Source organism: Mus caroli, unplaced genomic scaffold (assembly GCF_978045245.1).
Source record: "Mus caroli unplaced genomic scaffold, Mus_caroli_1 scaffold_9, whole genome shotgun sequence".
Classification (NCBI taxonomy): Eukaryota; Metazoa; Chordata; class Mammalia; order Rodentia; family Muridae; genus Mus; species Mus caroli.
Window position 1 is genome coordinate 128,354,464 of NW_028227264.1, and position 137,783 is coordinate 128,492,246.

At 44.6% G+C, this 137,783-nt stretch overlaps 8 protein-coding genes across 18 annotated transcripts in view; 4 read left to right on the plus strand and 4 right to left on the minus strand.

Annotated features, from left to right (window-relative positions):
* Window positions 1-13,352: 13,352 nt before the first annotated feature.
* On the plus strand, window positions 13,353-23,439 carry Mmp19 (matrix metallopeptidase 19). Of its 2 annotated transcripts, none has more exons than XM_021174840.3 (9): window positions 13,353-13,432; window positions 14,054-14,139; window positions 17,115-17,245; window positions 17,409-17,624; window positions 18,142-18,387; window positions 18,967-19,092; window positions 20,732-20,896; window positions 21,041-21,168; window positions 21,309-23,439. In XM_021174840.3, exons 3-9 carry the CDS (start codon window positions 17,155-17,157, stop codon window positions 21,702-21,704), a joined length of 1,368 nt encoding a protein of 455 aa, XP_021030499.1. In that variant the 5' UTR covers window positions 13,353-13,432; window positions 14,054-14,139; window positions 17,115-17,154; the 3' UTR covers window positions 21,705-23,439. The 2 variants fall into 2 exon arrangements, with proteins under 2 accessions (XP_021030499.1, XP_021030498.1); XM_021174839.3 differs by having other exon boundaries at window positions 13,385-13,610.
* LOC110303667 (transmembrane protein 198-like) lies at window positions 22,642-28,038 on the minus strand. 3 transcript variants are annotated; one of them, XM_029482720.2, is made up of 5 exons: window positions 27,295-28,038; window positions 25,745-26,004; window positions 24,563-25,144; window positions 23,973-24,133; window positions 22,642-23,850 (listed from the first exon to the last, which is right to left on the minus strand). In XM_029482720.2, exons 2-5 carry the CDS (start codon window positions 25,917-25,919, stop codon window positions 23,716-23,718), a joined length of 1,053 nt encoding a protein of 350 aa, XP_029338580.1. In that variant the 5' UTR covers window positions 25,920-26,004; window positions 27,295-28,038; the 3' UTR covers window positions 22,642-23,715. The 3 variants fall into 3 exon arrangements, with proteins under 3 accessions (XP_029338580.1, XP_021030500.1, XP_029338579.1); XM_021174841.3 differs by lacking the exon at window positions 27,295-28,038 and adding an exon at window positions 26,874-27,031; XM_029482719.2 differs by lacking the exon at window positions 27,295-28,038 and adding an exon at window positions 26,220-26,860.
* Window positions 28,018-38,705, plus strand: Dnajc14 (DnaJ heat shock protein family (Hsp40) member C14). The gene is made up of 7 exons (XM_085843299.1): window positions 28,018-28,345; window positions 28,851-30,304; window positions 34,703-34,809; window positions 35,236-35,355; window positions 37,530-37,690; window positions 37,776-37,878; window positions 38,018-38,705. The coding sequence occupies exons 2-7, from the start codon at window positions 28,895-28,897 to the stop codon at window positions 38,226-38,228; spliced, it is 2,112 nt and encodes a 703-aa protein (XP_085699425.1). The 5' UTR covers window positions 28,018-28,345; window positions 28,851-28,894; the 3' UTR covers window positions 38,229-38,705.
* A 519-nt stretch (window positions 38,706-39,224) lies between these two features.
* Window positions 39,225-42,482, minus strand: Ormdl2 (ORMDL sphingolipid biosynthesis regulator 2). 2 transcript variants are annotated; one of them, XM_085843301.1, is made up of 4 exons: window positions 42,361-42,482; window positions 41,075-41,328; window positions 40,717-40,868; window positions 39,225-39,823 (listed from the first exon to the last, which is right to left on the minus strand). In XM_085843301.1, the coding sequence occupies exons 2-4, from the start codon at window positions 41,246-41,248 to the stop codon at window positions 39,688-39,690; spliced, it is 462 nt and encodes a 153-aa protein (XP_085699427.1). In that variant the 5' UTR covers window positions 41,249-41,328; window positions 42,361-42,482; the 3' UTR covers window positions 39,225-39,687. The 2 variants fall into 2 exon arrangements, with proteins under 2 accessions (XP_085699427.1, XP_085699428.1); XM_085843302.1 differs by having other exon boundaries at window positions 41,075-41,249; window positions 42,361-42,469.
* Window positions 42,483-42,703: 221 nt separating this feature from the next.
* Sarnp (SAP domain containing ribonucleoprotein) lies at window positions 42,704-101,102 on the plus strand. 4 transcript variants are annotated; one of them, XM_021174310.3, is made up of 11 exons: window positions 42,704-42,790; window positions 53,752-53,851; window positions 57,738-57,781; window positions 58,816-58,883; window positions 65,714-65,765; window positions 67,411-67,484; window positions 67,935-67,963; window positions 70,951-70,976; window positions 72,997-73,065; window positions 93,377-93,466; window positions 98,193-101,102. In XM_021174310.3, exons 1-11 carry the CDS (start codon window positions 42,755-42,757, stop codon window positions 98,232-98,234), a joined length of 630 nt encoding a protein of 209 aa, XP_021029969.1. In that variant the 5' UTR covers window positions 42,704-42,754; the 3' UTR covers window positions 98,235-101,102. The 4 variants fall into 4 exon arrangements, with proteins under 4 accessions (XP_021029969.1, XP_021029967.1, XP_085699430.1 ...); XM_021174308.3 differs by having other exon boundaries at window positions 57,735-57,781; window positions 98,193-100,142; XM_085843304.1 differs by lacking the exon at window positions 98,193-101,102 and adding an exon at window positions 93,908-94,201 and having other exon boundaries at window positions 57,735-57,781.
* Gdf11 (growth differentiation factor 11) lies at window positions 93,644-112,425 on the minus strand. Of its 2 annotated transcripts, XR_015048503.1 has the most exons (4): window positions 111,984-112,425; window positions 106,927-107,324; window positions 103,953-106,294; window positions 93,644-93,745 (listed from the first exon to the last, which is right to left on the minus strand). XR_015048503.1 is itself a non-coding variant. In XM_021175132.3 (3 exons), exons 1-3 carry the CDS (start codon window positions 112,423-112,425, stop codon window positions 105,914-105,916), a joined length of 1,221 nt encoding a protein of 406 aa, XP_021030791.1. In that variant the 3' UTR covers window positions 103,770-105,913. The 2 variants fall into 2 exon arrangements, 1 of the variants encoding a protein (XP_021030791.1); XM_021175132.3 differs by lacking the exon at window positions 93,644-93,745 and having other exon boundaries at window positions 103,770-106,294.
* Window positions 112,426-129,829: 17,404 nt separating this feature from the next.
* Cd63 (CD63 molecule) lies at window positions 129,830-132,627 on the plus strand. Its single transcript, XM_021174390.3, has 8 exons — window positions 129,830-129,918; window positions 130,352-130,428; window positions 131,253-131,441; window positions 131,596-131,670; window positions 131,765-131,860; window positions 131,953-132,093; window positions 132,233-132,316; window positions 132,478-132,627. The coding sequence occupies exons 2-8, from the start codon at window positions 130,363-130,365 to the stop codon at window positions 132,541-132,543; spliced, it is 717 nt and encodes a 238-aa protein (XP_021030049.1). The 5' UTR covers window positions 129,830-129,918; window positions 130,352-130,362; the 3' UTR covers window positions 132,544-132,627.
* A 769-nt stretch (window positions 132,628-133,396) lies between these two features.
* The window catches only part of Rdh5 (retinol dehydrogenase 5), a 5,743-nt gene continuing 1,356 nt past the window's right edge, over window positions 133,397-137,783 (minus strand). For 2 of the 3 annotated variants that reach the window (XM_021174659.3, XM_021174658.3), the window contains exons 3-5: window positions 137,713-137,783; window positions 133,944-134,107; window positions 133,397-133,751 (exon numbers count right to left, since the gene is read on the minus strand). The exon at window positions 137,713-137,783 is cut by the window's right edge and continues 188 nt beyond it. In XM_021174659.3, coding sequence (XP_021030318.1) covers window positions 133,522-133,751; window positions 133,944-134,107; window positions 137,713-137,783 — 465 coding nt within the window. In that variant the 3' untranslated portion in view covers window positions 133,397-133,521. The remainder of the gene's footprint in view (window positions 133,752-133,943; window positions 134,108-137,712) is intronic. The other variant, XM_021174660.3, reaches the window with a different exon arrangement.

The following is a 137,783-nucleotide window of genomic DNA, read 5'->3' on the forward strand; positions in this document are numbered from 1 at the left end:
ACTTCTGAAACCTCAAAGCCCACCCCTAGTTATTCACCTACTTCAAGGCCACGCCTCCTAATCCTTCCCAAGCAGTTCTAACTACTAGGGAACAAGCGTTGAAACACATGAGTCTGTGAGGCCATTCTCAAACTATCACACATAGGAACACTGAGATTATAGACTTGCTCTCTGGGTTCTGGGGATCAGAATGCTGGTCCTCGAGATGGTGTGGCATGCACTTTTACCCATGGAGTCATTCCCCCAGCTTCTAGGATAAAACTTCATTATGTAGCCCAAGCTGATCTTGAAGTTGATATCCTGCTATCTCAGCCCATGCCACCATGGCTGACTATGCACTTCTGCTTTACTCTCTTTTCACCACTGGCCACCCTTGCCAGCCTCATAGCAGAAGGTTAGGACCCTCACAGATCAGTTCCTTCTGATCTTAATGACCACCATTCTTTATGCCATGGCTAGTGATTGACTAGAAATTCTTCACCCATTCCAAAACTTATTTTCTAAAGCTCTCTGAATTTTTTTCTCATGTACCCCTAATCTGCTGACTGATGACTTTTGTTTTGAAAGTGGATGGGGGAGAGTTAAGAAAGAGCTTAGTGGTTAAGAATACTTGTACTCTTTCAGAGGACCCAGGTTCAACTCCCAGGATTCATATGGTGGTTTATGATCATCCATGACTCAGTGCCATGGAGTCTGACACCCTCTTCTGATCTCTGTGGGCACTGGGCACATATGTGGTACACATATACATTAAATAAAATAAATATTTTTTTTAAAAAGAAAATAGGCAGACAGTTCTGTAACATCTCCATTTAAACACATGCCCATATACACACATACACAATGGACTTTTGCATGTCTACATGTATGTGCAAGTACATGTACTCACATGTGCTTGTACACATGCATGAGAGGTCAGAGATTGATGTCTTGTGTCTTCCTTGATCATCTTCCACGTTATATATGGAAGTGAGGTCTCTCAATTGATCCTAGACCTCCCTAGTCAATTTGGCTGATCTAGCTAGTCAGGTTACTCCAGGGATGCCTTCTATCTGCCTTGCAAGTAATAGGTTTACAGATGGGCCACTACGCACACTCAGCCTTTACATGTGTGTACATATCCAAACTCTGGTCTTCATGTTTGCTTTGCAAGGACTTTATTCATTGAGCCTCCTTCCTAGCAGCATTCAATGTGTGTGTGTGTGTGTGCGTGTGTGTGTGTGCGCGCGCGCATGTGCATACCGTTGTTTAGGTGATATGATCTTGTTATGTATCCTAGGATGGCCTTGAACTCTCTATGAATCAAACTGACCTCAAACTTGGGATCCTTCCACCCCAGGTTCTGTGCACTCTGCACTTTCTTCTTCTTCTTCTTCTTCTTCTTCTTCTTCTTCTTCTTCTTCTTCTTCTTCTTCTTCTTCTTCTTCTTCTTCTTCTTCTTCTAGACAGTGTCTCTAACTAGCTTAGAGCTTGCCAAATAGACTTTTAAGCCCCTAAGAATCAGGCAGTCTCCCTAGATCCTCAATGCTGGAACTACAAAGTGAATACCACTGTACCTGGATTCTTTAAAAATATGTATTTTGTTTTGTTATTTTATGTATTTGGGTGTTTTGCTTGCATGTCTGTCTGTGCACCACATGTTTGTGTGCAGTATCTCAGGGAATTTAGAGAGGGGATCAGAGTCCCTGGGACCAGAGTCACAGATACTTGTGAGCAACCATGTGGGTGCTGAGAATAAAACCAGGGTCCTCTGGAAGAGGACCAGTGACTTTTTTTCCCCTTCAAGACACAGTTTCTCTGTGTAGCCCTAGCTGTCCCATAACTCACTATATAGACCAGGCTGGCCTTAATCAGAAATCCATCTGCTTCTGCCTCCTGAGTGCTGGGACTAAAGGTGTGTGCCATCACTCCCAGTTCAAATTTAAAATTTTTTATCTTATGAGCACAGGTGTTTTGCCAGCACCCTATGTCTGTATACCACTTGGATGCTTGGGTCAGGAGAAGGTCATAAGAGGGCATTGGATAACCTGGAACTGGGATAGCAGACAACTGTGAGCTTCCATCTGGATGCTGGTAATGGAACCCGGGTCCTCTTACCTACTGAACCACCTCTCTAGGCCCTGTTTTTCTGTTTCTGAGGCAAGGTCTCATACTCACTATGTAACTGAGGATTACTTTAAATCCCTACCAACAGGTATGAAATCATAGGTATGGACCACCAAGCCTGGCTCCTATGTCACTTTTGAGTCTCTTTTCTTTTCTGGGGGTAGAAAGAAATTGTACAGAATATAGATCCTTCTCCAAACACCAAATTAATGGATTAAAACACAGCGATGGAAGCCCTCTTCCCTTTAAGTCAATTAGAAACAGAAACAAGATAAAGGAGGCTGGCTGCTGCCTCTCCCCTTCTAGACCGGTCTCAGGCCCTCTCTTCAGTGCTGGCCCTGCAGAAACAGAGCTGCCTCCCCTTCCGCAACAGTGCTCTGTGAAAAGTGAGCCAGAGAGAGGAGAGAGCAGAGGAAGAGCTGGACAGAGTTAGACTCTTTCCCTTGCCAGCTCCCTAGTAAACCTTTGTCTGCAGGAAGGAAGCCAAACAGATTTTCCAACCTCAGGACACAACGGTTTCCTGGGGTCACCGGGAGAGAACAAAAGACCAAAGTGCTTTCACACATAAAGTCAATGAAGATCAGCATTTTGTGAAAGAAACGTTCACTGTTCCCAGGAGGATCAGAACCCTGTTGTATTATCAGTTCCCTGCCATCCCAGAAACGGACAGAGCCCTGAATCTCCTTTTTCTTCTCTCTTCCTCCCTGGGCACCTTGTGCTGCCTTGGTGGCCTGCTAGCTGAGGACCCCAGGAATCCCCTGTTAGGAGAATCTTCTGAGTAGGTTCTTCAAGCTTTGGGAAGAAGACACAAGATTTGGTGGTGTTGAGGTTCTGGGGAATCACGGGAACAGACTGTGCCTGCCCAGTCCCTGAGTCATCCGCCGAAGCCCCTCCCACTTCCTTGGACACTAAGCAGTTCCAGCTGTGCAACGTCCCGGGCTATCACTTCCCATATGACTTCTAGAAACTTATGAGTAATTAAAGGAGTGTGTTTGGGGGCGGGTAAGGTGGGGAAATACTCCCATAAACACAGGTTTCCAGGGTAACAGACTGGCAAACAACCTCACTAGCCTTGGAAGACTCCTTTTCTCCTAGCTCCCTCAGGGCTCTGAAGGGAAGATAGACCACAGGCTACCTCCTTCCAACTTTCTACATGTCAAGATTGGGGTCTGGATAGCCTTAACTTGTTCCAAACACAGTTTTAAAAGATTTGTTTATGTTTTTGTGTATCTATGTATTTATCTATGTGTCTATCTATCTATTTATCTCCCAGCCTGTTTTCTTTTTGGTTTTTCGAGACAGGGTTTCTCTGTGTAGCCCTGGCTGTCCTGGAACTCACTCTGTAGACCAGGCTGGCCTCGAACTCAGAAATCTGCCTGCCTCTGCCTCCCGAGTGCTGGGATTAAAGGCGTGCGCCACCAAGCCCGGCCCAGCCTGTTTTCACTTACCTTTTATATACTAAGATGCCCAGTCTCTACAGGGTAAGTGGCTGTCAGAAGGGGCTAGTAATGGCTAAGAAACTGGCCTCTCATGGTCCTGGAAGCTACTACATACCTTTGCCTGTTGCCCATGACTTTTGGTCCCTAGAAAATCCTCTCTATTACCCTCTGATACTGTTTAGTTAGCAAACTTATATAAATGTCTTCTGCCTCTGTGGATAGAGAGACATCAGTTTACAGGAAGAGAGTGAGCAAGTTAAAGGTTGTTCCTTCTCTTAGAACCAAGTTCCCTTTTTGGAACAGGCTTGCCACAAATCCTGACCCTGGACACACATTCCTGAAACCCCACCAGTGAGAAATGACAAAATCAGAGGAAGAGAGCAGGGTCAGCCTGGCTCAGAGGTGGGGGCTGTGGGCAGAGGTGGTCATGACACAAAGTGGTAGCAGAATTAGTCATCCAGCCCTTGCACACAGACCCTGCCTACAGCTCCTGGTTGTCCAGGGGATTTGTTTGAGTGTTTACATGAACTTTCCAGAAACTGAAGAGCCATGTGCAGATGTCACTCGAGTCTGTGGTACTGATTACTGATGTTTTCTAGCCATGCTGCCTGAAACAGCTCATTAGAGATCTACTCCTTTTTGACAAAGAGGTGATAGTTCAACTTGCCGAGCCTTAAGGGACAGACACAGTCTGGAGGCTTTGACTATCTATTCTGCTCTCACTTGGTCCTTTGGTTTCTCAGATGTGGTTGTGCCTCTTAAACTTTCCATAGCCACAGTGAGTACCATGGTGAGCGTTCATAAGAGAGAAAAAGAGGGATGAGGAGGAGCCCTGCAGGGGGCTACATTGTAGCTCTTCCCTGCATGCCATCATTTCCTGCATGTCCCAAGCCTGATGAGAGTCCCTAACACTCATTGTTTAGAGGCTTTCTGTGTATCCTTTCTGTCACTGATCAATTGGGACTTAGTCATTTTTACCCTGCTGGGTCATGGGTGCTGGGTCATGGGTCCAGCATGACTGTGGGCAACAATTAGTCAGGAGTATCCCCCACCTCGATCCTGGAGTGTGAGGGTCTCCTGTGATGTCCCAGAGAAAGAAATGGTTCAGAAATGAGGACCTACCAAGGACAAGAGTTTGGTGACCTTTCCTTGTCCTTGTGGGCTTCCTCATCGTGCATCAGAATGACGCCCTTGTTCTTCCTCATGGTTGCAGAGTGGGTGTCCCCACATGTCACCCAGAGTACTGGGGTTTGACTCTATGAGGGAGAGACACAGGACACTGTTTTAGAGGCATGACAGTGCATCTCTGTAACTCCAGAGTTTCAAGCTAGCCAGGGCTACATAGTGAGAAGACCTTGCCTCAAAGAAAACAAAACAGAGGGCTAGAGAGATGTCTCAGTGGTTAAGAACACTTGCTTCTCTTACAGAGCATCAGGGTTTGGTTCTCCACACCTGTATAGTGGCTCATAACTGCTACTCAGTTATAGGGTTCCAATCAATGCTTTCGTCTGGTATCCGAGAGCACCAAACATGCATGTAGTATACACACACACACACACACACACACACACACACACACACACACACACAGAGAGAGAGAGAGAGAGAGAGAGAGAGAGAAACATTCATACACACAAAATAAACATTTAAAAAACAAGAATGGATATAGATAGTGGTGGCACACACTTTTAATCCCAGCACTCAAGAGGCAGAGACAGATGGATCCCTGTGATTTAGAGCCTGCCTGATCTACATAGTAAGACCCTGTCTCAGAAAACTAAAGGAAAGGAAACAAAACAAGATACCGGTTTAACCTTAGCTACTTAAAGAACAAAACTCAAAAGTCTGTGTGGTGTGTGGAAGAGTACTCAGTAGAGAATCAGGATCAGGTAACAGATTCTCCATGGCCCTGCCTGAGCTTCTGTTGCTCGAACCTCCTCTCAGTACTTCATCTCCTCTGATGTTGCGACAACCAGAGCTTGTGAGATCTTGATAAAAGCACAAGCTGGGCTTCCACAGTGGAAGAAAAGAATGGATTCCTGAAAGTTGTCCTCTGACCTTCACCTGCTTTTCCACACTTACAAATAATCAAATATAGTTTTTTTTTAAAGATTTATTTATTCTATGTGATGAGTATTTCTTAAAGTTTTATTTATTCATTTTATGTATATGAGTACATTGTAGTTGTCTTCAGACACACCAGAAGAGGGTGTCAGAACACATTGCATACGGTTGTGAGCCACCATGTGGTTGCTGGGAATTGAACTCAGGACCTCTGGAAGAACATTTGCAGGAAGTGGGTGCGGCCGCAGGCCCCGTGAAACCCACTTGTTTACTGCCTTGCCCGAGCATGTGCAATGAGGCTGCATGCGTGGGCTGCCTGCCAGGCTGAACTGTTCCTCGTGATCGGGACCTGTCAGCCTATCTGTGAACTACCTGAGCTTGTGCCTGGAGCGTGTGTGAATTCTGATTGGATAAGGTGGGGTGGAGCTAGAAGGAGGTGAGTAGACACTAGTAGTATAGGAGTTTTAACCCTTGCCATGAGTAGAAGTAGAGTAAGAGAAGCTATTGTAATAGGAGTAGTTTAGCCCTTGTCCTAAGAAGAAGCTGCTGGGGAAGAGAGCTGTAAGGGGAAAAAGCCTGAAGTAAAGACGTTGTTGCATGAACCCGACTTGGTGTCTGTGTCATTCGTGTCGCTGCCAGCGAGCAACAAATGGTGGCCCATACAGGGAATGGGGAACTCATCATGTCAGTCGGCAAAGGTAAGTAAGAAAATTTTAGTAAGCAGAGGTAAGGAAATTTTGGTAAGAATAGTGATAGGAAAAATTTTGGTAAACAGAGATAAGGAAACCTTAGTAAACAGCGGTAGGAAATTTTAGTAAACAGCGGTAAGGAAATTTTGGTAAGCAACAGTATTTAAAGAAAGCACAGGCCTGTAAGGTTCCTGGGAAAAAAGGGACAAAGCATTAAGGTTCTCAGGAATAGAGAAGAAGCACTAAGGTTCTCAGGAATAGAGACAAAGGGAATTTCAGCAACATGGGTTCAACTGCGACTAAAATGACAGTAAAAATGTTAGTCATCTGGATCTTGGTCAGGGCGTGCTTGAGGGACGCCAGTGGAAGGTACAATGCTGAGATTGCTTCTCAGGCTAGCCGCCGAAAACCTAAACAGCTTAGACAACAAACCAAAGATAAAAAAGAGAAGAAGGAATCTAGCTCTGAAGGGTTTACTAGTGACAGCGACAGGACTGATAGCAACAGTGACGTCTGTAGTCAGATGTTCCGCTGGAGGTTGAGGCGTGGTAGGCTGCCCAAACCATCAGCCCCTCTGTTGCCTTATCCTCCCCCCTATAAAGATGAGGGATACAAAAGGGGAAAGTGTAGTCTTCATGCAAAAGTCTGGAAAAATGTGCCCGCTGTTGCGGGGGCCTTCCCAGTATTTCAGGACCAACAGGGGCAACGGTATCATGAACCCCTGGAGTGGAAGTTTGTACAAAGATTGAAGGAGTCAGTTTCGATGGTTAACCAAAGAGTGGATTGGTTTCAGGAACAGATGAATATTTTGGAGCAGTTAGTATTTGCTTCCTGCATTACTCATATGGCAGGAATGTGTGTAACCTCTGTTCAGTATCAGAATTTTTCCAGAGCTACAAATCTGTTGCGTGCAATTGGTGCGATGCTGCTAGGAAGTTGGAGTCATGATCTCGACACAAAGATGAAGGAATTGCGGGCATTGATTGTTGCCGTGAACAACACCCATGTGGAGATTGCAACTGAAAAGCAATGGATGGAGATCATCCAGGGAACTGGGATTCTTAAAAAAATTGGGGAGGGATGGCCTTTTGAGCGTTCCTGCTGACTGTTGTGTGTGGAGGAATGCTTTGGTGGATGGCACGTATGTGAAGGCGGCACAGGGTTGATAAACGAGCCTTAGTGCAGGCTATGGCAGCCTTGGAAGCAGGAACATCTGCCCAATGTTGGCTCAACATGCTGGATCAGTAATCAATGACAGGTAAGACCCTCACGTGCGCATACCAACCTAAGACAGGATGGTGAAAGTGAGTTTGTCACTCTCATGACGGGTAAGGATATGGCATAGATAGGGGCAACCTAAGACAGATGTTGATCCCAGAGCTACTAATAAAACTAAAAGGGGGAGATGTGGGAAGCAGGTGCAGCTGCGGGCCCCATGAAACCCACTTGTTTACTGCCTTGCATGTGCAATGAGGCTGCATGCGTGGGCTGCTTGCCAGGCTGGACTGTTCCTCGTGATCGGGACCTGTCAGCCTATCTGTGAGCTACCTGAGCTCTGTGTGTGTGAATTCTGATTGGATGAGGTAGGGTGGAGCTAGAAGGAGGTGAGTAGTCTGAGTTGTTCTTGTCGCCGGCTGGAGACTGCGGAGACCGGAGGACCAGAGACAAGCATTCAGTGCTTTTAACCACTGAGGCATCTCTCCAGCACCCCAAATGTAGTTTTAAATGAAAATAAATTAATAGCTAGGTAATAAGCAGAACAAAGCTAGGGTAGTGGCTCAGGTCATCTCAGTACGCTGGAGATTGCAGAAGGTCATTTGACCCTAAGGTTCAGAGTTAATCTCAGCCTCACAGCAAGCAATGTCTCTCTCCTCTTTAAAATTAAAACAGTAATATTTAAAATTTTATGTGTATGAGTGTCTTGCCTACAGGTATGTCTGTGTACTACTTGGGCTTCCGGTGTGGTCACAGACTGGGAGAGGGAGCTGAATCCCCTAGAACTGGAATCACAGATGGCTATGAGCCACCATGTGGGGGCTGTGAATTGAACCTGGATCCTCTGAGAGAATAGTCACTGTTCTTAACCACTGAGCTTCGTCTCCATACACACACCCCAACTCTGTCTCATCTCTCCTGTCCCTCCTGTCTCTCCTTTCTCTCTCTCTCTCTCTTTTTCTCCTTCCTTCCTTCCTTCCTTCCTATCTCTATACAGCCCTGACTGGCCCATAACTTGCTAGGTAGACCCATCAAACTCATACAAATCTTCCTGCTTCTGTCTCTTGAGTACTGAAATTAAAGGTATGTGCTACCATGTGGCCCCACCCCCAAAGCTGAAATAATTCTTCCTTCATAATAATAAAACATATATCTTTTTTTTTTCAAGACAGGGTTTCTCTGTATAGCCCTGGCTGTCCTGGAACTCACTCTGTAGACCAGGCTGGCCTCGAACTCAGAAATCCACCTGCCTCTGCCTCCCAAGTGCTGGGATTAAAGGCATGCGCCACCACACCTGGCTTTTTTTTTTTTTTTTTTTTAATTTTAAGATGGGATCTCATAGCCAAAGTTGGCCTAGAACTTATTATATAGTTGGGAGTGACCTTGAACTTTTGGACTTCCTTCAACTCATAAGTGCAAATATTATAGACATGTGCCTACACAGATGATTTGTACAGCATTGACGATGGAACTCAGGGATTTGAGTATATTAGGCAGCAATTTGTGAGCTGAGATACAGCCCCAGCTCCAAGTATCTTACAGTTTTGTTTTGTTTTGGGGTTTTTTTTTTTTTTTTCAAGACAGTCTTACTATGTAGTCCTGGCTTTCCTCTCCTGGAATTCACTCTGTAGATCAGGCTGGCCTTGAACTCATAGTGATCCACCTGCCTTTATCTCTTGAGTGCTGGGATTAAAGAAGGTGTTAGATATAGCCACCATGCATGGCTATATCTAACATTTTTTTAATGTAAGTCCTTCTCTTCCACACAGCACTGGAGGCCCCCTCTAAGCTCTGGCTTCCAGTCACCACCTTCATTTGTCTATTAAGACCTCCTAGGGCGGATTTCTGAGTTCGAGGCCAGCCTGGTCTACAAAGTGAGTGCCAGGACAGCCAGGGCTACACAGAGAAACCCTGTCTCGAAAAACCAAAAAAAAAAAAAAAAAAAAAAAAAGACCTCCTAGGTTAAAGCATGGACTTGCCCTGAGGTGGGCACTAGCAGTCCGTGGTGAGCCAAGCAGTCTGACCCTTCAGTCTTAGCACAGCGAGTTCTCAGCTCTATGATGTGAACTTCACAACTACCTCAGCTCTGTACTGTCAATCAGACCTGTCCTGTCTCTGTCCCTCTGCCATCTTTTACTCCCTCTGATTCTTAGCCAAACTTTAGAGGTCAACTCAAGTTATCCTTCTCAGCTGGCTTCCTCATGACATTTTACCCACTGCCTGGCACCCAGACCCCTATTCCAGGTGTTTGGGTCTACCTCAGATTATCTTGGAGCTCTCCTTGGAGCACCTGTGGGTGTTTTATTTTGTTGTTGTTGATCTTGGTGTGTGTTTATCTGTCTGTCTTCTATCTATCTATCTATCTATCTATCTATCTATCTATCTATCTACCTATCATCTATCCTCAATCTCTCACCTACCTATCTACCTTTCATCTATCTACCTTTCATCTATCTATCTATCTATCTATCTATCTATCTATCATCTAATTTATTATCAATCATCTATCATCTATTATCTATCTATCTATCCACATATCACCTATTATCTACCATCTACTTTTTTTGTGATAGCATCTCAGTGTTTCACAGAGCTAAGGTTGATCTCTGTCTAGATATTTAGCCAAGGATGATATCAAACATCTGCTCCTCCTGCCTCTACCTCCCAAGCGCTGGGATTGCAGGAATGTGTCACCGCACCTATCCTTACGCAGTGATGGGGATGGGAAAGAGGACTTCCTGCATGCTAGGTCAGCGTTCAACCAACAGAACTACATCCTTAGCCCTAGAGAAGATTCTTTTTTTTTTTTTTTTTTTTTTTTTTTGTTTTTTTTTTTTGTTTTTCGAGACAGGGTTTCTCTGTGTAGCCCTGGCTGTCCTGGCACTCACTTTGTAGACCAGGCTGGCCTCGAACTCAGAGATCCGCCTAACTCTGCCTCCCAAGTGCTGGGATTAAAGGCGTGCGCCACCACGCCCGGCTAGAGAAGATTCTTAAGCTACAGTTCACAACTCCAGGTCATGTCCTCGAAAGTACGAGTCATTAAAAACTTAGCAACAGTAAAATATTTTTGAACATACAGCAACCCAACATTACGTCAAAATCAAACTTATGATGAATCCATGTGCTTCACGGCAGTCTTTATCCTGAACATACAGCACAGGCCCTTCTCACTGTGCATGGGCATACCCTGCAGTGCTGCTGCCTGAAGCACCTCTGCTCAGATTTAAGATGATCATATATAACAAATTACAGTGCTTGAAAGGTATCTATAACGTCTCTGCTCCTATCAAACGTAAGAGTTGAATTACAGAAAAGACTTTTGCTATTTTCCTACCTTTGTTTCTTAATATATATTAAGTAAGTATATCCTTGAAGTATGTTGGTAGAATGTTTGGGTTTTTTTTCTATTCTCTCTCTCTCTCTCTCTCTTTCTCTCTTTCTTCGAGACAGGGTTTCTCTGTGTAGCCCTAGCTGTCCTGGAACTCACTCTGTAGACCAGGCTGGCCTCGAACTCAGAGATCCGCCTAACTCTGCCTCCCAAGTGCTGGGATTAAAGGCGTGCGCCACCACACCCGGCTAGAATGTTTGTTTTTTAAAATGACTGATCTGGATGTAGTGATACATGCCATCAATCCCAGCAGCACTCAGAGGCAGAGGCAGAGGCAGAGGCAGAGGCAGAGGCAGAGGCAGGTGGATCTCTCTGAGTTTGAGGCCAGCCTGGTCTACAGAGTAAGTTCCGGGACAGCCAGAGCTATAGTGAGACCCTGCTTTGAAAAAAAAAATGTTGTTTAAGAGCTAGGTACAGGGGGGCTGGTGAGATGGCTCAGTGGGTAAGAGCACCCGACTGCTCTTCCAGAGGTCCAGAGTTCAAATCCCAGCAACCACATGGTGGCTCACAACCATCCGTAACGAGATCTGGCGCCCTCTTCTGGAGTGTCTGAAGACAGCTACAGTGTACTTACATATATTAATAAAATAAATCTTTTTTAAAAAACGCCCTCTTCTGGCCTCTGTAGGCATTACATGCACATGGTGCCCTGACAGACACTCAAGCCAAACACATATGCACATGAAATAATATTTTAAAAATTTAAATTTTTTAAATTTTAAAAATTTTTAAAAAAAGCCGAGCGATGGTGGCGCACGCCTTTAATCCCAGCACTTGGGAGGCAGTGGCAGGCGGATTTCTGAGTTCGAGGCCAGCCTACAAAGTGAGTGCCAGGACAGCCAGGGCTATACAGAGAAACCCTGTCTCGAAAAACCAAAAAAAAAAAAAAAACCAAACCCACATACACACAGAGGGGAAAAAAATTCATCAACTCTGAAAAAGACTGAAGATGCCCTGACCAAACGTCAATGAAGACTTAATTATTTTTGTAAAAATAAACAAGCACACCTATCTCATGAGTATGTAAATTTGTTTTAATTCATGGAGGGGGTCATGATATAGTCTCCTGTGTATGAGAGGTTGACATCATGTGTCTTTCTCTATAGATCTCTACTTTTAAAAAAATTATCTATCTATCTATCTATCTATCTATCTATCTATCTATCTATCTATTTATTTAGATAAGGTCTCATTATATAGCCCTAGCTGGTGTGGAACTTGCGAAGTAGACTTGACTGGCCTCCCAAAAATATGACTGTTTCTTTATCTCAGGCACTGAGATTAGCAACTTGTGCCACTACACCTAGCTCACCTTAGTTTTAAGGGAAAAAAAAATTTTTTTTTTGTTTTTTTCAAGACAGGGTAAATTTGAAAATTATATTTATTTGTTTATATATGTATGTGTGTGGAGGGGATAGTGTTCACACCACCATGCATGTGTGGAAGTCAAATGACAACTTTTAGGAGTCGGTTTTATTCTTCCACCGTGTGCATCTGGGGAATTGAACTCAGGTCAGCAGGCTTGGTTGCAGGCCTCTTTATTCATTGAGCCATCTTGTCAACCCTCTACCTTACTTTTCTTTTCTTTTTTTATTCTTAGGGCAGTGTTTCACTAAACCTGGAACTCAATAATTCATCTGAATTGGCTGGCTCACCAGTGTGCTCCAAGGGCGCGCCTGTCTCCACAGTCTCCTGGTGCTGGGGTTACAGATTTGAGAGGCCCTGCCTGACCTTTATGTGAAGACTGGGAATCCTAATTCAAGTTTTCATGCTTGTCCAGAAAGCATACTGGCTGAACCATCTTTCTAGTCCTGCTTTTATCTTTAATACATGGTAAAAAGGAAAAAAAAGAAAAGAGTCACAAAAAGGAAATGTTTAAGAAGAGTTCAAGGCCAGCCTGCAAGGCTAGACTGACTTAAACTTCCAATTTGATCACAGTGACTCTATGAGTTCTAGGCTAGCCTGGTCTACATAGGCAGTTTCAGGATAGCCAGGACCACATAGAGAGATGCTGTCTCCAACAACGACAACGACAACAACAACAGCAGCAGCAGCAGCAGCAGAAACAACAGCAGGTCTCATCTTTGATCCCTTCACGTTGAAGCTCATGCTGCCTCCGCTGCCTCTGCTGCCTCCTAACTCTTTGCTCTTATTGATTTTTCTTTGTCAGGAGCAAATGGACCTGTGAAGCTGAGGGATTTGCTGGCCTTGGATCCCTGAGAAGCAGGAATGTCCAACTCTACGGAGCAGCCTTGGGCCTATGCTAATCTCTTTAGATACTCTGGCTCTCACGATGCCAGGAGGCAGACCCCAGAGCAGTACAGAGAGACATCTGGCCTTCAGCAGAGAACTCTGGGGGTGGGGTGGTGATATTAGGGGCATTTTTGGCTTCTGCTCTTTGGTAGGGCAGGAGTTAATGGTGAGTTGCAACATCTCTCTGGCTGAGTCACCTCCCACTGTCCCCCCAACCCCCATTCTCCACAGTTGAAGGCTTATAAAGAGGATCAGAGGCTGACAGCAAAGACCTGGAGGTAAGAGTCCCTTGCTTAGCCCTGCTCCTCCAAATTTTCAGAAGTCTCAGGCCAGAGGCAGCTTCTGGAGCTCTTGTCTGCTGGGATCATGGACTGGCAGCAGCTGTGGCTGGCCTTCTTACTTCCCATGACAGTCTCAGGCCGGGCTCTGGGGCCTACAGAGAAGGAGGCAGTCTTGGTGAGTCCTCTGGGCAAAGGAGGGCTCAGAGCGTGGGAATGACAGGGATACCCATGCTACTGTCTTCTCTAGGTTTTCCTCTTGTCCTCCAACCTACCTGCCTCTTCTTATTTGCTCTGCATCCTGATCTATGTAGTCTGTTCTTTTCCTTGTCCCATTTGAGGCCCCTCACTCAGGCATACAGTCCTTCTGTATCTGTCACCTCATATCTGGCCTGTTAGTTCATTTGGATTGTTTGCTTGAGACATGGTCTCACTACGTATCCCTGCCTGGCCTAGAACTTGCTATGCAGTCTAGGGTGGACTTGAACTCACAGAGATCTGCCTGCTTCTGCCACCTGAGCGTTGGGGTCAAAGGCATGCACTACCACACCCAGCTTCTTTGAGGTCACTTGGAAGCTTAACCCTGAGACTAACCCTCTTTCAATCTCCATGTTGTTATAGGATTACCTGTTGCAGTATGGGTATCTACAGAAACCTCTAGAAGGAGCTGATGACTTCAGGTTGGAAGATATCACAGAGGCTTTAAGGTGAGGCTTTAAGGCCACAAGGTGCAAGCTTTCACAGCCGAGGTGTCAAGTTCTTCCCTCTGTCCAGGTCCACCTCTGCTTGACTGTAATGCACAGCAGGTACTTGTAGGATGGTAATGTTACTCAGGTTGGTGGAAGGTGAGATGACCCACACAGGACATGGGTGGTGGTACACAGCTGTGATCTCAGCACTGAGGTGGCAGAGGCAAGCATTAAAAGTTGGAGATACCAGGCGGTAGTGGCGCACACCTTTAATCCCAGCACTCGGGAGGCAGAGACAGGCAGATTTCTGAGTTCGAGGCCAGCCTGGTCTACAAAGTGAGTTCCAGGACAGTCAGGGCTATACAGAGAAACCCTATCTCAAAAAAACAAAACAAAACAAAACAAAAACAACAAAAAAAAGAAAGTTGGAGACTAGGGCTGGAGAGATGGCTCAGGGGTTAAGAGCACTGGCTGCTTTTTCAGAGGTTCTGAGTTCAATCCCTAGCAACTATATGGAGAGTCACAACTGTCTGTAGTGGGATCTGATGCCCTCTTCTGGCTTTCTTAGGCACTTGAACATACACAAACAACATTTACGTATACAGAAACATACAGAAAAATGAAAATCTCCTCCACGTCCCCTTCCCACCTCCCCCTCCAAGGTTTCTCTGGGTAGCTCTGGCTGGCTGCTCTAGAACTCACTCTCTAGACCAGGCTGGGCTTGAGCTTAGAGATACACCTGTCTCTGCCTTTGTAGTGCTGGGATTAAAGGTGAGTGGCACCACCACTCAGCTAAAGGCTGTTTAACAAAAGAGCCGGAGACTAGCCTGGACCACACTATGAGTATTTATCTTTATTTTTCATTTTTATTATTACTTTTTGATTGTAGCTTAGACTGGCCTGGAACTCCTGGGAATCTGGCTGTCTCAATCTCCACTATGCTACAGTTATAGTTATGAGCCACTATACTGAGCTAGAGTTATTGTCATTAAATGTTTTAATGTATTGCTTTTAACAACTTCATGTATGTATGTATGTATATGTATATGTATGTGTGTATGTATGTATGTATATATGCATGTATATGTATATGTGTATGTATGTGTGGGTTTGTATGTGTATGTGTGTATGTATGTATGTATGTATGTATATATGTATCTACATGTGTATGTATGCATGTGTGTTGGCCATTCTTGCCCCATTACTCTCTCATTCCCCTTCATTCCTTCTGAATATTTTCTTCCTTATTCTATTTTCTTTGTGACCCACTGAGTTTAATTAGAGCTGTTTGTTTTAAAGGTTTTTTTTTTTTTAATTGCATTTATTTTTTCTGTACGTCTGTGTGGGTATAGGTGCACATGCCATGGTACATGTGTGAAGATCAGAGGAGAAGCAGTGAGAGTCACTTCTCTCACTTCTCTCCTTCCACCATGTGGGGCCTGGGGATTGAGCATATGTAGTTAGGTTTGGCAGGTAGTGAGTCCTACACCCACTGACCTACTTCACTGGCCCATTTTGATTAAAAAAATTATTTTAGATTTATTAATTTTATGTATAAATGTATGTACACCCCCCTGCATGCTTGGTGCCTGAGCTGGTCAGAAGAGGGCATCAGACCCTCTGTAACTGGAGTTTAGGATGGTTATGAACCACCATGTAGATGCTAGAAACTGAACCTGGGTCCTCTGTAAGAGCAAAAATTCTCATAGCTGCTGAGTCATCCCTCCCTCCAGTTCCCCATTTTGATTTTTTTTTTTTTTAAGTTTTTTCGAGACAGGGTTTCTCTGTATAGCTCTGGCTGTCCTGGAACTCACTTTGTAGACCAGGCTGGCCTCGAACTCAGAAATCCGCCTGCCTCTGCCTCCTGAGTGCTGGGATTAAAGGCGTGCGCCACCACGCCTGGCCCCATTTTGATTTTTAAAACAGGGCCTCATGTAGCCTGGGCTGGTCTTGAACCTGCTGCGTAGTGAGGATGACCTTGAACTCCTAATCCTCCTGTCTGTCCTGGGATCACTGAATGAGCTACCATGAACACGCAGCCAGTCCTTGTCCAAAAAAAAAAAAAAAAAAGCAAAATGAGGGTGGTGAGATGGCTTAGTACTTGAGAGTAATGGCTGGCCTTGTAGAGGACCCAGGTTCGGTTCCTAGCACTCACATGGCAGCCCATAACCATCTATGACTCCAGTTTTATGTCTCTATAGGCTATACACATGGAGTATACTTACATACATGAAGGGAAAACACCCATACAAATAAAATAAAAAGAAAACTATGTCTTAAAAATAAAAACAAACCCAAACAGCTAGGCATGGTGGCTTGCATCGTTAATCCCTGTGCTCAGGAAACTAAGGAAGGAGTACTGGCATGAGTTTGAGGCCATCCTGTGTTACAAAGTGAGTTTGAGGCCAGCCTAGGCTTTAGAGGGAGAGACTTTGTCTTGAAAGATAAACAAAATGAGAAACACAGCCCATGGATCTGCCCAGGCCAGAGCACTCCTTTGGAGCACTACTTGGAGGCTCTGTCCTTCGTAGCTAAAATACTGATAGGAACTTACAGCCCACAGGAGGTACTGCATGTGTAAAGTTATGGATTGAAGTTGTCCCAGTGTAGGCTGGGAGGGGAGTCCAGCTGACTGAAGTGGGTACCCTGGTGAGACTGTGCAGGGAGATGCTCCTGAGGGTGGCTAGGGAGTGGAGTTGGGGTACTCACTAGAACAGAAAGCTAGAAGGTGTGGAGGGAGGGGAGGGAAGCAACACTTCAGGGCAGTCTTCCTCAAAATGTCCTGAAAACAGAGTTGGAGTGCCGCCATTTCTACAGACAAAACCCCAGTTATGAGCACTAGAGACTGCAGTGTCTGTGTCAACTTCAGAGACTTTGTAACCATTCTTTGTCATTACTTTGGGCACAAGGAGGCCAAAGTTCGATCTTCAATTTTCAGCCATTTCAGATCCACCTGCCCTTGTAGACCTCTTTTTCTCTCCCTCTCTTTCTAGAACTTTCCAGGAAGTATCTGGACTGCCCGTTTCCGGTCAGATGGATGATGCCACAAGGGCCCGTATGAAGCAGCCCCGTTGTGGTCTGGAGGATCCCTTCAACCAGAAATCTCTTAAATACCTGCTTCTGGGTGAGGACTGAGCCTGGGAAGGGGAGGAGAGGGCAGCCTGAGTGTTGGTGGCACTGGGATAGTCTGGAGTCTTCAGTGCCTCTTAAGGAGGGCACTGAGTACCCTCACCCTGGGCAGCTCTCCTGGTTGTGTTTCTAACTTCACTTTCTGGTCCCTTAACCAGGCCACTGGAGAAAGAAGAACTTGACATTCCGCATCTTCAATGTGCCCTCCACCCTCTCACTTCCCAGAGTCCGAGCAGCCCTGCATCAAGCCTTTAAGTACTGGAGCAGCGTGGCTCCTCTGACCTTCCGGGAGGTGAAAGCTGGTTGGGCTGACATTCGCCTTTCTTTCCATGGCCGCCAAAGCCCGTATTGCTCCAATACCTTTGATGGGCCTGGTAGGTACTGGTTCTTAAGCTCTCAACTTACAGACCTCACCAATACACTGTCTTCTTGAGCCAGTTACCCTGGGATCTTAAAGTTCAGGTTGTCGGTTTTATCTGCCTATACCCTGTAGTCCCCAGAGGTGCCATTTCTCATACAGCTGGGCCCTTTCTAAGTTTCCTCTTGCAATCTTATGCCTGGCTTTCATTTCCTCTCTTAAACTTCACCTGAGAGGGGACTGAGTCACAGAGGAGAGGTGGCTGGGGAGGTGACGATTCTATTTTGGGCTTCCCTGAGTGATGCCTGGGAAGAAGCATCTAAGCTAGCTATGATGTGAACTAGGTTTCACGCTCGGGCTGACATGAAACCCACTGTGCTTCTGAGTCTGATCCTGAGCTTCTGATCCTCCTGTGTCTATCTTCCAAGTGCTGTGATTACAGGTGTGTTACCACTCTTGACAGCAGCTTATATAGACTCCGCAGGGTGTGCTGCTCTCTAACATTACTGTCTTGCCTTTTCCTTCTGTCCCAGGAAAGGTCCTGGCCCATGCTGACATCCCAGAGCTTGGGAGTGTACACTTTGATAAAGATGAACTCTGGACTGAGGGGACCTACCAAGGAGTGAACCTGCGCATCATTGCGGCCCATGAAGTGGGCCATGCCCTGGGACTTGGGCACTCCCGATATACCCAGGCACTCATGGCTCCTGTCTATGCTGGCTACCAGCCTTTCTTCAAGCTGCATCCAGATGATGTGGCAGGGATCCAGGCTCTCTATGGTGAGCATAAGAGTCAGTCTGAATAATAACTCTCTAGGCTCAAGGAGACAATACTTGCTTTCATGGGCGAGAAATGGCTTGGCCTCTTTCTCTTCCTCTGCCCAGTTCTTCAAGCTATTCATCTTCAGAAACTGTCTCTATTTTTGACTCTTTTATATCTAATCATCCTTCCTGGACTTTCTCTCCTCACACCCTAATTCTTTTTTGTTGTTCGGAGACAAGGTAGAGATTATGTAGCTCTGGCTGTCCTGGAACTTGCCATGAAGCTCTGGCTAGCCTTAAACTCATGGAGATCCACCTGCCTCTGCATCCATCCCTTGTGCTGGGATTAAAGGCATGCATCACCACGCCTAACAACCCCATTCTTGAAGATGCAGAGTATACATTCCAGGAAATTTCCTCCTTGCTGAGGCTTCTCAGAACTAAGCTGTGTCTCCTGTATCTCCCCACCACCAAGAGAAACTTCTTAAAATTCCACTTCCTCTCTCTGTGAGGCCATTGATGAAAATGTACAGCCGACCAGCAGAGAAGCTGAGTGTTTGGACTTCTTTGGCTACATTGTTTTACTTCACCTCACAGGCAAGAGGAGCCCGGAGACAAGAGATGAGGAGGAAGAGACCGAGATGCTCACTGTGTCTCCAGTGACTGCAAAACCTGGTCCCATGCCAAACCCCTGCAGTGGTGAGGTGGATGCCATGATGCTGGGTGAGACCCTTTCCACAACAGGCTGTTGACAGGCAATGGGGGCAGTCTATTGACTCCAAGACTTAGACAAATAGAGATGACATGGGACTGTAACGGAATTGGGGGTTGGACTCCAGGGAAAATGTGTAGCATGGGGAGGGATCACTCAGAGCCAAATTTAAAGAAGACTAGGGTCCTTTCAGTGAAATCTTGCTGGCATATGCAATGGTATCTGGGTTTGGTGGCTGATTATGGGATGGATCCCCGGGTGGTTGTAGTCTCTGGATGGTCCATCCTTTCATCTTAGCTCCAAACTTTGTCTCTGTAACTCCTTCCATAGTTATTTTGTTTTCTATTCTAAGGAGGAATGAAGTATCCACACATTGGTCTTCCTTCTTCTTGATTTTCTTGTGTTTTGCAAATTGTATCTTGGGTATTCTAAGTTTCTGGGCTAATATCCACTTATCAGTGAGTGCATATCAAGTGACTTCTTTTGTGATTGGGTTAATAGCTGTCTCATGTGAGGCTATGCCAGTGCCTGGCAAATTCAGAAGTGGATAGTCACAGTCATCTATTGGATGGAACACAGGGACCCCAGTGGAGGAGCTAGAGAAAGTACTCAAGGAGCTGAAGGGGTCTACAATCCGATAGGTGGAACAACAATACGAACTAACCAGTACCCTCAGAGCTCTTGTCTCTAGTTGTATATGTAGCAGAAGATGGCCTAGTCAGCCATCATTGGGAAGAGAGGCCCCTTGGTCTTGCAAACTTTATATGTACAGGGAATGCCAGGGCCAAGAAGTGGGAGTGGGTGGGTAGGGAAGCAGGGCAGGGGGAGGGTATAGGGAACTTTCGGGATAGCATTTGAAATGTAAATGAAGAAAATATATAATAATAATAATAATAATAATAATAATAATAATAATAAAAGAGGGCTAGGTAGTTGGGCAGTTGGGCAGTGGTAGCACACCTGTTTGATCCCAGCATTGGGGAGGCAGAGACAGAAAATCTCTGAGTTTGAGGATAAGAGTCTACAGAGTGAGATCCAGGACAGTCAGGACTACAGAGAAATCCTGCTTGGAAATACAAACAAACAAACAAACAAAAGATACCTGGGTAAGCATTTACCATGGTTGCCACCTTATAAAAATTCATGTGGCAGGGCAGTGTGGCACATGCCTTTGATCCCAGCGCTCCGGAGGCAGAGGCAGGTGGATCTCTGTGAGTTCAAGGCTAGCATGGTCTTACAGAGTAAGCTGGATTACACAAAGAAACCCTGCCTGGAAAAACAAACAAAACAAAACAAAACAAAACAAAACAAAACAAAACAAAACAAAACACACATGGAAACATAACAAAATGGAACTTGTTGCAATGCTTATTAGAGAAGGCTTTGCCCCTGGTTGGAAGAATTTTAAAAGCTACCTGGAGTGGAGCAAGAGGTCTCCAAGGGGAACAAGTTGACCGACTGGAGGGCTCTGAACAACAAAGGAGGGGCTCATCTCTATGCTGTCCCTCTCTGCCCTTTTCTCTAGAAGCTGAGTGAGGGTTTTATTTTATTTTTTTAATTGAAAAGCCCATCAGAGACCAGTAAGGAAAGCACTGGAGACACTCATGAGTCATTATTTTTTTAAACTTGTTGACATGCTTCTGCTCTCAGGGCCTCGTGGGAAGACCTATGCTTTCAAGGGCGACTATGTGTGGACTGTAACAGATTCAGGGCCAGGCCCCTTGTTCCAAATATCTGCCCTTTGGGAGGGGCTTTCTGGAAACCTAGATGCTGCCGTTTACTCTCCCCGGACACGACGGACTCATTTCTTCAAGGGTAAGTGGGGTTCTTAGGTCATATTTAAGGGCGTGGTCATTAAAAACCTTTGAATGGGAGGAGGCATTGAGAAGTTTCTGCAAGGGGGACCCAAAGGCCCATCTGATGACAGAGGTGGCTTGCTCTTCCTTTGACCACTCTCAGGAAACAAGGTGTGGCGGTATGTGGATTTCAAGATGTCTCCTGGCTTTCCCATGAAATTCAACAGAGTAGAACCCAACCTGGATGCAGCTCTCTACTGGCCTGTTAATCAAAAGGTGTTCCTGTTTAAGGTATAACAGAACTGAGGGTAATTCCTTCTGAGGAGGGACACAGTCTCATCCTTAATGGGGCTGAACTTCTACAGTTTGGGTCAGCTTCTGGAGTCCCTAAGTTCTTTCCTCATTACTTTTCCCCATCTACCCCAAATTAGGGCTCAGGATACTGGCAATGGGATGAACTGGCCAGAACTGACCTTAGCCGCTACCCTAAACCAATCAAGGAACTGTTTACTGGAGTGCCAGACCGACCCTCGGCAGCTATGAGCTGGCAAGATGGCCAAGTCTACTTCTTCAAGGGCAAAGAGTATTGGCGCCTTAACCAGCAACTTCGAGTGGCGAAGGGCTATCCCAGAAATACGACACACTGGATGCACTGTGGTCCTCAGACTCCAGACACTAACTCATCAACCGGGGACATTACTCCTTCAACCACAGACACAGTCTTGGGTACCACTCCATCAACCATGGGCTCAACCTTGGACATTCCCTCAGCTACAGACTCTGCCTCCCTCTCATTCTCTGCTAATGTCACCCTGCTAGGGGCCTGAGAACTATTCAGTGGGCACTAGGCCTAATGTCCCTAGATACTCCACTTCTGGATACCACATTCCTGTGTTCCGAGAAGGTGTCCACTTAATTCTGAGTCAGTCTCCAATTCCTGTTTCTTCTTGTCATATAGCTGTTTCAAGTGTGACATATAGTCTCTGGTAGAGGGAAACTGTCAATCAGGAGGGTTTTCTTTGTTGTTGTTGTTGGTTTTTTTCTTTTTTTTGACAGTCTCTCTCTACACAGCACTGGCGGTGGTTATCAGCTATCCTGAAACTCTGTGTAGATATGTAGACCAGGCTGCCTTGAACTCACAGAGATCCACCTGCCTCTGCCTCCTGAGCGCTGGGATTAAAGGCCTGTGCTACATGCCTAGCATTTTTTTTTTTTTTTTTTTTTTTTAGATTTAAGGCATGCGTTACCATGTCCGACTGTCAGCTGGGGCTTTAGCTGACAGGAGGCAGCAGCTAACAGCTGGGTATTGAATACCTGGGTTGTGTTCTTCCAACATAAAGTGCAAAAAAAATATCATGGCCAGTAAACTGAGCTTGGGATTTGGAGTCCTTGAGCCACCTGACTATGTGCGGCTTTGGCTAGCTAATTAATCCTGTCAAACCTTGGATTCCCTATTAACAAAGTAAGGCTAATATCAATGTTACAGGATTGTTATATTAGATGAAAATACTGTATGTGAAGTATCTGACAGACTCTGGAACATTTGTGTTTAGGTAAAGGCTAGCTTCATGTTCCTGGGAGAGAACTGAGTTGTCTGGGTATATTCATGTATATGTATGATATGTATGTGTGCATTATATATGGTAGTGTATGCCATATAGGTGCCATAGCAGATCTTTGCGGCGGGGTGGGGGAGTAGATTAGCCTTGTTTCGTGGTGCAAAGAAAGTAAAAAGCAGCGATAGTAGAGACGCATCTCCCCAGGTAAATTTTCAATGTCATTTTATTTCCAAATTCCTTGTTCTTCCTCCCTCTTATTACAGATCTGCTGCTCAGGGGAAAGATATATTTTCTTTACTATGTCTGGGAAACTAGGTAATAGACCTTGGTCAGGAGGATCAGAGGAGGGAGAGTTAGAATGGTCAGTAGCTGGGCCCGAATTCTGGTTCAGGAGGAAAGCTACTTTAAAAAGACAGAAGGCACTTGGCTACAGTGCAGCTCCAAAGACCAGGCTCCTCTGAGAAAAAGGTCAAGGAGCCAGATTTTGGAGAGAGGGGAGCTGAGGCAGATGCTGTGGTCCTCCTCCACTGAGGAGAGGGGGAAAGCAGCATGGAAGATGGAGCCCCCCACAGAGGTAGCAGGATTCACGAGTGTAGGGTCCAAGGAAGAAAGGCCAACCAGAAGTCCAATCACCCCCGAGTAAGGAGCCGGGGAACTTCTGTGCCATTCCTCCTGCCAAAAAACTATCACTGTACCGGTATGGTGGTGCATGCCTTTAGTCCTGGTACTGGGGAGGCACAGGCAAGCAGATCCCTGTGAGTTCAAGGCTAGCCTGGGCTACAAAGTGAGTTGCAGGACAGCCAGGGCTACACAAAGAAGCCCTGTCTTGAGAGACCAAAACCCCAATCTAACCAAACAAAAACAAAAACAAACCAAAAAACAAAACCCAAACAAAACAGGTTTTTGGGAATGGGTTGTAGTTCAGAACACTTGCCTAATATGGGCAATGCTCTGGGCTCCACCTCAGCATTACAGAAATTAATAAAAAACTATTTTGGGCATACCTCCTTGTTTCAGAGTCAGTGTCTCTAGGGACCAGGGCACCTCTACTACTGGACAGAGGTAGGTACTTGTACTTTTTGTGTGTGTGTGTGTGTGTCCCCGCCCGCATCTTTATAAGAATTTTCTCCAAAAGTCTCTAAAAGGGTTGGTCTGGGCACAGAACCTATTCCCAAGTCTAAGAGGTAGGGAAATCTGTATGGGTCCTATGGGCTCAGGCCCTATCCACTTAGAAATCTCCTGCCCTCACCAGGGGTATCAGGGTCACTGGAGGTTAGGCTCAGGTATGGTCAGAGTGAGGTGTGGTAAGCAGGCCAGTGGAGCTGCAATCAGAATCCAGGTCCAGGATAGTGTGGGGGCCTGGGGCCTGGGTGCCTGGTACCAGCTCACACTCTCGAAGATTCTGGAGATAACTCTATTTGGATACAGGGTGGAGAGGGTAGAAAAAAGGTTCTGTGTCAGAGCCCCCACTCATCCTGGCCATCACTTGGTCACCACCCCTTGCCCCCAACATGGGTGTCCCACCCTCCTACTCACTGGAGCTGGCCTGTGAGCAGGGCTCCGGATATTGGGGGGAAGCTGGTTCCGATAGCTGCCTCCACACAGTCCTGTCCCAGAAGGGTTCCGATGCCTCTTAGCCTCTTGCTGCTGATGGATCCGAAGGAGCTGGAGATGCCTTTGCTGGTGGCTCAAGATCACTGTTGGGGAGGAGGTAATACAGATTCAAGGGGGATTCTTTAGGCCCCGAATACCAACCCCCAAAAGAACCATACACCACAGAAGTCCACTTGACCTTACTGCTGTGGGTCTCTCAAGCCTCAGCTTCCCTTCGGTTGTTAGATTTTCTTCTACATTTTTCTCCTATCCTTCTCTGGGATTCCTCTGCCCTCTCATAACAGTCTTGAAATAACTGTGCTCTGCATCTCCTGGCGATTTTCCTTCTCATTCTACCCAGACTTCCTTTGGCTAGTTCAGCTTTAACTTTCCTTCAGTGCCCTGCCCTGCCCTGTTTGACGTGAGATCCTCCCCAGTCCTCATCTCTCCATCTTTCCCTCCCCTCAAGTATACGATCCAGGGACAGAAGCAGGGGCAGGCTGGCTGCTTTTTGTACCACAGCACTAACTCACCATTGGTGCGGCTCCCACGGTCCTCAGCCATGAGTTTCCACTGGGCCAGTGTTCCAAGAGCCCCCAAGACTGGCCAGGTTCCCAGCAAGACCCAGCTATACCAGCAGAGAGGAAGCAACTCTGGAAGCGCCTGCAGGCGTTCACCCAGTCTAGTGCCCAGTGCCAGTCCTTCCAGGAAGTAGTCCGCACAGGCCACCAGCACCGCAGCACCTAGCAGTGCTGTGCCCAGGACTGTGAATGGACGTGGCCACCGAAGTGTGAGCAGGGCTCCCAGCAGTGCCAGCCCCATCAGTCCGCCGACCGGCACCCAGGCTGAATGCGGCTGGTAGATAGGTTCAGTGCCCAGTAAGGTTCCAGCACCCAGGGTCAGACCTAGCAGGAGACCGGTCAGAAAGAGCCCGACACTGCGGACCAGCATGGTGACCAGGCCGCAGAGGAGTCCGATGCCCAGTGCTATGCCTGCGCTCACCTCCAGGCTCAGCTGTGTCTCTAGCACCCGCTCTTTATGGCACAGGAGGAAGATCACCAGGGCTCCTGACAGCAGACCGGAGAGAAACATCACTGCCTTGAAGCAGCGGTAGCCTGGGGAGGGAGGCAGGAGGCATTAAGACGCAGGAAGGGGGTCCTACAGGGATGGTTCTGGTGTATTGGGAGAGGGACAGTTAACCAGGGAGCAGAAGCCAGGTACAGCACACCGTGGCAACCTCAAGGAAAGGGGAAAGAGAAGTGTAAGCCCAGTGATAGAAGGAGGGAACTCAGAAATTCCGTGGGGATAGGTAGAGAAACCAGGAGGCAGAGTGGATGCACTGTGGAAAAAAAGCAGGACAGCATCTAGGTCCTCCAGCAATGGTACATGGGAAATCACCACAGACTGATTCAGATTCTGGGGAGAGTTGAAATCTCCGGAGGGAGGGATAAACTAGGAATGGAATTCTGAGGTAGGAGACAGAGGAAAAGCCCATAATGGAGGCAAAGGTGAGAGCCAGAGGGTACAGTATGGGCAAGCAGAATAATGGGAAGCTGGGAGAGGCAGGATGGAAAATTCTGAAGGTAGGCATCTCCTAACAGAGGAGGTGAAGTGGCCTGGGAGCGAGGAAGACATTTGGCATCATTCTTGAGGGTAGCAGTGTTGGGAAGCTGCCCCTGCCCCCCACCCCACCCCCAGGCCCTGCCCTCTCTCACCAAAGCAGCAGTAGATGATTCCGAAGCAGCAGCAAAGGGCACACACAAGGGCAGGGGCCAAGTCGAGGCTGTCCTGGGGTTCTAAGACACATCTCGGGGCTGGAGGCTCTGGGAGTTGTTGGTTAAAGGGCCTTGGGTGAGATGTTATAGTCAGAGGCAATGAGGCTTTTTCCATGGTAGAAGAGAAGGTGGTCACAGAATGGAAGGTTGGAGAAATCTCCTTTCATCCATCCATAGCTAACTGGCAGGGGCTGGTAAACCTGGAAGAGAATAGAAAGCAGAAACCACACATCTTGGGGATTCTGTACTTCCATTTCTTTTGAAAAAATGACTTGTTCCAACTAAAAAGCAATTCCTCTCATCTGCAGTTGGGATTCAATACTAAGCCCTGTTGAACCAGAGTAGGGTTAATAACATGGGAGAGGAAGGAAGAGGAGAGGATGAGTCACCTTAGGGTCTCAGAACAACTGCTTACCACCCTGCAGGGCTGAGGAGAGCAAAGGGGTGGGATTGCTTCCTTAGACCTCCAGCTTCATCCAGCTCCCAGAGGTCCTAGGCACAGGGGTGGCCATCGGCCCCCCAGGCCTGGAGTTGCTCTCTAAACTTCTGCAAGTCGGAGCCCAAAACCTGTGAGCTAAATACAACCCCCATGGAAGAAAGGGAACAGACATTTAAAAGTTTCAAATAAGGACTTAAAGAGTCACCCAGTCAGCCTCTGTCCGGATTTTGAAGTCTTGGCTTCATGCCGAGATGGAGTGGTTGGGGAAAGCCGAATACAGCCAGTCCAAATCCCATCGCCCTACATGGAGTAAGCAGGCGCCTTGCCCACAGATAATCTCCTCACATCTTGGTATCCACTTGCTATTAGCCTCAAACTCGCACGGGAATTGTTCCACCCACCCTCTCATCCAGGCACGCCTGGGCTGCCAATGGGATTTGATGCTGATCCTGAAGGATCACTGACGAAGAGGTTGGCATTGCGGGAGTAGGGTGGTGCGGATGCACTTTCCTTCTGCCGTCTTTAGGGTACTGAGGCTGAAGGACTGGAGAACTCCCGGGGCTCTTCTCAATCGCTTAAGAGTTTGGGACGCAAAACAAGGAGAGACCAGGAAGGGTGTTAACTACTCACCACCCTGCAGGGCTGAGGAGAGCAAAGGGGTGGAATTGCTTTCCTAGACCTCCAGCTTCATTCCAGCCCAGGGGTCCTAGGCACACGGGTGGCTGTTGGCCGCAGGCACCCCCTTGGGCTACTGTGCTCTGTTGCTCCCTAAACTCAGGCAAGTCGGAGCCCAAACCCAGGGAGCTAAATGCAATTAGCTTGGGGGCGGGGGTGTGTGTGGGGGAAGGAGACAGGGAGTGTGTAGGGGGGGGGGGGAGATGACATCACGGGGCGGGCCCCCTCAATCTTTACCTCTGTCTGTGGGGGAACCCAGGCTATCCACTTCTCTAATCTAGGAGGAGGGACGCCCCCTAACCATAGCAATGAAGAGTTTTGTGATGCCCATCAAGACTAAGATGGAAGGTCTCTGAATGTTAAGGAGATTAATTACCAACTTAACGTTTTCAAAGCCCAAATGGGGTCCCAAAGCACCCGCTGGTCCAACTTGGTTTCTTCCACTTCCCAGAGAATTGGAGTATTGTCTTCTGGGGAACCGGGTGGTCGGGATCCGGGATGCGCAGAAGGGTTTTTAACTAGTGCTGGGTGGGGGTGTTCATGGGTGAAAAAAAAAAAAAAACTTGTGGAGCAAGACGGGCCTGGCAGGGACACTGGCAGAACTGTAAGGCTTTAAAGGAGTGCAGACGAGAGGTTCCATCAGGGTCTGCGTAGGGGTGGGGGAGCGTGCTGGCTTCGACCCAAAGCTTACTATGTAAATGAGATGCAAAGCAGCACGCAGATGAGTGCGGGGTTCTGTTATTACGCTGGACTAGGTTCTGAGCTCCGTGGAGCCAGGTTCCCCTAGCCGCATTCCCTGGCTCGGCCCTTGCGCCGCGTTCACAGGGGGCGGATCGGCGGCGTGGAAGCTCGCCAGTTGGGTCCAGGAGAAGTGTCGCGTGTCTTTAGGGAGCTAGATAGTCCGGGACACACACTTCTCCGCACCCTCTTGGCTGGACAGCCGATGGGGAAGGGTCTGGGCGAGCAGGGTCGCTGGCTCCTCTGCTTGCCCTGGGTGTCTGTCTGCACGCCAAAGACGGTGTGTGCTTCGGCAGCCATCCTTCATCTCCGTTTCAGCAGCGACGACGAGGAGTACAGTCCGCAGGCTTCAGCTCGCTTACGACCGGACCTGCGTGGCGGCGGAGGGCCCTTTAAGGGGTGGGGCCGGATGCTCTAGCGCCGCCTCCTCGATTGACTCCGCGCCAGCCGCGCAAGCGAGCGCCTCGGCCAAGCGCTTTTCTCTTCCCTTCGCGACCTTTTTCCCCCCGGTGACCCCGGAAGTGGAAGTAGGCGGCTGTAGCGGGGACGGAAGGCGGAAGCGGAGCGTGAGCGGGAGGCGGAGCCGGGGGAGCTGCTCCTGTAGCTCCCCCTGGCAGCTCCCCCTGGAGCAGCTCCCCCTGGCCTCAGGCGCAGCTGCTTGAGGAGGGAGGAGTTACCGCCGCTGCTCGGTACGTCGCCTTCGCCCCTGGTACCCAGTCGGTGGGTTCTCGGGTGATCTTTTGCAGGGGCACCTCGAAGCTCCGCCCTCAGCTTTTCCTCTAGCCCTGCACGGTCCCCACCCTTTTCTGACAGATTGCGGCCTCCCTCTTTCAGGCAGTCTTTTTTTTTTTTCTTTTCTAGGAGTAACCCCCCACCCTCCGCCGCCCCGACCACACCCTTTGCGGCACCCCCCCCCAACCCCCATTTCTCAGATTGAAGATTGTTAGCTTCTTGGAGGAAGAAGAAAAAAAAATTTAAGATTTCGGGAGTAAGGGGGTTTCTGAGGTCCGGGTTGGTGCAAGCAGGTTTGTGGTTTGTCTAATTCACGTTTATTGTTAGAGTTAGCGAATATCCGACCCCAAAGAATTTGAGCTAACACTGCCTGGGGAGTGTGTACATTGAATATGTCATTTTGAGATCGTTTAACTCTTGGTTCTATCCTTGACCATTCCCAACTTGATATCTTTGTTACAGGCAATGATGGCAGTGACCTAAAATCCTCAGGAAGTCCCGGGGTCATGGCCCAGAAGCACCCGGGAGAAAGAAGGTTGTGTGGAGCCCACCGCAGTGGTGGTTCCTCCCTCAGTACATCAGGATCCTCTGTGGACCCCGAAATACTTTCATTCTCAGGACTCAGGGACTCAGCAGAGACTGCTCCTAATGGTACACGATGCCTCAAAGAGCACTCCGGCCCTAAGTACACACAGCCTCCAAATCCAGCCCACTGGTCGGATCCAAGCCATGGTCCTCCAAGGGGTCCAGGACCACCTAGAGGAGGAGGCTACCCTGATGAGAGTGAGACAGGTTCAGAAGAGTCAGGAGTGGACCAGGAACTCTCAAGAGAGAATGAGACTGGGTACCAGGAGGATGGGAGTCCTTCTTTTCTTTCCATTCCATCTGCTTGTAACTGCCAGGGAAGCTCTGGGGTCCCCGAAGGGACTTACTCCGAGGAAGGAGATGGCTCTTCTGGCAGCCTTTGCCACCATTGCACCTCTCCAGCCTTGGGGGAAGATGAAGAGTTGGAAGAAGAATATGATGATGAGGAACCTCTTAAATTTCCCAGTGATTTTTCACGTGTGTCCAGTGGAAAGAAACCCCCGTCCCGGAGGCAGAAGCACCGTTTTCTGATCAAGGAGGATGTTCGGGATAGCGGACGCAGAGAACCCAAGGCCCCAGGTCGCCATCGGCTGGCCCGAAAAAGAAGTCAGACAGATAAGCGCAGAGGCCTGGGACTGTGGGGAGTAGAGGAACTATGTCAGCTTGGACAAGCAGGCTTCTGGTGGCTGATTGAACTTCTGGTATTGGTGGGAGAGTATGTGGAAACCTGTGGCCATCTCATTTACGCATGCAGGAAGCTGAAAGGCAGTGACCTGGACCTTTTTCGAGTCTGGGTGGGGGTCTGGGCCAGGAGACTGGGGGGCTGGACCCGCGTGACGTTCCAGTTTCTAAGCCAGAGCTTCTTCTGTGTGGCGGGGCTGCTCATCCGTATTCTTAGGGTAGTGGGTGCTTTCCTCCTCCTGGCTCTTGCCCTCTTTTTGGGATGTCTACAGTTGGGCTGGAGGTTTTTGGTGGGACTGGGCAACCGGTTAGGCTGGAGGGATAAGACCGCCCGGCTGTTCTCTTGGCTGGGTTCTCCAGCCTTGCATCATTGCTTGACTCTGCTGAAAGATAGCAGGCCATGGCAGCAGCTGGTAAGGTTAATACAGTGGGGCTGGCAGGAGCTGCCCTGGGTCAAGCAGAGGACTAAGAAACAGGGCAATGCACCAGTAGCTAGTGGGCGATACTGCCAGCCTGAAGAGGAAGTGGCCCGACTCTTGACCATGGCTGGGGTTCCTGAAGATGAACTAAACCCTTTTCATGTGCTGGGGGTTGAAGCTACAGCCTCTGACACTGAACTAAAGAAGGCCTATAGGCAGCTAGCAGTAATGGTGAGTATCCTTTGCTGCTTCCTGTTGCTCTTTCTCCATATTTTCTGTTTCAGTTTTTAGGGAGTGTAGAGTCAAGGGAAGGTGAGCAGGAGGCCAACTTGAAGGTGAAGGATTTCCTTCCTTTGTTTTGTTTTTGAGTTAGGGTTTCACCTTGTAGACGGACTAACCTGGAACTCGTGATTTCTCCTGGCTCCATCTGTGAGTGCTATGACTTACAGGTTTTGCCACTATACGTAGCTAAGGGTAGCTAGCATTCTTGGGAAAGAGTCTTAAAGGCGTTTCTCTGACTAGGAATTTGACTTTTCTCCATCTTAAGTCTTTTGTCGTGAGGTCTTTTTTGGGGGGAGGGGGTGTAATATAAAAGGAAGGGTGGACTTACTCTGCAGCAGCTAAGTGCAGCTCCTTTCCTTAGGGTCGGGAAGAGCCTAGTCAGACAGCCCTTTAGTTGCTATCACCTGACCAAAGGGATGTTTGTTTTGTTTTGGGACATGGTTTTGCAGTGTAGCTCCAGCTAGCTTTGAATTTGTGATCTTCCTGCCTTTGCTTGGGAAAGGCTGGGTGCACACATACAGCACCATGAATGGTAAAGGAGGAATTTAAAGAAAATATCTTTTTTTTTCCCTTTTTTTTAAAGATTTATTTATTTTGTTGATATGAGCACACTGTTGCTGTCTTCAGACACACCAGAAGAGGGCATCGGATACCATTACAGATGGATTTGAGCCACCATGTGGTTGCTGGGAATTGAACTCAGGGCCTCTGGAAGAGCAGTCAGTGCTCTCAACCACTGAGCCATCTCTCCAGCCCCCAAGAAACTTTTTATTGATTCTTTGTGAGTTTCACATTCTGTACCCCAGCCCCACTCATATCCCTGTGTGCTCTTGAAGCTTCTCACCTAACACACACCACACGCACACATGCATGCATGCACATACATACATACATACATACACACATACACGCATCCTAAACAAAACAAAGCATGGAAAATGTCTCGTCATGGAAGTTGTAGTGTGTTGTTCACAGTGTCCCACACTATACACCTCCAACCACACATCTTCACTTGGAAAAGTTCATTGCAGTGAGTTTGGTTTGAGGTCTCTGGCTTTTGTGACACCACCAATATTGGATCCTCACCAGGATCCTTCTGGTTATCCTGTTGCCTGGTGTCATGGGGATCCTGCTGCTTTGGATCAGCATGACCAGCCTTTTTATGTGCCCCAACAGTTCATAGATGATGTAAATTTTGGAGTGTATCAACTCAAACTCCTGCATCTGGGCCTGAGTACCACTCAGGTACCCAGGGGCTCTGGGTGACCTCCTCTGTCCATACTGTGTGGCGTGGACTTCTGTGTGTCTGTGGCCCGCCAGTGCTGTGTGGTGGAGGGCAGCTCTCTGGGTATCTTCCCAGCCCCTGCATGGCAGTCAGCAGGTCTTTGAATATCTACTGACTAACCACTGCCACCAGCACAGTCCTGGGATACTGTGATGACTTCTTTGTCACTGACCTCAGCACAGCAGCCAGAGGTCTCAGCCCAAAGCAAATCAGGAAGAAATTATCTTTTTAGGTTTATTTATGTGTATGAGTGTTTACTTCAACACATGTACATGCATCACATGTGGCCTGGTACCCAAACTGATCAAAAGAGTGTGGATCCCCTGGAGCTGGAGTTACCGATGGTTGTGAGCCACTGTGTAGGAACTGGGACTGAACCTGGGTCTTCTGTAAGAGTATCAAGTGTTTTCAGCCACTGAGCCACCTCTCCAGCCCCAAAGGGAGATTTTTTTTTTTTTACCATGGAGAAAATCTGCCTCTTCCTAGAGAGGCAAGTGTGGACCTAGTATAGGAGTGTTCAGGATGTGCGTTTGGGTGGTTATTCCAGGACCAGGAAGAAAACAGCTGTTTCCTTGTGGTATTGGATGGAGTCCAGAGCCTTGTGGATGCTAGGCAGGTGCTTTCCCACTGAGGTACATACACTTTAACCTGAAAACAGGAATTTTAAGAACAAGAGTATGAGCGGGAAGAAAAAAGGAGCACAAGTCAAGAGAGAGATATGTGTATCACGCATATGCGTAAGAAGATATGATTGGTTTTGTTAACTCTGTAGGTGGGAGTTTTGATACACTATATACCACTTTTTGGCAGTGCTGGGGATCAGAACCAGAGCCTTGCTCATTCTAGGCATGTACTCTATAATCGAGCTAAAGCCCCAGCTCTGCTATTGCTATTTCTGTATGTACAAGTAAAACTACATTATGAATATAAGTAATATGTATAAAACCACACCTGAGGCCAACTTGTACTGACTCTATGGGTCTGAATCATTAAAACATTACGATTTTCAAATTACTATAGTGGCTGTATGATATAAAGAGGAATGGACACCCAAGGCTTTCCCTGACAAAGGTTCAGGAAGACCCTAGACTGATAATTAGCAAGGAACTAAGTTTAGTGGGAAGTGCATTTCTTGGTGGATGGCTTGGGATATTCTTAGAGTGGTCAACAATTACTTCCCCCCTTAGATTGTAATAGTACTAATAGTAGTAGAACCCCTTTGTTTCACCTTCAGAACTTTTACCACATATCTTCTCTTGGTCAATATCATTCTTACAAACATTTTTGTTTTCCAACTTCCTTTGGAGTTATTGTCCCATCCTTTATGTACCCGGCTCTACCTCAAAGATCTCTGTTGTTCTGGGATAGAATTTCTGTTGGCTTTTCTTATATAACCTAGGCTCCGGTATGAGTATGTTTACTCATATTCATATTAAGCTTTTATATTAGTTTGAGACTGTGAAGTCTAAAAGCATCCTTTTTATTTGGCATAAGTGATGATACTCATCTCTATACTTCTGGGAACAATCAGGATGCTGTAGGAAGATGGGTTATTATTTGTTGTGGAGAAAAGGCTGAAAAAGCATATAAAAAGGCTGAGATTATAACTGAAAGATTGATATACTTTCAGTTCTGGAACAGAGAGGCAGACTAGTAGAAGGTTTCAGATAAAGGCTCTCTTAGTTATTGTTTTATTGCTGTGAATTTACAAGAAGGCATTTTAATGGGGGCTTGCTTATGGTTTCAGAGAGTGAGTCTAACACCATCATGGCAGGGAGCATGGCAGCAGAAAGGGGTGGTGCTGGAGTAGTAGCAGAGAGCTTACATCTGATCTGAGGGGGAGAGTGGGAGGGAAGAGTCAGGGAGATGGGAGCCGAGAGAGGGGAGACTGGCTCTGAACTCTACTGCTTTATCATCCAGAGTGCTGGAGTTACAGGAATGAGCTTGTACTTCCAACTTTGGATAAGGAATTTTGAAGTTGGATGAGTCTGAAGGTGTAACATATTGAAAACTTTTATATTAAGACTGCTAATAAAACTAAATGCAAGGGCTTTAAATGTCAGGTAGGGTGGCTTACATCCCTGTTTGTCTGGGGCTAAGGAGTTTGCTTATACATGGGACTTTTGAGCTAATCTGGCATTTAAACTCAGATCTCTGCAAAGCTAAGAGTATTTGACCATTAAGCTATATTGATTTTCTGAAGGATAATGAAAGAGAACTCTTTGATAGAAGAATATCTGTGAGGAGGTAGAGAGATGGCTTAATAGTTAGGAACATGTGCTTGTAGGAGACCTAGGTTCAGCTCTCAGCACTCATGCTGGACAGCTGCAGCTACCTACAACTTCAACTTCAGCAGGATCTGTTACCGATTAAAAGTCTTTTCTGTTTGTTTGTTTGTTTGTTTGTTTTTGGGTTTTTTTTTTGTTTTTGTTTTTGTTTTTTTTTTTGAGACAGGGTTTTTCTATGTAGCCCTGGCTGTCCTGGAACTTACTCTGTAGACCAGGCTGGCCTCAAACTCAGAAATCCGATTGCCTCTGCCTCCCAAGTGCTGGGATTAAAGGCGTGCGCCACCGTGCCCGGTGCACCTCTTAAAAATCTTAAGAAGAGGGGCTGGTGAGATGGCTCAGTGGGTAAGAGCACCTGACTGCTCTTCCGAAGGTCCAGAGTTCAAATCCCAGCAACCACATGGTGGCTCACAACCATCTGTAATGAGATCTGACTCCCTCTTCTGGTGTGTCTGAAGACAGCTATAGTGTACTTACATATAATAAATAAATAAATCTTTAAAAAAAAAATCTTAAGAAGAGATAAGGGGCTGGATTTAGAAAAGGTTAGAGGTTGCTCATGTAGAATAACAAAGTTCAGTTCCCAGGATTCACAGTGGCTTACAACCTCCTATAACTTCCATTCTTGGGGACCTGACACCTATTTCTGACCTTTGGGGGCACCAGGAACACACCTAGTACACATGTGTACGCACACACACATACACACACACACATGACCTGAGATGGGGGAGGTTGGAACGAGTCTGTGATGCAAACTTTTTGTGTTTTGTGTAGGTCCATCCTGATAAAAATCACCATCCCCGGGCTGAGGAGGCCTTCAAAATTTTGCGGGCAGCTTGGGACATTGTCAGCAACCCAGAGAGGCGGAAGGAATATGAGATGTGAGTTTGAAATGGGACATTTTAGGTAAAGTAGATGGAAAAATCCTCTATTGGAAGGTCTTGTGGGTGGAGGCTATCAGGCAGAAAGAACTTAAATTTTTATTTTAACTTAGCAGCCTCTACAGCAGTTGTTCTCAACTTGTGGGCCATTGGCTCCCAACAACCATTTTGCAAGGGTTGACTATCAGATATCCTGCAACCAGATATTTATGTATTTTATTATTAATATATTATATAACATAGCAAAATTATACTTAAAAAGTAGCAACAAAAATAATTCTATGGTTAGGGGTCACCACAGCATGAGGAACTGTATTAAAGGGTTACAGCATTAGGAAGGTTGAGAACCACTACTCTAGAGGCATCCAGATCTGTCTCTCTTTGTGCATTAATACTCTCTGACTTACGAAGCCTTTCTCTTTTTAGGAAACGAATGGCAGAGAATGAGCTCAGCCGGTCAGTGAATGAGTTTCTGTCGAAGCTACAAGATGACCTCAAGGAGGCAATGAACACGATGATGTGCAGCAGATGCCAAGGAAAGCATAGGTATGAAACAGGACAGCAGGAGGATAACAGCTATACTAAGGGTTAGGTAACCAAAGACCTTCCTGGGAGTGCTATTGATGATCATGGAGTACAGACTGACTCCCAAGGTTTCTACTTTTTCTTGCTACTAAGCAATTGAGGATTTAGGGCTGGAGAGATGGCACCAAGGTTAAGAGCACTTGTTCTTTTCCGAGAGGATCCAATTTCGGCTCTCACACTTACAACAAGTGGTTCACAACTGTCTGTAGCTATAGCTCTAGCCAGACACCTTTGGCTCTGAGGGCATTTAGTCATGCATGTGCTCACAGGCACACATATACATAACTTAAAAATGATAAAAACAAATTTTCAAAACAAAAAAAGATTGAAGGTGGAGAGATGACTCAGTGGTTAAGAGTACTAACTGTTCTTCCAGGGACCCCATGTTTAATTTCTAACAACTATATGGTGGCCTATAGCCATCCATAACACCATTCTCAAGGGATCTGATGCCCAGTGTCCTTTTTTGGCCTCCAAGGGCACCAGACATGCATGTGGTACACAGATGAACAAACACTCATACACATAAAAAAAAATTTTTTTTTTTTTTGTTTTGTTTTTCAAGACAGGGTTTCTCTGTGTAGCCCTGGCTGTCCTGGAACTCACTTTGTAGACCAGGCTGGCCTCGAACTCAGAAATCTGCCTGCCTCTGCCTCCTGAGTGCTGGGATTAAAGGCGTGCGCCACCGCCTGGCCTAAAAAAATTTTTTTAAAAACAAAGTAAAATATGGTACTCTGATTCCATCCATTAAAAAAAAAAAAAGGCATCAAAGTCCCTAGAACTAGAGTTACAGATGGTCATGAACCACCATGTGGGTGGTGGGAATCAAAACTATGTCTTCTACAAGAGCAACAAGTGCTCTCTTAACTGCTGAGACATCTTTCCAGCTCCTGAATTAAAAAAAAAAATCTTTAAAATTACACTTACTTATGTGTGTGCATTTGCTTTCATGCATGCGTGCGTGTGTGTTCGTGCTGTGCGTGCGTGCATGTGTATACAGAGGTGCATTATGTATGGAAGTCCCAGGACAACTTGTTGGGAGTTTTCTTCTTTGGCCACATGGACCTACAGAATTGAACTATGGTCACATGCTGGTGGTTGCAGAGGTCAGAAAAGAGACATCTGCAACTGGAGTTAGAGATGGTTGTGAGCCCTCCTGTCAGTGCTGGGAACTAGACCTGGGTCCTTGGCAAGAACAACAGCACTCTTAGCCCTGAAACCATCTTCCTAACCTTTTCGAGATATGTTTTAACTGCACTGGTGGGAATGTCAGGTTGGCCTCACATGTAATGTGATGGCATTCTTAGCTTTTGAGTTGGTGGAAGCTAGTGTGTATTACTACACTGCAGAAGGGCTTACCTAATACTCAAGGCTGTGAGGTGAAACACAGGTGGCAGAGGATGGATGGCTATCAAAGGGGTGAAGATAGTCCAAGATAATTTGCCTAAAGACCTGCAATATTCAGATTCCATAGTCAGTATTAGTTCTAATCAGTCACCTTTGTAAAATCTTTAACATAGGTGTGGCTTTTGGGTGTGTGTGTTATATAATAAGCAGCAAGAAAAAAAGAAAGGGTTTGAGGATTTATAGGTAGTTAATGGTTGCTGGAAAAGAGAAAAATTCTTAAGTCGTATAGCCACTGATAAGGTGCCCATGCCCTTGTAAGCAACCCTAATAAAACTGATTAGGTCACTCCCTGCCTCCCAACAAAGGATAGGACATGAAAACAGAACTGTAGTTTTAAGGTGTAATGGGAATGGGGGGGGGGAGAAAGAGAGAAAGTAGCAGGGGGTGCATAGGATCAAAGTACAGTGTGTGTATGTATGAAAACATAATCAAAGCTGTTATTGTCTATAATTGTTATATGCTAATAAGAACAAAGAAAAAATAGAGAAATATGAAATCAGAGTGTGGAAACATACCCTTGAATACCAGCACTTGGAAGTTTAAGGTGGAAGCATTACATGTGTAAGTGTAGCCTGGGCTATACACCAAGACCTCAGAATAAGAGAGTTGAAGGCAGAGGCTAGAGAGGCAGGTATTACAGCTGAATAAAGATAACTTTAATGTTTGGGCCATTTTTGACAGTAATGAACATTTGAAAAGTATTAAGGATTTACTGTGTTGGGTTGTAGGAGGTTTGAAATGGACCGGGAACCCAAGAGTGCCAGATACTGTGCTGAGTGTAACAGGCTGCATCCTGCTGAGGAAGGAGACTTCTGGGCAGAGTCGAGCATGCTGGGCCTCAAGATCACCTACTTTGCACTGATGGATGGAAAGGTGTATGACATCACAGGTACACTTCTAACCTCCAAATACAAGATCTTATTTCATCTCATTTGCTATGAATTAATGTTTTGGGTAATTATCTTTGTTTGCAGAGTGGGCTGGATGCCAGCGTGTGGGTATCTCCCCAGATACCCACAGAGTTCCTTACCACATCTCATTTGGTTCTCGGGTACCGGGCACCAGTGGCCGGCAGAGGTAGGTGATACTTTTCACACCTACTATGTCAGTTGTATGGTTTCAGATGCCTTGTTTTCTAGGAAGTTTGGGCACTGACTCGGTGTGTAGTTAATTTTGGAAGCCGACTATAATGTCTTCTGCCTCTTTTCTCCCCCAGGGCCACTCCAGAGTCCCCTCCTGCTGACCTACAGGATTTCTTGAGCCGGATCTTTCAAGTACCTCCGGGGCCAATGTCCAATGGGAACTTCTTTGCCGCACCTCACCCTGGCCCTGGGACCACTTCAACCTCTAGGCCCAACAGTTCAGTACCCAAGGGAGAAGCCAAACCTAAACGGCGGAAGAAAGTGAGGCGGCCCTTTCAACGATGACACCCCTTCTCTTCCTTCCTCAAATCAATGTCAGGGAGTCAAAAGGGCTGTGTACAGCACAGGATGGAATTTGATTTATTTTAAAATACTTTAAAAAGGGAAACATAAATTGTTCACTCAGTACTTAGAGGAAGCCCATGACCTCTTCTCCCTCTTCCCCAACACCCAGGAACTGAATCTTGTTTTCTGACAATACCAAAGAAATAGGAGGTGGTTAGAGCAAACTTAGGGGCTGGACCTAGTCCAGACAGTACGCTTCTGAGGTGTGGGAACTGGGGATTTCTCTGGGGTCTGTATGCCTTTATCTTATCATCTGCTCTTAAGAACAGATGAAACACACCCCCTTTTAAATGAGTGTATGTTATTTCTTAAACCCATATCAGGGGTTCCCCTCCCCCCTTTACCCTGATATACTAGCTAAAAGAAAAAGCATGTAGCCCTAATTTTGGAGACACAGAACTCAAGAGTGGAAACTGATTTTTTCCTCTGACTTTCACTTTATGGGTAAGACACCTAACTTCAGGCTTGTTGTTGCAAGGATGGCCAAAATTAATTAATTTTTAAAAAGCAGATTTATGCCCTGTGCCCTTGGGTGAGGGGGAAGGATAGAGGGGTTCCCAGAGGCCCCCTTGTTAGCCAAGGGTTTGTATTTTTTTAAGTTTGTTCATATTTGTATGTACATATCTATTTAAAGCCAGGGGATTATCTTTCTATAAATATATAACTGGCAACTTACATCTTCCTTCTCTTCTTTACCTATGTAGCTGGGAGTCCTTTTCTATTTTCTTCTGGAAGATAGGGTCTTACTGTGTAGACCAGGCTGGACTCCAGATTGCAGTGATTCTCCTGCCTCTGCCTCCACCTCCTGAGGGCTGACTAGTATTATAGGCATGTGCCTCCACTCCTCACGTGCGAGCTCTTTTTTCTTATTTGAGAATTCTTTCCTTGCTGTTAGCTGTGAGTGAAAGGTATTGGACCAAAAGAGTAGAGACAAAATTTTGTTTAAAAGTTTTTTATAGTATGTCAGCATTTTGCATTTTCTCCCCAGCATTATGAGAAAATCTCTCTGTCCTTGCTTATCAAATTTCAGCCATAACTGAAAGACTTTATTTTAAGAAAAATATACAGCAAAACAGAACTTGAAGTTGGTAGGTTTAGAAGATATGGAAAAACATAATCACCAGAAAAGCTGCCCAAACAATGATGGCTTCTTGCTGGATAGAGGAGAGTGAGTGGTAGCGCCCTTAACCTCATCCACCTTTCCTGATTCAGAGAATCTTGACCCTATGAAGGCTGGACCCAGAAACCCCATTTTCCAGTTTCTTCCTTCTTGGAGTTTAGAAAGGTTTATCTTATCTCTCAGGCTTCCAAGATACAGAAGATAGTGTGGAGAAGGGAAAACATTATATATTAGTTCCAGTGCCTTCCCTCAATGCCTGCAGAACTAGCAACCCATCTTTTAGTATTTGTTGATTCCAAAGAGACGAACCCCATGGAACTGGGGTAGCTTAGGCAGCAGCACGCTGAGCAGTGAGGCAGTGTTGATGAGGAAGTGAGCAGCATCATACTTGGTGTAGAAGCTGGCCAGGAGGTAGCTAGGAGAAAAAAATTAGGATGATGGAGGTTGGCCTCCCAAATCACATTCATGCCTTACCAGTGACTTTCTTTTCTATTTTGAACTACTAGTTTTATTGCATGTAGTTCAACAACTATTTAAGCTAATAAATGGTATTTAATGAGGTTCAGGATATAATCAGAAGGCATCTTTAACTAGAGATGATAAATCAGTTTGTTTGTTAATGGTTAATGATATACTGCAAATGACAGCCAAAGCTGTTTCAGCGTATATGACTTTTGGAGCACTTTTTGCCTCCTTTCTCCAAGTCAGTTTTACTTTCTAATCATTAATATACATTCTGCCTTTACCTTCTTGCTTTCTTTTGGGACTGTAAAATCACTTGGCTTTAGTTAGGAGTTTGGTTTATTCTCAGTCCCTTCTCCCTTTCCTTAATACCATGGAACCAGCAAGGAATGCTTGACTATGTCTTGTACTTTATAATGTAGGCTTAGGACTAGTGTGTGTGTGTGTGTGTGTGTGTGTGTGTAAACATAGGTACATGTTCAAGGGTTAGTACACATGGAGACCAGAGGTCAACATGAGTTGTCATGAATTGCTCTCCTCTTTTCTTTTTTTTTTTCTTTTTGGAGCCAGGGTTGCTTTCTGACTCTGAAGTGCAGCAATTTGGCTAAACTGTCTGGCCAGTGAGCCCTAGGGATCTTCCTGCCTCTGACTCTTCAGTGCTGGGATTATAGGCACCCATGGTTGTACATGGCCACATCTGGCTTTTACATATGTGCAAGGGATTGAACTCAAGTCCTTATCCTTTATGGCAAGCACTTGACTGAACCATCTCCCCAACCCCTAGTACCTTTTCCCTGGTTAGTAGAGCCATTTCCAACCCAGCATCTCCTCCACACCCAGACTCACAGTACAATAGGAGAGATGCTGAGGAACTTTCGTGAGGAGGTAAACTGTAGTCCATAGTCCATCTGCTCCCAATGTGTCAAAAGCCGAGCCTTTCCTTGGTCAGGGGTCTCAAAGGGCGTCCCTTTGACTGTATGTAGGAAGATATACATTGCCTGGGAAGAGGGAAAGGGACAGTATAAGGGACAGAAAGTAGTCAAGATCCCAAAAGGAAGGCATAAATTCCTGAACAGCGGGTGACTTTATTTTGTTTTGGTTGGGATAGACCGGGGTTGGGTACAGGGTTTGAACAGCGGGTGACTTTATTTTGTTTTGGTTGGGATAGACCGGGGTTGGGTACAGGGTTTGGTTTAGTGCTCACCAAGTTATGGATGACGTTGGTCAGGGTCCAGACAACAGGAATGCTGAAGAAAGGGATGCTGAGGAGAACCACATGCAGCAGTCCTACCAAGATGATGTAGGCCAGCCAGATGCCCCGACTGTTCATCACTCGAGTGTTGGGGTTTACTTCACTGTGTGCCACCCCCACATTCATCCTACCACAGTGAGGGATCAGGCAGGAGTCCAATTCAGTCTCCTCATTAGCCCTGATTGAGCTTGTTCCCCAGCTGTCTCCTGAAAAGCCAAAGTCCCCTGAAGTCTTGGGAATGAAAGGATTTCCCTACTATGCAAAAAAAGGAAAAACTGAACACTTTGTTAAAACTTGAGAAGACGTGAAGCAGCTGGGTGTGGTGGCTCATGCTTGTAATTCCTGAATTTAGGAGGTTGACGCATTCGAACTGTTTGACCTTTCTCCAAAACAAACAAAAAGGCAAGAGGGTCTTTGAAACGACTAAGCTGGAAAAGGTATTTGTCACCATGCCTAAAAACCTGAGTTGGATCCCCAGGACTCATCCAGTGGAAGGTGATAACCAACTCCGGAAAGCTGTCTTCTGACTTCCGTACCTTCAGTCGTTAGTGTGTATATTCACACAAGTGGGGTTTTTACTCAGATCTTTACATTTCAACTAAATATAAAGCAGTAAGTTTAGACTGTGAGACCTACTTGAAGGATCAGAGGAATCGGGAGTATTTTAATTTACTTTCTTGAGGAAGTTAGTGAATTATAAAGAGGTCACACATACCCAGAGTTCCACAAGAAAGCTATTCAGCTAATCAAGGGACCAATAAAGAAGGCACGGAGAGTAAAGCTACCTCTAGTCCCCATCCTTTTTTCCTGGGGCTTGTCCATCCCTGTCTTTCACCCGCTTGGCATTGTCAGCAGCCAAGCAATTTCATCCCTTCACTGAACGTGCGGCGCTGCAAGAACTTACCCAATTTTTAAATTATTTTAGGAAGGGGTCTGAGCTCAGTCCCTCAAGAAATGGTGTCCTTCCCTTCTAGGGGCGGTTTTAGTTTTTAAACTTCTGCAAGCTCTAATGCCTAGTTTTGTATTATGTTTTGTTTGTTTGTTTTAAACCGCTCTTGCCTGTCCCACAATTCCCCCAAATCAATTACAGAGTACGCCCATGCTCCTCCCAGAGTCCCAGTTTCGCATGTCACTTTCTTCACGGGACCTCTCGAATCTAAGGTTGTCGTCTCGCCGCCCTTCCCAATACTCCCACCGATTTCTCTCTGTAACCTTTTAAAGTTTCACGGGGCCCATACCTGCCAGCTTCAGGAGCCCGTCCGGCTTGGGGCACAGCGCTGGCTCTTACACCTGTGGTCTCCAGGAAGTGGCCGACTTTCGCCCTGTCTGCGCTCTCCCTATTGGCGGAACAGAATCCGCGCTGTCCCCAATCATTGGTTGGTTACGCAATGGAGACGTACAATTGGTCGCTTTTTCTCTCGTTAGGCCATGCAAACCCCGCCCTCCCCTGGGTCCACCTTTTTAGAGAGCCGTGGAAAGTGGCCAAGAGGCGTGAGAGCGCCGCCGCCGCTGACTAATGGGAAGAGCGGTTGGTGTGAGGTGGGAGCAAGAGTGACAGCGATTGGTTGGATGAGCCTAAGCGCCTGAGGTGGGGGGCAGCGGTGGGGGTCCGGTGGAGTGAGGCGCAGCAAGATGGCGGCCGAGACGGTGGAGCTCCACAAGCTGAAGGTACCGTTACGCGGGGAAGGCTGAGGTGGGGTTTCCTGGAGCCTAAATTCTACGCGGGGCCCTGCGCCGCCTTATTTCACGTGTTTTCCTGTCAGGCGCCCGCTTACACTTCTTTCTTGGCTCCCGTTGTTGTTTTGTGCCTCCTTTCTTAGGCCTACCTTGAACTCCGTTTCTCCTCAGTAATTTATCGCTATCGTTACCTGGTGTTTACCTGCTGTTACCTGTTCTTCTCATTGTTTTTATTACCTGCCACCCTTCCCTGCTCGCCTGTGAAGCGCCATCTATCTTTTATACCCCTTTCTCATTTAATCTTCATTATGTCAGTGGTCCTTCCCCCGTGTCCCATGCTGACCCAAAGTTATGGTTTGTTTGTCCGTCCGTCCCCCCACGCCCCCACAACGGATTGATGTAGTCACTCTTCTTGTCCCAAAGCTGAGATTCCTCAGTTAACATATAGTGGCATTTTTGCATGTTTAGCTGAATATGTCCCAAACATAACCCAGAAAGTGCTTCTGTTCTCTTTTAACAAGGTGGGGTTAAGACCCCGCACTCGAATTTTTAAATCAAGGAGAGGAGAGGCCTTAAGATAGGTTTCTCGGTGGAAACCTGGGGCAGAGGCGTCTCCAAAAGGTTGTAAGATCGCAAACACATCAGCCCTAAAAGTTTTTCGAGTTTTCTCAGGAGGTTCTCAGTGTCCTGCCCTCCCTCCCCTGACCATCCTACCTCTAGAGAGAGAACGTGTAGGGTAGATAGCTGTAATTTGAGAGGTGTATGAAGTATGTTTGAAAACCTTAGGATTTTGTTTGTCCTTTTAATCTTTGGGAAGGATCCCAGCTCTCTTGGTGTTACCCCCAACTCCCTTTTTGGATCTAATTTTGTTATTTCCGTGTGTCTGTGTGAGTATATGATGGATGCATGCTCTTGGAGGTTAGAAGAGGGTGTTGGATCCCCTGGAGCTGGAGTTACAGGCAGTTTTGAGCAGCCTGATGTGGGTGCTGAGAGTAGAATAATTTGGGTCCTGAAGAGCAGTAAATGCTCTTCACAACTGAGATATCTTTTCAGGATGCCTTGGTGTCACTTCTTGATAACATTCTTGAACCACAGGATCTATTGAGTTGTACATTTTGGTAACCCGAGGTTCTTTTCTTGTATGTAGACTTGCCCATCAATTATTATTCTGTAAGGACAATAATTCCTTTTATGAAGAATTAAGAAACTGTGTTGAGGCTGGAGAGATGGCTCAGCAGTTGAGAGCCCTGACTGCTCTTCCAGAGGTCTTGAGTTCAAATCCCAGCAACCACGTGGTGGCTCACAACCATCTGTAATGGGATTTGGTGCCCTCTTCTGGTGTGTCTGAAGATAAATACAGTGTACTCATATACATAAAATAAATAAATAAAATTAAAAAAAAGAAACTATGTTGATTATTGTTTGTGTTTCAGAAGAAGCTTTACCGTTAGTTGTTTTGGTCACCTTATTCTGGGAATCTCATACAAATCAAACTTAATACAACCTGAGAACTGTTCTTATTGAGACATGATCTCACTCTGTAGCTCTAGCTGGCCTGAAACTCACAGAGATCCTACCTTTCTGCCTCCCAGGTGTCAGAATTAGAGACATTAACTGTCATGCCCAGTTTTTTGTTGTTGTTGTTTTGTTTTGTTTTTTTGTTTTTTAATAGTTTTTAATTATTGGATTGTGATGATTTTAAAAAATATTTATTTATTTTATGTGTACAGGTATTTTGTATGTATGGATGTCTGTGTACCTGCACAATTACAGATAGTTTTTAGTCTCCATGTATGTGCTGGAAATTGAACCTGGGTTCTCTGAAGGAACAGTCTGTGGTCTTAACTGTTGAGCCATTTCTCCATCCATGAAAACTTCCTTCCTTCTTTCTTTCCTTAAAAGTTAATAATTGGGTCTAGAGAAATGGCTTAGTGGTTAAGAACACTCTTTCTTCCAGAGAACCTCAGTTTGGTTTCCAGCACCAAAATCAAGTGGCTCACAACCACCTGACTACACCAGCTTCAGGGGATCGGATTTTCTCCTCAGTGTCTTCAGGCATCTGTTTCCTGTGTCACGCACGCACGCACACACACACACAGAGAAAACTTTTTTAATCTTGAAAAAAAAAACTTTAAAATTGCTGCGTTTTTGTCTTTAAAACTTGTAAATGAAGGTGCTTAGAAAAAGCCCTTATAATTTAGTCTGTTAAGGTGACTTTATTGTTTGAAAGCAAATGTGTTTCTTAACTGTTGGACTCTCAAATTTCATTATTAGATTTTTATGTTATTCTAATTACTGTTAACTTGATGTAGCTATAATGGATTATGTTTTCTAATGATTACTTGAACAAATAAGGAAGAATTGAGCAACTACCTCCATTTTTTAGTCTATGTAAGTTATGTAGTTCTGTACTGTTACACATGCTACAAAACATACACAGAAAATTAATTTTTAGGTGAAAGAGATTAAAAATTAGTGGGCTATTTGGTATTCTCTTGTTTGTTCCCCTTTTGAAGTCCTGGCGTAAGTCACCAGTTGTCCCATGACTTTCCTTTATGGATATTGTATATGTTTATGGAGTTCCTCCTTCCACCATACAAGTATTTGTTAGTTAATAAGCTTGCATTTGATTGAGTACCTCACTTATCTAATGTTTTCTGACCTGATTTCAGGTATATAGTCTTAAGAGAACACGAGGCAGTCCTGAGGGTGTAAGCAGGACTTACTCTTTAATCACATTTGCTTGTTTTTGCTTTTTTCTCTAGAGCACTTCTTAAACTTTTGGAGGTCACAGATATCTTTGAAACTCTGATGAAAGGTATGGACCCTCTCCCCAGAAAAAGGCATGTACAATACTTTGCATGCAATTTAATGGGCACCACAAAATTACCTTGTAGCCCTGAGGAGTCCATAGACCTCTGGTTAAGAACCTACATAAATTCTGGCTTTGAAGACAGTGTTAGACTCTAGTGTTGACCTTGACTTAATAATCTGACTTTTTGGATTGACTTAGAGTTTCTATTTTATTTCATTTGTCTTTGAGACAGGAGCTTTCTATATAGTTCTTCCCGACCTTGAACTCTAAGACTGGCTCAGAATTCACTAAGATCTGTCTGTCTCTCTCAGTGCTTGGTTTAAAGGCAAGTGCCACCTCTCCTCGCCAATTTTGGGTTTTTAATGCCTTAAAAAAAAAAAAAAAAAAAAAAAAACCACTCTCGCCGGGCATGGTGGCGCACACCTTTAATCCCAGCACTGGGGAGGCAGAGGCAGGCGGATTTCTGAGTTTGAGGCCAGCCTGGTCTACAAAGTGAGTTCCAGGACAGCCAGGGCTACACAGAGAAACCCTGTCTTGAAAAACCAAAAAAAAAAAAAACCAAAAAAAACCAAAAAAAAAAACCACTCTCAAGTAGAGTGGTGGTACACGCCTTTAATCCCAGCACTCAAGAGGCAGAGGCAAATGATTCTCTGTGAGTTTAAGGCCAGTCAAGTTCCAGGACAGCCTAAGGACACAGAGAAACCCTGACTCGAAAAACCAAAAACAACAACAACAAAACAAATAAAAAAACCCTCTTTCCAAGCAGGGCATAGTAGTGCATGTCTCTAGTCCTAGCACTCAGGAGACAGAGGCAGGTGAATTTCTGTGAGTTCCAGGCTAGCTTGGTCTACATAGTTCCAGGACAGCCAGGGTGACATGGAAAGATCCTGTCTCAAAACAACAAAAAACAAACTCTTTCCGTTTTTTATAAAGAGAAATTGGGGACTTTAGTTCAAAGAAAAGGAATAAGCTTTGAAATAGGAAGGACAAAAACATTTGCATTGAAATAGAAGTTCATATCAAGTGCAAATTTCTGAAAAATCTGTGGCAGTATAGTCATTCAGACTCAGTTGGAAAGACTGGATTATGGTTGAGAATGTCTTGAACTATAACAACCAGATTTATAATCACACATGATAAAAGGAACTCTATAGTGGAGAGAACCAGAAAGATCTGTAATAGTGTCTTAGTGTAGTGAACACTATTATCAAGTATTTATGTTACTGAAACATGACATGTAAATGTTGCTAGTAGTTTGGAAAGTTAGTGAAACTGGCTGTAAGAGGAATGCAGAGGAGAGACTTTTGTTATTGTTTGTAATCTTTGTGTGTCCTTTGTACAAATGCATGTAATCTGTGGAAGTCAGGACAGCCTCCAGTGTCCATTCTTGTCTGCTATCTTGTTTGAGACAGAATCTCTTGTTCCGTGCTGCCTATTAAAGGTGAGTTGGCCTCCCAGCTTCTAAGGATTCTTCTGTGTCTGCCTCCCCATCTCACTGTAGGAGTGCTAGGATTACTTGCTACCTCATCTGATTTTGTGTGGGCAGTTCCTGCTGAGCTATCTTCAAACCCTCTTCCCTATTTTTTTAGGTTAAGATAGGACTTCACTCTAGCCCAGACTAACCTTAGACTCATGGTGATGCCTAACATAGACAAAAAGAGTCTTCTTAAGTTGTATAAGCTTTTGAACACTTGAGAGAGGAGCCTGACCTGATGAGTTTGTGGTTTTTTTGGCACTGTCGTCCCCTGTCCCCCCCCAACCCCCCGAGACAGGGTTTCTCTGTGTAGCCCTGGCTGTCCTGGAACTCACTCTGTAGACCAGGCTGGCCTCGAACTCAGAAATCCGCCTGCCTCTGCCTCCCAAGTGCTGGGATAAAAGGTGTGCGCCACCACTGCCCGGCTCTTTTGGCACTGTTGAGGATGGGGTCTAGGGGGAGAGACTTTCCCAGTTCATTGTGTATTATGATAGTCTCCCTGATTCAGAGGCCTTTCACAATCTCTGCTTGTCTCCTTGTTCTACACTGTCTTACTATCCAGCTACCACTGGATAGTAAGTTATTTCTTCAAAATGACTGTTTTCTTTATTTGCTAACATATTTGCTGTGGGGCAGGCACCAGCTGATACTGTTTATACATATTAGCTGGTTTAATTCTCATAATAACTCTGTAAAGTAAAATGCCTCCATATCATTTCAAAAGAGGCCCAGATCCAGTAATTGATCAATTTGTCCTAGTTCTTGTAACTAATAAGTGACTAAATTTCATAATAATTTTCTTTAAAATTTTCAATGTAAATTTACTGTGTGTATATGTGAGTTTATGTGCTATGGCATACATATGGACAGCTTTTGGGAACTGGTGGTTCTGTTCTTTCACAGTGGGGTCAATGGATATAACTCAGGTAGTCAGGCCAGCATGGTACTTTTTACCTGCTGACCTAGAAGAAGGTGTTAGATCCCCTGGAACCAGGGTTACAAACTGTTGTGAGCTTCATTGTGAGTGCTGGGAATCAAGCTTGGGTCTCTGGAAGAGCCACTAATGCTCCTAACCACTGAACCATCACTTGAGCCCTCACTTTTTTTTTTTTTCCTTTTTTGGTTTTTTGAGATAGGGTGTCTCTATGTAGCCGTGGCTGTCCTGGAACTCAGAAATTCGCCTGCCTCTGCCTCCCAAGTGCTAGGATAAAAGGCATGCGCCACCACTGGCCGGCTAGAGGCCATATTCTTAACTGCTACATTCTGAAGTCACTGCAATCATTCTGTGTAGGTAGGAGCCTTACTTATTTCTTTTCAATGTTTCTCAGTAAAGAAATACTGACTCATTTGGTTCCTATATACCCTCCCTGCTTGTCTGCCTATCCTACCCACTAAATACTCCTCCAATCATCCAATCATTGTATACTGACAAGGAAAACAAAGCAAACAAACAAAATCTAACAAACTGCTATCCCCATTTCCAAATGCTACTCTATCTGAAGAACTGCAGAAACACAGAGCATGCCTCCTAATTGTAAAGTTCTCCCTTCTGTAAATAACTGCTTTCTAGCTTTGACACTTTGGTTTTAGATCTTTACTTTAAAACCAGAAAGATCAGATCATGTTTCAGACCAGACATATTTGTGACCAGACATATTTGTGTTCTGATCTGCATATAGGAATTCTAGAGTGTTTTTTTTCCTTTTTATTCACCATAGATTAATAACATGTTGTACTTTATAGAATAAGAACATATAGCTGGGCTGGTGAGATGGCTCAGGGGGTAGGAGCACTTGACTGCTCTTCCGAAGGTGCTGAGTTCAAATTCCAGCAACCACATGGTGGCTTACAACCACCCATAATGGGATCTGATGCCCTCTTCTGGCGTGTCTGAAGACAGCTGCAGTGTTCTTATGTATGATAAATAAATCTTTAAAAAAAAAAAGAATATAAAGCTATCACTAGAGCTGAGAATGTAGCTTAGTTTCTAGAGTGCTTACCTATCCTATGAAACGTCCTAGATTTGATTTCAAATATTATATAAAACCTGTTATAAGGGCTGATGAGATGGCTCAGTGGGTAAGCGCACCCGACTGCTCCTCCAAAGGTCCGGAGTTCAAATCCCAGCAACCACATGGTGGCTCACAACCATCTGTAACAAGATCTGACTCCCTCTTCTGGAATGTCTGAAGACAGCTACCGTGTACTTATGTATAATAAATAAATAAATCTTTAAAAACAACAACAACAACAAAACCTGTTATAATGGTGTACACCTGCAATGCTCAATTCTGGAGAGGTAGAGGAAAGGTGCTTAAAAGCTCAGAGTCATCTTTAGGAACATAATAAGTTCAGGGGCAGCCTGGGCTACATTAGATTTTGTCTCAAAAAAAGGGCTAGATAGATGACACGTTGGGTAAAACTGCTTGCCACACTAGCCTGACCTTCTCAATTCAGATCCTTGAAACCAATGGAAAAGCAGACACAGTGGTCTGTCTGCAGTCCTAGTACTCATGACAAGAAGGGAGGCAGAGGCTGGAATCACCTGTAAGCTCTCAGGTCAATGAACCTCGTGCCAAATATGTATGTGTACACACCTCTACACCTGAACACGAACACAAAAACAAGTATTTTAAAAAGTATGTGTCCATCCTAGTCAGGCTATTATGTAGTTTATCAAAGGTCTATAATTTCAGCTGTTTATAATTGACACTTATTTTGGTAGTAATTTCTTTCCTTAAAACCCTTAAGGTGCTTATCTTTTTGCTTATTCTTAGCATTTATTTTCATGTGTGTGAGTGGTTTGCCTCATGTATGCACACCTTGTTAATATAGTTCCCTTGGGGGTGGGGGCAGAAGAAGGAGATGGTTCCCCTGGAACTGGAGTTATAAATGGTTGTGAGTCATGTGGATGCTGAGAACTGAACCTGAGTCTTCTTTACTGCTGAGCCACTTCACTAGCCCTAACGGAATGTTTTTGTTTGAGACAGGCTCTCACTATGTCATCCTGGCTGGCCTGGAACTCTCTAGGCCACACTGGCCTCGAGCTCACAGAGAGCCATTTGCTTTTGTCTCCTGAAGTGATGAGATTAAAGACCTGTGTCATCACACCTGACTGCTTTTATTTGTATTTATGTGCATATGTGTATGTTTGTATGAATGTATGCCATATGTGTGCAGGTGCCTGTGAAGACCAGAAGAGGGTTTTAAGAGTCCATGGATCTGGAGTTATAGGCAGTTGTGAACTGCCAGACATGGATGTTGGGAACCAAATTTAGGTCTTCTGGAAGAATAGTAAATTCTTAATTTCTGAACCATCTCTCTGGCAAGAAATGAACTGTTGAGCCAAATCTTCATTCATTTAAAAAAAAGTCTGTGTTTATGTGTTCATGGCAATATGGACCACTTGTGGAGGTCAAGACTCTGCCATGTGGTTCTCAGGGATGGAACTCAATCAGGCTTGGCAGCAAGTGTCTTTACTTGTTGAGTCATCTACCCAGCTTTCATCTAGTTTTCGTATGATTGAATATTTGAATTTTAAATAAGAGATTTCACATATATACCTACTTATTTTTACTTTTTGAGACAAGGTCTGATATAACTCAGGCAGGTCTTAAACTTACTTTCTATCTGAGGCTAACCTTGACCTTTTCTGATCTTTATCTTCCATCTCCTAAGTCCTATGAGGTTACAGGCATGTGCCAGCACTTTGGGTCACTCTGTCTAGTTATGTATGTGGTGTTGCAGATCAATTCCAGGACCTCATACATAGCAACTAGTCACTTCTATGAATCTGTCTTTTTTTAATTTAAAAAATATTTCTTTTATTTTTTTTCAGATTTTAATATGGTTACACCATTTACCCACTCCCATACCTCCTTCCAAACTCTTCCATGTACCCCCCTTTTCAAATTCATTGCTTTCTTTTTTCACCAATTATTGTTATATACATCTGTCTCTCTCTGTCTTCTCTCTGTCTCTCTTTGCACACATCCCTAAATACATTAGTACAACTTGCTCAGTGTGTATAATGTTACCTGTATGTATGTTTTTAGGGCTGACCGTTTGGCATTGATAATCAGTTTTTACGCTCCTCTCTGGGGAAGACTGTTTCTTCCACTCTCAGCATTCCTTAGTTGGTTGTAGATTTTTGTATGGTGTTCAGGTTCCTGGGCTTGTTCCTCCTCCCATTATTAGAGTGTTTATTGTTGTCTTTACTAGGCAGTCATGTTGAGTGCAGCTTCTGACATTCTTAAAGAGATACAATCTTAGGGCAAACTTAAAACATCTTTTTAAAATTATGTTTTGTATTTGGGCACGTGCCTATGGATGCAGATGGTCAGACAGCTCCAAGGAGGAAAGCAGAGGTTGTTAAATTCCATGTAGCTGGAGTTACAGGCAGTCTGGATACTCCTGATGTGGGTGTCTTCTTTAGTTCTGTCAGTTACCCATCACTAGTCCTTCTATAGCTTGTAAGATTGGTAAGTATACATTTTTACTGATTTTTAAAATGTGTGTCTGGTAGACATGGAGACAATTGAAGTAAAAGGAAGGCACTCCTGAGAATGAAATGGGTTAGAGAACTGGGATAAGTCCATAGCTCAAAAGCCCTGGGTCCCCAGTGTTATGACCCCCTTATAAGTCACTTACATAGGAGTCACCTGCTCTTACATTGTATATCATGTGCTTTTCTCAGGTGTGCTCTGTCCCTTACAAGTAATCCTGATGAGGTAGGATTTCCAGTCTTTTTGCCACCTGGCTTTCATATGTTAATACTTTAAATGTTTTTATTAGCATATATTAATTGTGCATAAAAATGTTTCATATGGCATCTTTTATACATGTACATAGTGAATTTTGATGGTATTTAGATACCTCCATCCTCTCTTGCTCCCTTCGAACTCTTAATAATCTTCCTCTTCCCAAAAAGTCTACCTTAGGGTTTTTTTTCTCCTTCTCCTTCTTCTTCTCCTTCTTCTCCTCCTTCTCTTCTTCTCCTCCTCTTCCTCCTCTTCTTCTTCCTTCCCCTCCTCTTCCTCCTCCTTCTCTCCTTCTCCTTCTCCTCCTCTTCCTCCTCCTTCTCCTCCTCTTCCTCCTCCTCCTTTTCCTCCTTCTTTCCCTCCTTCTCCTCCTCCTCCTTCTCCTCCTCTTCCTCCTCCCCCTCCTCCTTCCCCTCCTCTTCTTTCTCCTCCTCCTCTTTCTCCTCCCTCTCCCTCTCCCCCTCCCCCTTCTGACTCAAGAGTTTCATTGGGGTAGGGTTGTCTATAACAGCATGAGGGAGACTTTCTTTATGGAAGCATGGGCACTTACCATTGGTTACACCACTGAAGAAAGTATCCCCCTTCCCTCATTGACCATTAACTGTTCAGAAATCCTCAAGGATTCTGAGGATGAACCCCTTGCTCTTGCATAACAAGAAGTTAATAAGGTCCAATTTTGTTCAGATCTGGTGCAGGAACTCAAGCTGCTATATGATTTAAGAATTTTAATAGGGCTAGGGTATATATAGCTCTAGAGAAAAAGAACTTGCTCAGCCTGTTTAAGGTTCTGGATTTGATATACAGCAAAGTAACAGCAAAATAAAAAGCTAAACACCAGTCTGTGGGAGGGTGTTGCATATCTTTGTTTGGTGAAGCAAATAGAACTGTTCATTGTTGATATTGAGCCAGACAACACATGAACAATGATTAGATGTGTGTGTGGTATATTGTAATATTGTAATAACACATTTGAATGTTATTAATAGGTGTTTATTAATTTTTCTGCCATTATGACAAAACACCTGAAGCAGGTATACTTTATAAAGAGATTTATTTATTTCCCAAATCTGGAAATGGAAAGTCCCATCAGCATAGTGTTGCCCTGTAAGAGATTACATAATGGTGACAGCAATTTTGAGGGGAGATTACATGGTAGGAACAAAGGCTGGAGGTTAGTGAGAGCTTAGGACAGAGTCTCATGGAATGAGTTTAGACTGTCTGTGTTGTGTTGAACTCTCCTGGTCGTCTTACTTCCACTTTCCAAGTGCTGGGATTGCAGGCTCATACCTGGCCACTGTTACTCTTTTATAAAGAACTGATATTTGGAGAATTAACCTAAATTAATTCCTTTCTAGAATAAGGCCTCCTTTGTTGACCTAAATACTTCCCAGTAAGCTCCACTTTTTTGGGGGGGTTTGGGGGGGGAAGGAATGGGTTATTCTACTGGCCTTGAATTTTTGATCCTTCTGCCTCTACCCTCCAGCTGGTAGGATTAATACTGTATGCCACTGTGTCAAGCTGCTCTACAATTTTAATAGTCCCAGAGCCATTACACTGAGGACCAAGCTTTTGATACAAAAACTGGACTTGGAGAATCTGCCTTTGGGATACTGGGTTTCTGACTAAAGATTGATTTTTCTCCCTTTCTTATGTTGTTGACAGTATAATCTCTTAGAACTTCCCCCTTAGTTATTAAAAAAAATAATTTCACAAATAGATTATAGTTTTACTTAAGTGTGATGTTTTTTCAATGTATATTAGAAAGTCCTGTGGTCTTGGTCAGGGATAGTACTTAGTATTTGGGGATTGATCATCATCATCGTTACCTCCATCTTCTCTTTGTGAGAATGAACTCTTTTATTCATAAGTATTAAAAAAGTTGTTTGTTTGTTTGTTTTCTCAGCTTGCTGAACTAAAGCAAGAATGTCTTGCTCGTGGTTTAGAGACCAAGGGAATAAAACAAGATCTTATAAATAGGCTGCAGGCCTATCTTGAAGACCATGGTGAGTACTTTGTGGAGGGAACATTATGTGAGTGAAGCATTAATGTGATGTGAATTTCAAGCTCTGACACTTTAAAAGATGTCTTCCTTCTTCAGGGAGTTGGTGACATAAGGTCTAAATTAACAACATCAAGAAAGCTTTTAGAGATGGCCATGGTGGCTCATACCTCTAATCCTTGCACTTGGGAGACAGAAGCAGAAGAATTGCCTCAAATTCAAGGCCAATCTGACTTACAAAGTAATAGTCTATCTATTATCTATCTAGTATCAAAATACTGTTGGGCTGAGCCTGATGTGGTGATACATGGCTGTATTCAGTACCCAAAAAGCCTGAGAATCAGGTGTTTGAAGCCAGCTTCGGCTACAAATTGAGTTCTAGGTTAGCTAGAGCTACATAGTGAGATTCTGTCTCAAAAAAAACTAAAGGCAGCCGGGCATGGTGGCGCACGCCTTTAATCCCAGAACTCGGGAGGCAGAGGCAGGCGGATTTCTGAGTTGGAGGCCAGCCTGGTCTACAAAGTGAGTTCCAGGACAGCCAGAGCTACACAGAGAAACCCTGTCTCGAAAAACCAAATAAATAAATAAATAAATAAATAAATAAATCCTAAAGGCTATGTCTGTGTGTATATACGTGTATGTGTATTAACATTTTTATTTTATACTAAAGAGATAGGATCTTGTTACATTGCCTACCTGGCTGTGAATGTTTTAGTATGTTATTTAAATATAAGGATGGAGGAAGATGGAGAGATGTCTCTAGTTTAGAGCATATGCTGTTCTTGCAGAGGACCTGGGTTCAATTCCAAGCACCCACATGGTGCCTCACAACTATATGTAATTCCATTTTGAGGGGATCTGATGCCCTCTTCTGGTACACATGATGTATATACATAACATGCAGGCAAAATACTCATACATATAAAATAAAATAATAAAATATTTAAAAATTGGCCAGAGAATCAAAATTTGAGGCCCAATTAAGCAACGTAGTGAGACCATACCTTTAAAAAATTATGATGCTGTCACTAGTTTAAGAGCTTGAAGGCTTTAACTTTAATCTGTAAAAAGTTTCATTAAATATGTTTGGACAGTCACTGTTAACATAGTTAAGTGTTTATCCTTCACAGTATCAAAGGCAAGGGTCTGGACCCTTAAAACCCTTAAACTAGGTGATCTCTGGCTCCCCTTACACCTCCTATCCCCAATTCTACCTTGAGAAAGAAACAGCTCCTCCATGTTAAGGTGCATTTTATCATCCCAGTTTATATGTCTCTTTCTCATTTTTATTCGTTCTCTTTTATCCCCAATCTTCATTTTCCTTCCTTTAAATACTTGTTAGACACCAATTCTTAGGTATTTGATGTATTCATCAAATATCTTTAGGGGCTGGAGAGATGGCTCATTAGATCAGGACACTTGCTATCAAGCATGCAGACCTGGATTTGAATCCCAGCATCCATGTTAAAGCTGGATGTGCTCTTACAAGCCTGTGTGTGCTGTGGGTGGGGAAGATGGGGAGATTTCTTAGGCTTGCTGCTTAAGACCAGCTTCAGGGTCATTGTGATACCCATCTCAGGAAAAGGAGGAGAGTGATAGAGAGGACATGTACATATGCACCACACACATACTCATACAAACACATAGAATTAACATACAAAATAGGAAGATACATTGCTTTATACAGTATTTTAATTCTTATCATTGGTAATGAGTCCATAGCCTTACTTTCGATTTCATCTCTTACTTGTTTGTTTATTTGTGTTTTTTATTTTCTTGAGACAGGGTTTCTCTGTGTAGCCTTGGTTGTTCTGGAACTCAACTTTTGTATACCAGGCTGGCCTTAAACTCAGATTCTCCTGCCTTTGCCATGTGCCACCACCACCTGGCTCTATATTTTTTAGGTTATATATATGGGGATTTGGAAAAATGGTCTAGTAGGTAAACACTCTTGTTGCATAATCATGTGGACCTGAGCTTTGGTTCCTTAATAACCAGGTGCGGTTTAGGTATCCATACTGGGCTCTTAATCTCTCAGTCCTGGAGAGTGGCAGTGGAGTGATCCTGTTTGTATACATATATATGGTGTGTGTGTGTGTAAATGTTCTGTCTTTACAGACACCAGAAAAGGGAATCAGATCCCATTACAGATGGTTGTGAGCCATCATGTAGTTTCTGGGAATTGATTTCAGCACCTCTGAAAGTGCAGTAAGTGCTCCTAATTGATGAGCCACCTCTCCAGCCCCTGTCATTGTTCTTTTATGTTTTTTTCCCTTGGTGTTCTTTAGTAGGAGTGCTTAGTTTTTTTGTTTTTTGTTTTTAATCTTTTTTTGTTTTTTTTTTTTTTTTTGGTTTTTCGAGACAGGGTTTCTCTGTATAGCCCTGGCTGTCCTGGAACTCACTTTGTAGACCAGGCTGGCCTCGAACTCAGAAATCCGCCTGCCTCTGCCTCCCAAGTGCTGGGATTAAAGGCGTGCGCCACCACTGCCCGGCTTTTTTTTTTGTTTTTTGTTTTTTTTTTTTTTTTTGGTTTTGTTTTTAATCTTTTTTTTAAGATTTATTTATTATATGTAAGTACACTGTAGCTGTCTTCAGACTCTCCAGAAGGGGGCGCCAGATCTCGTTACGGATGGTTGTGAGCCACCATGTGGTTGCTGGGATTTGAACTCTGGACCTTTGGAAGAGCAGTTGGGTGCTCTTACCCACTGAGCCATCTCGCCAGCCCTGCTTAGTTTTGAAAACAATTTTTTCACCTATTTTGTTGTATGTATGTGTGTGTATTTATGGGTGGGTATGCACATGTGTGGGTACCTGAGGAGGCCAGTAGACGGTGTCAGATTCCTTGGTGCTGGGATTACGTGGAGTGTGAATTGCTTCATTTGGATGCTGGGATCTGCACCCTGGTCCTGAAGAGCAGCAAGCACTCTTAACCCTGAGTCATCTCCCCAGTACCATCTTGGGTTTTTTTGTTTGCTTGTTTTTATTTTTATTTTTAAGATTCATTTATTTATTATATATACAATGTTCTGTCTGCATGTGTGCCTGCAAGCCAGAAGAGGGCACCAAATCTCATTATAGATTGTTATGAGGCACCATGTGGTTGCTGGGAATTGAACTCAGAACTTTTGGAAGAGCAGCCAGTATTCTTAACCTCTGAACCATCTCTTCAGCCCCTGTTTGCTTGTTTTTTAAAATAAATCCTTTCCTACTATCAAATCTCTTGGTGTTTTGCTTGTGAGACATTAATGGTTGAGCCGTCTTTCTAGCTTTCTACCACTTTCAAAGGTATTTTCTTCATTATTCTGTCACCACTCCCCCCCAACCCACAACACACACTCACTTGAGTTCAACTGTTGGGTATTGTACTTAGGAGCCACCCACTTTGTTATTTTAGACAGGCTCTGTCACTGGGATCTGGCTGTGCTTGGCTCCCCAGGTCTGAGATTACAAGGGTACACCAGCATACCTATGCAAGCACCATGCACCTTCTTTTGTTGTTGTTGCTTATTTAAGACAGGGTGTTGTATAGTCCAAGATGGCCTCTGTAATTGAGGATGGCTTTGAGTTTACTGATTGTTTTGCCTCTATCTCCCATGCACCATCATATCCAGTTCTAATTATTTCTTAAATTAATTTTATACTGTGACTTAATTACAATCTAATTGCATTTAGTTTTTCAGTTCAAGTGGAATTCAGTTTTATGCTAACATTAGATAGAGATCTGGTTTTATTTTCTCTAAATGTGGCTTAAAAGAATTTTCTCTAAATATGTATTATAGGAATTGGTTCTGCATTATTGGGTTGTAAAGCAAAGAGGTTGTAATTTTACTCTTAACCACTGTGATCAAGTGATCAAGGCTTGACCTGAATATTTTAATGTTCTTTAGCAGAAGAAGAAGCAAATGAAGAAGATGTACTGGGAGATGAAACTGAGGTAAGTTGGGAAAAGTTAGTCACTGGCCTGCTAATGTGTCAGTTGCTTACTGTTGGTGATTCTTAGATGCCTGAGAAGAATAAAAGGCTAGTTCATTTTGGAGTTCTTATGTTGTGTCCTGATGGATATTCCTTTATTTTATAAAAGAATTTAATTCATGATTTTGAACTAGGGTCATATAGCCTCAGATACAATATGTAGCTGAGGATAATCTGAACTCTGATCTTGCTATTCCCACTGCCTGAGTGTTGCCATGTCCAGTTTATCCTTTTTTTAAATGGGTATTTTTTGTTGTTGTTGTTTGTAAACTGCATGTGTAAGTGTATGAAATACTGGACTCATGTAGAGTTGAGGACAACTTTTCTGGAGTTAGTTCTCTCTTTCCACCTTGTTTGAGGCACAATTTTTAAATTTTATTTTATTTATTTTTAATTTTTTTATTGTTACTGATGAGCTGTGTGCTCCAGGCTAGCTAACCCTTGAGCTCCAGAAACTCGTTTAGTCTTAGCCATGCATCTTGCTGTGGGAGTGCTGGGTTGCAGATCAGCATCACTGAGTCTGTCTGGCTTTTACCTTGGTTCTGAGAATTGAACTTAGGGTCTCATGACTTCAGCCAACTTGGGCCCTTAATGGGTACTTTTTGAAGATTTTATTTTATTTTGTGTGTGGGTATGTCATGTGCATGTGTGTGCAGTACCTGTGGAGGCTGGAGGTGTCAGATCTCCTGGAGTTGGAGTCACAGGCAGTTAGGATCTGCCTGAAATGGGTGCTGGGAATCAAACTCAGGACCTTTGAAAGAATAGTATGCACTCTTAAGTACTGAGCCATCTTTCCAGAACTCCTTATGGATATTTTTTTTCCTCTTTCTTTTTGGTTTCTTGAGACAGGGTTTCTCCATGTAGTTCTGACTGTCCTGGGACTTGCTTTGTATACCAGGCTGGGTTGGCCTCATGAGTGCTGGGATTAAAGCCATCACTGCCTGGCTCTTAGCAGATATTCTTGATTTGTGTTAACCATGTATCATTTGGTTTTAGGAAGAAGAACCAAAGCCCATAGAACTGCCTGTTAAAGAGGAAGAACCTCCTGAAAAGGCTGTTGATATGTAATTACCACTTTTTATTAATCTGTGTATGTGTGTGGAGGGGGTTACCTCCAGAGACAGGGTTTCTCTGTGTAGCTCTGGCTGTCCTGGAACTTGCTTTATAGACCAGGCTGGCCTCGAACTCAGAGATCCCTTGCCTCTAATTTCCAAGTGGTGGGATTAAAATCGTGCCCTAACATGCCTGATTCCACCTACTTTTTGAGACAAGGTCTTTGGCATAGAGTTCACATCGAGTAGAATGACTGGCCAGTGAGCCCCAGGGCTTGTCCTGTCTCTACCTTCTTGTGCTGAGGTCTTAGGCACCTGCTCCACACCTGTCTTTCACAGTAAGATTTGGGCTTGAACTCAGTTTTCCAGGTTTGTATGGCAAGCATTTACCAGTGGAACCCTTAGGATCCCAGATAGTGCTTTAAAAAGTACTGGTTTAAAGTTTCATTATATATTCCCACTGACCTTTTCATTTCTGATAAGGTCAGGTGTCTTTAGAAGGTCTGTTTTAAGTATGTTTTCAGTGAAGAAAATAAATTTTCCTCTTAAGTTATGTATTAGGTGATTAGAACCAAGTTAACTTAAATACAGGCACAGTTCAGTTCTTCTAGCCTTTGTTCTTTTGTGAGCCACTATAATAGATTATTCAGTTAGACTCTATGATTCCCTGTGCATTGTAAATTTCTATAAAGTATTTTAGTACTAGCCTCTGCTTCCAGAGTGCTAGGACTAAAGGCATGCTCCACCATGCCCAGTCCTGTAAACCCTTACTTGAAGTTATCATAATGGATAGTGTAGACAAAACAATGTACATAATGACCTAACTTGTAATGGTCAGCACAGGCTAGGTGAAATTATAATGGCATGATTGAAATGGGCTTTTGCTACTGGCTAATCAGTCACAGTGTTTCCAGGCATGAAATAGATAAGAAGCCTGTTGCATTTCTGTTTGATCTGTATAAGCAGAAAAATTCTCAAATATAAAGAAAGGCTACATTAGATCATGAGAAAGGCAGTTTGTCTTAGTTAGGGTTTTACTTCTGTGAAACACCATGACCAAGGCAGCCCTTATTAGGACATTTAATTGGGGCTGACTTACAATAGAGCTCCAGTCCATTATCACTAAGGCGGGAACATGACAGTGTCCAGGCCAGCTTGGTGCAGGATGAGCTGAGAGTTCTACATCTTCACCTGAAGGCTGCTAGCAGAATCCTGACTTCCAAGCAGCTAGGATGAGGGTCTTAAAGCCCACACCCACAGTGGCACACCTATTCCAACAGGGCCACACCTACAAATAGTCCCACTCTCTGGGCCAAATGTATACAAACCATCACACAGTCTCAGCTAGTGAATCAATTTTCAGACTTGAGCCAGTTTGCAGACCTGGAACCACGTGAATGAAGAGGTAGTCAGGTTCCCCTGAGGAAGAACCTTGATAAGATACCTAAAAGTTTTGATGTTAGCCTTTCTTCAGTTCTTTCCCAGAGAGACCTGCGGCCTTTTACAAGGATAACTACCCTGGGGGAAAGGGAGCAATTAGACTTTACGGGGAACTTTTGGATACTAGTTCTGAATTGATACCGATTCCAGAAAATCCCAAGAAACGTTGTTTTAACCCCATTTAAAATAGTGGTTTATGGAGGCCAGGTGATTAATGGAGTTTTGGCTGATGTCTGACTCACAGTAGTTATCCAGTGGTTACTTCCCCAGTTTCAGAATGTATAATTAGGATAGATATATTTAGAAGTTGGGAGAATTCTCACATTGGTTCCCTAACCTGTGGAGTGAGGACTTTTATGGTTGGAAAGGCTGGAAGGAAGCCTTTAGAGCTGCCTCTGCTAGGGAACATAGTGAATCAAAATCAGTATCTCATCCCTGGAGGAACTGCAGAAATCAGTGCCACCATCAAGGACTTGAAAGGTGCAGGGATGGTGGTTTCCACCACATCTCCCTTTAACTCTCCTATCTGGCCAGTGCAGAAGACAGATGGGTCATGGAGAATGACAGTTGACTATCAAAAACAAAATCAGGTAGTATCCAATTGAAGCTGCTGTACCAGGTGTGTTCTTACTTGAGCAAATTAACACATTTTCTGGTTTCTGATATACAGCTATTGATCTAGCAAATGCCTTTTCCTTAGTACCTGTCCATAAGGACCACTAGAAGCAATTTGCTTTCAGTTTACAAGGCCAGCAGTACACCATCACAGTTTTGCCTCAAAGATATATTAACTCTCCTGCCCTGTGTCGTAGTTTAGTTAGAAGGGATCTTGATCATATGCTCGTCTAAGTGCTGCACTATATTGGCAATGTTATGCTGAATAGACCAAGTGAGCAGGAGGTAGCAACTAGTTTGAACTCATTGGTAACATATATGTGTATCAGAATGGGAAATCCAGCCAAAATTCAAGTACCTTCTACCTCTGAAATTCTTAGGAGTCCAGTGGTGTGAGGCATGCAGAAATATTCCTTGTGAAAGAAACACAATGTTTAGTGGGCCTATTTGGATCCTGGAGACAGTACTTTCCTCACTTGAGTATGTTACTCCCAACTCGTATACCAAGTGACTTAGAAACGTTGCTAGCTTTGTGTGGGGCCTGGGACCAGGAGAAGGCTCTATGACAAGGCCAGGCTGCTGTGCAGGCTGCTGTACCCCTTGGACCAGATGATCCAGCAGACCCAATGGTACTTGAGATATCAATGGCAAATAGGGATGCTGTTTGGAGCCATTGGCAGGCTCCTATAGGTGAATCACAGGAGTCCTTTGGGATTTTGGAACAAGGTTCTACCATCATCTTCAGACAACTATTTTTCCCTTTGAAAGGCAGCTCTTGGCCAGCTATTGGGCCTTAGTGGAAACTGAAGGTTTGACAATGGGCCACCAAATTACCATATGACCTGAACTGCCCATCATTATCTGGGTGTTTTTTTTTTTTTTTTTTGGTTTTTTGAGACAGGGTTTCTCTGTATAGCCCTGGCTGTCCTGGAGCTCACTTTGTAGACCAGGCTGGCCTCGAACTCAGAAATCCGCCTGCCTCTGCCTCCCGAGTGCTGGGATTAAAGGCGTGTGCCGGGCTGGTGAGATGGCTCAGTGGGTAAGAGCACCCGACTGCTCTTCCAAAGGTCCGGAGTTCAAATCCCAGCAACCACATGGTGGCTCACAACCATCCGTGACGGGATCTGACACCCTCTTCTGGTGTGTCTTAAGACAGCTACAGTGTACTCACATATCATAAATAAACAAACAAACAAACAAACAACAACAAAAAAAAGGCGTGTGCCACCACGCCTGGCTATCTGGGTGTTACTGGACCCACAAAGTCATAAAGTAGGACACGCTCAGGATCAATCTATTGTCAAATGGAATTGTACACTATTGGGCTGAGCAGGTCCTGAAGGCACAAGCAAGTTATATGAAGAACTTTCCTAAATGGCTATGGTTTTCACTCCTATTAGGGGTTGGGGGGACAGAGACAGTGTCTGTTGTAATGGCTATTCTTGGTTGTCAGCTTGGCTATATCTGGAATGAACTACAATCCAGAATTGGAGGGCTCACCTGGAGGGCTGAAAGACAGTTTCTGACCTGGATCTTGGCATGGAGATCTTGAGGTATCATGACCAGGAAAAGCTTAGGTCCAGGAAAGGTAGTACACATCTGTAATCCCAGGAGACTGAGACAAGGAGATCTCTTGAGTTCAAGGTCAGTTTGGGACAGAGCAAGTACCAAAGCCACACCTTTAATTTGGGCCACGCCTGCTGGAGGCCTGCTTGAGGACATTGGAAGAAGGAAGATCCACCCGTTTTCATCGGCTTGCATTTACTCGCCAGCACCTTTGTTAGAACCTACTTCTACAGAAAAGTAGCTTAAACAACTTAACCTTGTGGAACTGAACTACTGGATTCTTGCACTTGGCATCCACAGCAGCCCATTGTTGGCTTAGATGGACAACGAACTGTAAGTCATCACGATAAATTCCCTCAATATGGAGAGACATTCCATAAGTTCTGTGACTCTAGAGAACTCTAATATACCTGGACTGAGGATTTGAAATCTCAAAGCCCTCCTTTCCTCCAACAAGGCACAGCTAATAATGCCACTCCCTTGTGACCAAACATTCAAATCTGTGAGCCTGTGGGGGACTTTCAACAAGGCCATACCATCTAATCTTGGGGCCTACTTGTAGAACTTGTGGCTGTTACTGTTCAAACCACAGTTACTTTCCAGAACATTTTTGGTTTTTTGTTTTAATTAAATTTTCCCCACTCCCACTTTTATCCTAAGTTTAAACTGAGGACCTCATGTATACTAAGTATACAGTCTATACTCAGCCTGCAATATGGCTTTATAATTAGATATAGTACCTAGAGAAAATGATTTAGTGAAATAGTTTTAAAGTATTTTGGGGATTTCTGGTACAGGAATAAAGAGCAAATGAATGTAGCGGTAATTAGCTTGTTTGGGTTAAAAGTAAAGAGGTTTATTTGAAAATGGGTCATATTAGAATATGTAAAGTATAAATCTCTTTTGATAGCTTTAATCCTTTTAATGGATATTGCAAGAAAGACATTAAAAACTGTCCTGGAATTAAGTATATAGACCAGTCTTGCCTTGAACCCACAGAATTGGGTATAGTAAAACTGCTTTGCAGAGAAATAGTTATGGTTATAGGCAAAATTATATGGAAAGATTTTGAGTCCTTATATTTAGGGAAATAATTTTGTATGTGACTGGATAGAGAAATTAGCCAATTAAGAATAGAAATTTCCCATGAATCCTGTGAGGGTGTGATGTGCGTTTATTGCTTGGGTTTAATGTGTCTAAGGGAATGGGAATATAATATGAGAAGTTCCCTCTCAGGTTCTCTTTTTACTCTGAGGTTTACTGTAATGATTGTTTTTCAAGATGTGAACATTGGGTTAAGTCCCCAGCTCTCAGTGAAACTAGATGCAGTGTTGTGTGTTAATAATCCCAGCACTAGAGAGGTGGAAGCAGAAGGATCAGAAGTTGGTAGCATTCTCAGCCAAGTATTTGAGATACTGTCTCAAAAACAACAAAAAATAAACCAAATCAAAAGGTGGAAGTCATTATCCTGACGTTGATGGAGAAGACTGGCTCTGGCTTTTCCTGCCCCTCAAGGATTGGAATTTAAAAGGTGTGTGCCACCAAACCTAGCTTTTGCCCCTGTCTTAGGAAAAAAGAAGTAAAAGTTTATGTTTTATTTGAAGTCCAATTTCATTAAACGCAGTTTTACTGGGCCTGGTGGATCAGGCCTGTTTGGTTTGTCTCACGACAAGGTTTGTGAGACAGCCTGGCTGTTCTGGGGCTTGCTCTGTAGACGAGGCTGACCTTGCCTCTGCCTCCCGAGCACTGGTATTTGTTTTTTGAGGCAGGGTCTCTGTAGTCCTGGCTGTTCTGGAATTTAGTATATAGACCAGTCTTGCCTTGAACTCACAGATAACCTCTTGTCTCTGCTTCTCAAATACCGGACTTAAATGTGAGTGCTAGCATGTCTGGCTGTGCCCATGCTTTTAATCCCAACACTTAGGAAGCAGAGTTCAAGGCCATCTGTTCTATATAGGAATTTACAGGCCTGCCAGGGTTATAAGGTGACACCCAGCATTAAAAAGATTAAAAAGGTAGGGGATTGTATAGTAGTGCACACCTGTAATCTCATCATTAGAGAAGTGGAGGCAGGAGAGTTAGGAGTTTGAAGATAGCTTTGGCTGAATGAAAGGGGCCATGATTCAGACAACAGCAATAAAAAAAAAAAAAAAATGGAGAGTTAGCAAACAGTCTGAATATTCCAAGGCTGGTTTGAATCCCTTGTATATCCAAAAGGAAATCTCTTTACATCATCTTACGCCTGAAGTTATGTGTGAATATACTTCTCTATCTTGTTTTAAGGTTTTTTTTTTTTCTCCTGAGCCAAGACAAATATTGTAGGACTTCCTTATGGTCAGCAGGGGGCATTCTTTGCTTGCCTGTTAGTCTAAGGACTTCCAACAAAAAGATGGAGGAGAATCAGGTTCCAGAATTGCTTCCTCTGAAAATGTCATTAAACCATTACTACCTTTCAGGGCATCAAATGGGAAAAGTGTTTGGGATATTGGAACAAAAGCTGCCCATGTCTCTAAATAAGGGACCTTAATGAGACTGGTTATGACCCACAGTTTTATGGGAGTTGTTTGTTGGAGAGTTAATGCCCTTCCATTTATCCTGGGGACTTCCGAACTTTGTCTCCTGCCCCTGCGGTCCCCCTCTTTTGTTTTCTCTTAAGCCTTTTGACCAGTAACTTACCATGTTTTCCTAATTCAGCCCCCACCTCCTTAGCCTTTCTTCTTCCCACCCACTTCCTGTGGCATTTTTATTTGTTCTGCTTTGACGGTTTCAGCTAGAGCTGCAATCCCACGGGAGCAATAGGGACTTATAAAAGAAGGAAATCAGGGCTGGTTCAGCACTAGTTAAATATTGTGATGAAAATTGAGAGTTTCTATGTAATTGGAGGTTGGAGATACAGTTCTTAGTTCAAAAGTAACTATAAAGTGTCTAAAAGCAAATGAAATGACTTATGTGTGTGTCCCTTCATCCCTGTATTTTTAGCCTGACTTCTTTGCTGATTATGGTCTCGAACTTTAGTTAAAATAACTTAGTTTTATTTTAATTTTTCTTCTCAGTTGGTGACAGTTCAAGGAGTCAGAGTTGTTGTGGGCTTCGTGTTTCTTTGGATTGAGGGGTGGTAGACACATGTGGGGCAGAGGACATAACTCAGGTGGTTCTTGCACATTTCTAATGCTTTGGGTTAAGATAGCAGTTTTCTGACTTTTAAAAATCTGTCTTCTTAGGGCATCAGAAAAGAAGGTGGTAAAGATTACATCTGGAATACCTCAGACTGAAGTAAGTATTCTTTTTTTAATTTTTATTGAGGTGTGGGTGGGGCTGTGAATGCATAAATGCCATGGTATATGTGTGGATAGAGGACTGCCTTCACTTTGTTGAGGTAGAGGTCTCTCCTTTAAAAACATTTTTTAAAATTACATTTTATTTATCTATGGGGGAGCCGTGTTTGTGTGCGAGTGTGCTTGTGTAGGTCAGAGGACAACTTGGGGGAATTAGTTTCTCTTCTAGCATGTGGGTTGCAGAGATAAAACTTAGGTTGTCTGGCTTGGCATTGAAGAACATTACTCACTGAACTGTCTTGCTGAATTTAGTCAGGACTCTTGTTTCCAGTGCTGTGATGTGTACACCAGGCTAGCTGGCCCATGAGCTTCCAGAAGATGACCACCTCCCATCTTGCCACAGGAAAGCTTGGTTTATAGCTGTATACTAGCACATTCTGCCTTTACATGGGCTCCTGTTATCAGACTTGCACAGCCTGCACTTTCAACCACTGAGTCCTCATTTTTATATTTATTTTTTGTTCCTTAGAATAGCAATTTACTGTGTAGCTCAGGTTGGCCCCAAACAAAATCTTTGTACTTCAGCATCTCGGGTGTTAGGATTCTAGATATGTGCCACCATGCCTGGCTGTTTCTGTTTTTAACCTTTTCTTCTGTCATCATCATTATTTAAAATTTTCAGTTAGGGCTGTTAAGTTGGCACTGTGGGTAAAGATCTCTGTGGCTAAAGCATAGTTTGATCCATGTAAATAATTTATTCATAGACAAATTTATTAAGGGAATTAGGGGAATATTGACAATTGATGTTTCTTTCTCTACCAACTCAGGAAAATATTTGGACTGGCATAGTGAGTTGTTATCTTTAAGCTGTCATAGATTACATATACCACTGTAGCCTTAATAGTATCTTAATATATTAGAGTTTGAGAGGATTGTGTGTACTTTGGAAAAATAGCAATGGTAGATACTTCTTTAAGTTGTTAGTTGTTAGCTGGTGAGAGTGAAATTTCTTTGGATTCTATCTCAAGATGTTTGAAATCAGGTTTCATTTGAGATCTTGTGTTCAGTTTTGTACTTTCAAGGTAGAGGGGTTGTTGTTGTTGTTTTTATACAGGGTTTCTCTGTGTAGCCCTGGCTGTTCTGGAACTCACTGTGTAGACCAGGCTGGCCTCAAACTCAGAGATCCACCAGCCTCTGCCTTTTGATGCTGGGAGTGTACCTCCATGCCTGGCTCATAGTTGAGATTTATTCACTTCTTTTAGAATTCAGGCAGGAAGTGTTTTGTTGTTGTTGTTGGTGGTGGTAGTGGTGTTTTTAGATTACCTGTACTGAAACCAATATGCTCCTTTGATATACTCCCCCCCCCCAAAGATATACTTTTTCAAACAAGATAGAACTTTTGGGGTTTGTGTAGAATATGGATTTTATTCTTTTTGTTTTTGAGAATGTGAATACGGGGGGGGGGGAGATTAATTGATTGATTGATTGCTTTCTAGAAACAATTGTGTTAAGCCTTAGAATGGCTGCTACCTGATATGGTCTAAAGTTGTCAGTATTTCCGTTAGATCTTAAGAAATGACCATAACTAATTTTTTTTTAAACAAGAAATTACAGTTTTAATTTTTTCATTTATTATCACTTAGAGAATGCAGAAGAGGGCTGAACGATTCAATGTACCTGTAAGCCTGGAGAGTAAGAAGGCTGCCCGGGCGGCTAGGTGAGTGCTTCTACCTGTTTGGATACAAGATAGAAATGTTATGGTGGTGTAGGGGGTCAGATCTTTGTTTCTTGTTGTAATTGTTGGTTTTCAGTAGAAGTGTTTTCATTGAACTTAATGAATACAGTTTGGGTCATACTCAGGACATTTCTGCTGATTTGGATGTTATAGCTATCACTGAGTTTTGCCATCTTTGGTCAGGGTTTTTATGATAGGTAAAAGTCAGGAACTGACAGCTGCTCCTGAGTCTGAAGATTTCTTTTAGTGGACTCTTGGACTGTTGGTGAGAAGGAGAGTAAACTGAACCTCTTTCATGGGGTTGTTAGAATTAGCTAATGATTGCAAAGTTTGAGATCACAAGAAAGAAGTGTCATGCACCCTTGACACGGACACAGACAACTAAGGGTGTGAACAGCTTCCTAAAATTTAGCTTGTTTTTTCTTCTTACAGGTTTGGAATTTCTTCAGTTCCAACAAAAGGTGAGAATACAGAGGTTCTTCTGAGAAAGTTTACTTTGGTTTTTTTCTGACTATAGATTTCATTCCTCCAAATTAGATTAACTTTGTTGGCTCTAGAAGCCCTTAAGAGGCTCTGCATTTGTACCCTTCAGACCTCATGAATAATTGAGAGAACGTCCTGAAGTTATGGGGAGGAGATCTCACCATTGGGTTTCTTTTTTAGGACTTCTGAGAAATCTTTAGTACCTTGTTCATTTATTTTTGTGTCTTATTAGCATAAAACTATGTGTACTTTTTTTAGTGCTCTGAGCTAACATAGTATTAAAGTGAAGGAGACTGTATTTAACTTCACAATTTTGTTTTTAAGAATTTACCAAGAAGTAACCTCTGATATATTTAAAGACTTAGCCATGAGGCTTGTGTTACTACCATATATATTGATCAGTAAATTAGAAAAAAAAAAACCATGTATCCAATACAGTATTAACTGGTTAAGTGTAAACTGTAGTTTATTAGACTATGTAGAATACCAAAAACGATATGTTAAGGGCTGTGGAGATGGCTCAATGGGTAAAGTGCTTGAAAAGAATTTGATCCCCAGAACTCACATTTAAAAAAAGAAATAAAAAAGCAGGCTATGTAATGCGTACTTATAGTCCTAGTGGTTGGCAGGCAGAGGCGGGTCGGGTACCTGGGCTCTGGCTGGTCGTCCTGACTAATTGGTGAACGTTAGGCCAATGAGAGACCTCTCTCAATAGAACAAAACAAAGTAAACAGATCCTGGGGAACCATACCTGAGGTTGTCCTCTGGTTTCCACATGTACACATAAAATACAATACTTTAAGATAGGGTATAGCACACCATTGCATACACTAGCAAGATTTTGCTGAAAGGACCCAAATATAGCTGTCTCTTGTGAGACGATGCCGGGGCCTAGCAAACACAGGAGTGGATGTTCACAGTCAGCTATTGGATGTATCACAGGGCTCCCAATGGAGAAGCTAGAGAAAGTACCCAAGGAGCTAAAGGGATCTGCAACCCTATTGTTGGAACAACATGATGTACTAACCAGAACCCCGGAGCTCTTGTCTCTAGCTGCATATGTATCGAAAGATGGCCTAGTCGGCCATCAATGGAAAGAGAGGCCCATTGGACTTGCAAACTTTATATGCCCCAATATAGGGGAATGCCAGGGCCAAAAGAATGGGAATGGGTGGGTAGGGAAGTGGGGGGCGCTATGGGGGACTTTTGGGATAGCATTGGAAATGTAATTGAGGAAAATATGTAATAAAAATATTAAAAATCAAAAAAAAAAAAGTGAACCATCATAGGCACAATGTAAGACTATGTACAGACTGTCAGTTATAGCAATAATACAATAAATAAATAAAGCCATATATGGACCATAAAATACAATAAAATTAAAATTAAAAAAACAAAACAAAACAAAACAAAAAAAAAAAGATAGGGTATAGCAGTGTGTTCCTGCATTTGGGAGACAAAGGCAAGAGAATGGCCATTTGAAATCCAGCCTCAGCTATATATTAAAAACTATCTCAAAACAAGAGCCAGGATGGTGGTGGTGCACACCTTTAATCCCAGCACTTGGGAGGCAGAGGCAGGCTCAAGGCCAGCCTGGTCTAAGAGTGAGTTCCAGGACAGCCAGGGCTACACAGAGAAACCCTGTCTTGAGGAAGAGGGAACAAAAGGGCTTAGTAGCTGGATCTGTACCTCAGTTTATAGTGTTCTCACCTAACATGCAAGAGAAATGGACAAAGGATTTGGGGTTCAAGGTCATCCTCTGATGCATACATACTATATTAGTTACTTTGTTGTTGACCTGATAAAATACATGACGGAAGGCAACTGGAGCCAGAGAGAATTTATTTTGGCTTATGGTTCCAGAGGGTTAAGAGTTCATGGTGGTGGAGCAGAGGCAGGGCACCAGGCACCAGGCATGGTGGCAGGAACAGAGAGCTATGAGCTCCTATCTTGAAACATAGGCATGGAGCTCAGAGAGTGAACTGGAAGTAGGCTGGGCTTTCTTTTTCTCCAAGCCCACCCTCAGTGATACTTCTGTAGTAAGGACACATTTTTGAACCTCCTAAAACACCAACAACAACTTGGGCATGCCCAAGATTATGGGGGACATTTTTCATTCAAGCTGATGTTTGTCTCCATTTATGAATTAGCTTCACACAAATGGAAGCATGTGTGTGATCTGTTATCTTTTGTAATTAGCTTTTCACTTAGTGTAAAATTTCGCCTAGAACCACAGGGCGACCTCAGACTTGCTGTGCAACTTTTCTTGACTGGTTCCTCAGATTTACAATCTTCCCAAATGCTAAAATTACAGGTCTGCACCTTCAGGCCTGCTCTGTGGTCACATCTGTTTGTGTATTAGTGCTATGTCACTGAACATTATCCTCAGCCTAGCATGTTTACAGCATTGATAATAAAAAAAGTCTCATTCATCTTATTGCTTATAATATATATCCTACTTTAAGCATGTCACATTTTATTTATTCAGTTATCAGTTGGTACTTGTTCATGATGAGGTAAAAAGGAAGTTGGTGATTGTTGCATTTTATCTGATACAATTAATGATGACAATTAAGTTTTTGTATAGATGTATGTTTTCCTCATTTTTTGAACCAATGTCTAGAAGATAACCTATGTGGAGTTGATTCTCCTCTTCTACCTTTACTTGGGCTCTGGGGATTGAACTGCCAGGCTTGTGGAACAAGCACCTTTACCTGGTGAGCCTTCTCACCAGCCCCAGTGTCTAATTGCTAATAACCACGAAAGAACCTGTGGAAGTAACTTATAAATTCCGTTTGTAGGTATTGTTCTTTTTTTAATTAATTTAATTTTTGAGACAGAGTCTCATGTATGTCTAAAGGGTTTTTATCCTGTGTATTATGTTTATGGTTTTAATTTGATTTGAAGATTTAATTTTATGAAGTTTTAAAAATATTAAGTCACTTAAAATTTTTTATTTCCTTAGGTTTATCATCTGACACCAAGCCTATGGTATGAAATCTTTTTTAATCTTTTAAAAAGCCAGATTTTTTTTTTAAAATAGTTTTTAATCTTTATTTTATATGAATGTATACTCTGCCTGCATGTGTGTCAGTACTCCATGTGCAAGTTGGGTGAGTTCTGAGTTACAGACAGTTGTGAGCTGCTGTGTGGGTGCTGGGAATTGAACCCAGGTCTTCTGGAAGAGCAGCCAGTGCTCTTAACCCCTGTGCCATCTCTCTAGTCCCACAAAGCTAGATCTTAATTCTGTACAGTTTTGAAGATCGAGTCTCTGTCAAATGAGAGGGGACTCTTAGGTCATGAGTTGGTAACTTTTCAGTATGTCCTGACTTTTAAGTGTTTGAAATGGGGAAATTAGAAAAAAAGATAACCTTCTTTCTTATCAGCCATTACTTTAAAGGATAAGTAGATTTTTATTAGCTAAAGGCTAACCCTTTTGTTTTATGACCCTGAAGTTTTAGGCCTTGTCTAGTAGCTTTTAGTCTAATTCTTTAAAAAAACAAAACAAAACAAAAACAAAACCCTTTTGTTTTGTTTCTTCAAAATAGGGTTTCTCTGTGTAGCCCTGGCTATTCTGGAACTTGCTCTGTAGACCAGGCTTCCCTCCAACTTGAAGACCATCCATCTGCCTCTCTGCCTTTCTACCTCTGCCCCTGCCTCGAGTACTGGGACTAAAGGTGTGTCCCCACCACTGCCCAGCTTCTAATTCTTAATGACAACAGGGAATCTGTAGAAGCAACTTAATAAGTTCTATTTGTAGATATTGTTCTTTTTATCTTTTTTAAATCAATAAGTTAATTTAATTTTTGACACAGGGTCTTATGATTCCTGGGCCAGCCTGGATCTTGCTTTTAGCTGAGGATGGCCTTGAACTTCTGATTCTCTTGCTTCTACCTGCAGAATTCTGGGATTGCAAGCATGCACCACTCTGCCTGATTCATGTGGTACTAGGGATCAAGCTCAGGTTAGTCAGGCACTTTACCAACATGTCCAGCCTATTGCCTCTTAATATTGTCTATAAATTTAAGAGAAGTCAGGTATGGTGGTACATTCCTGTAATCCTACACTTGGGAGGCAGAGGCAGGTAGATCTTTATGCAGTTTGAGGTCAGCCTGGTCTACATAGTGAATTCTAAGGAAACCAAGGCTATATGGTCAGGTGTCAGAAAAAAACCCAAACCAAAACAATATATGTATATATTTATATATGTTATACACATATATTTGAGAGTAAAGAGTGAAGAATGGAGAGTGGTGTTTTCTAGGCCATTGTGACTAGACAGTGGGTTTTCAAAATAGTGTTGTGATAAAATATATTCAACTCTGAACTCCTGCCATAGTCAGTATTGTAAGTGAAATTGAAATATTTTATTGTTATTTAATATGTTCTAAATGGTTGTACCAAGGCTTCTAAGAAAAGAGGAAAGAGAATTGAGTTGAGTAGTATCATTTATAAAGTCTTATAAAGTTCAGAAGTTTACCTTTGCTTAAAGATACATCACTTAGCAGAGTTTGGTGTGACATGCTTGTAATCCAAGCATTCAGGAGACTGAGGCAGGAGGACTATTGCAAGTTTGAGGTTACATAGTGATTTGAACATACTATTGCAAGTTTGAGTTACATATCTTGGGCTTCATAGAAGAAGAACCTGTCTCAGAAAACTAAAACTAGTCTACTTTTAGAGATTGTATAGTGGGAATTAATGAATTTGGACTGTGAATGGTGGACTTGTTTGTAGTGGTGAAGATTTTTATACATGGTCTTTTTTGAGCAGTGTTTAGCTTACTTTGATCTTGAGCTCTTTTAGGCTCAAGTAAGGGTTAGCTGAATCCTCTGCTGTCTATTTCAGAAAAGGCTTTTTAGTTATCACTGGGATGGATTTATGTCAGTTAGTTCCTGAATTTGACACATGGTATGTTTGATTCTAGGTAGACTTATTTGAACTCAGTTTTGAACCATAGTGTCTGCCTTCTCTTTCTTTATTATTTTTTAATGTATTTCTATTTTTGTAGGTTAACCTGGATAAACTAAAGGAAAGAGCACAGAGATTTGGTTTGAATGTCTCTTCCATCTCTAGAAAGGTAATATATGTTAGCTGTAATTTCTTTTTTAGAATATTAGAACAGCGTGGGAATTTGGAAATGACTTTTGGGAAGTCATTTTGTGAAGCTGGCTTTTTAGCACTTCATTTTTATGTCATTTGAATATCACTGTCCCACTATTGATTACATCAGATGAACTATTTAACAAAATAATTTTGTTCAATAGATTGTTTTCATATCTTTTTTGTTTGTTTGTTTTTTGGTTTTGTTTTGTTTTTTTGGATTTTTTTTTTTTTTTGAGACAGGGTTTTTCTGTGTAGCCCTGGCTGTCCTGGAACTCACTCTGCAGACCAGGCTGGCCTCGAACTCAGAGATCCTCCTGCCTCTGCCTCCCAATTGCTGGGATTAAAGGCGTGCACCACTACTGCCTGGTTGTTTTCATATCTTTTACCCAGACTACTAAAACAGCCTATTTCTCGTTGAAACATTGTTGAATATAGTTTAATCCCAGTGCTTGGAAGACAAGTGGGTCTCTGTAGTGAGACCCTATCTTTAAAAGAAATGATATGGCCTACAGTAATGCTTTAACTATTCTGGTACAGACGTAATGGGAATAAAAGAGGAAACATGTACCTAGAACAAAATTTGGAGTCCATATAGAAATGTTTATGACCACCCTGCCCCTCTTTCCCTTTTTAAGATCACAGTCTACTTATCTCTTCATACTATAGATGTACAGCTTGGATACATTAACAATCTGAGGAAACTATGTTTTTAGTTTTTGGCTGACTTTTTCATAAGTGCACATAATATTTCAGGGTTTTTGTTTTGTTTTGTTTTGATTTTTGTTTTTCGAGACAGGGTTTCTCTGTGTAGCCCTGGCTATCCTGGAACTCACTTTGTAGACCAGGCTGGCCTCGAACTCAGAAATCCACCTGCCTCTGCCTCCCGAGTGCTGGGACTAAAGGCGTGCGCCACCACGCCTGGCTAATATTTCAGTTTTTAGCTGTATAACTGTTATACACATTAGGCATTACCTAGAAACTTAAAGAGCTCCTTCTTCCCTCTCTTACTCCCATCTGTAGGCCATCTTCCCTCTTTCTCTTTGCTAGTGAGAGTCATGTCTATTCATGCCTCTACCTCAGTTCCCAGTGAATACGATACTATTGGTTTAGGATAAGGGAGGTGACAACAGAGAGTGCCACTGGCATTTAGACAATATTTATACAAAAGGTTTTTCATTTAAGCCCTATGGTCACTATAGGCTAACAAACATCACTTCTTCAACAAAATAAACCCACATAAATACAGTCTGCCTAAGTTGTATTTTACTGTTCACCACCTTGTTTTTCAGTTTGACTGCTCATTTTCTTCTCTATCAGTTTTCCTTGTCTCCAAAAGACATGTTTGTGTAAGTCCCCCCTACTGGGGGATGGGACTTGGTGATAGTGAAGAAGCAGCGATTGGAGAGAGGGAATGAAGACAGTTCAGTTGATTATTTATGGTCAGAGGGCATGGATTTTGCTAAAAACCAAGTCTGAAAAAGCAAACAATCAAGTCTGGATTTAGGTCTATATATTGACTGGTCTGTCTACTTTGAGTAGATTGTTTGCTTTATTACACACTGACATAGTTGGGAAAGTAAAGCTTACTATTTTAGGAATTTTACAAAATGCATGTTGATTAATAAGATGAAAAGCAAGTCAAGTCTAAACACTATGCTGAACACTGCATAGTGTATTTGTTTTTCTTCCTTCTCAGGACTATATTGGGCAAGTGTTAATGATTTTTGTGGATCTATAGCCTTAATAATTTTAGTTTATCTTCCTTTTTCTCTTCTGGAATATTACCAGATTTTTCCAACACTTGGAGCTTTTCATGTGATTAACTATCCTGCTAAGTAATCCTTTTCTTTTTCTAGAGTTTATTCTTCTTGTTGGCAGGTGGTTGTGAGGCTAGTGATTAAGTTCAGTGCCTTGTATGTGCATCTCAAGCACTTTGACTGAGCTGTACAACTCTACCCTAACCCTGTATATTCCTGGTTTTCATAAACACACACACACACACATGTTTATTATTGGCTAGTGATGAGAAATGTTGTAGTCTGTTAATTTTGTGAAGATTCTCCCTGAAGTATGTTGAGACACTAAGGAAGAGTCAGTTCCAGTGTGTGTTGTCTCACTGTGTGACACAAGTTACTTTTATGTAACTGTCTTTTCTACTAATTGTACCCAGCTCCCAGATAATGACTTTGCAACTTATTTATGAATAGATGCCTAGGTCATAAGCTTGGGCTTGTTCCCTGACTAGTTTCTAGCTTACATTACCCATTTATTCTATCTTATGTGTGCCACATGTCTGTTTCATATAGCTCTTTCACAGTCTGGATGGAGTATCTCCCATGTAGACTTCCCCAGATTACCAGTCTCTCTCTACTGGGGCTCCCACCTCTTATTTCCTGCCTTTTGCTAATAAGCCATCAGCTTTTTATTGACAGGTGATGCGTCCACACAGTACATAAGAGATTCTCCCCACACTTTTGAGGGTATGAGATAGGAGGGTCAGGAGCTCATGGTGATCCTCACTGCATAGCAAATTCAAGACTAGGATGGGCTGCATGATATATTCTCAAAAATTAGAGGGGCAATGTAGAATCCTGTATCTGTTTGGGTTTTTTTTTTTTTTATGGTAAAAAAAATAAAACAAAAACATACTCCTTTTACTGGCCCAGTAGAACAAACTTTGAGGGAGGGCAAGGAGCTGATGAAAGAGAGACAGTAGAGGGGACATTCTCTGACCTCTGTTTATCCAGTCATCTGGTTCTTCTGTCCCTGCTGGGGTGGAGGACTGAACTGAACTGAACTGAACTTGCCCTTTGTCTCTAACAGATAAATCTTTGGTTCCCTCCCTTATTTCCCTTCCCCAACCTTTTCTACTTCCTGTGTGCTTACAGTGATGTCATTATATGTACCATTCAGCTGTAATTGAACCACTTGGGTATAAGAATTTGGAAGAAAGCGGGGCAGAATGGAATTTTTTTCTCTTAAAAAGATAATCTTAATTTGAACTATATAGTAATGGTTTTTCTTTGCTTCATTTGGCTTGCTTTCCCACTCTGCCCTAAGATTAGACATACTTTTTTTAATTTGATTTTTTTTTGAGACAAGGTTTTCTGTTTATTCCTGGCTATCCAAAAACTTGCTCTGTAGGCCAGTTTGGCCTTGGACTCATCCCCCCTTCTCTGCCTCCCAAGTGCTGGAATTAAAGGTGTTCACCACCACTCCTGGCTGATAGGCACACTTAAATTAGCCATGTTTTAGGGGGATATTGTTTAGGGATATGACTGTAGCTTAATTGGTAGAATGCTGGGATCACTCAGTTGCATTCTCACCACTTTGTAAACTGGGTGTAATAGGGTATTCCAACAATAACTCTTAGGAGGTAGACGTGGAGGATCCAAGGTTCAGGGTCATCGTCAGCAACATTGTGAGACCAGTTTGGACTACATGAAACCCAGTCTCAGGGTTTGGTTTTAAAATTTGGAGAAGCAAAGTAGAAATTTGGATGCTGTATCAATAATATCAATAATTATGGCTAGTACATTGCTCTGTTTATCATAAATTTTGTGTTTGGGAATTTCTTTTGTTAAGATTTAATATATGAATATACTGTTGTTCTCTTCAGACACATCAGAAAAGGACATCAGATCCCATTACACATGGTTGTGAGCTACTATGTGGCTGCTGGGAATTGAACTCAGGACCTCTAGAAGAACAGCCAGTGCTCTTAACTTCTGAGCCATCTCTCCAGCCCTGAGAAATTTCTTTTTTTTTTTCTTTTTTTTTTTTTAAAGATTTATTTATTATATGTAAGTACACTGTAGCTGTCTTCAGACACTCCAGAAGAAGGCGCCAGATCTCGTTACGGATGGTTGTGAGCCACCATGTGGTTGCTGGGATTTGAACTCTGGACCTTTGGAAGAGCAGTCGGGTGCTCTTACCCACTGAGCCATCTCACCAGCCCCCGAGAAATTTCTGATAGAACATTTTCAAGAACTATATGATTGAGATCACTAAGATCTTCATATGTTTTGATTTATGTTTCATTTCATTTTCCTTCTTACACACACACACACAGAGCATAATTTATGAGCTATAAGAATCTGTGTAAGAGGAAATAGTGGTGTGTTTGGTTTGGGGCATGAGGCTATATTACTTGTGTTACTGGGCTTTGGTTTGGTTTGGTTTGGTTTGGGGCGTCTGTGTGTGTGTGTGTGGTTTTATTTAATTTTGTGGGCAGTATTGGGTATTGAACTCACTCAGCAAGCACTCTACTATGGAATGATAGCTACAACTCTGATGGGGTTTTTGATATCAAATTTTGCTGTCAAAGATTCCTGACCTATGAATTGTAGAAGCTAATATCATCATTGATATTGATAAGGAGGGTAGCAGTTTATACACATGGGTACCATTCAAACACAATTGAATAATAACTAATAGCTTCCCCTAAAAGCAGGGTCTTACTGTGTAGACCTGACTGGCCTAGAACTCGATATGTAGACCTGGCTGGCTTTGAATTCAAAGAAGAGGCTGTCAGATTCCCTAGAACAGGAGTTTATGGATGGTTTTGAGCTACCATATAAGTGTTGGGAATCAAACCCAGGTCCTTTGCCGAGGGAGACCTTTTATAGGTAGTTATAGCAGGCAGGGAAGTGAATCACAAGAGGTGAGAATGAAAACTTGGTTCATATTGACTTCATCAAACTGAATCAAGATTTAAGGGAGTCTGGTCCTAGGCAGTTTATTCCTAACAAATGTAAACACGGTATTGTTTGGAAAATGTTTCCTGGTGTAATACAATCCTCAGTGTGCAAGGAAGCGTAACTACATCAAAACTTGACTCCAAGCCGGGCGTGGTGGCGCACGCCTTTAATCCCAGCACTCGGGAGGCAGAGGCAGGCGGATTTCTGAGTTCGAGGCAAGCCTGGTCTACAAAGTGAGTTCCAGGACAGCCAGGGCTACACAGAGAAACCCTGTCTCAAAAAAAAAAAAAAAAAAAAAAAAAACCAAAAAAAAAAAAAAAAACTTGACTCCATACATATTTCTTCCAAGAATATACTGTCTAGAGATAGGCTGCTTAAGGGCCTAAGGAAGGGACTGGCCTGGTATCAGTCATACAGATAGCATGGAGGTCATTTGGGCTATTAGCCACCTCTATTAGTTCTGTTTGGGGGAGCTCAGGAGAGCCTCTGGCTATACAGATAATGAAGGGTCATTTAGACACTGGTCCTAGTTATAAGAACTTGATATGGGCTGGCCCAACAGATAATGCAGATCCTTGGGCTATTAGTTATTTCCTATTACTGGTTTTCTGGATGGAAAAACAGGGTTTTTACATCTTTCTCATCGGAGGGACAATCCTACATTGCTTAGCATTCCTGGTTTCTCTGGAGAACTGTGGACATAAGTACCTTTGAGCTCTGCTCCCAATACTCTGCAAGGGCAACAAGTGCTCTTAACTTTGTAGTCATATTTCCAGTCCCATGATGCCCCCCTTTTGATATTCTGTGGCCCTTACATGAGAGGTTGATATGCGTGTCCTGTTTATGGCTGAGCATTCTTAGCACACTAACCAGTTATGAGTATGCATGGGCTGCTATGTACTGCAGAAAAGCAGCTTTTTGACCAAGATTGAGAGTAGCAGTAGCCTGTGAATATAAATATAAGTATTTATTTAGAAGATAGTTTGACACTGTGTCCATTTAGCAAGTAAATAATTGTGGGTTCCCCACCTCGGGATTTTGTCCTCCCTAGCCATGTGCTTTGCTAGGTTTACAGTACCACAGGTGGATTCCCACATGTGGGGAGTTGGTTACCCACCATATTGGTCATACCATTATTTCACTCATGGGTATGTCTGTTAGTATTGTAACACGCAGAGACCACTGCTAGCTAGTGCACTGATGAATTTTAACCCCATTTCAGCTCCAATTGGTCTACATTGTGGCACTGTGAAAGCTAGCCAGCAGGGAGGAAATTTTCCAGTTATTTCTAGCTTGATATTTCTGTCTCTGAAGCAAAGTGTGCTATGTATTCAATACTGAGGTTTTGGTGAATAACCAAAAACATCAACAGTTGGCTGTGTGACTTTGGTGGCCTTGAGGATCTTCCTGCCCTATTCATAGGAAAACATATCCCTTACTGGGCATTCAGATTTTCATTTTATAATATGTCTTCTGGAGGAAGCATTGTTCACCCATGCAGGACAGGATAGCTCTGTTAAGACACCTTTTTAAAAACAATTTAAAAATTGTTTGTTTCTTATGGGGGTGATGGTGTGTGTGGTTCTATGCTTGTGTGTGTGTGTGTGTGTTTGTGCATGTGTGTGAAGGTCAGGACAGCTATTATATGTATGTCTGAATGTAAGTATAAGTATCATGTGAAGCTAAACCTGGTGGCACATGTCTTTAATCCCAGCACATGGTAGGCAGATACTGATAGATCTGTAGGTTAGAGGTCAGCCTCTTCTACATAGAGAGTTCCAGGACAGCCAAGGCTACAAACAAGGAGCCTGGTTCCCCCACCTCCCCTTCACCTCCAAAGCACTGTTGTGCCCACTATAGAAAGAATTTCTTGTGAACTGTATGGAAACATCACCTGTCAATATAAAAGCCTCTTGCCAATGATCTGAGGCAGGAAATAGGAGGTGGGAGTTCTCCCTCTCTCAGCATTCCTTAGTTTGGTGTTGGTTTGTCATCCATAGCCCCACATCCTTTTTTTAGAGAGAGGGATAGAAACACTGACCACTGACTTAATCCCAGCCTTCCAGAGGCAGATGAAACTCTTAAGTTCCAGGTCAGTCATGGCTACACAGTGAGACCCTGTCTCAAAAGTAACAACAACAAAACCAGCTGAGAGTAGTCGGATGCAAGCCTTTGATCCAGCACTCAAAAGAGAGGGGCACGGGCTGGTGAGATGGCTCAGTGGGTAAGAGCACCCGACTGCTCTTCCAAAGGTCCAGAGTTCAAATCCCAGCAACCACATGGTGGCTCACAACCATCCGTAACGAGATCTGGCGTCCTCTTCTGGAGTGTCTGAAGACAGCTACAGTGTACTTACATATAATAAATAAATAAATCTTTAAAAAAAAAAAAAAAAAGAGAGGGGCAGGTGGATTTTGAGGCCAACCTGGTCTACAAAGCAAGTCCAGGACAGCCAGGGCTCTGTTACATAGAGAAAACCTGTCTGGGGAAAAAAAAAAAACACAGAAAAACAAAATGCAATCAAGTAAGTTGATGCCTGGGAATTGAAATGGGATAGGGTCTCCCAGGAAAATAAGAATGTCACTGAGTAACGTCCTATCAAGACTTACTTGTCTAGCAGCTACTGAGTGTGATGTCAGTGATGGCTGAAAATAGCCTGAGTGTCCTGTTAAAATCTAGAACATGATAATTTCTTTCCTCACATCCATTCTCTGTGGCTTTTTTTGTATTTTGGTTTGGTTTGGTTTGGTTTGGTTTTTGAGACAAAGATCTCAGGCTGTCTTTGAACTTGCCATATCTGAAGCCAACCTCCAAACTGATCTGCTTCTGCCAGCTGCCCCACCCAGATGCTAGTTTTCCTGGTTTTTGAGTGTGGTATTTTATTTTGTTCTCTTTAATTAGTATTTTATTCAAACCTTTTTAATTTCCAGAGCAGAGTCTTAGGATAGAAATAGAAGTAATACCTTTGCGATGTTCAGGATTTAGAGTTTATATAAAAATGTTTGAGTTTTCAAATATGTAACTGAGGATATGTGTCTTGTATTTATAACTATTATATGTATTTTACAGAAACACATTGAGATTGATCAAAAGACTTAATGTGGACTTTAGAGGATATTTTGGTGTAGAATTAGCTAGGGTATAACACTGAGGCAGTTACAGAGTTCTTACTATCTATAATTCTTTCCCAACTTTTCTTTAAATTTTTTTTTATTGTTGTATGTATATGGGTATTTTGCCTGCATCTATGTCTGTATGTATATAGTGCCCCAGAGAGGGCATTAGATACCCTAGAGCTGGAGTTGGAAATGGTTGTAAGTGCTGTGTGAATGCTGGCAGTTCAGCCTGGGTCATCTGGATGAGCACCCAGTGCTTTTAACTACTGAGTCATCTCTCCAGCCTCCCAGCTTTTTTCTTTACTTTCATAAAGTCCCTGAAGCTGAGATCTTTATTTGTAGTATTTGTGGGAAAATAAAGCAGATGGAAGCTTTATTTGGATTTAATGAGAAGATGTTTTTGGGATTTTTAAGTAAGTACTTTGTCAAATATAATTGTAGTTATTTCTAAGTATGACTGCACATAAGTAAAGAACACCATTGTCCTTTTAAGAAACATGGTTCCTGGCAAGGCATGGTAGCTCATACCTTTAATCTCAAGGTGAGTGTGTACATTCAAGACCAGCCTAATCTACAAAGCAAGTTCCAGTTAGCCAAGGTTACACAGTAAGACCCTGTCTCAACAAAAACAGAGAGATAGCTCCTTAGTCTAGCAAAATGGCTCAGGAGGTGAAAGTACTTGGTATTCAAGTTTGGTAGCTTGGATTCAGTCCTAAGAACAAATAGTCAAAGTAGAATTGACTCCCCAGAATTGTTCTCTGACCTTTACAAGCATGCCACAAACTGTTACATGTGTGTGCATATGTATACTATTAATAACTAATTACAGAATACAGATCTATAAGCTTGCCCTCTTGAGATTCTGATATATTAGGTTGGTATGACACCAAAAATCTGTGTTTTTTAAGTAGTTCAAGTAAAAAGACCTTCATTCTATATTTCTGAGAACTCAAATAAATCCCCCCTTTTTGTATTGTTATTCTCTGAATATTTGGGGTAAGATAGCATTTACTTTTTCTTAAAAGTTTTACTTCCCTTTATTGACTTCTTGACATTTCTACCAAGTTCGGTATCACTTACCCTTAAAAGCAATAGCTTCCTGCTTCTAAGGGAAGGAGGTGGTGACTTTTAATAGAAATTGGTTTCCTGGGGGTCTTAAGTGTGAAGCCTTCATTTCCTCTACCTGCTTTTCTTTGTCCTACAGTCAACTAGAGCAAAGCTGAGAAGATCTCTTGTGAGAGAGAGAGAGAGAGAGAGAGAGAGAGAGAGAGAGAGAGAGAGAGAGAGAGAGAGAGAGACAAAGGCAGAGAGTTAGTTGAGTGTGTGTGTGTGTGTGTGTGTGTGTGGCCATTTGGATTCCAGAAAAAAGTGATAGAAACTTTTGAGAAGAGTTTTTGATGAGTGATCATGACTTTGGTTTCAATCATACAAAGGTAGAAAACATGGGTCCTTGGGGGTTTGTGATTCTATTGGACTTTACAGTTCTCACATACTATTGTCCCCAGAATGTTGATTCTGCTGTGCCAGAAACTGCTGAATACAGGAAAGATGACTACTGTATATGTTTAGGGAATGTTATTAGAACTCTTTACCTTGTGTTTGCTAAGGTGGCACGCTTCTGCTAGTCTAGTGTTTCATCTTTAATCTGCGTAGGCTGTGCATACATAATATTAGTTTGGGGGACTATTTTGTTTTCTCTGCACTGTCTAGCATAGAGGCTCAGGAAAAAACAAGGTCAGGTGAGTTTCAGGAAGCAGAGAAGTGACAGCTGTATATTGTCATTGAAGTCTTTCTGAGAGAACAGCTATCAGCTATTGCCATTCACCCTGTAAGTATGACATTGGAAGCTCATTTACCCTGGGGTTTCATAACCTTTACCTCTGGGAAGTCAAGGCCATGTCATATTTATTTCCCGTTGTCTCCTGGGCTCTGCTTTCTTTCTTTTCTTTTTTTTTTTAAGATTTATTTTATTTATTATATGTAAGTACACTGTAGCTGTCTTCAGATACTAGAAGAGGGAGTCAGGTCTTGTTACAGATGGTTTTGAGCCACCATGTGGTTGCTGGAATTTGAACTTAGGACCTCCGGAAGAGCAGTCAGTGCTCTTAACCAATGAGCTCTGCTTTCTATCCATGTCAGTCACATGGTGGTAGATTGAGGAAATCTATCCTAAGGCTTTTTTTTTTTTTTTTTTTTTTTTTTTTTTGCCTTACAACCTTAAATTCGTGTAGAAAATCAGATTAGTCTGAGAACTTTTGACATCTTAATTCATATTATAATTCATTTACAGAAAGCACCAGCTACCTCCTTATTTTATGTTTTATTTGCGACATACACTGGCTCGGGGCTGTAGGTAGAGCTCAGTGGTAAAGCACTTGACATATTCTTGGGCTCATAGCCTCGCACTGGGGTGGACAAAAGGTAAGAAGACAACGGTCTTAGCTCACAGCAACCCTTTTCAGTGACTCCAAAAGAAAGGTTCCTGAGGGAAGATTAGCTGTAGTATCTTTGGTTTCTTCTACTCGACTTCATCTTCAGATTGGAATTTTGTCCTCATGTGGTATAAGAGGGCTGATAGATGAATCACTTTGTAGCACTAACCAGTAGAAGGATGCCCAGCTTTGGTCTCTCAAGATAATAGTGAGGTTTGGGGTTTTTGGTTTTTTTTTTTTTTGTTTGTTTGGTTTTTTTTTTTTTTTTTTTTTTAAGTCCAGTAACTACTTTTGTGTTCTTGGGAGTTTCTGAGTTTAAAATCTTCAGTGTGCCTAAATTGCACTTGAGGATACTGTTGGTTTCTCAGGGTTACTTTTTATGAACTAGAGTGGTACTGGCAAGATTGAAGATGGTGAATGTTTGAGTGTTTGAACATCCTGCTCACAGGGCACAACTACATCAAAGTGGGCTGACTCCCTTTGGCAAAGGGAACAGCCTCAACACAGTTTAGAAGTAGTATTGTGTATTCAAGATAAAATTAGCAAGTTTGGAAAACTGCTCTTTTAAATTTAATCTTGAGTTTGAAGTTGAGTTTGGAAATGAACAAATGTTTAAATTTGTTTTTGAATAAAGATTAATGTTGGCACTCTGCTGGAAAAAGAAGACAATTGTTTTTTTAAAAAACCTGCTGTATTAGCTGCCAATTACTGGAGGTAACCTACTGTGTACTAATTCCTGGCTATAATTTTGGTTTCTATAGCCTTGTGATTATCCTCCTGTCCTTAACTCTGAGACTTAGTATTTCATGAATAAATGCTCAGGCCACAAGCTTTTGCTCTGTTCCCCCAACTAGCTCATATCTCAGTAATCCAGTTTATTCTAGTTTTCCCACTAGTTACCTTTCCTCAGGTTTATCATCTGCCTCCTCCTCAGAGTTCAGGGCAGATCTTCCACCTCTGACTCTCCTAAAACCTCCAACCCCCCTTGCTGGAACTCCCACCTCCTATTTCCTGCCTCAGCTCATTGGTTATAGACTTTTTTTTATTGATAGGTAATGCTTTTACACAATTCACAAGAGATTATTTCTGTACCTGGATGCAGTGGAAACTATTGTCAGGTGCTCTTGAATGTTTACTTATAATCTAGTGCCTCCATTTTGCTTCCTTAGGACAGTTGAGATATTTTAAAACAATCACTATGTATTCAGAGCAGGGAAAATTATTTTTTGTTGATGTTTTGTTTTGTTTGTTTGTTTGTTTGTTTGAGACACTGTGTCTGGCTGTACTGAAGCTCACTCTGTAGACCCAGCTGGTCTTGAACTCACAGAGATCCTCCTGTCTCTGTCTCCCAAGTCCTGGGATTAAAAGCATACCCCCACTATAGCAGGCTTGGGTGGAGTAAATTCTGTAACTGTAACTAATTATATCATTTTGCTTCCAAGAACTTGCCTCTGATACTGGTTTTACTCTCTGGATTTCCAAAGTGTTTCTCTCTTCTATCTCAGTACTTCTGGCTTTCTTCTTTCCTTCTCCCTCTCCTTTCTACAGTACCATGACCCCAAACCCAAGGCCCCAGAGAGGCTAGGCAAATGTTGTTACCACTAAAGTACATTCCTAGCTCTTTCTAGACCCTCCAGATGCTCATGTGCTTCAGAAAAACCTCAAAGCCCCACCTGGTCAGAATGCAGGTACACAAAAGACAGACAACTGAACAGATTACAAATGAACTTCTGAAGTGGAAACTTGAGGGTTTTTAGAAAGTTGGTTGGATGGTGTTTTGTTGGGGCAAACATGTGAAGGAATGTTTAGTTGAAGTGGACATAGGTGAAAGAAAGACTAAGGCAGACTCATGAAGGAATGTTTAGCTAAAGTAGACATAGATGAAAGGATGTTCTGTTAAAGTAAGTACAAGAAAGGACATGTGATAAAAGATTTCTTGTGGGCTGGTGAGATGGCTCAGCAGGTAAGAGCACCCGACTGCTCTTCCGAAGGTCCTGAGTTCAAATCCCAGCAACCACATGGTGGCTCACAACCATCTCTAACAAGATCTGACTTCCTCTTCTGGAGTGTCTGAAGACAGCTACAGTGTACTTACATATAATAAATAAATAAATCTTATTAAAAAAAAGATTTCTTGTTAACAACATATATATGTATTGGTCTGTCTTATATTGTGTAGTTGAATTGTATTTGTTGGAACTCTAGAAACACATCAAAAAAACTTTGGGTGGTGGGTTATAGTTTTTGGTCACTTCTGTGGATTCAGGCTGATTGACAGAGTGGTGTTAGATGAGACAGATGTATGTGTTGAGGCAAGACTTATGTTGAGACAAGACATGTGTTGAGGCAAGACCTGTGGAGGACATGTCATCTTTGGAGGGTATAAATAGGACTTGATGGACTGTGATGGAGACTAGCTTGGCTTGCTTATAGAGCTGGCTGTGTAACGCTTGTGGGTCTCACATCTTTGTTGATCTTTTGTTTTCCTGAGAGAGGCATAGCTGAGAACTTTTCTTGGCATTTTTCTTGGTCTCTCTTGTTGACTGCTGTTGAGGCTGAGGTCTGGCTGTCTCTGTTAGGTAGTTTCATCATTGTTGATTTGTTTGTTATCTTGATGCCATTGAATTAGACTATTGGTGTATCTGTGAAGTATTTACATGTATTGCTATTAACTTGTAAACTGAACTGTCTATTTTTAAACAACATAGACATTTGTTCCAAAGAACCTTTTTAAATAGATCCACTTGCCCCATATCCTTTCTTTTCTACTACTTCTGGTAGGTGGTGGGCTAAAAGAGAAGTTAGGGCATTTAAAAACCATCAATAAAAATAGACATTAAAAATTTATAAACTTTCTTGCACTGACTTCTTGCCAAGTGAAGGAAAGACCCATTGGGGGAGAAAAAATGTTAATTGGAAGTAGAAACTGCCTTTATTTTTTGTGTTTCTTTAATCATTTCCAAGATTGTTGTAAGGCAAAATCTTTTTTTCCATTCCACCTTTGCTGTGAAACTATTCAGTCTAAAGGATATTTTCTTGACTATTTAATTCTTTAAGGGAGCTGGACAGATGGCTCAGGGGTTAAGAACACTGGCTGCTCTTCCAGAGGTCCTGAGTTCAATTCTCAGCAACCACATAGTGGATCACAACCATTGATAATGGGATCTGGTGCCCTCTTCTGGTGTGTCTGAAGAGAGCTTCAGTGTACTCACATACATAAAATAAGTAAATAATTTTTTAAAATTCTATTAAGACATCTAGCTGATTTGTTTATTGCATGTAAAGTGCCTCTTATATTTTAGAAAACTTTTGAATAGAAGGAATTAATTTAGATTATGTAAAGCCACAAATAATGTTTTCCCACATTATATCTATCTTTGTCTGTCTGTCTGTCTGCCTGCCTGCCTATCTATTTATTTCTCTATTAATATCTACACACACACACACACACAAATACCTGAGTTGTAATTCCAAAACGGGAAGCTAAGACAAAAGAATTGTTATAATTTAAGGGCAACCTGGACTACAGAGTGAAAGCCTGATAAAAACCAAACCATAACAACAATAGCCATTATAATACATTACAGTACAATACAATACAACCAGTTTATCGTGTTTACTTCCTATGATAGTTCCCGTGTGTTAAACACCGTTTTGCACATGTGATTTAGAACATTCTTGAGTATCAGTCATTCCTTCAGTGGGTCTTTTTCCTTAGTATTCCTTGAGGACTTTGTAAATGTAAAAGGAAAACAAGGATAGAATTCAATTTTTAAAAGTTGAGAGTACCTTCTAAAGCCTTGGTTTGTACTGTTGCAGAGGACTGGAATTGTGTTCCCAAACCTATGTGGGCAGCTTGTAAAGGTCTTGAAGTCACAGTTCCAGAGGGTTTGACGCCTTCTTCTGGCCTCCTCGGGCATGTACACATATTCACACAATTTAAAAATAAAAATAAACCTTTAAATAAAATACATGTTTAAAAACATTGATAATGGCCGGGCAGTGGTGGCATGTTCCTTTAATCCCAGCACTTGGGAGGCAGAGGCGGGTAGATTTCTGAGTTCTAGGCCAGCCTGGTCTACAGAGTGAGTTCCAGGACAGCCAGGGCTACACAGAGAAACCCTGTCTCGAAAAACCAAAAAACCAAAACCAAAACAAAACAGCGATAATGATTCATGAAAGCTTAGCAAATGCAGATTACACTTTCTGACCTCTTTTTTTTCTTTCTTTCTCCTTTTCCTCCTTTTGGTAATGGTCCGATTTTATAGCCGAGGCCTGTCTTAAAAGTTATGATGACCCTCATTGTACCAAGTGCTGGAGTTATAGACACGAGCTACCCCATCTAGCCTGTCCTGTTCTCTTTGTTGTTGCTGTTGCTTTCACTCTCTCTCCCCCTTCCTCCCTTTCTTTTTTTTCTTTCTGGGTTTTTTTTTTTTTTTTGAGACAGAGTTTCTCTTTGTACTAGTGGCTCTCGGTAGACCAGGCTTGCTTCAAACTCTGAGATCCATCTGCCTTTGCCTCCCAAGTCCTGGGTTTAAAGGAGTGCACCACCACCACCTGACACTGTTCATTTTTCTTGTGTGTGTTGTTTTTCTCCTTCTACCAGGAGGGTCCCAGAGATTGAATTCAGATCATCAGGCTTGACAGGGAGTGCTTTTACCTGCTGAGCCATCTTGCCACCACCCCTGTTCTTTTTATATGAGTGCACTCTTATCTTTTGTTAACAATTATTAAATCATAAATGAGGTTTTTGTTTGTGTGCTTGTATGTGTGTTTTGTTTGTTTGAGCTAGCGTCTATTTAGTTCTGGCCGTTGTTATGTAGACCATGCTACCTTTAAACTCATATCTTGCCTGTGCCTCCCAGTGTTAGGTTTAAAGGTTTTTAAATGTGATTTTTAAAAAGAAAAGCAAAGACAAAGTAATTGGGTGCCAGAAGGGTTGTGTATGCAGAAATTGTTGGCATCAGGGATATTGTGTTTCCAGTCTTGAGAATGAGGAGACTGGGGAAATAGAGGCATATGGGCTAATTTAAAAACCAGTGCCCTTGTTTGGTTGACGAGAACAGGTTTTTCCTTTATTTTGGATGTAAATTGAATGTTTTAAGTTTACATTTGATGGAGAAATAAAGCGTTTTAGATCAAACAGTTCTTTTCCTGAACAGGAGTATTTACGACAAGAAAAAATGTGTTTAGAGTTGAGATCGGTGGTGAAGGACAAGGTTCACAGGGTTCACTAGGAGGGTCTCTGCTGCCTGCAGATGCACAAGCCCATTTATGTACTTGAGCATGGCCTCGGGGAACATTGGCTTGGTAAATGCAGAGAGATGTGCTTTGATTGTGGTAATTTTCCCTCAATCAAGATGGGTCTTGTTAGCCTATGAATCAGAACCTGTCAGGATGGAGTGACATTTATTGTATGTTTGTTTCCACACGGTGAGGGAGATGGAGTTGAGGGAGTTCCTAAGAACTGTTGACTTACTGGTGCATTGCATTCCCTGTAGGTCAAGGAGGAAGACCTCCTGAGGGTTCTTGGCTGGGTAGGGGAAGGCAGGCAGAATATTTACTGTAACTGAGGAAGAGGATTTAGAGAAATGGCTTTACCTCAACTGATGGCCCAGATCTGAATAAAAAGAGACTCAGATTCGGGTTGTGGTATTTAGTCAGGATCTTTCCTGGCTCGTTCTTCCCTCATCTTTCAGCTAAAAGATGAATTTAGCCTAAAGAATAAAGAAGTAGGAAAAGGGCTGCCTTCCCACCACACACGCAGGCACTACTTACCGGATGGTGGCACATACCTGCAATAGAAGCACTTGGGAGGAGTTGAAGGCCAGCCTAGGCTACAGAAGACCTTCTCAAAAAAACAGTGGTTGGGGTGAGGGTTCAGTGAGTAAAGGCACTGGTGACCTGAGTGTCAAAAAAAAAAAAATGGAAGAGAACTGACAGTACAGAGGTGACTTATGACCTCAGGCGCCCCCATCATATAACATGCTACTTACTACTACTACTGCTGCTGCTGCTGCTGCTGCTGCTGCTGCTGCTGCTGCTGCTGCTGCTGCTACAACTATTACTATAACACTACTACTACTACACTACTACAACAACATACCAAAATGGAGCTGGCTCCTCATATTCCAGATGAATGTAGGTTTTGTAGTGGGATTTGTAAGGGAGGTGGCCCTGAGGTTTGTGATTTCCATCATACTGTTTCAGCTGTAGTTTATTATTTGTGTCTTAAGCCTGTTCGGGTGCTTGTTTAGTGCAGAATTGAGGTTTTTCTTAAAAAGCTCATAGTGGTAGTTATTGTTGGTCTAGTCCCTCCTTCTAACAATGAAAATATTCTTTTGGTTCCTCCAGAAACTGGCTATTGTCACTTAAAAAACAAACAAAACCTTCATTTATTTCTCTTTGTGTGTGTGTGTGTGTCCCCGCTTCAAGGCAGGGTTTCTCTGTGTAGCTCTGGCTGTCCTGGAACTCAATCTATAGACCAGGCAGCCTCAAACAGAGATCTGCCTGCCTCTGCCTCCCCAGTGCTGGGACCAAAGGTGTGTGCCACCACCACTCCTGGCTTTCCTTAGTTTTAATCTTAGTGGCAATCAGCAAAATCAAAAGTACTTGGGAACCTTGACCTAGGTAGTGAAAATGTAATGGAATTTTTTGTTGGGAACCTTTTAATTATGTATTACATTTCAACAGATGGAATAGCCAATTAGCAAAAGTTGGAAACAAATTCATCTGGGGAAAGTTGGGAGATTACTAGCTGGAGTCCTTTCCCTATAGCCTGAGAAAGTAGAAAGCAGTTGGTGAGGTAGATGGAATCCTAGTATTGACAATGACATAACGAACGGACAGATTCTTCTAGGGAGGGATTTTGTGATTTCTCTGTGTTGGGAATTAGCACAGTATACTAGTCTTCCAAAGATGTGTTTATGTAAAACAGCAAATTAGGAAAAGTGATTTCTTAAGTGTTGTGGATTCCAGTTCTGGCTGATTCTGCTGCTTACAAATTTGTGAGACTTGTTCTACAAGGTACTTAATCTCTTTAAGCCTGAGTTTCCTGTTTATGAAATGAATTTGTTTATAGTGCCTAATTCATAGGATTATTATAAGAATTGAGATACTGTGTATGATACCAAGCACATAGAAACACTCAGATTAGTATTTTTGGTCAAGAACAAGACCTTTTTTTTTTCCTTAGAACCTGCTTGCCATTTTTAGTAGTTAAGTAGTTTGATGAATACCTCTACTATAGATTTAGTTTTGGTTATAAAGAAAAGGCTTACAAAAACTAGGTGGGTAATGGTTTATTCTGATAATGCCCAATGATTAAGTTGTTTGTGTAGAGTTCATCCCTATCTCACAGCCCCTAAGAAACCTTAACAGTACTTACTAGGAAGAAAGTTAGAGCAAAGGGAAGAAAATAAAGTGAAAGGGTCTAAGATCCAGCTAATGCTCACTCTGGATGTATGAAGAGTTGGACTAAATTGAGTGAGCACAGAATGCTAGATAGCTGCCCTGACTTTGCCTAGAGAAGTGGTTGCTATGATCACAGGGACAACAGCAATTTCTTGGTTGGGACTCAAGAATGAAGTATTGGAACATCCCTGTGCATCTGTAGGTCTCTTGATTATCTTTGCTTCAGAGACATATAGTATGCCTATGGAATATGAATTCTTGGGGTTTAAACAAAAATAATTAAAAGTCTAGCCTAGAAGAATCTCACAGAAGCGCATTCAAAAATGAAAACAAAAAACTTGGCATGGTGACTCAGGCCTTTGATCCCAGCAAGAGGAACTCTGAGTTGGAGATAGCTGGGTTTATGTAGGAAGTTCCAGGACAGGTAGGGATACATAAAAAGACCCTGTCTCAAACAAACTAAAGAACTATACCATCTGCTTTCTCCAGCACTTTTATGGAGAACTGGCATATACTTGGGTGAGGACCTAAACACAGCTTAGTGATTTATCCTATTTTGTTATTTCCTTTTACCATCTTTCTTAATTATGCCCAGTCAGCTGCCCAGCAGCTGAAATCTCAGCACCCCCTGCCCTAGCTGCCAAGGTTACAGGTGACATGCCCACCTTACTCAGTTGCAGCCTGGCTCTTTGAAACAGCTTAAAGAGAATGACCAGCTCCGTCCCACTCATTGTAAGCTGAAATATTCTCATACCCAGTTACTAGGTAGACATGAATGTCACAACTGCTTGGAAAGCATCCAGAGCCTCTGGCAGACGACTCTACTTGCCTCTTGTCTTCCGGGTGCAGGAGAAACAGCTCAGTGGTTACAAGCACACTGGCTGCTCTTTCAGAGGCACAGATTCAGACCTACATGTGGTTTACAACCAAGTGTAGCTCTGATTCCAGAAGATCCAACACCTTCTTCAGGTTAGGCACACATGACAGACATGTTCAGGGAAAATACATAAAATAATCTTTAGAATTTTTTTTTTAAGTTTCATATTATTTAGAGCTTTCTGTGACTTTACTGGATAGTTCAAGCAAGACCTTGACTTGCTTAGCAAATTTCTCAAATATAGTTCTGGCCCCATTCTCCTTTTCTTCCTTCCTACATATTGGAACTTGTGAGCAGGGACAAGTAGTTCAGTTATCCTTTACCAACTCACTTTCTTTTTTTTTTTTTTCGAGACAGGGTTTCTCTGTGTAGCCCTGGCTGTCCTGGCACTCACTTTGTAGACCAGGCTGGCCTTGAACTCAGAAATCCGCCTGCCTCTGCCTCCCGAGTGCTGGGATTAAAGGCGTGTGCCACCACGCCCGGCTCCAGGAATCATTCTTAAGTGGCCAGGTGTACAAGGGCTTTATCAGTGAGGCCCTCTGGCTGACTACACTGTGTTTTCAGAGGAGTCTTCCATTGTCCTGCATGGAGCTTGCTGAGTAGATTAGGGTGACTTGGGGCCAGTGAACCCTGGAGATCTATCTTCTTGTCTCTTTCAACTCAGTGTTGGGATTATACACACAGTTTCTTACCCAATGTGCTGGGTGCCAAGATTGAACTTATGTCCTTACAACAAATACTTCACTGTGACTTAGCCATCTTAGACTTTCAGTTTTTGAGACAATGTCTTGCTATGTCGCTCACACTGGCCAGGAACTCACTATGACACAGTCTTCCTGATTCTCCTAAATGCTGGTATTAGAACCCACTACCGTTCATCACCATGCCAGATCTTTTCCCTGGACTTAGATAGATGTAATAAGGCCCTACTTAAATTAAAGGTTTCTAGTTGTTCTTATCTATCTTAACTGTATTTGTCTCCTATTACTGTAAGAAAACACTTGAGGCTAAGTAACTTGATAAAGAAACTTGCTTAGCTCAGTGTTTTAGAGGCTGAAAGTTCAAACAGCAACATGGGTCTCACATCTTCCTGGTTGCCTTAACATCATGGCTGAAATGTTTCAGGAGGGGGAAAAAAATCACATTTCCAGACAGGAAGTGAAAACATGACTAAAAGGGTACATTAGATTTTTTTTCCCTTTGAATAATTTATTTTGACAAGAATCAACTCAGAGTTCTGTAAGAACAACCTTAATCCTTTCTGAAATGATACCACCCCTGACCTAGACAACTCCTGTTATGTCCAACCTCTTAAAGGTTTCACCACTTCCCGCCACCGTCATATTTCTAGTCCGAGACTTAGAACACAGGAGTCCTTGGGGCCAAAGTGCAAGTAAACCATATTACTAGGTGGTCTGTTTTGTTTTTGTTTTTGTTTCTGTTTTTAGAAGACAGGGTTTTTCTTTGTAGCCCTGGCTGTCCTGAACTTGCTTTGTAGACCAGGCTGGCCTTGAACTCACAGAGCTCCGCCTGCTTTTTCCTCCCCAGTGCTGGGACTAAATGTGTACCTGCCACCATGCCCAGGTGGTTATTATTTATTTTCTTTTCTGTCTTTTGCATTTGTGTGATCCTCAGCTCTTGATATAAGATTTGCTTGCATAATGTAACCAATAAATTACATTTTTATTCTTGTAAACTTTGTAAATAGAGTCTAACTTGATTTGCTGTTGTCTTTATCCATTGACAGTCTGAGGATGATGAGAAGCTGAAGAAACGGAAGGAGAGATTTGGGATTGTGACAAGTTCAGCTGGAACTGGAACCACAGAGGATACAGAGGTGAACTATATTTAGAATGCTTCGTAGAGCTAGTAATAAAATCAAACAACAACAACAAAAACCATCAGTTGTATGTGTAAGCACACACAGATGTCACGCTTCTTGTGTGGAGGCCAGAGGACAACTCTGGAGAGTCATTCTTTTTTTTTTTTTTTTGGTTTTTCGACTGGAGAGTCATTCTTGATTGTGTGTCCTGGAGATTGAGCTCAGGTTGGCCAGCCTGCTTGGTTAATACTTCTTTCTACCTGTTCTCTTCTTTCCCTGGTCCTTCATAGAGCTCTTAAAAGAAGCAAGGAAAATTACATTGAGAGGGGAGGCAAAAGTACCTCAAGTGCCTCCATTTCCATAGCCTGCTTCCCCCTTATTAGTGTAATGTCTTTATAATCCTTTAAGAATTGTATACAGTGTGTATTGATCATAGTCACCACCTCTTCCTTCCAGATCTACTCACCTGCCCGCCTCTTTACAAAAACCCACAGAGTTACTCATATACTCATAAGTCCAGGAGATGGGCTCGGGGCCATCCACTGGAGCCCTACAGGAACCTGTAAAGAAAACTGGCTCACCTATAGGTGGAACAACAATATGAACTAGCCAGTACCCCCCAGAGCTCGTGTCTCTAGCTACGTATGTAGCAGAAGATGGCCTAGTCGTCCATCACTGGGAAGAGAGGCTCCTTGGTCTTACAAACTTTATATGCCTCAGTACAGGGGAATGCCAGGGCCAAGAAGTGGGAGTGAGTGGGTAGGGGAGCAGGGTGTGGGGGAGTGTATAGGGGACTTTTGGGGTAGATTTGAAATGTAAATGAAGAAAATATCTAATAAAAAATTAAAAAACAAATAAAAACAAAAAAACTTTACTGCCAAAAACAAAACAAAAAAAACCCCAAAAACAAAAACTGTCTCTTCCCCCGGAAGCCATCAGCTCTTAGAACCTCTTCAGTTAGGGGTGGGAGCACTTGAACTTCTTCCTTCTCCATGCTGGAATGTTTATTAGTTTGACTTTGTGCAGGTCTTGTGTGGGCAGCCATAACTGCTATGTGAGTCATGTCAAAAAGACACTGTTCTCTACCCTTCGCTCTTACTGATTTTCTGCCCCCTCTTATGCTTAGTCCCTGATGCCGTTTTTGGCTGAGTACTCCTCAGACACTTGCTCTCTGCACTTTGATCAGTTGTGAGTTTACTACCATCCATTGTACAGAAACCCTCACTGTGATGAGGTCTAAAGGCTAAACTAATCTGTAGGTAGGTTAGGGTTAGGAGAGAGAGGGGTTTGAAGGCAATGTGATACTATGTCCATTTAGCGGAAGTATAGTAGGTTCATTCCTTAGGTCTGTGAGTGAGTTTTTGGGTTTTTGGTCAGATTTACAGTACTAGGTATGAACTGGTAATGTACATACTGTTGGGGTGGGCTTAAATCCAATCCATGGGCTCTTAACCACTCTCTAGCCAAACTTCTTGCTTGGGTACTTAAGTAGACTAGGCATAGGCTGCTAAATACAAGTCTAATGTTTTTGTTTATTTTTGTTATAGTTTTTCATATAGTATGTTTTGATCATATACTTTCCCCTCTCCCAACTCCTCTCAGATTCTCCCCAACTCTCTACTATCCATGTTGTATGTTCTTTCTCAAACAAACAAACAAAAATTTAAATATAATTAATAAAACAAAAAATATCAACCATCCAACCAAGAAACCAAAAGACTCCCATGTAGTCTGTTTTGTGTTGAATACCTATTGTTGGGCATGGAGGTTGTCTTGGAGTGTGCTTGATATATCTAGAGGCAGTCCATTAGAGAAAACTGAATTTTCCCTTCCCAACTGGTATCAATTCCAAATAGCTTCTTTTATTTGGAAAGATGGGTTGGAGTGAGACAGGGTTTCTCTATATAGCCCTGGCTGTCCTGGACTTACTTTGTAGACCAGGCTGACATCAAATTCAGAGATATACCTGCCTCTGCTTCCTAACTACTGGAATTAAAGACATACACCACCACTGCCTGACTGACATTATAACTTCCTTACAACATTTCTTCCTCCAAACTCTCCCATACACTCCATCCCTGCTCTCTATCAAATTCATGACCTCTTTTTTCACCAAAAAAGGCTGACAGTTTGACACTGGACAACCGATTGGCATCGTGTGCTCTTCCCTGGGAAAGACCCCCTCTCCCAGTGCCAGCTTTCCCAGTTGCCTATGGTTCTTTGTGTAGAATTGAGCCCCGTGGGCCTTTCCCCTGCCCACTTCAGCATGTCCACTGGTGTCCTTGTTGAGCCCAGGATTGGGCATTTGTGTTGGTGAGACTAGTTTAGTTTTTTTTTTTCAAACAAGGTCTTCACTGTCATCCAGTCTGGCTTTGTACTTAAAGAAGTCCTCCTGCCTTAGTGCCCTAAGTGCTAGGATTACAGTTGTGTTCCATCATGTTCGGCAGCTTTGGTTTTGATTTATAGGTGTGTATGTTAAATTCCTATGGAGACCAAAACAGAGCTAGAGTTAATGGTGATTGTGAGCCACCTGATGTGGGTTCTGGAAACCAAATGTGGGTCTTCTGTAAGAACCACAAATGCTTTTAACTGTTAAGAGTCTCATTGTGTAGCTCCTATGTAGACCAATCGAACATTGACCTTGCAGAGATTCTCCTCACCTGAAGATAGTGTTTTAAAGATGAATGTTTTTACTCCAAATCTTGGAAAGGTTTTTGGTTTTGTTTCATGTGCTTCTCTTGCCCCACTGTAGGTGGTATCTCTGTGTGCCTTCATTTCTTTCTTTTTCTTTTTTTAAAAACGGTCTCTCACTGAATCTCTAGCTCACTAGTGGCTTGGGCTAGCTAGTTAGTGAGCTGCAGGAGTCTGCCTGTCTCCCTTACCTTGTGATAGGTTACAAGCATGTGGCAATCTGCTCAGCTTGTATGTGGGTCCTGATGGTTGTTTTTGCAATAGCATTTTACCATTTGAACCATCTTGCTATTTCCTAAAGCTTCTTTATAAGTAAGCATATATGCCATGAAGATTATAGCTCAAGGGCTGGAGAGAGAAAGCTCAGCAGTTAAGAGCACTTCTTTTTACAGAGGACCTGTGTTCATTTCCCATCATGTAAATGGCACATAACATGTATGCAGACAAAACAGTCATATACATAAAATAAATCTTTAAAAATTAAGGTCAGTGTATACTTTTCACTAGGAAAAAAATAAGAAAAATTTTAGACTTTGTGCTACTGAAATAAAATACTATCTATAGGTAATACCTGCTTACTTGCTGAATTATCAAAATGTACTTACTTCTTCTGATTAGAATTATCTCCGTACATGTAAGCTTTTATTAAGCCAGGTATTTCACTAAGTGGGTGCATTGGCTTCTGCAGATTAGAGGGTGATAGAAACAGTGGCTTTAGTTGGAAGTCATGGTCTGTTAGAGAATAGTAGCTTCTGAAGCTAATGCATGTGACACGGACCAAAGGATTTGAAGTGTATTCTGCCTTAAAACTAAAAACAAAGAAACAAAGGAGAGGGGGAAGAAAAGGAAGGAAGAAAAGAAAGAAATCTGTATTAAACCTGCAGAGTGTGAATTGACTCCAGAACAATGCCTGTGTTCTGAGCAGTAGTTGAAAGTAGTTGAAAGGACACAGGGCTTTTTCCTCTGCCAAACTTGGATTGTGTGCCGCTTTCCAATACTCCCTTCTGTGTTTGTTTGTTTGTTTGTTTGTTTGTTTTTGCTTTTGTTTTTCGAGACAGGGTTTCTCTGTGTAGCCTTGGCTGTCCTGGAACTCACTCTGTAGACCAGGCTGGCCTCGAACTCAGAAATCCACCTGTCTCTGCCTCCCAAGTGCTGGGATTAATGGCGTGTGCCACCACTGCCCAGCCCAATACTCCCTTCTTTAAGAGATCCTTTCCTAATACATAACTTCTGAGCCTCATTGTAATCACCTACTAGTGGTGTTCCCATGTGACCCTGGCGATTGAGTAGGTATCTAAAAGTAATTAGAGTATCAGTTGTGTTTGGAGGCATATATAGCACTACATGGGAGCTGCTAAATGACAAATGAATACCTGAGGGAATTCAGACATGAGGGAGAAGGCTTGATGAGAGAGAGAGAGATCCACACCCTTCCTCTTCCAACTTATTCTCTTGGCATTGAAGTGTTAGCCTCTCTGTGGATGGTATTGTTTAACCCTTTGTCCCCTGAAATCTCCCATCTTCCTACTGATTGTAAAGAACTCTACATTTTTCTGCTACACTTTTCTTCACCCCTTCTTCACTCCCTTAACATGCTTTCCTCCTCACCCTTTGTGTGTTTAACCTTATGTATATGTGTGTCTGCTTAACCGTATGTATATGTGTGGGTGTGTTTAACCTTAGCTATATGTGTGGGTGAGTGTGTTTAACTTTATGTATATGTGTGGGTGGCTGTGTCTGCCTTCTCTCTCACCTTTTTCACTAAGCCTCCCCAGTTATGACCAGATAACTTGAGGGATTCTGGAATAAAGTCTCTGTCTTGAAGACAGGGGTTATCTCTTCTTGGGCCTTTTGACAGTTAATGTGAGTTTGGTTTAAAAGATTCCTGAGTTCGAGGCCAGCCTGGTCTACAAAGTGAGTTCCAGGACAGCCAGGGCTACACAGAGAAACCCTGTCTCAAAAAACCAAATAAATAAATAATTTAAAAAAAAAAATGCCTGAATCTGCTATTATCTTGCAATCTAATTTTTTTTCTTGCTTTTTGTTACAGGCAAAGAAAAGAAAAAGAGCAGAGCGTTTTGGAATTGCATAATGAAAAATTCGTGCTTTCTGCACCATAGTGTTTTCCATTTCTCAAATTTTTCTTGGTTTTATATATACATACACACAGACACCCCTACCTACCTATCTACCTACATACACAGTCATGTGCCTCACAGTGAGGAAGCATGTACGTTTGGTACATCCTTGAATTCAGTAGCAGTTTTATTTAACTGCTCTTCTGCGTTTAAGATTGTTGTGGTTTTTGTTTTTAATTATTTTTGCTTATTAATAAAAAAGGAAGAAAAGAAAATGTGTTTTATTAGGTGTTCCTTTTAAGTTTCTAGAGTCTGATTAGACCACAGAGGGAGTGTCAGTGGCAAATATTAAGGGGACTAATTGTAATGCCTTTATCATGTAGAAAAAGAAGATAAAGAGGATTGGGTCTACCAATTAGGCCTATTTATTATGTTCTTCATACTCACAGATATGCTTTTATTTTATCCTTCATAAATGAGGCCAAGTCACCCCTAGTCTTTGCTTGGGTTGAAGCAGCCCATTCTGATGGAGAAAAGTCTTGGGGATTTTAGGAAATGTAAAGGATAAAATGTGGGGCTAATGACTGACTGCCTTCTACTTTGAATGAAGCCTAACTATATAAAGCAGAATCCCTGTTTTTCCAAGGTGGCCTGACATGGCCCTATCTGTTGTAGCAGAAGTCACTATGTGGGACCTAGCTCAAGAAGGTAAATGGCTGGCCAATCCTCAGGTCGAAGGATAGAAATCCAAGGCATGGCTGGTATCAGAGATGTTAGGCATTGTTGGGACAGAAGTGGAACAAGATGCTTTGTGTGTGTGTGTGTGTGTGTGTGTGTGTACATCTCAGTACTGAGGATCAAGCCACAGGGCTTGTACAGTACTACTGCACAGTGGTCCCAACCTTGCTTCCACTTTGTAGTCAGGTTCTGTGCTAGTTTGTCCTCAACTCTTACAGTTACAGTGGTGGCATAACAGTTTTGGATAAGGTTCAATTTCCTTACTGAGTCACCTCCTTAGGAAAGGTTTGGCTGTCTGAGCAGATTGCTTGTTCTCTGTGTAGATATGAAATATGCCACTTGGCCTTTTTGATGTGTTAATACAAGTTCTTTCCCACATACTTTCCTTTTATTTTATTTTTCTCTCCACGGTTTTTTGTTTTGTTTTATTTGAGAAAAAGAGGTTTCACTGTAGCCTGTTTGGGACACGCTGTATAGGCCAGGAGACCTTGAGTCTAATCAGCCTTCTTGGCCTTCTTAGAGCTGTGATTACAGACAAGCACCACCACAACTGCTTTGGCTTTCTTGTTTCAATCTATGTTTCAGTGTTAATAAATGCTTCCTCTGGAAGATCTCGTCATGAAAGTTCCCTGATTTGAAAACTTGGAGCTGGACATTGGTAACGCACTGGTAGAACCTTTATTACAACCACTAGGGAGGCAAGGCAGGCAGATCTCTGAGTTCAAAGTTAGCCTGGTCTACAGAGTGAGTTCCATGACAGCCAGGGCACAACTGTAATCACTGTACTCATGGGACACAGGCAGTTTCAAGGCCAGCCAGCTGCTACATATTCTCTGACTCATAAGAAAGGTAGAAACCGAAGTTTAGACACTTTAGAAAAACTTCTATGGAGAATAGATGAAAGCTTGCCCACTTATTGTGAAATTTGTCTCCTCTGAGACTTTGGAAAAACTTAATAGAAAAAGTTCATTAAAGTTTTGTCACCTCAGCCAAATGTTTAATTGGAGTGACTTTCTTCCCATCAGTCTGTGAGTCCCCTAGCCCCCTTTTTTACATAAGACTATACAACTTCCTCTCTATAGTGTCTTCATTTGAAAACAACCATAGAAAATTGCTGTTTTGTTTCAGGAGACCAAGTATAGATTCAGAAGAATTTATATCCTAGGATGGCTGTCCATAACTAAATATTGATGGAACAAAGTAGATGCTAATAATAGAATTTAACTGTGGGGTCCCTTAATGTGGACTTTTTTGCTTGTTTTGAGACAGGGTTTCTCTATGTAGCTCTGGCTGTCTTGGAACTCCTTATGTAGACCAAGCTGGCCTTGAACTCATAGACTCACTTGCCTCTGCTCCTGAGTGCTGGGATTCAGTGTAATCTTTATCTCTTTATCCTCCATAACCTTGCAGAAACATACTCAACTCAAGCTAGGATTTTCTGTGTACTCCCCAACCCCTCATTTTGAGACAGTGTTTCATCTATAATCCGGGCTGGTTTTGACTTCACTGCATCCTTCAGCATCAGCCTCCCAAGTACTAGGATTATTAAAGTAATTAATGACTACTGCACCTGGCCAAGGGAGGTGTGTGTGTGTGTGGGTAGGTATGTGTGGTGCATGTTAAGTAAGGCTGGAGAACATGTCAGATTTCTTCTTGATTGAGTACCATTTATTTATTGAGTTAGAGTCTTTTTTTTTCTTTTTCTTTTTTTCTTTGATTTTCGAGACAGGGTTTCTCTGTGTAGCCCTGGCTGTCCTGGAACTCACTTTGTAGACCAGGCTGGCCTTGAACTCAGAATTCCACCTGCCTCTGCCTCCTCTGTTGGGGTTAAAGGCGTGCGCCACCATGCCCGGCTTATCCCACTCTTTCAAAACAAAACAACAAGGTCAGATTTTGTTTCCCTGGCCTGCCTCAAACTCAGATCCACTTGCATGTGTCTGTTGGTGAGATTAAGGGTATGGACCACTGTGCATAGATTTTCCCAAATGAGTGATGATGGTGCTTTTCAAATGTGTAGGGGTCTTGTTTCCTTTTCCTTTCCCTTTCCCTTTCCTTTCCTTTCCTTTCCTTTCCTTTCCTTTCCTTTCCTTTCCTTTCCTTTCCTTTCCTTTCCTTTCCTTTCTTTTCCTCTCTCCCTCCCTCTACCCCCCCTCCTCTCTCTCTCCTTTCTCTTCTTTTAATAGCCCTTTGTTCCATCTTTCCAGTTGTTCATATATTGGTCAGAAGTTCTAACTCCTAAGCCTGAGCTCTCTTCTGTCTCATTGTAGTCACTCCTCAGCAGTGTGAACAGCTGAGAAGATCTACATGTTTCCATTTTGTTTGACTTCTCTCTCTGGGACCCAGGTACCAAGGTGCCCCTCTTCACCACCCAGTCTATAAGCTGCAGCTGGAACTATACTCCTCAGCTGTAAATCTCCTTTTTATGGTTTTTCTAGGACTATTTTTTTTTAAGGGATATTCTTTTTTTTTTAAAGGTTTATTTATTTATCTATTTATTTATTTATGATATGTGAGTACACTGTAGCTGTCTTCAGACACACCAGAAGAGGGTGTCAGATCCCGTCACGGATGGTTGTGAGCCACCATGTGGTTGCTGGGATTTGAACTCCGGACCTTTGGAAGAGCAGTCGGGTGCTCTTACCCACTGAGCCATCTCACCAGCCCGGACTATTTTTTTTTTTCTGTCATCACCCTAAAGTGCTCGTTTGCTCTGCCAGCTTGAGTCTTTGAGACTTGTCAGACATGAAATAAGGAGGAGGGAATTTGGATAGTTGAGACAAGATAGCTTTTTCTAAACCACTTATATGAGGCCTCTGACAGACAATGGCACTTCTTTTCTGATTGTTAATCCCTTCAAAATTAAACCTTTTTTTTTTTTTTTTTTTTAAACAATTTCTCTTCCTGAGGCAAGGTCTCTTTGTAGCCCAGGATGGCCTCAAATGTGGCTATGGATGGCCTTAAATTTCTGAATTTTGTTTCTGCCACCCTCGTGCTGGGATTACAGGCCCGTGGCAGCATGCCTGGTTTTTGTTGGTGGGCAGAAATTTCATGTATGCTAGGCAAGTACTCTTACCAGTTCTGCTGTGTCCACATCCCTAACCTCTATCTTGTTCTTCTCTTCAAAGACATTGGAAAAGGTTTCATACTATACCAGCCCTTTGAATCCAAGTTGCTTCTCAACTTTCTCACTTTCCGTGGTATAAATTCAGTTTTCTACATTTATCTTTTAACAACAGATTACATTAGATTAAAACATAATATTGTATGTTAGCTATTTAGGTTTGATTCCTTGTTCTACCTTACAACCTCTGAATTCTCACTGGACAAATTACTTGATTGCTCTGTGGCTTTCTAGACTCTATCAGTAGGAACCCTATTGCTATGAAAACTGAGTGGCACATCACAGCACACATCCCTATGTAGTTCTCATAGTCTTTTTGTGGCTTCGATTGAGGTCGAGGATAAGTGGGGACATCCCTCCAACATACTCCCACAAATAGGTTCTAGCCTGAGGATGGGGGTGGGGTGGTGAGTGGAGAAATCTGGGCCTGCTTATGTGGTTGGGTTTTTTTCTGAGATGCCCAGGCCCCTCTTAGGCTTGCTGCTAGGAAAGCTTTGGTAGAACTAATGGCACAGAGAAGGCCTGGTGATACATTGAATTCTGTGACTCAAGCAAGATTTCTTGCTACCCCTGGCTCTGCCTTGTGAGTTGTGCTGTAGGCATGTGGGAAGCTTTTTTTTTTTTTTTTTCCCTCATAGTGGACTCTGTTTGAAACATTTAACTACAATGGGAAGCTACCAGTTTGATTTTGGTAATACAGTTGAGGCACCCCAGATTAGAGTGCTATAAAATAAAACTCTGGCTGGATCATTTCAATGTGTAGACTTTTCATTTTGTGGGGGCTGTGTTCTTGCAGTCTTTGGGACTTCGTCATATCCAGCTCTGTGAGTTCTAAACACCCTCAGTTTCCCAGCCTCAGTCCATCCTCCAGCTCCAAGTCCTGGCCATCATCCCCTGTGCCTGACTGCTCCTCATTTTGTCAGTCCTTTGACTCTTAGAGCCAGCCTCCTCTTGTTCTCCCTGGTGTGGACATGGTGGCGCTCGGTGGGGGGGGAGGGGAGAGCTCACCATGGGACTATTGAACTCTTTGACTGCTTTTATTTTTCTTTTTTCAGGTTCAAGTGCTGGATTGTGTCATGTGACCGTCCCAAAACTCAGAGCACCCTTTGGCCATCTTTGCCCTCTGTCACATAACTTGAAAACTGCCTGATGGCCTTTTTGCAATGGTTCCTTCCTGGAAACCTTGATTTCATTGAAGAAGTCCCTTTCCTGGCATTCCAGTTCCCCTGTCAGCCCATACTCCTCAGACACCCTTAACAAACAAAGGCAATCACACACATGATGTAACAAATACACAAAGAATTACACTAATAATATGTTCAGAGGAGCACTGGCCAGTCCACACAGGTAGTGTGGGAAGAGGTGCTAGCTCCCACTGAGCGCTAGGCCATATCCTCAAGCCTCTTAGGGGATAGAAAAGACCAGGAAACGGGGGCTTAACTCAGGTGTATATTCATAAGACAACCCCTTCCCCCCCATACTTGGTATTAATAAAGAGGCAATAATTGAAGTGTAATGCCCCAGCTCTAAACTATGGAGAGTTTACCTGGTACCTAATTGTCCAACCCTTACCCTTTCCAAGATCAAGAGGCATTTGACTTTGGAGGAGAGAAAGCTTTTTTTTTTTTTTTTGCTTTTCTGTTCCTCTCTTCCACCAGGATAGCATGATTGATGTTGATGGTCAAATGTATCTTGTTCTTTAAGATGGGGTAGAAAAAAAAAAAAAAGGATGAGGAATGGCTAGAGAGGAGAGGCTTGGGACTAGCTGCTACTAATGGGAAGTGGGTGGAAAGGCTTAAGAACCCTTGTCCGTTTCTCTCATCTCCTGTCCTCACTATGAGAACAGGAGTTAGGGCTAAGGATAGTCACATACCTTTGTCCTTTCTATGGTCTGGCCCAAGTGAGAGAAACGTGCTCTTAGGAAGTATAGACCTTCCTGGTCAGGCTTCAGTTCAGTCCTGTTTCTACCAGACCATAACTGCTTGTTCTATTAGTAATCATTTGCTGTGATCTCCCCTTCTTCCCCCCATCCTCTTAAGACTCTTGTCTAGAGCCAAGAGGCCACTGCTGAGGTATGGTTAGGGTGTGGAGATTTTTTAATTCCTTGGCTTCAGGCGTTGTCCAGCTGAGAAGCAGAGGGGTACTTGTCCTCTGAAGCCTGTGACTCCTTTAAGCCTCACATCTCTTCACCGCCGTTGCGGTGCCCTGGTTATCTAGTTCCACAGCGAGAGGTATTTTATGTCCATAAAGTGCCCGTGGTAAGTGCTCAGAATTCATCTCTTGGCTGTGGCGGGTGCTGCTGCTTCTCGTTCCATCAAAGGGAAGAAACTGAGGCACAGTGAGTCCAGAGGAAGGGGGGGTCAGGATTGTGGGAGGAATGAATGGGTGACTTGAAGTGGCAACTAGTATCTTGCCTGCTTCCCAAGCCTTCCACACCAAGGAGTCTCCACCCTCTCCCGTCCTCTGCTGTCACTGGCCTTGTCACATGCCTTTCCCTATTGTACTGTCCCCTTGTGCATCCAGGTACTGCTATATTCCAAAAATAAGGTAAAAATTATAGACACTCTGCTCCCTTGTTCTCCCTTCTTCCACCCTGAGCTTTGGGTTAGGGGGACTAAAATGCCCCCCTTCAGAATCCCTTCCACCTTGGTCTGCTGGCTGTATTCCCTAGCCTAGAGCAGTGATTTGGATTCAAATGCCCTGTAACCTTCAGCCTCTTTACTATTTTCATGACCCTTAACCCTTCCCAGACCTGGGGGACTCTGGGATTTTTAATTTTTATTGACCTGAAGATAGAGGCTGAGAGCAGGGGCATTCCACAGGCTCTTTGGTCTCTTGGCTGAGGGGAATTTGGGGATAAGTAGACTATACCCTCTGGCTAAATAATGCCTCGAATAAGGTAGGCCTGAGGGGTAGTTTAGTAGCTCTCATAGATCCCGGATGTTGAGGTCACCCCCCCACCCCACCCCCAGCTTTAAAGTCTGAACTTCTGTTTCCATGACCACTCAGTTCAACCCGTTTGCCTCGAGAACGTTGGTCAGGGTGATTATGGGTTAGAAACCTCAATGTGTCAGCCCTCTTGCCCTTTACCCCCATTCCCAACCCTGGAGGCTTAATACAAGTGCTTAAGTAGATTGGTATTGGGGAAGAGCAGGGTTTGGGGAATAAGGGACCAATGGGGCACAGTGGGCAAGGTCCCTCCCATTCCAGTAAAGCCAAATACCAAAAAACAAAGTCACAATAAATAAATAAATTAAAAAAAAACCCTCCCAGGTCCTTACTTTGCCCCATCCTCATTCCACTTCCGGCTGCTACTGGAAGGAGAGAGGGAAAAAGCTAAGAATGGACTCTGACTTACTCCTACTGAGTTATCAGGGAAACTCCCCCAAACTATACCAAGCCTCTCACCTTGCTGTGGAAAAACAGGCTTGGGGCAGGGCTCTCTGCTTACTCCCATTTCAATCTCTCTACTTGTCTGCTTAGTCTCTAATCTTTTTGCCTCTCTGATCCTTTGCTTTCTCAGTGTTCTGTCTGTCCTCTTGTCTCTATCCATCCATCTTCTTCCTCTGTCCCTACATCTGTCTTCTTGCCAAACCTTCTCACCTGCAAATCTCAGATACATTCCACCCTGACTGCCCTTCTTTTCTCCCAACCCCTCACCCCTCCATTCCCACCTGCCTCCCTCTGTTGTATTGCACACTGCTTGGTCAGGGAACAAGGTGTGATGTTCATGGGAAGAGGTTGGGGAGGGGCACTCTAGGGCTTGAGGAATGGGGACCAGGGCTGGGGTTCTTGGGGTAGGGTCTGAGGGAGGCATCCACTGTAGCCCACACCTTAGGAGCAGCCACATCGATCCACCACCATGCCAGGGATCTTGCCGTAGATAATCTGCTGCTTGTCATTGAAGTAGAGCATGTTGATTGGGGACATCTTGGTAGGGGTGCAGCAGGGCCCAGCAGAGCCTCTTGGGTTGGCCTGTTGCACCAAGTGGGTGTGTGGATACTTTTGCATGAACATGTATTCGCACTGGCCGGAGCAGTAGTTGGCCTTGTAGCGCTTAGGTGCGATGATCCAGTCCCAGCCAAAAGCCTCAAAGTCCACTGTGAGAGGATATCGGCAGCAGCGGGACTCACTCGAGTGTTCATCGCAGTCCAGGCCTAGGTTCCGCCGGGACCTTTTTGTGTTCTCTAGGACTCGAAGCTCCATGAAAGGATGCTGAGGGTCAGGGAGAGGGGAAAGAGATGTGACATAACCCTCAACAATGTCTCTTACCTCTTACTTTCCTACATCTCAACAACAGGAGCATCAGACCAGAAACCATAACCTCTTGGCTTGTTTACAGCTCCCACCCAGACATTGTGCGCACTTCTCTTGACATCTAGACGTCTCTCCTGTTCACTTTCCCTAATTCTTCCTTTTCTGGCAATGTGACCTCATCAGATTCTTAGCCCAGGGCCTTGTCAAGGGCCAGGTTCTGTTTTGTTTTGAGGTGGGCTCTCATGTTGCTCAGGTTGACCTCAGATTTGCTATGTAGCAAAGGTAACAGTCTAGAGCTCCTGGCCCTCCTGTCTGGCCTCCCTACTGCGAGGATTAGATAACACCGCGCCCAAGGGTCAGCTTTGTGTTCCCACGGATCTCCCACTAACTGATACCTTCACCCCAAATCCAGTTTTAGTTTTCAGCTGTCATCCGGCTTAAATCCCTGAAAAGTGATAGTCGCTACCCCACCTCCTCTGAAATTAGTTCCTGGCCCCAACCACCACATTCCTGATCTACTTTTTCTAACCCCCATCTCTTGGGGACAGGTTATACACATCCTCCACCACCACTTCAGGCCCCCTGCTCACCAGCCCCTCAGCTCCTGGCCCCAAGGAGGTGACAGCCAGGTCTGTGCCACTGGGATCAAAGGCGTTGATCTCGATTCCCCAGTTGCTCTGTGGCTGGCGAAACCAGCTGTGTAGCACTTGCTTGAAGTCGATGCTCTGCCAGTGGCCGGAACGTGAGTGTAGCTCAATCTTTAGTGAACGGATACGGATGTGTCGCCGGCCTCCACCCCCTCCCCCTGCGGTCCCTTCCCCAGTTAGGGGTTTCAGTCGTAAGATCTGCAGGTAGACTGTGGCTGGGCGGGGCACAGGCCGAAGGTACACCCACAGTTGGGCCTTCAGTACCTTGGTGAACATCACCTTGGGGCTGAAGTGGAAATGACAGCAGAGAGGGCTGCCATCTGTCTGCACTGCAGGGTCCGCTGATAAGAGAGAAGGGGGCACAACATCAGAAAAGAGTATCTGTGGAGGGAAGGGTTCAGCAGCCCCGGTGGCTTTAGCATATTCTTCTCAGCCTGCTTTCCAATTCTTCTTTACCCTTCTGTGCCTGTATTGTTGGCTACTATGTCTCTGGTACCTAAAATTATCTCATCACTAGGATGATGAATCTGTTAGGCCTTACTGATCTATACTATCCCCTATAACATTTCTCCTAGCACAAAGGATCCCTCTGCTAAGATAGCTGTGGAGTCTACCTCCATCTGAGGCCTTCCCTGCCCCAGTGCTTCTCAGCTGGTCTCTAATGCTCTTTGCTGCACCTGCTGTCCTCAAGCTACCTTACCCGGTTCATCTAATGAGCAGGTGGAGCCCGGCAGCCCACTCCCCTGAAAAAGCAAAGGAGGCATCAGAGGAAATAACCCAGGGTCCTTGAGAGATGGGTTTATAAAGTAAGTCAGAGCAGATCTAGGCTCCTGATTCCCAGTAGCACATCCTTCAGAATGGAGCTACCAAGCATTTCCTGTGATTCTGACTCCCCATTCTGTGTCCTCTGCTGCTTCCTCACTGCCAGCGGAGACACTCAGCTTTTGAGGAAGGGAAAGCTCAGAGTGTCCTACTTGCCCAGAGTATCAGAAACCATATTCAACACATTGCGTCAACTATAAGCAGCCATATCTCCTCCCTTGACCCCCCTTTGTTTGCTCAATGCAGTGCCTCTAACTTTACAAAGTTAACGTCCCAACTTTACATTTTAGCCACTTTCCATGGTTCAAGATCCTAAGGAGTCTCCAGGAAGGTTCTCAGTATGTCCCTTTGCTTTCCTTAAGCTCTTCTCAGCCTTTGTTTTGAGACATGAGTTTGTTAAGTGTCTCTGACTGTCCCTAGATAGCCCATGCTAGTCTCAGCTCATAGCAGTTTTCCTGTCTCATCTTCCCAGGTGTTGAGATTACAGTATGTACCACTATGCCCAGCTTTTCCTGACCTCTTTAAGTGGGTGAGAGATGCCCTAAATTATATCCTTTGGACAGTCATGTTCATTCTCTAGATAGGAAGAATCTGGAATGAGGTTGTTCCAGAGCCTTGTAAGTAATGGTGAAGTCTAGGTCCCTGTCTGTCACACCCAAGTATTACCATCTGCATAACCATGGAGAACATGGTTATGCATCTGTTGTCATCTGTTAGCTCTCCATCACCCCAGGAAGAGGACTCTGAGTGTGACGAGGAAGAAAGTATGTACTGACTACTGAGAACAGGACACACCATGCCCTCCCGCAGCATCCAAGATCCCCGTGTTCTGACACTTACTCATGTAAGGTAGAATACGGATGAGGAATGGAAATGCAGAGATCAGGATGTGACAGTAAGCCAGATGCACACTGCATCTGATTGCAGCACAGCTGTGCGTGTGAGCGCATGTATGCACATACTCATGTGGGTGTTACTGGGGAGCAAACCTTGGGCCTCACACCTGCTAGGCAAGAACCCCACCCCTGAGCTTCATTCTCTTTCTCCTAATTTTGAGACAGGGTTGCCCAAGGCTGGCCTTGTACTCTGTACTTCAGGAAGGCTTTGGACTTCATAAATTCCTGCCTCAGGCTCCTGAGTAGTTGGGATTACATGCTGGTACCACCAGGTCCAGCTGAATTATCGGTTTCTTGTCATTAGATACTCATCTCTGTGAGGGTTGATGTCCTGAGAATATTTTATCACCATTGTAGTTTCTGTGGCTCCCGTCATGTCAAGCAGTGAATACACGTTGAATGGCAGGTTCTTCCCAGACTCTTCTGGCAACAATGAAAGGTTTAACCATGTGCCTGGGTTTGTTGCCTGGTACCTAACCTTAGCCACTATACTTCTGAGGGACATACAGATAATTCTGTGCATTAAATAATGTGAAAAATAATAATAGCTTCCCAATAAATGTTCATTTTATAAACTAAACATCCCTCTTAAGGCTGAGACAGGGTCATGGGATATCCTTCTTAAGTCTGCTTCCTTCGGACAAAGGTTCCTCTGTTGCTGCCCCAGGGAATCCACATATACATCTGTGTATCTGCAGTCATGTTTCTAGGGGACAAGATGTAAGGAAAGGAAGAGGTTGAAGATGATAAGGTAAGAATGAAGAGACAGAATGAAGACAAGTTAGACCAAGACCAGCAGAGGAACGGACGGAACAAGTAGATCACAGTAATGAGAGCAAATGTTTGGGAAGTGGAAACACTGTAGACTGGACTGAGGTGAATAAGGTAAGAGGGCAAAGGTGGGACCCTTGTGGGGCAAAGAAGAGATGGAAAGGTGCAGAAGAAGGAACAAAGAAGCAGGTAAAGCTATGGAGCTCTGGTGGGGAGGGGAAGGGGCCACATCTGTGTTGGATTGATTTGGTTGGTGGCAGGCAGCAGGTCAGGTTTAGGAGGCGGTGCTGGTGGGGGAGAGAGGTCACTGCACTATTTTCAGCAAAGGCCCAACCCCCTCTCTGCCTACAGCCTCCACCCCACCACACACCCTCTCCCAACTCAGGCTGGATGGCCCAGGGGCAGGAGGTTGGGTGAGAGGGCAGGGGCCTCTTAGCGTGCACAGGAGAGACAAACTGAGGGGCTGGGCTTGGCTCCTAGAAGAGCAGGGGGCTGGGTTCCCAGGGATGAAGGCTGGGGTGGGAGAGTAAGAGGGTAGAGGGAACTAGGGCAGGCCGAACAGCCTAGGAAAGGTGGGGGCTGGGGTCCGGGGTTGGCTGGGGGAGGGGAGGCAGGGGGAGGGGAGCAGAGGCCATCTCTGCTGACAAACACCTCCCCCGATTAGCAGAGCACAAGTCTCTTATTAAAGCGGGTCCCTGGGGATTAGACTATAAAAGTCTCTTTTTCCTTTTCCCCCCTCTCCTCTCTCCCTCCCCTCCCCTCTACTCCCCCTCCCTCTCTTAAGGTCGCAGCTAGACTCTTAAAGGGGAAGTACAATACCTGGTTTGAAACCCAGTTCCTGGGTTACCTAAGTCCTGGAGTGGCACTAAAATGGAAGTCAGGGTGAGACCCAACTTCATCTACTGGTACAGTCCCACCCCCAGGCTTAATGGCTACTGCCCAATTTGTGCATTCAGAGTCCCTTCACTTCCTGCTGCTCCCCACTACCAGAGTTAATTCTGGACTCAAGCCTTCTGGTTACAGGAGGCTAGGGATAGTGAAGGGCAACGGGAAGCCTACAGCTGGGTCACTCACCCTGGAAATACACACTTTACATCAAACAGAGCAGAGTATCTTTTCTCTATATATCCTGCATCTTCCAGAAAAATTTAAGTCATTCATAATTTCCCTACAACTGTTTTCTAGAATCCTTTCCCCATCCTTGCCCTTAGTCAATCAAAGACTGACCCTGGTTTCCAAAAGTAGAAGCAATAAGAACAAGGGAGCCTGAGAACCCAAGATCAGATCTCCGTGTGCACACACACACACACACACACACACACACACACAGTTTCCTGGCTCTTTGAGTTTTCTTTACAATCCTAACCAAGTTGGAGTTGAATTCTGCAGAAACTGGGTGGCAGTGCCAGGTTCTCAACCTTCCAGATGCACACCTGGGTTCCTGTACCTCTACCATGGGGGTGGGCCACTAGGATTTCCCGCAACCCCCAGCTTTTTATGACCCATCTGCCAATAAACCAGCCCCCCCTTCTGTTCAGAGCCATAAAACCAAAGGAGGGGGGCTTGCCAAACCACTAGGGAATAGAGAAAGCCTGGTTCCCTGGAGTTGGGGGGGGGGGGAGGACTACAGTCAGTGGGGGAGGGGAAAGGGAGTCACCTGACCCTAGGGAGAGGAGGCAGTGGGGGCGGTAGTATTGGCCTGGATTTTCCAGGCCATAAAATTTCAAAGCCGCTCCTGTCTATCAGAGTGTTCATCCTCCGTTTGGCCAGGGGCTCGGATGCCTGGGTTCTCCCATCCCCCTCATCTAGTTCTTTCTCCCTGGGTCTTCTTTGGCTCCAGCTGTGGGTAGGACAGGGAGTGAGCACGCTAAGATGAGAGTAACCAAATGATACTCGCTAAGTGGCAAGCGCAGTGGAGTTGAGTTATTTGAGCTCTTTCCGTACCAGGAAGGAACAGCTCTTCTAGGTCCTAGGGGATACCCAGTGCGAGATCAGGTGCAGAAAGGAGAGGTGTCAGCTGGGTCGCTGAGACGTACACCGGGTTTGAGTCCTATGCCTTGGCGTTAGAGGAACACTTAGTTTTTCCGCAAGCCGGTGGGCGCCTTCCGGAGCACCGGGCAAGGAGTTGATGCTGGTGCCAGAGCAGTGGTAAGATGGCACTGCGGCCCAGCTGAGACTGCACGGGTCACGGAAGCTCCCTACCTAGCGCTCCAGAAAAGTCACTGTAGGGTGCCAGTTTCTAGGACTACTTCAACTTGAATCTTTTTCTCACAAGGGGTGGGAAGCAATAGCTCACAACCTTCCTGGTTTGGCCCCCCTCCCCCAACGCGCCATCCTCACCCCCCACCCCACCCCAGAACGGGGCGTGCACTCAACTCCGCTGCCCATCTTCTCCGCTCAAAAAAGTTGTGTGGAGTGGCCCGGCTCCCCAATCCGTCAAGTTTTCGTAGAAAGGGCTTCCGGGTCCTTCCCGGACTGCACCGCACCGCGCGCACCCCGCAGCCCACTTACTCTCCTGGGCCATGCTTATGACCGTCTCGGTGGTAGCGTGGTACTCGTCCTCTTCCAAGAAGTCCTCGGGCTGCAGCGCGTCGCCTTGGAAGTCGTGCAGATCCAGGATCTGCTGCAGCGGCGGCGCCTTGGGCAGCAGCTGCTTCACTACCTCCCGGCTGATGTTGGGCGCCTCCTTGAGCCGCAGTTTGCTCAGGATCTGCGACTTGATGCTCTCCAGGCGCAGCTCGCGGCTGTGCTGCCGCCACACGCACACGGGGCAGCCGTCCGGCTCCGGCGCAGCGGACGGGGCCGGCCGGCTCGAGCGCTCCCCCCCGACCCCGGCCGCCGCCGCCGCTGCCGCCGCCGCCGCCGCCGCGGGGCCCTCGGCCGCCTCCCCCCGGGGCCGCAGCTCCAGGGCGAGGAGCAGGAAGCCCAGCAGCAGCGGGGCCGCGAGCACCATGCTGCAGGGGAGGGGAGGACTGGGGGGCGGGGACGCCGGAGTCCCGCGGGGAGGGGGCGGAGGGAAGAGGGAGGAGGAGGGGGTCCGGGCGGCGCGGGATTGGGGGCTGCCCGGCCGAGGGGGGGCCGGGGGCCGGGGGCGGCGGGCGCACGGGCGGGGCGGGCGGGCGGCCGGGGCGGGCGGCTGGGGGGGCCCAAGCCCGGGCCGGGCCCTTTATAGCCCCGGCCCCCGTGTCGTCAGCGGCCGCGATTGGCTGCGGAGCCAACAAAAGAGGTAGCGCTGTCATCCGAGGCGAGAGAGGGAGCCGGAGAGAACCGAGGAAAAGAGAGAGAGAGAGAGAGAGAGAGAGAGAGAGAGAGAGAGAGAGAGAGAGAGAGAGAGAGAGAGAGAGAGAGAGAGAGAGAGAGAGAGAGAGAGAGAGAGAGAACACGAGCGAGCACGGGTCCAGAGAAAGATGAAGAGACCGAAAGATGAGGGGGAGGGGGGTGGAGAGGCCGGGAGGGACCGAGTCAGAGAGATCGGGGACAGACGGAGCGATGGGTAGGGGTTGGGGGTGGGGGAAGAGGCAGATCCAAAGATACCCAGATAGGAAGGGAAGAGGGAGAGACAAAAGAGAGAAAAGAAGTCACAGAAGGGAGAGACTTAGCTAGAGAGCAAGACCGAAGACTGAAGACGACCAGAAAAACTAGTGGGACAGTTAAGAGTGGAGAGAGTCAAAGACAAAGGTAGAGCGCAAAGAGGGGTGGCTAACCGAATTCTACGGAGTCGAACAGGAGAAAGCAGGAGAGGTGGGCAAGAGAACGGATGGGTTAGAGGGAGCTGATGGTACACTGCGCGAGAGGGAAGAGGCAGAGACGGGATACCTTGGAGGTAGCAGCCCCTGAGGAGGCAGGTGCAGAGAAAGGACCAGGGGAGGAAGTAACACACACAAGCCAGCCTTGGTTGGAACGCAGAGAGACACCCAAGGGGAAGAGGTGGAGATGTGAAGAATAGCCTCAGCTACCAGAGGTAGCCCAGGATGTTTAAAGAACCCATAAAATGGAACATCAGGCTGATTTATCACAGGGATCAAGGCGGTCAGGAGAGGAAGAGGCCAGGGACAAGCTGAGAAGTTGACAAGTACTGAGCCCGGAAGAAAACTATCTAGGAGGACTGTGAGCTTGAGATTGAGGTTTAATAGAACAAAGAGAGTGATCGTGATCGGGCTGGAAAGGGTGGGAGCCATGAGGAGAAGAGCCAGATGAGGGATGAGGTAGGGCTTGAAAGTGGTGCTTGGTGAGGAATCTGGACCCTCTCTGGGTCCCTAGCTATGTCTTTGTGTTTGTAAGGTCTTACATGTCTGAGAAAGAGCTTGAAGTTTTAGGCGTAAGGGTAGGAGCAGGGTCTATACTCAGATGTCTAATGTGGAGATAGCAAGCCTCAAGGGGAGCCACTCTGGAATGGGACCAGTCATGGTCTTCAGGTGTGGTCCTAAGCACAGCCAGACAGCGCAGAAGACAGTGTACAGGTGTGCTCAGCCACTAATGCTGGTTCCCTCTTCCCAGGCCTCCGTTTCTCTTTTTCTCCCTCTTCACCTCCCCTAAACCCTTTCTACTATTTTCCTCTATCCTCCTTTGAGACAGAGTCTCAGATGCATCCCAGGCTGGCCTCAAACTCAGTTATCCTCCTGCCTCAGCCTCCAGAGAGCTCTCTGTATAGGCACGCCTTGACCCATGTCTCTGAAGATCCCTTGGCAAACTGAAAATGTTAGGGGGTTGAGATTTGCTCTTCCAGTGTCTCTCGCGGTGTTCACTGAACAAAATGTATAAATGTCAGTAGGAAGGCCCTGTCTCAAAAAAATATGTATAGATAAATGTAAAATGTATAGACCTCACTATTGGGATTCTTGGACCAAGTAGAAGGTTTTTGGTTTCCTCTCTGGAATTAAACCCTAATAAAAAATATGTTAAAGTTAGTTAGGCATAAACAAAAGAACAGAATTGGATTTGGGAGCTGAAGTGGAATGAGGGTAACTATTGGGGTTCAGCTGTGAGGGAGAAGCAGGGTAGGTGAGAGTCTCTGAATACATAATCTATTCCTATTTAGAACAGGGACTTGGGGATGGAGAGATGGCTCAGCAGTTAAGAGCACTGATTGCTCTTCCAGAGGTCCTGAGTTCAAATCCCAGCAACCACATGGTGACTCACAACCATCTGTAAAGAGATCTGATGCCCTCTTCTGGTGTGTCTGAAGACAGCTACAGTGTACTTACATATAATAAATATAATAAATATTTAAGAAGAAGAAGAAGAAGAAGAAGAAGAAGAAGAAGAAGAAGAGGAGGAGGAGGAGGAAGAAGAGGAGGAGGAGGAGGGACTGAATGAAACACAATCCAGAAACTTCTCATTACTCCCTTGCTTTGGACCAAAACATGGGAGTGTCGATAACTTACCAAGTTTTTCTCTCCCTCTCTCTGTGTTCTCTTCCTCTTCCCTGTACCTTGAATTGGGTGTGGGGTGAGGTAGAACCAAGGGGCTGTGCATACAAAGCAAGAACTCTTCCACTGAGCAATCATCAAGTTTCTTTATAAATGGAGATCATAATTTCTACCTTCAACCAGTTGTGAGGATTACCTCGGAGCCGGCCAAGAGCGTCAGGGAGTCAGGGCTTCTTCTTCAGGATCCTCTTTTGTCCCTTTCTGGTCCCTTGGAGCCCTGATTGTTCTTACCGCATACTCTGCCACGTTCCCATTTTTCAAACCTATTACTTTGATGTTATTTTCTTCAGGAAACAAACCAAACAAAAACAAACAAAAAATTGCAAACAAGCCAAGTGTAGTGGAGCATGCCTTTAATCCAGGAGGCAGAGGCTAGCCTGGTCTACACAAAGAGTTCCAGGCTAGCCAGGGTGATCTAGTGGGACCCTGTCTCTGAAAACACAAACACCTTGAGAGCAGAAATGGTGCTGCCCCTTTCTGCTTCTTTAGAGAATGGACAACTTACATTCACTTCCTCCGCAAACGAGTATCTAGTGGAAGGTCAAAGACGAGAGAAGCAAACAGTAGGTGCATAATACCAGCTACCGCTCCAATCCAGGACCCGAGGCTCCTCAAACATCATAGACCAAGTACAGAAGTTTTCTCTGCTCAGATGTGCCCTATCCTGCAGGCTTCACTTGATGAACGGCAGTATGTACACAGACTACATACCTGTCTTATCATCCAAGTATTCTCCTTAGACCCACTTCTCAGCTGGAGCTGGAGTTCAGGAGCTGAGTGTGATGCCCGAGCTTAATCCCTAGCATCCAACTTCCAGACTCCAAATCTCTTGGCCAAGTTTGTACTTTTACTAGGTCTCGGTGTATAGGAAATTTTTAGATACATCATTCAGGAATCCCCTTTCTTACTGTAGCTTCTCTAATAGATCTAGGATGTCTGTATGCCAAGTCCCAGCAACCTCCCTTTCTGGCTGTATGAACTTGAACAATGTGTGTGTGTGTGTGTGTGTGTGTGTGTGTGTGTGTGTGTGTGCATGCCAGAGTGGGGAGGGTTAGGAGAGTACACAAAAGGATCAGATAATTTTATGGAGTAAGTTCTCTCTTTCTACCATGTGCTGGGTCTTCAGGATCAAACACTCAGGTCATCTGGCGCGATGAGCCGTCTTGCCAGCCCAGCTTATTGAAGCCCCTTACACCTTAGAATCCACAGCTATTTTTGAAGCATGAGGATTAAAGGTCTGACACAGCACTCTAATGGTATCACTCAGCCTTCCGTCACCTCTTACTGTGCTTGCAACCTCACAGTGGGACACCCAACACAGCAGAACCCTTTTCACGAATGTATTTCTTAGCAGCCTTAACTAAAGGTTGAATGACCCTCAGTGAGTGAACCTAGGTGGGGTGGTGATGGTGGTGGTGGTGGTGGTGAAGAAAATTGTGTAATTTTGTCCACAAGGGGTTGTTATAGGCCAAATGCCAGGAAAGCACTCAACAATTTGCTCGACAGATTTCCACTCCCTGGCTTTATCGCTAGGACTAGTAATTCATTAAGTGGACAATACTGCCCTCTGGTGGAATAACATGAAACGTCAGACCAGTGGTTTTGATACTTGCCCTTCAGACTTTTCAAGTCAGGAGTACCTTTCCCCAACCTCGAACCTGAGTACCGTAGGCAAACGCTGTACAACATCTTCAGGCGAAGTTTTGAAATAGAGTAAGCTTTGTCTCTTCCTCAACCCCTCCTAGAGTCACTTCTTTCCTTGACTTCTCTCAGGTTTGGTCCCTTATGATTCTTCTAAGAGACGCATAAAGTAATTCCTAGCTTTCCGTCTGCCCCAGACCTAGTCGTGAGAAGGGGGCGCTAGTTGCTTTATAGGACAGGAGTTGGAAGAAAGCAGAACTTTAAGACTTTTGCTTGCTGGGGTGGTAGCGCAAGTCTGTAAGCCGAAATGTCGAGAGAGTGTGAGGCAGATCATTGCTATAAGTCAAAGACAGCCCGGGCTACCTAGAGAGACCCTGTCACCCGCCAACCAAACAGCCCACGCACCCACCCTTTGCTTATACCGGTATGTGCCAACCCTGGCTTGGATCCCAGCTCACTGCCCTGGTCTCCCTGGTAACTGCCTTCCAGCTAGGGGTGCCCCTCTCCTAGGTTACCAGAGCGACCTCCATACCCGCCTCCTTCCAGGTCCTGACTGGTTCATAGCAAATGTGGGTAAGGGTCTTGAGGCTGGTATTTAGGTTTGAAGGTTGTGAGCTGCGGGTGAAAAGGAAGCAAGTACCAAGGGGAGGGAGCCGGTAGAGGGATGGAAGTGCGTTCTCCGGTTTGCGGTCTGTTAACAGCCTTAGAAGCAAGAACTGCTCCTGAGGAGTCTGTTGCCAGTGTTCGAGGCCAAGGCTCAGGGGTGCTGTTACGGGGGTGGAGTGGGGGTGGGGTATGAGGAATACACTGCTTCCCTGATCTGCGGCACCCCTTCCTGCCGTGTACATTAGAGCTGGGCTTTTGGAGAAAGCTACTTTTCTCGCCTCCTTTGAGAGAATTTCCCCATTCTTCCCACACAAGTGCCTCCCAGACCTGACCCCGTTTAGCTTCTAAGATTAGGCGAGGTCAGGTTGCAGTGGTACACAGGATTCCCTAATCCTATCTCTATTTTCCCTCAAAAGCCTTATTTCTGGGGCTAATGGCTTTATTCTTCCGTACTTGGGGGCTTCCTTGGGGTGGGTGAGGAGGGATGAAATGGTTGAATTGTAGGAGCAGGGGGAGAGGACCTCCCTGGAGATTTACCTCCCTACTCTCTTCCCTTCTAGTATGTGCCTCTCTAGGGGTGTGGAGCAGCTTTTCCTGGCTGGGGTGGTGTGTTGGAGAAATGGACTCTTCCAAGTCTCCTGCCCACAAACCCTGCAGTCCCCAAGAGGACCTTACTGTGTAATTATTGCCCCTTCCTGTATCATGTTCTCCAAACCCTATACTTATCTTGCCTGGGTCCCTTGGCAGCCCCTCTAACTTCTTTAGCTTCTTCTCTACTATGAGAAGCTGGGGGCTGGGAGGAAGGATCCAAAGAGTTTGTGTTTGGGGCTGTAGTGGTGATCAAGAAGGTCTAGAACAATCTGAAGTCTGTAAGAATCATTAAGGCTCATTCATGGCTTTCTTTGCCTCCAGCTGCCCTCTCCCAAGAACCTTCTCTGAATTTCCAGTCAATTTTCCCTAACCTTCTTAAGGAAATTCAGCCCACCAGTTCTATCTACCCTTTTTAGCCTGGGGGTTTCCAGGTCTCCCCACCTGTTCTGTGTCTTTTTTACATACTGCTTCCTTCCCAGAGTCTTGAATTCCTAACTTCAGAGCCTTCCAGCAGGAGACATCATATTCCTGGAAAGGGGGTGGGGGTGGGAGTGGGGGGAGTGGGAAATGTGTGTGTGAGAGAGAGAGAGAGAGAGAGAGAGAGAGAGAGAGAGAGAGAGCGCTCAATGTTTACTCTTCCAGAGATGTCAAAATGCTGACAGATGGGCTGATCTGGGCACTGAGAAAGCAGGGGCTGAGCTGTTAGATGAGGGAAGCTGGTGAGAGGGAAACTGGAGGCAGAATTCCAAGAAAATCCAATCTCAGTGAGAAGTCAGGAGTACTTGACTGTAAAGATCAAAGTAGTGGCTCAGGAGAGAGAGAGAGAGAGAGAGAGAGAGAGAGAGAGAGAGAGAGAGAGAGAGAGAGAGAGTTTGTGTAAGGTACAAAAAGAGCCAGGACCAGGGAGTCTGCCTTGGCATTACCAACATTCCCTGCCCATTCCCACTCTGATACTTCTCCTCTTTGTTGGCTTTCTCACTGCAACACTACACCTATGCAAGGAACCTGACCAGTTTGAGTACAGCATTTAGTATGCCTCCTACAAAACCCTCATTCTTTGGCAACTACCTTAGAGTTGTTTGTTTTTGAAATAGGATCTCACTGTGTGGCCTTTGCTGGCCTAGAACTTGCTAGGTGGATAAGGCTTGAGCTCACAGACATCTCTTTATAATGATCTCCTGAGTACAGAGATTAAAGGTGTGTGCCGTCATGCTCAGCGCATCTGAGGTACTTTGACATTCTCTGCGCCCACCGCCCTGTGCTAGGCAGCCCCCAGGATCCCGGCCTTCTCCTCACCATACTGTAGTTTTGTCTGTGTCTGCGGGCTGCAAAAGTCTTTACTTTAAAAAAAAAAAAGATTTATTTGTTTTCATTTTGTGTTTCTAAGTATCTTTCCTGAAGGTATGTGTGCACTGCACGTGTGTCCAGAGAGGCAACCAGATCCCTTAGAATTAGAGCTCCAGTTGTAAGCCACCATGTGGATGCTGGGAACAGAACCATGGTCCTCTAGAAGAGCAGCAAGTGCTCTTGATAGCTGAACTACCTCTCCTGCCCTGCCTGTAAACATCTTAAAGGCAGGACCATATGGCCTAGGACTAGACTCACCCATGGGATGAGTTCTTTCTCTGCCCTGGCCTAGTGTCCTTGGCTTTCAGTCCCAGGGACTAGACATAAAAAAGTAACCAACAAGCCGGGCGTGGTGGCGCACGCCTTTAATCCCAGCACTCGGGAGACAGAGGCAGGCGGATTTCTGAGTTCGAGGCCAGCCTGGTCTACAAAGTGAGTTCCAGGACAGCCAGAGCTACACAGAGAAACCCTGTCTCGAAAAACCAAAAAAAAAAAAAAAAAAAAAAAAAAAGTAACCAACAAACACGTAGCTTTGCTTTTGTCTCATTGATTAAATGCTCACCTGTGCCCTGTCTCCGCAGAAAGATGAAGGTGCCCATCGAATGCGGAAAGGGTGTCAGATCCCTTGTAGATGGAGTGACAGTTGTGAGCCACCTGGTGTGAGACTGCACAAGGGTCCTCTGGGAGAGCAGTCAATTCTATCAACCAATGAGCCACCTTCCCAGCCCATCAGAGCAAAGTTGTTTTATTTTTAATTAATTAACTAATTAATTAATTAAATACAATTTTTTTTTTTGGATATGGGGTTTCTCTGTATAGCTCTGGCTGTTCTAGAACTCACTCTGTAGACCAGGCTGGCTTCAAACTCACAAAGATCCACCTACCTCAGCCCCTGGAGTATTTGGGATCAAAGGTGTGTGACACCACTGCTCAGCAAACACTTGGGAGGGAGGCAGAGAAAGGCAGATATCTATGAGTTTGAGGCCAGCCTGGTCTACATAGTGAGTTCTAAGACAGCCTGAGCTATATATTGAGACTCTGTCTTGAAAACAAAAACAAAACTGAACCCACCTCCCCAAAAAATCAATAATATGGCGAAGCCCTCAGACACTCTTTGTAGTTTATGATGAGCACTAAATTCGGATCCTCTTGTCTCAATTCTGGGATTACAGCCATGGGCCATCACGCCCAGTTTAAGCAGGGCCATGGGTTGAACTTAGGCCTTCATGCATGACTGGCAAGTCCTGAACTGGCTGAACCTCATTCCTGCCCCCTAACTTTGTTATTAGTGCTGGAGATTGAACATTGGGCCATGCATGCTGGATAAGCACTTCTCTGCTGAACTACACTGGAACCCTAAGCCTTACCATCTTAAGGGAGCAAAGCCAGCCGCCTGCATTCCTTTCATGATCCTCAAAACTGTGAGGGGAGAAGGGAAATTGTTCTCCTGCCACAGCCAGAGCAAGCAAAAGTTTGTTATACCACTTATGAGTTGGCAACCGTTCTCACATTGTGGCATCTCTCTTGGGGACAGATAGGATGGTCTTAAATGACAATCTTCACCTCTCTGAACCTTCCATTTCCTCACAGTGAGGACAATGGGGCTTGGGCAATGCGTCCTCTTTGGCAATACAGCCATCTAGACTTGCTAGTGAAACAGTGGGGCCAGTCACAGTTGGTTATCTCAGTGGCAGGAGAGCCTCCTCTATGTTTCCAGACTCTACCAACTGGCAGAGCAGAGCAGAACGATGCTCCCCATGTGGCTATGTTCCTCTAGGGATGCATTCAGCACTGGTGCAAGACCAGGTTTGTGCCAGACTGGCTGGGGAGCTTTGCTGGGAATGGTCGGTGAGTCCTTCTGCTGGCAGGACCTAGAGACCCACAGTCACACCTCTTTTTTTTTTTTTGTTTGTGTTTTTGTTTTTCAAGACTGGGTTTCTCTTTTCTCTATTTAGTCCTAGCTGTCCTGGAACTCACTCTGTAGACCAGGCTGGCCTCGAACTCAGAACTCTGCCTGCCTCTGCCTTCCAAGTGCTGGGATTAAAGGCGTGCACCACCGCTGGCCTGCCATGCACAGTCACACCTCTTTTCCCAACATTTTTTTGATCTAAGTGTGCAGTCTGGGAGCAACTCTCTTATTGTTCAAAGGTGGGGCTCAGCACAGCCTTGTGTATGAATGGAGAGCCTGATTCATGGCTATCATTCTTCCTACCCTCTGTAGAGGATAGCCTTAGGGTTGATATGCTTGCTCATTGTTTCCTCCCATAGAGCTTCCTTTTCTCCACCCTCCCTCTTACCTTTACTTCCTGTGCTGTGCTTCTGGCCTTGGAAGAAAACAGTGGAGCTGCAAAGAAGCCTGGCTTCACTTCATGTGAAGGCACAGGGGTCTCCTCCCAGTTCATCTTCCACTGCTGGCCCCCCTCTGCCTTGAAGTGTTGACTTTCCAAGTTATGATTGGTGCTATGGTGGTAAAGTACATAAATAAATTTTACCTTATTTATTTATTTATTTATTTATTTATTTATTTATTTATTTAGACAGGGTTTCTCTGTGTAGCCCTGGCTGTCCTGGAACTCTCTCTGTAGACCAGGCTGGGATTGAACTCACAATCTGTCTGCCTCTGCTGGGAGTAGAGGTGAGTGCCACCAAGCTTCCTGAGTACTGGGACTGAAGGTGTTCACTAACTACTACTGCCTGGCAAGAATGACTTTTTTTTTTTTTAAAGATTCATTTCTTTCTTTCTTTTTTTTTTTTTTTTTTTTGTTTTTGTTTTTCGAGACAGGGTTTCTCTGTGTAGCCTTGGCTGTCCTGGAACTCACTTTGTAGACCAGGCTGGCCTCGAACTCAGAAATCCGCCTGCCTCCCGAGTGCTGGGATTAAAGGAGTGCGCCACCATGCCGGGTGATTCATTTCTTTATTTTATGTATATGAATACACTGTAGCTGTACAGACATACCTTTATGTGGTTGCTGGGAATTGAACTCAGGACCTCTGCTCGCTCCGGCCCAAAGATTTATAATTATATGTAAGTACACTGTAGCTGTCTTCAGACACTCCAGAAGAGAGAGTCAGATCTCATTATGGATGGTTGTGAGCCACCATGTGGTTGCTGGGATTTGAACTCTGGACCTTCAGAAGAGCAGTCAGGTGCTCTTACCCACTGAGCCATCTCACCAGGCCCCCTGAGCCATCTCTTTAGCTCCAGTCTTCTGACATTTTCCATCTGCAAGCACACTTCCTCTTCCCTTGTCCCCAGCATGTCACAATGCCATCAGAATACCATCTTATTGTGTAGGAGTTTTACTCAGTAGTCTGACCACTCTCTTCTTCCCCTCCAGTTCTCTGCCTCCCTGGCTTTCTCCTGTTTCCCCAACCTCTGTCACTACTGTGCCTCTGCTGCAGCCCTGGCCCTCCCTTCCTTTGGCATTCCCCTGGGATGTGGTAACTCTCTCATCTGCATGCCAGCTCTCCTCCTGCTCATTCAGTTATGTCCATTTCCTCTCTTACTCCTGCACCCCAGGACACAGTGCAGGAGACCACACCACCTGAACTGACCTCTCCAAACTGCTTAGGACTTGTGGCTCTTGATGGTCTGTAAGCTTCACTTTTCCCTTCCCTTTCTTTTTTCTTTTCTTTCTTTTTTTTTTTTTTTTTTTTTTGGTTTTCCAAGACAGGGCTTCTCTGTGTAGCCCTGGCTGTTCTGGAACTCACTTTGTAGACCAGGCTGGCCTCAAACTCAGAAATCTGCCTGCCTCTGCCTCCCAAGTGCTGGGATTAAAGGCGTGCACCACTAGGCCCCGCTTCCCTTCCCTTTCTTGTTTTCTTTTACAGGTCTCCAGTGAATGGGTAAAAAGCCCGGGCTTTAGTTTCACATCTCTGATTCTTTTTTTTTTTTTTAAATACTTATTTATTTTATGTATAATGAGTACACCGTAGCTGTGTTAAGACACACCAGAAGAGGGCATCAGATTCCATTACAGATGGTTGTAAGCCACCATGTGGTTGCTGGGAACTGAACTCAGGACTTCTGGAAGTGCAGTCAGTGCTCTTAGCCGCTGAGCCATCTCTGCAGCTCCCACATCTCTGATTCTTTTGTAGGGTGTATGCACTGCCTGGCTGTCTTGTGCTTCCTTCCTACCTTGGGTGCCTGTCTCCTTTCTTGGGTGATGCTTCTATCCTCTCTCTTGTGAATGATCTGGGCTTACATTCGAAGACAGGCAGGGTGTGGCAGTCTCCTTTAGTCCCAGCACTCAAGAGGCAGAGTCATTGAGGCTAGTGTGGTCTACATAGTGAGTTCCAGGACAGCCAGAGCTACATAGAGATACCTTGTCTAAGTCAAAAAAAAAAAAAAAAAAAAAGTAATCGAACAAAAAATTCTAAGACTGTCCTAACTGGCTCTGGGAATGTTACTCTACAGTGTCAAGCCAGTTTCCTTATCTGTAAGACAGAAAAGAGGCCAGCAGGTGAGGGCATTTGCCTCTAGGCCTGAAGTCTTTTGATCCGGAAGGAGACTCCTGAAGTCAGTTGTCCTCTGACCTCCACCCACAGAATATAAATAAAACAGGAATGATAATCTTGACCTCACGGGAGGAGGAGTAACCCTCGGTGAACTGAGGAAGGATCTCCTGTGTAGCCTCTTTACCCACTACTTCTGTTTCCTTTTCTTTTGTTGTGTGCATATGGGTGTGGAAAAGCACCAAGCACTTTACTGACCAAGCTGTCTCTCCAGCCCACACCTATATGTTTTCCAAACACAAAGGCTGCCAGAGGCTCTGGTTTTTTTTTTTTTTTCTCTCCTTGAATTAACTAATTAAATCATAATTATCAGGGTTGATATGTTATCCAGGCTGGCTCTCAGGTGATTCTGGACTCAGGTGATTCTCCTGCCTTGGCCTTCTGAGTAGCATGGCCATACCTCCATATCTTTAAGTTCTGGTAGGGTGTAGCCTCCTGGACGAATGCCAGTTGTGAGCTTCCTAGGTTAGGTGACTATTTCCTTTCCCGGGTGATGCCTCCCTCCTCTCGTCTCAGTGTCTTCCAGGTGTCTGGATGTTTAGTCACTTAGTGCTTCACCTTCTCAGAGGCTCCCAGCACCTACTTTCCTTCCTTCCTTCCTTCCTTCCTTCCTTCCTTCCTTCCTTCCTTCCTTCCTTCCTTCCTTCCTGCCTGCCTGCCTGCCTGCCTGCCTGCCTGCCTGCCTGCCTGCCTGCCTGCCTGCCTGCCTGCCTGCCTGCCTTCCTTCCTTCCTTCCTTCCTTCCTTCCTTCCTTCCTTCCTTCCTTCCTTCCTTCCTTCTCACCATCTCAGCTTGTGGAAAAGTGTCGTCTTCTAGACCTCACCATTCTGCTTCTAACCATCTTTTGCTTCATTTATTGTTTAGAAGAATTCCAGACACATTACAGGCATGACATGCCCTTCAGTACTCCCTAGTGTGCATCTTTAAAGAACGTGCATAATTTTCCTGCCTTAACTCAGAAATCCGCCTGCCTCTGCCTCCCAAGTGCTGGGATTAAAGGCGTGCGCCACCACCACCCGGCTTCCTGCCTTATCTTACCACTAGCAAAGCCAGCAAACTTTATTTTACTTTGTTGTTGTTGTTGTTGCATTGGTAGAGATAGAATCCAGGACTGCACATAATAAACAAATGTTCTACCACTGAGATCACCCCCTTCAAGCCTAATAAACCGTTGTCAAGTCTAATTCTCCCTCCCTATCCCTGAAGACAAGAATTTGCCCTTGGCCAAAGGTTGCCTTGGGGAAAACCGTCCACCTCTGAGGAATCCACTCCCTCCCTGAACTCCTGTGGCTCTCCAGGAGTTTCTGCCCTTCAGTTCGGATAGAATATGGATCTACCTTCTGGCAGGGGACCTCTTTTTCTCTCCTTGCTATCTGGCATCTGGTGACAACATAGTAAGAAAAGTCATGAGGCTGGGCAGTCGTGGCGCACGCCTTTAATCTCAGCACTCGGGAGGCAGAGGCAGGCGGATTTCTGAGTTCGAGGCCAGCCTGCTCTACAGAGTGAGTTCCAGGACAGCCAGGGCTACACAGAGAAACCCTGTCTTGAAAAAAACAAACAAACCAAAACAACCCCAAACAAAAAACAAACAAACAAACAAAACAAAACAAAAAACAACCCAAACAAACAAACAAACAAACAAACAAGAAAAGGAAAGTCATGAATACTCTTTGGCATCTTGACTTCTCACCCATATCCTGCCAGGTCCAGGATGTGCCTAGAGTATTCCGCTGGGAGGACATAATTCAGGAAACTGCTTCTTAGCTTAGGTGATTGCCTGATCTTTGCATTTTCTTCTATAGAAGATTTACATCGCGTGGGAAGTGAAGTGAGTGTGTAAGGGACAGATGAGGTGCTGAATAATGTGTATTATTGACATGAGCACACCCATGGCTTTTTGTTGTTGTTGTTTTCCTTGAAACAGGGACTCTATGTAGCCCTTGTTGATTTGGAATTCACTCCGTAGACCAGGCTGGCCTGGAACTCAGAGCTCTACCTGCCTCTGCCTCCTGTTGCTGGGATTAAAGGTGTGCACAACTATCTCCTGGATTTATCACAATGTTGGGACTAGTGGCTTATTTAACATACCAAATGGACCTGGGCTCCACATTCTCCCGCTCTCCCTCAGTCTCTCCCTATTACAGGCTGGGATGCCCGGCCCTCTATGTGAAACTTTCCAACCCAGGGGCTGGGCTTCCTCTCACCCATCTGTGTGTGTGTGTGTGTGTGTGTCCCTTTCCCCTCTGTCTGTCTCCTCTGCTTCTCTCTCTCTGTCTCTCTTTCTCTCTGTGTGTGCTTGAGTTCTCTTTCTCTTCCCCTTCCCTTTTGTCTCCCCCAAGAGCTACCCCCACAAACCTGCTTTCATACTTTAATTTGGCTTGAATTGGCTCATTTCGTTGGCAGAGGGTAACCTATCACATGACATTTCCATACATGAATAATTACCCTGTTTTCCCTTTCCCCATTCATCCCCTGCTTTCTTTTCCCTCCCACATCTCTAATAATAATTCTCCATTTACTTTCATGTCCTTTTAAAAAGCCGTTCCAGAGTCCACATGTGAGAGAAAACACGTGATGTCTGTCTTTGTGACCACGGCGACCTCTGGTTCCGTTTGTTTTCAAGCATGCTACCTCTCTCTGGATGTATGGTGTTTGTCTATGTGTGTGAGGTTAGAGAAGGAAGTTAGGTGGCCAGCTTTATCATCTTCTATCTTGTTCCCTTGAGACTGAACTTGGAGCTAGGCTGATGGCCAGCAAGTTCCAGTGATCCCCTTGTCTCAGTTCTGAGATGCTTGTGGAGCTACACTTGATTTTTTTTTTAAATGTAATTTTATTTGTTTATTTATTTTATTTTGTTTTTGTATTTTGGAATATTTATTTATTATTTGTTTATGTATTTGAATTACTTTTATTCTTTTACAACCCTCCCATCCCCTTCCTGTTTTCACCCCCACAGTTGCTCATCCCCTTCCTTCTTCCCCCGTCTCCAAAAGGATGTCCCCACCACCACCATAATTTTATTTTTTTGCTTATTCACTTTGCATCCTGCTTGCTGGTCACCCCTGTCCACACAGTCTTTGCCCTTCCCTCTCCCCTTCTCCTCTGAGTGGTGGAGCCCCCCCCATATCCTGCCACCCACACACCTGATTTTTTTTTTTATGTGGGTGCTTGGATCAGAACTCAGGTCCTTATGTTTGTGCAAGTGCTCTTACCTACTGAGTGATCTTTCCAACCCTTAGGATACATAATTTTAAGAATATGTATATGTGTGTGTGTATTTTGCCTGCATGTATATATGTGTACTATATATATATATATATATATATATATATATATATATATATGTCTGATATATGCCCAAGAAGGCAAGAAAATGGCATCATATCCACTGGAACTGGAGTTACAGAGGTCATAGGCCACCATGTGTATGCTGGGAATTGAAGTCAGGTACTCTGTAAGAGCAAGTGGTCTAAACAACTCAGCCATCTATCTCCCCAGCCCTTTCTCCTCCTCTTCCCCCTCTTCCTCCTTCCCCTCTTCCTCCTTCCCCTCTTCCTCCTTTTTTTCTTCCTCCTCTTTCTCCTCTTCTTCCTCCTTTCTCCTCTTCCTCCTCTTCTTTCTCCTCTTCCTCCTCTTTCTTTTTCTTCCTCTTCCTCTTTCTTTTCTTTTTCCTCCTCTTCCTTCTTTTCCTCTTCTTCCTCCTCTTCCTCTTCCTCCTCTTTCTTTTTCCTCCTCTTCCTTCTCCTTTTCCTCTTTCTCCTTTTTCTCTTCCTCTTCCTCCTTTTTGAGACAGGGTCCCAGCATGTGGCCCAAGCTGGCCTGTAAGTCATGATTGCTCTACTTCAGCCTGAGTATGGAAATATTAAGTGCTATCATGCCAAGGTTCTTCATTTATCTGGTACTGATTTATTATTCGATTATTTACTCATATTTGGAGACAAGGACTAATTCCTTAGACCGGCCTCAAACTCCTTAGGTAGCCAAGGATGATCTTGAATTCTTTTTTTTTTTTTTTTTTTCCTCTTTATAGCTCTGGCTGTCCTGGAGCTCACTTTGTAGACCAGGGTGGCCTTGAACTCAGAAATCCGCCTGCCTCTGCCTCCCTAGTGCTGGGATTAAAGGCGTGCGCCACCACGCCCGGCTTTTGATCTTGAATTCTTGAGACTTACGCCTCTACCTCGTAAGTTCTGGAATAATAAATAAGCACATACCACAACCATGCCTAGTTCATGAAGTGCTAAGAATACAAGCCTGCGCTGTCTGCATACTAAGCAAGCACTTTACCAACTGAACTACGTCCTCAGCTCAGGTTTATTCTTGTTTTTTTGTTTTTTTTGTTTTTTTTTTTTGAGATGGGGTCTCAAGTCGTAGCTCATTCTGGCCTTGAAGTTTGAATGACCAAGGGATCCTCCCGTTTCAGTCTCCCAAATGCTATACCACTGATTTTGTTTTTTGGTTGGATTGAGACAAGGTGGTGTTGTGTAGCCCAGGATGGCCTGTAACCTTCAGCCATCCTGCCTTCACCTCCATAGTGCTGGGAACGACTGGCCTCACCATCATGCCTAGACTTCTTTGTAGCCTGGGAACTGAGCCTGAGTTCGTGACAGATGCTCTACCATAGATTTGCGTGCATTTCTATTCGCCATTTTGAACTATAGTCTCACTAGCACTGGGTATACAGCTTAGCTGGTAGAGTGCTTGCCTAGTAGGCACAAAATCCTGGGTCTGGTGCCAGAAATGCATAAACGAGATGCACTTGTGCACACCGGTGGTGCCAGCATTTGTGGAGACAGGATGACCTGCAGTTATCCTCAGCTACATATGGAGTTCCAGGCCAGCCTGGGCTACATAAGACCCTGATTCCAAAGAGATAGGTGTGTGTGTGTGGTGTCTCACTAAACTGTCCAGAGTGGCTTTGAATTTTTGATCCTCTTGTGCCAGGTGTGGTGTCATGAACTTTTAGTCTCTGGAGGCTGAGGCAGGCAGATCTCTGAATTTGAGGCCAGCCTGGTGTACAGATAGAGTTCCAGGGCAGCCAGGGCTACACAGAGAAACCCTGTTGAGAGGAGAGAGAGAGAGAGAGAGAGAGAGAGAGAGAGAGAGAGAGAGAGAGAGAGAGAGAGAGAGAGAGAGAGGAGAGAGAGAGAGAGAGAGAGAGAGAGAGAGAGAGAGAGAGAGAGAGAGAGAGAATATGAAAGTGCTGGGATTACATCTGTGTGCCACCAGCTGGCCTTTGTTTTAATTGCTTCTTTGTATACAGTCCCTTCCCTTCAGATTCAGTAAGCAACTCAAGGCAGAAGGAGCTGCGGAGAAAAGGACAAAGTTCAGGTTAGGAGCGTAAGGCCGGTCGGTCCTATCTGAGCTTTTTACAACAGTTCCTTCTGTGAACCACCAGCGGCACACGGGAGAAAGGTATTTCTAGCTCTCGCCTTTACCTGGTTTTGCCATCTCTGATGAAAAGAGGAATAAGACCGGAAGTCCATGCTATTGCCTCGCCGGCCTTAGTGTCCTTTCTCACATCTCCATTAACCACTGGCTAATCCAGGAGCAAGGGAGCTCTAAGGCTTTGTTAATCTTTTCCCAGGACGGCCCAGGCTCTGACGTGTTATAATTGACGCATGGAAACGGGGTTCTAGACAAGGGCTTCCTCCAAGGGTTTTCTCAGCTCAGGAGTTCTAGAAAATGGAGAAGTTGGGGCCATAAAACCCTAGTCCAGAATGTTGGGAGACTTCTAGGACGGGAAGCTAGGGGCTTTCTGGAAGTGTTTATTCTGACTTCACCCAGTGCCACTCAACCCACACCTTCTGCGGGTGGCTCGGGAATGGGGCGGGGGGCAGGGCCTTGAACAAGGACGGAGAGGGAGCTGCGTGGTGGGTTCTCGGTGGGTTGAGGTCTGCAGATGACCGTTTTGATACTTTGGCTCAGTTCTGTCTTTGGGCAACTCTGGGCCGCCGTGCGTCCTCTGGGCTCTGACTCGCCTACTCCTGAACCAGAGAGAACCAGACGGCGCCTGGGTTGCAGAGGGCTCCAGGAACCCTGAGGTCCGGCTCCTGGCTCGAGCCTTCCGGGCAGCGGCCACGTGGCCTTGTCCTGGCGGGGGGCTCACCTCCCCCTGCTAGCCTGGTGACTCAGGCCGCAGCTGTTCCCGCGTCACATGAGAGAGGGAAGGAGGGAGGGAGGAAGGCGGCCACCCTGCGGGGGAGGGGGGCAGCCGGAGCCGGGGCGGGGCCGTGCAGCAGGCGGGGCGCGGGCAGGGGGCACGGGAGACGGCGGCTGAGCCGCGGCAGGAGAGTACTGAGAAGCGTCGGGGAGCGCAGGTGAGGCCCGGGCTGACGTGGGCCCGGGGACCCGGGGGACGCCCGTGGGGGCAACTTTGCCTCGAAGTTCGCGGGGCGCCATCCGCGCCGCACCCGAGGGGAGGCTCGCGCCCGGGGGCTGGCGAGGGTCCCGGGTCGCGGCCTGTCGGGATCGGGATTCGGCGCTGTGCAGCGGCGGGCGGAGATCTACCTGGAGTCCGGCCGCGCCCTCCGTGCGTCCCGGGATCCCGAGGCCCCGCTGCGTGGCGCGCCCCAGTCCGGCCGGGGAGCGGGGAGGGCTGGGAGACGTGGATCTGACCGCGGGTTTCTGGGTGGGAGGGCAGCGATGGGGGCCGCGCAGGGAAGGCTGCGAAGGCCGGCGGGGAGCTGCGGATGTGGCGGCCCCTCGGCCTGCTCTACCTGCTCTAATCCTTGGCGTTCTCCGCGGCCCCAGGCCCAACAGCCATGGCGGTGGAAGGAGGAATGAAGTGTGTCAAGTTTTTGCTCTACGTTCTCCTGCTGGCCTTCTGCGTGAGTAGTGCGGGGAGAGCGTCGGGGCGTCCGGGCGGGGTGCGGCGCGCGGGGAGGGTGGGGGAGTCTTGGGGCGGGAGCCGTGAAGGGTGATGGACCCAGAGATGAAGGCAGCTGGAGGCCAGATGTGGAAAGAAAGCCCGGGGAAAAGGGCCAAAGGCAGAACGTGTCCGCGCTACCCCCCCTTCCCCATCCCCCACGCGCGGCTTTCCGGGACCTCTGAAGAAAGTTTGGACCGAGAATTGACATCCTAGACAGGGAGCATCCCCAACCAACCCCCTCCTGGTCCTTCCTGTCTGGTGACCCAACCATTGGTGATACGGGGTGGTGGGGCAACCTGCCAACGGTCTGATGGTATCGCCAAGGGGCTGCCTCCACTCCTCACACTGTTGATTCCTCTCCATTCTCTTAGCCCTCTCATTTACTTGGGGGAAGGAAAGGCTCTGCCGTCCTTCATTTGCTCCTCCCTGTGTGTTCTGAAAGGGGCCACTCTTACCCCCTCCTCCTCCCTGGCCTAGCTGTCCCTAGGACCTGAGTCACTGGAGTGAGGGGGTAGTTCTGGGAGAGACTCTAGCTGGGAGTCCACAGATAGTAACGCATATCCTGTGCTGAAGCGCTGTTTAAAGGCAGGCATGACACCTCCCGGTTCCCTTCTCCTTGTGTGCCTTAAACAACTTCCCAGCCTTCATTGTGGGGCAAGGATGGGCAGACCTTGTCTACAGCCAGTGTTTCCTGGAGGTGTAGGAATCTGTCTTCTGGGTGGGGGGTCGGGTGTGAGGGCTACTGGACTGAGGATCTGACCTAACCCTCGCCTTTTCCCTCAGGCCTGTGCAGTGGGATTGATCGCCATTGGTGTAGCAGTTCAGGTTGTCTTGAAGCAGGCCATTACCCATGAGACTACTGCTGGCTCGCTGTTGCCTGTGGTCATCATTGCAGTGGGTGCCTTCCTCTTCCTGGTGGCCTTTGTGGGCTGCTGTGGGGCCTGCAAGGAGAACTACTGTCTCATGATTACAGTGAGTGGGGTGTGGGAGCTCTTGGGGGCTACCGGAAGGCTTTTCTGTGGTGAAGGTGGGTGGATGGAGAACACCAGGAAAGTCTCAGTAATTGACTGGGTCAGAGCAAGCCCTTTAAATCCAGACTTCAAACCCAACTCCTGTCCTCCCACAGTTTGCCATCTTCCTGTCTCTTATCATGCTTGTGGAGGTGGCTGTGGCCATTGCTGGCTATGTGTTTAGAGACCAGGTAAGCAGGGAACTGGGGGGGACCCATCTCAGGTTGCTCTGGGAATCTGGGGCCTGAAGTCTGTTCTCTACAACACCCACTTCTCTGCTCTTAGGTGAAGTCAGAGTTTAATAAAAGCTTCCAGCAGCAGATGCAGAATTACCTTAAAGACAACAAAACAGCCACTATTTTGGACAAATTGCAGAAAGAAGTGAGTGGGATGGCCGGGAAGAGGGTTAGCCGGGATAGAAGATTCTCAGCTCTGAATTAAAGTGGAGGTTTCCCTCCCATCCCTCTTTCTAGAATAACTGCTGTGGAGCTTCTAACTACACAGACTGGGAAAACATCCCAGGCATGGCCAAGGACAGAGTCCCCGATTCTTGCTGCATCAACATAACTGTGGGCTGTGGGAATGATTTCAAGGAATCCACTATCCATACCCAGGTAGGGAGAAGGAGACAGGAGATGCTTACGGAATCAGAGTTGGGGGATGAGATCTGGGGATAGGGGTTGGGAGAAAGGGACAGGAGGAGGGAGGTAGAAGTTTCTGTTGGTATTCATGCCTGCCTCCTCTTCCCTTCAGGGCTGCGTGGAGACTATAGCAATATGGCTAAGGAAGAATATACTGCTGGTGGCTGCAGCGGCCCTGGGCATTGCTTTTGTGGAGGTGAAGAATGCTGTGGGTTAGGCGGGGGTGTGGGGGGGAGTCTGAATCAGCCCAGGCACCTGGGGAGCAAGAGGCACCAGCCTGGGAACAGTGGCTGTTGGATGGGTTTGGGGAAGCTTGCCCTGCCTCCTCTCCACCCTCATTTCCATCTTTCCTTTCAGGTCTTGGGAATTATCTTCTCCTGCTGTCTGGTGAAGAGTATTCGAAGTGGCTATGAAGTAATGTAGGGGTGGGGGGCGTTTGGTCTTTTCATGGAGTGGATTCTCCAGGTTTTTTCAATTAAACGGATTATTTTTTCAGACCTAAAAAAAGGAGATGGTCTCAGTTTATCTTAGAGTGATGGATGGCCCCTTCCTTTTCCTTTTCCCTGTCCCTGCCCTGAAAATAGGCAGGCATATTTAGGGGCATTTGGGGAAAGGTGTATTTTCTTGAGGGTGTTGGTTAGGCTGGCAGTGGAAGAGGTGGGGAATCCAGAGGAGGTTGTAGCTGAGTACTCTCCTCTGCCCATGGTTTTGTGCTGCCTGCTTAGCCTTCAAACATTGTTGCCGCAGCATCCTTGAGGCCGTCTCCTGCATAAGTCAAAGGGAGTTTCCACAGAGGTCCTACGCAGTAGAGCCTGGACATGTCTATTTTGGACAACTTTTTGGCTTTCTGATGCTTTGAGGGCCAGCAAACTCCTCCCTCAACCCTCAAGGAGAATGTTTAAGAATGTTGCCGCCAGTGTGGCAGTGTCCCTGAGTTTAAGTATTTCCTTCTTTCACGGAAGCCACCCAATTTGGCTATGATCACTTTTCATCACTTTCCCTTCTATCCCCAGGAAAACTAGACAATGCTGTGCCAGGCGCCAACAAGGAATTCTCATTTCTCTGCTGAGAAAAGCGCCCTCTGGTGGCCATCTCTCCATTTGCCGCACCAAAAAGCATCTGTAGGTGCGAGGTAGCTCCTTACACCACCCAGTGTACAATAGAAGTTTCGCAGGCACTAAAGAGGCAAGAGAGTTTGCTCTCTGGGCAGCTTAGGGATTTTAGATACTTAGATCTTGTCAGGCTCCCACAGGTACCTTCATTTCTGTACACCTGCTTTTTGATTTAAAGCAATACATATTTATTGAGAGCCTAATTGGTATCAGAAACCAGGCAGCACTGGGTAGACACAGAAATAGATGCCTTGCCTTTCAAAGTCAGCCTCTTGCTGTAAAGCTGGAATCAGGACACTGACTGGGCGGGCCGGGGAAGGATCCAGGTGAGCACAGCATCCACCACCTTGGCTGGAAGGTAGGAGGCAGGCAGCCAGAGCAGCTTGGCATCCCAGCCTGGGCTGTAGCGTGTTCGAGGGTGGCGAGCAGTCAGGGCATGCTCCAGGCAGCTGGTCACCTTCGTTAGGTCTGGGTCACAGATTAGGTTCATGATGCGGCGCTGCACTCGAAGATCTGTAGCTTGGAAGATGCTGTAGTTAGCATGCACGGTCTCACTGTCGCTCCTCCAACCCGTGCTAGATCCTTGGGCTGGTTGTCAGGTTCAGGAAGTGACAATACCCCATCTGCCTGCCCTTTTCTTCCCTATGAGGTCTGACCTTTCTGGCCTTCTCTTTTTCCCACCATGCTCCCAATATGGGCCCAGCTACTCACAAGTCTCGAGGAAGGCTTCCCCATAGCGGGCCTGTGTAGCTGGAGGTAGCCGGGTCCAACAAGCCTTCAGGGTGCTCTCCAGACTCTTCAGGTTGGTCACAGGGGTTCGAAAGAAGCCAGGCTCCACAATGGAGACTTGTACTCCGAACGGAGCCATGTCCCGCCTGGAGGGTGGGCAGAGAGGTTCCTGTGTCTTAACTCAGGTTTCCAGGAGTGTGGAATCTAAGATGGAAAGGTGTCACAGGTAGGGGACATGTGTCCTGACAGGAAAGGCTATTGCTGGTTGGCCTTGGATGGGAACACAGGAGTTTTTTTGTTTTTACTTCCTGGCGGTGAAGATAAAACCCAGGGCCTGTGTGTGGTAGGTAAGCAACTGAACCACATCAATATCAGCTCCCAGCCCAGGGCGAGGTATCCTTGGGCATGTTTTCCTTGCATTTTCTTTTTAAAGAAGATTTGTTGGTTATTTATATGTGTATGGCTGTATGAGTTCCCATGTACCATGTGTGCAGGAGCCATCATTGGTCAGAAGTCATTACTGGAGTTAAAGGCTATTGTGAGCCACCTTGTAGGTGTTGGAAACTAAACCTGGGCCCTCTGCAAGAGCAGTTATCATTTATCCTGAGTCATCTCTCTGGACCCTTGTTTTTGTTTTTTTTGAGACAGGGTCTCATGTAGCCCAGGCTAGCTCTGAGCTAAGTAGCCAAGGATAACCTTGAACTCTTGGTAACCTTGAACTCTTCTGTCTCTACCTCCCATGTGTTGAGATAACATGTGTGTATCATCATGTTAGTCTCCTGTTTCTCTCTCTTCTCCCTGAGACAGGGTTTCTCTGCATAGCCCTGGCTGTCCTGGAATTCACTTTGTAGACCAAGCTGGCCTCAAACTCAAGAGACCTGTCTTCCTCTACCTCCCAGGTGCTGGGATTAAAGGCGTGTGCCACCATGCTTGGTTTCTCTATTTTGAAATTTTATTTTGTGAGACAGGGTTTCACTATGTAGTTGAGGCTAATCTTGAAATTCTCTTTTACTTAGAAAAATTGTATTTGCTTTATGTATGTGTGTGTGTGTGTGTGTGCCACTGGCTGTGTGTAGATGTCAGAGGTAACTTGGTTCTTTCCTACCAAGAATGTCCACCAAATTCAGGGTGTCAGGCTTACAAGCAAGTGCTCTTAAGTGCTTAGCCATTTTGTTGGTTCTCATGTAGCTATGTAGTAGAAGCTGGCCTTGAAGGGGGTAAAATACAGGTGTGTGACCACCACGCTTGGAGTGTATGCGTGAGACAATATCTTGTTGCTTGGAGTGTGTGAACGTGCACGTGTCTGTGTATGAGACAAGATCTTGTTATGTAGCCTAGGCTGGCCTCAACCCCCTGCTTCAGCTTCTGTAGTTTTGGGATTGCCGGTGGGTATCTCTCCTGTGTATTCTATTTTGTGATCTAGACTAGTGGCTAGTAAGCTTTTTGGGATGGTGGTGCATGGGATCAAGCCTGAGAACCTCATGCTGCTAAAGTAGCCCAGATTAACTTAGAACTCAGCATCCTTCTCCCTTACTTCTTCAGAAGGATTCCTGTAAATGTGTACAAGTGTGAGCGGGGTATGCGCATGTGCATGAAGGCCACAAGAGGGCATCTCATTGCTTGTGATAATGAGGGGTCCTCATTATTACACTGTGAGAAGTCTCCCTATCTACCCTGTCCCCTACTTTTTCTTTTCAAAAGATTTATTTTATGTGTGTAAGTACACTGTAGCTGTCTTCAGACACACCAGAAGGCATCAGACCCCATTACAGATGGTTGTGAGCCACCATGTGGTTGCCGGGATTTGAACTCAGGACTACTGGAAGAGCAGTTAACTGCTGAGCCACCTCTCCAGCTCCTACTTTTTTTTTTTTTTTTTTTTTTTTTGAGACAGTGTTTCTCTGTATATGGCTGTCCTGGAACTCACTTTGTAGACCAGGTTGGCCTCGAACTCAGAAATCTGCCTGCCTCTGCCTCCCAAGTGCTGGGATTAAAGACATGTGCCACCACACCTGGCTCCTACTTTTTTTTAATAGTAAATTTTGAGGTACTACAGGCCAGACAAAATGAATGTTTTTATTTTGAGATGGGGTTTCACCATGTAACCCCTGACTGGACCAGAATTTGCTATGAAACCAGATTTGCCTGGAACTCACAGAACTACTCCTGCCTCTGCCCCAAGTGCTGGGATTAAAGGTGTGTGCTACAATGCCTGGCAAAATTAATGTGCTTTTTTTTGTTATTGCTTTTGTGTTTTTGAGATAGGGTTTCTCTGTGTAACAGCTTTGGCTGTCCTGGAACTCACCATGTAGGCCAGGCTGGCCTTGAACTCATAGAGATCTGCCTGCCTCTGCCTCCAGAGTACTGTGATTAAAGGTCTGCGAATGTATTAATAAAACCATTTACATATGTTAGGAAACATTATTAGCCTGAGGGCAGCTGAGCCCATCTGGTTGGTAACTGCAGTTTGCCAGTTCTTGATCTAGAGTCCCATTCTATATCCCAGGAAACAAAAAACTGAGTGGAGTACTAGGAGTAAGGGATCTAGATTGGTATCAGCTGGTAGGTGACTTGGTGGGTGAAGTGGGTGTACATTCCACTGGCTGGGCTGGCTTGTGTAGAGATCCAAGTGTAAAGCTATGTCGCATGATTGTGAGTGGGAGACAGAGAGAGGGAAGGGGCCAAAGGAGACACTGAGACTATCTGTCTAGTAAGGTGATGAAGGCGAACTTCCTCACTAGCTGGGCTCTACTGGACTCACCTGGGCTTCTGCCCCAAATTCAGACTCTATGCTCCCACCATCCTCTTCAGCTCCTTTCTGTTCTCACCAGCTTTGAATATCACAGTTTAAAGTGTTATGCAAGCCCTCAGTGGAGGCATATGTCTGTGATCCCAGCACTCGGATAGTGAGTTTGAGGCCAGTCTAGGCTACATAGTGACCCCGTGTCTTATAAACCAGAAAAATGAGGGGCAGACCTGACCTGGGGGCATGTCTCAATGCTCCTCTTAAGTAGTCCTATAGTAGTATCATTTATATAGAATGGTTGAGAAAATGAGAAATAATTAGTTTTTCTACTATAAATGGTGATATGCAGGTCTGGCGAGGTGATTCCTAGAAGAAGGCCTCTTGCCATCAACCCATAACCTCAGGAGGGAACAGACTCCTGTAAGTTTACTTCAGCATGTATGCCACGGTACCCATGCATCCATAACAAACATGGATGTGTGGATGTGTAAATACCTGTCCAGGCTTTCCCTAACATCTAAGCACTGCTGGGTGCTTGCACACAGCTCACTTCACTCTGAACCCCCATAAGGCAAGTTTCACTTTGATTTAACAGATGTGGAAGAAAAACAAACAACAAAACCAAAACACCAGAGAAGTAACTAGTCGGGTGTGTGGTGGCTCAATCGGCTGAGGTAGGAGGATTGCTGAGTACTCCATCCAGGGCAGCCTGGACTACAGAGTGTAACGCAGGATGGTGTCTGAGTTCCAGGCCAGTCGGCGTGACATAGTGAGACTTGCCTCAGAAACTATACACATGCATGTGCGCACACGCTCAGGTAAATTAGGGACACAGAGTTTGTGATAAAGCTTGGGGTTTCACCTACAGCCCCGTGTCTGCTCTTCCATGCCCCCTGTGTTGTTCCACTCCTGTCTTCCAACCTGTGTCAGCAACTGATGTGTCTGTCTGAGTATGGATCCCTGCCCCTCTCCAGGCTAGGTAGACCAGGAGCTGTGCACCCTCACCTCAGGCTGTCAGAGAAGGCCTCCAGGCCAAACTTGGAGACACAGTAGCCCCCACCATTGGCTGCTATGCG

Bases quoted from the DNA above. Each gene is read 5' to 3' on its own strand.
- Mmp19 (XM_021174839.3), top strand. From the start codon at position 13,521: ATGGACTGGCAGCAGCTGTGGCTGGCCTTCTTACTTCCCATGACAGTC. The intron at 17,246-17,408 runs GTGAGGACTGAG...TCCCTTAACCAG, and splicing joins TCTTAAATACCTGCTTCTGG to GCCACTGGAGAAAGAAGAAC. The intron at 19,093-20,731 runs GTGAGACCCTTT...TTCTGCTCTCAG, and splicing joins GGTGGATGCCATGATGCTGG to GGCCTCGTGGGAAGACCTAT.
- LOC110303667 (XM_029482720.2), bottom strand. From the start codon at position 25,919: ATGGAAAAAGCCTCATTGCCTCTGACTATAACATCTCACCCAAGGCCC. The intron at 25,145-25,744 runs GTGAGAGAGGGC...CTCCCTCCCCAG, and splicing joins AATCATCTACTGCTGCTTTG to GCTACCGCTGCTTCAAGGCA. The intron at 24,134-24,562 runs GTGAGTTAGTGC...CCTCCCCAACAG, and splicing joins CCGTGGGAGCCGCACCAATG to TGATCTTGAGCCACCAGCAA.
- Dnajc14 (XM_085843299.1), top strand. From the start codon at position 28,895: ATGGCCCAGAAGCACCCGGGAGAAAGAAGGTTGTGTGGAGCCCACCGC. The intron at 30,305-34,702 runs GTGAGTATCCTT...TGTTTTGTGTAG, and splicing joins ATAGGCAGCTAGCAGTAATG to GTCCATCCTGATAAAAATCA. The intron at 37,879-38,017 runs GTAGGTGATACT...TTTCTCCCCCAG, and splicing joins GGCACCAGTGGCCGGCAGAG to GGCCACTCCAGAGTCCCCTC.
- Ormdl2 (XM_085843301.1), bottom strand. From the start codon at position 41,248: ATGAATGTGGGGGTGGCACACAGTGAAGTAAACCCCAACACTCGAGTG. The intron at 40,869-41,074 runs GTGAGCACTAAA...CCCTCTTCCCAG, and splicing joins CCAACGTCATCCATAACTTG to GCAATGTATATCTTCCTACA. The intron at 39,824-40,716 runs GTGAGTCTGGGT...TTTTTCTCCTAG, and splicing joins AGCATCTCTCCTATTGTACT to CTACCTCCTGGCCAGCTTCT.
- Sarnp (XM_085843304.1), top strand. From the start codon at position 42,755: ATGGCGGCCGAGACGGTGGAGCTCCACAAGCTGAAG. The intron at 58,884-65,713 runs GTAATTACCACT...CTGTCTTCTTAG, and splicing joins CCTGAAAAGGCTGTTGATAT to GGCATCAGAAAAGAAGGTGG. The intron at 67,964-70,950 runs GTGAGAATACAG...TTATTTCCTTAG, and splicing joins TTCTTCAGTTCCAACAAAAG to GTTTATCATCTGACACCAAG.
- Gdf11 (XM_021175132.3), bottom strand. From the start codon at position 112,425: ATGGTGCTCGCGGCCCCGCTGCTGCTGGGCTTCCTGCTCCTCGCCCTG. The intron at 107,325-111,983 runs GTAAGTGGGCTG...CTCTCTTATCAG, and splicing joins CATAAGCATGGCCCAGGAGA to CGGACCCTGCAGTGCAGACA. The intron at 106,295-106,926 runs GTGAGCAGGGGG...CCTGACCCTCAG, and splicing joins GGCCAGGAGCTGAGGGGCTG to CATCCTTTCATGGAGCTTCG.
- Cd63 (XM_021174390.3), top strand. From the start codon at position 130,363: ATGGCGGTGGAAGGAGGAATGAAGTGTGTCAAGTTTTTGCTCTACGTT. The intron at 131,861-131,952 runs GTGAGTGGGATG...CCCTCTTTCTAG, and splicing joins TGGACAAATTGCAGAAAGAA to AATAACTGCTGTGGAGCTTC. The intron at 132,094-132,232 runs GTAGGGAGAAGG...TCTTCCCTTCAG, and splicing joins AATCCACTATCCATACCCAG to GGCTGCGTGGAGACTATAGC.